The 144,179-nt window shown below is 45.7% G+C and overlaps 2 protein-coding genes across 11 annotated transcripts in view; one reads left to right on the top strand and one right to left on the bottom strand.

Annotated features, from left to right (window-relative positions):
- Positions 1 to 25,430: 25,430 nt before the first annotated feature.
- LOC143958227 (ras-like protein family member 12) lies at positions 25,431 to 127,056 on the top strand. Of its 7 annotated transcripts, none has more exons than XM_077467730.1 (7): positions 25,431 to 26,058; positions 42,630 to 42,773; positions 46,876 to 47,002; positions 60,435 to 60,491; positions 88,410 to 88,513; positions 107,557 to 107,747; positions 125,242 to 127,056. In XM_077467730.1, exons 3-7 carry the CDS (start codon positions 46,879 to 46,881, stop codon positions 125,627 to 125,629), a joined length of 864 nt encoding a protein of 287 aa, XP_077323856.1. In that variant the 5' UTR covers positions 25,431 to 26,058; positions 42,630 to 42,773; positions 46,876 to 46,878; the 3' UTR covers positions 125,630 to 127,056. The 7 variants fall into 7 exon arrangements, with proteins under 7 accessions (XP_077323856.1, XP_077323861.1, XP_077323862.1 ...); XM_077467732.1 differs by lacking the exon at positions 25,431 to 26,058 and adding an exon at positions 26,793 to 26,911; XM_077467734.1 differs by lacking the exon at positions 25,431 to 26,058 and adding an exon at positions 27,639 to 27,763.
- A 9,057-nt stretch (positions 127,057 to 136,113) lies between these two features.
- LOC143958226 (organic solute transporter subunit beta-like) overlaps positions 136,114 to 144,179 on the bottom strand; it is a 56,477-nt gene continuing 48,411 nt past the window's right edge. For all 4 annotated transcript variants that reach the window (XM_077467727.1, XM_077467728.1, XM_077467726.1 and 1 more), the window contains one exon: positions 136,114 to 136,930. In XM_077467727.1, the coding sequence (XP_077323853.1) occupies positions 136,714 to 136,930 (217 nt within the window). In that variant the 3' untranslated portion in view covers positions 136,114 to 136,713. The remainder of the gene's footprint in view (positions 136,931 to 144,179) is intronic.

The following is a 144,179-nucleotide window of genomic DNA, read 5'->3' as shown; positions in this document are numbered from 1 at the left end:
TGCCGAGAACGGCCGAAGGCGGCCGAGAACTACCGAGCGTCGCCGAGATACACAGGACATCTCGGCGGCGCCATTTTTAAAAATAAAAGCGAAAAATAAAACAGACAAAGCTGAAAAATTATTTTACGGTTAGCCAGTGTAGGTTCCTTCGGGTAGGGGAGATTTATTCCCAGGGTTTTTTCCCTGTTATCAGCCTTGCCGCTGTGTTTTGGATAAGTTGTAAGCGCGCAAGTTGATATTGGGGTAATCCTAAGTAAAGGGAATTTGCGTAATCAAGCCGTGAATTAATGACTGTTCCAACTACCACTGCTTTGTCCTTCTGTGGTATGAATGGAATTAGTCTACGTAGCAGGCGGAGCAGATGGTGAGAGCCACTGACTACTGCTCCTATTTAGACATCCATAGACATTTGCGAGTCAAAGATGACCCCGAGACTCTTTGCCTTGGTCTTTGGGATGACGGTCTGTCCAAAAATGGTGGGGGGTGTCCAGGGGATCTTGGTTCGGGACTTATGGTTTGCATGGAGGATGAGAAGCTCTGTTTTAGATTCGTTGAGTTTGAGGGAGTTAGTGGTCATCCAGTCTTCTATCAGAGCGAGGCAATTTTCTAATTGCTGATGATGGTCTTTTTGTTCAGTGATACGAAAGTACAGTTGCGTGTCGTCAGCGTACGAGTGGAAGCAGAGGTCCGAAGATCTGATGATATTGAGGAGTGGGCGGATGTATATGTTGAAGAGCACTGGCGACAAGGGTGATCCTTGGGGGACTCAGCAGGGGACTGCCTTGGTTTCAGAGGTGAATTCTCCTAGTTTCACTGTCCGTGACCGATTTCCTAGGAAGGATGCGAACCATTGAAGATCTGAGCCTGTGACTCCTGCTACTTCTGATGAGTAGAGTATTGTGGTCCACTGTATTAAATGCTGCACTGAGGTCCAACAGTACCAGGAGACATGATTCTCCGTCATCCGCTGCTTCGAGGGCGTCATCCCATATCTTGAGGAGTGCTGTTTTTGTACCATGGCCCGGGCGGAAGCCTGATTGCAGCAGATCTAGGAGCTTGGGTGTATCCAGGTGGTGTTGTATCTGCTTTCTCCATGATCTTGGAGATGGTGATGAGGCTTGTAATCGGCCTGCGATTGTTTGGCTCCTGAGGGTCGAGGTTAGGTTGCTTTAGCAGGGGTTTTATGATCCCTTGTTTGAGGGCGCCCGGAACGATCCCTTCTTTAAACGACTGATTTATGAGGTGGGTTATGGTGGGAGCCACGATGTCGGATCATTCTTTCAGGAGTTCTGTGGGGATGATGTCCATAGGTGATGTACTGTCACGAAGGTTTTTGACGATGTTTTTAGTGAGGTCAGTGGTAATTGGGGTCAGTGAAAACTTCGGCGGTTATGGGATGTTGGTGTAGATATCTTCTTTTTTCTTTTGTTGACTGTGGTTGGCTGTTTTTTTCTGATGAATTGTTTTCTTGATGGTTTCGATTTTGTTGATGAAAAAATCAGATAATTCATTGCAGAAATCTTGGGTTTCGTTTGCTGGGGGCTCTAAGCATACCGGGTTCATCGATTGAGCGACTATTTTAAAGAGTTCCCGAGGGTGGTTTAGGGCCGTTGAGATTGTCTTTGAGAAATGGTCCTTTTTAGCTTCAAAGATTGCTTTGCGATAATTCACCATGAGTCCTTTGTAGTTTGTGTGGTTTTCCTCTGTGGGATTTCTTCTCCATGTTCTTTCAGCTCTTCTACATTCTTGCTTTAGTAGAGAGAGGTGGTCATTAAACCATCCCGAGTTTTTTCTCCTGATGCGTGTCCTGTGGTTTGGAGCTACTGCGTCTGCTGATTGTAGTAGTACCTTGTTAAGGGTGCTGAGTATTTGCTCAGATGAGTGGCTTAAATCCAGTGTTGCTATTTTGTTGGATAAAATGGTTTTGAAGGTTTCGGAGTGTAGTTTTTTCTGCGATCTGGTCCAATGCGTTGTTGTTGCAGGTTTCCGTTTCTGGTGTACGGTATTGGAAGAGATTTTGAATATGATGGCGTGGTGGTCCGTCCATGGTAGTGTTATGTTGTTGAGTATATCAATGTCCATATTTTGTTTGAAGATGAGGTCCAGGGTGTGTCCTGACCCGTGTGTGGAAGTCTTTATCAGTTGCTGGAGACCCAGTTCTTCCAGTTGGTTGATGCAGGCGGTCGCGATGTGATCTTGCGAGTCGTTTGCCCAAAGGTTAAAATCCCCAAGTGCCAAGAAGTTCTTCGATTTCAGGGTGTGCATTGCAATGAGTTCTGTGAGGGGTGCAAGAAGATTAGTCTTTGGCCCAGGCAGTCTGTAGCATGTGAGTGGTGTCATGGGGTGTTGATTGAAGATGTAGCGTCAGTGTCTCCATAAAAGCCACTGGGTTCTGTATCATTGGTTTGGTGAGCGCCAAGTGTGATTTAAAGATCACTGCTAGGCCTCCTCCTTTTTTCCCTTTTCAATGCTCCGTTAGGATCCTATAGTTTTTGGCACCAATTCGGTGAGGATGGTGTTGCAGTCGGGAGTAAGCCAGCTTTCAGTTATGAAGAGGCAATTTATGTTGTTATCGATGATGTAGTCGTGTACTTCCAGTCTGTGTTTGACTGCCGACCTGGTGTTGATCAAGGTGCATGCTAATTGTTGTGGATGAGTAGCTGTCTTCCTGTGTTTGACGGTTGATTGTAGGCCGGTATTTAGTAGTCGTTCTTTTTGTAGGATTTTTTGTAAAGAGGGTGGCAATGTTGAGGTGGTATTCCTTAGTCTGTGGAGAGCTTCTGCTGAGTATTTGAAGTAGCACATGGCCCGCGGAGGGAAGTTGATGGTCCTGGGAGGACAAAAGCTGGTGATCCTGCTCTGGGATTTTATCCTGTTGTCATTCTAGTTATCAGACTTGCCGCCGTGTTAAGGCTATTTGTAAGCACGCAAGTTGATCTTTTGGGTTGCTTAAGCGGTCAGAGTATTTATATTGGGGTCATGAATTCCTGGCTGTTCCAGCTGCCTCTACTTGAAGCGAAGAACCAGAAGATTACTGCTGGTGAAGGCCGAATTGTTGAGCTAATGAAGGTGTAAAATAATTTAGGTGGCGGTGCTGGGGGGGGGGGGGGGTCCTGTGGACCCACCGCCCACCCGTTGATCCTGAGGAAGGTGAAAAAAACCCTAGCTGTGCCGGCCAATTGCACCAATAGGGGGAAAAAAATCCTTACTGACCCCCGAAGGCGGTCGGACCGCAAGACCCTGGATCAACCTGGGGGGGGGTCATGTGAGCTTACCTGAGGGTGGTGGTCCTGGCTTGCTGTGCGGTGGTCCTGTTGTGGTGGTCCTGTCTTGCTGTCTCCTGGTGTCTCTGCGTAGCGGTCTGATAGTGACAGGCAGCGGAGTACTGATTCGGGAAAAAGCCTACGGAGAGGAAGGAGGTGGGTAAGCTGGGAGGTGGGCTCACGCGGTGAGCTGGGCGGTGGGCTCAAGTGTGCTGGGGCTCAGCCACTGTCTTCCTTGTCTAGCAAGCTAGAACATTGGAGGCGACCAATGGGGGCTGTGGTTGATGCTCCTCCAGATGGCTAGTAGGCGGGGGACCAGGTCACCAAAAGAACCTGCTGAGGGTGGGTCAGGGGGTGGTGCCTCCAGGTCCTGGTGGAGCTGAGGCAGTGCCTGGAGGTGCTGGGTGTACCAAGATGGCTGCTGGGCTAGGCCAGAGCCTAGGCTCTAGCTCAGGCTGAGTGGACCAATATGGCCGCCGGGCTAGGTCGAAGCCCCGGGCTGTCCCAGACTCGGCCTCCCAGTCTTGATTCGGGGTCCTTGCGGATGAGGGGAGGAGTCAGGTCGGTGTGGATTGCAGGGCCTGCTGCAGTGAGTAGATTTGAGTGGAGGGGCCGGTGTGCGCAGGAATGGCCGGCAGAGGCACTAGGCTAGGCCGGAGCCACGGTGTTTCCTGCGGGCGTGTCCGGATCGGCTGCTATCGGGGGCCGGGGGGATCCCGTTCCTAGGCCCCCGTGCCCGGTGGGGGGGTCAGGCTGATAGCCGGTTCTTGCTGCTGGAGGTCCAGGGAAAGCTGAGGCTGGAGGGGCCGGAAATTGTGGACGGCTGGTGACAGAGCTTCTGACAGTGTGTCTGCTCTGTCTCACAGCACGTACTCTTGCCATATCAACCTAATGTTGATCACACATCTTATAATAATTATCGCCCCATCGCAGTACCGAATCGCAAAAAGTGCTCTTGTCAGGAGGGGGGTTAAATCTTCTGGGGCTGAAGTGGTTAAAGTAGCGCAGTGCCAGACACGCTAGCACTGGGATGGCTTTCTGATGCAGAGAGGCAACTCAGAGATCACTCCAGAAGAAATCACAATGGCCACTAAGTCTTTCCCAGCAGGTAAAACCCCAGGGCCGGATGGCCTGGTCATAGAGTATTATAGAACCCACACAGAACTAGTTGCCCCCAAACTAGCTCAGATGTTTCAAGCCTGTTTGCAACAGGGCTCCTTGCCGTCCTCTATGAGGGAAGCCCATGTCGTTCTCATTCCAAAGCCTAATAAAGACCCTAAGCTGTGTGCCTCCAACAGACCAATCACACTTCTCAATTGTGACCTAAAAATACTAACCAAGTTACTGGCCACTAGACTTAATAGAGTAATAAAATCCCTGATTGACTCTGATCAAACAGCCTTTATGCCCGGTAGGTCCACAGACATTAATATACGTAGACTATTTTCTAATATACATGCCCCCCATACTAACCAGGGCACTAGGACAATTGCCACCCTTGATATGGAAAAAGCATTTGACACAGTGGAGTGGGTATATCTGTGGGAGATGCTTAGAAGTATGGGTTTCCCACTGAAATGTATTGCTTGGATACGCACACTGTATGTCAGTCCCATGGCATGCATTAAACTGAATGGCTCCCTGTCTCCTCTGTACCCCCTGCAGAGGGGCACCAGACAGGGATGCCCTCTCACCCCGGCTCTGTTCGTCCTGGCCATGGAGCCTATTGCTGAGGCCCTCAGGAGCTCGGCTGAGGTTTGTGGTCTTACGGTGGGCTGGCTGGAGGAGATCTGCTGCTTTATTTGAATGACGCTGGTGACTCTCTGCGGGGCGCACTCGGTATCATGGATGCCTTTTCCTCCTTCACAGGGTTGAGAGTGAACTGGCACAAGTCTCAGCTGTTCCCAGTGGATGAGGGGGCCAGATCCTTCTCACCCTCCTCTCTCCCACTCCAGTGGGTTGATCAGTTTACCTATTTAGGTATTATCATCTCAAGAGAGAGTAGAGACTTTGTGCGGCTCAATCTTGACCCTGTCTTGGTAGCAATAAAACCAAACTGAAGGCATGGAGCAATCTTCCCCTTTTCCTCTTTGGGCACATCAATCTTTTCAAAATGAAAGTCCTCCCTAAATTTACGTAAATTTTTTCGGAACTCCCCACAATGGCTGACCAAAACTTTCTTTGATTCTCTTAAGCAACTCTTCCTCTCATTTATTTGGGGGCCTAAACTGCCTAGATTTAAATACACCACTTTGACCAGGCCTGTGGACAGTGGGGGCTTGGCTCTCCCTGATTGCCACAAGTATTTCTTGGCCACTCAGCTTGTGACCGCCCATTGGTGGTTGCAGCCAGACCTGACCAACTCTGCAGTGGTGCTGCAGGAGGCTATAGTGGGGTCTCTGGAGGCCTTGAAGGGGTTGCTATTCAGGGGGCCTAAAACGCCTCACCATCTCACCCCTTCTATGCGTACCACTATGCGTCCATGGAAGGTGGGTGAGGCGCTGAGGGCACCCCAGCCAAACTCCTGGTCTCCTCATACCCCCCTGTGGCTGAACCCTAACCTATCACAGTTCAATACCATCCCGGATCCACAGGCCTGGGCCTAATACAAAATACTGACCCTTGAGCATATTATCACCAACAGAGAGCTCACCCTCTTTCACGTTTTACGCACCGCATTTAATGTGCCTGCACGGGCCCATTTTAGGTATCTTCAAATCGCTCATGCACACAGGTGTCAGTTCTTAGGCCAACCAGTTGAATTGGCATACTCGGAGCTCGAATCCACCCTTCGGGTAAAGGACTTGGAGAAACCCACGCCTCAGCTCTACGGGTCCCTGCTTGTTGCTGCCGGCCCCCGAGTGGTCCTGCCTCCGCAGGAAATGGGTGGGGGACATACCGGAGCTGGACGAGGACGACTGGAGGGAGATTTGGGACTTTCCCTTCTCCCCTCTGGTCTCAGCTAGGGACAAACTGGTCCAATATAAAATTGTGCATAGAGCTCACTACATGTCTCACAGGCTGCACCAGATGTCGCTGACGCATTCTCCGGCGTGCTGGCGTTGCTCCTACCAACCGGGTGACCTTTTCCACATTTTTTGGGTTTGCCCAGCAATCGAACATTATTGGAAAGAAGTACTCCAGGTGATTGCTAAGGTCACGAAGACTCATGATCCTAAATATTGTCTGCTGGGGCTAGTAGAACAACTGTCACTGCTCAGAGCCAGGAACATATCCCTGCTATTGTACTATGCTCGTAAGGCCATTAGGATGAACTGGAAACAATCGTCTCCCCCCTCTGTCAGATTCTGGAAAAGTCTAGTGAATGCCAGTTTACCCCTGTATAAAGCCACCTACTCAGGCAGGGGTTGTCCACAAAAATTTTAAAAGGTATGGACCTGTTGGTTAGATGATAATGCCACGGCAACTGATGCAGTAACCAATTCCTAGATTAACAATACATCTCTAGTCTGTTAGTATATTGACCCAACTACTCTCATGTTGCATAATCCTGTTGGTACCAATTTGAGCACAGATTCTCCTGAACTGAACCTCTCCCCACATTGGGGTTATAGTATAAGTTAGTTTGTTTATGTTGTATGTTGTGCCCTGTTGCGGTATGTTGCCGCATCAGAAGAACTGCCCCTGCGTGGGCAAAGGTTTGGCCCCTGTGTGGGCTAATTTTGTATGCTAATAAAAAATGTAACCACTTAAGCCTGGTCCAGCTAAAGGACCAGGCTCCTTTTTGCGATTCGGCACTGCGTCGCTTTAACTGACAATTGCGCGGTCGTGCGACGTGGCTCCGAAACAAAATTGACGTCCTTTTTTCCCCACAAATAGAGATTCCTTTTGGTGGTATTTGATCACCCCTGCGGTTTTTATATACTGAGCTATAAACAAAAAAAGAGCAACAATTTTGAAAGAAAAAACGCATAATTTTTTACATTTTTCTATAATAAATATCCCCCCAAAATATATAAAAAACATTTATTTAGGCCGATATGTATTCTTCTACATATTTTTGGTAAAAAAAAAAAAAAAAAATCGCAATAAGCGTTTATTGATTGGTTTGCGCAAAAGTTATAGCGTCTACAAAATAGGGGATAGTTTTATGGCATTTTTATTAATAACTTTTTTTTTTACTAGTAATGGCAGCGATCAGCGAATTTTATTGTGACTGCGACATTATGGCGGACACATCGGACATTTTTTGACACATTTTTGGGACCATTGTCATTTATACAGCGATCAGTGATTCCTGTGTAAAGGACACTGGCATTGAAGGGGTTAACCAGTGGGTGGCAGTGTAGGGGTTAAGTGTTCCTAGGGGCGTGCTACTAACTGTGGGGGGGGCTGGGCTTTGTTTTAGGGAACACTGATCTCTGCTCCAATCACATGGAGCAGAGATCAGCGTCACTTGTTGCTAGGCAGAACGGGGAGATGCTGTTTACAACGGCATCTCCTCGGTCAGCTGCCCCGTGAGACGATCGCGGGTATGCCCGCAGGCGATCGAGTCCGCGGGACCTGCGACCGGACTCACGGGGGTCCCGATCGGCACGTGAGCGCGCCGCCGGCGGCAAGCTCGTGATGCCAGGGCGGCATTTAAAACTGAATGTACCGACGTGCATCGGCGTGCGCCGGTCGGGAAGTGGTTAAGCGGTTAATAAAAAAGATTTTGCAAAAAAAAAAAAATGTAGCGCAGTGCCATATTGTAAAAAAATCGTAAAAAATGGCCTGGTCAAGAGGGTGGGGGGAGTAAATCTTCCAGAGCTGAAGAGGGTAAAGTTGGCAGATCCATGTGGCTGTGAAGCCTCAGTAGCACAAAACAATGACACAAAGTACAGACCTGTTTTCAGCGTCTATATAAAGGCCCTTCGTAGGGAGCTGTAAACATTTTAAAGAGGAGACGTACTGTATATATATAATATAAACTGGTCATATAAGGGAAGTGTGGAGTGCCAGCCTCCCCCCATACAAATCTGGTGTCTGTCTCGGCCTGGTGAGGCTCCCAGAAGTGTCTAAACAAAATTACGAGCTGTAAAGTCCGGAGTGCCTAATGATCTGACAAGGCGCGAGCGCACGCCTATTCACATCATTGCGATTTCTGCAGCGGGAGACTTTTATAGGGATCTTTATGACCCGTCTCGGGGGAAAAATGTCGGGAGTCATTCATCATTCCATAAAACACACATATTTTACAAAGCTCTGTCTTGCATTCATATGGCTTTACACGTGCTGTCATTTAACCATCAGCCCTGGAAGGATTTACCCCCTTAACCACTTCAATACCGGGCACTTTCGCCCCCTTCCTTCCCAGCCCAATTTTCAGCTTTCATTGCTCTAGCGCTTTCAGTGACAATTGCGCGGTCATGCTACACTGTACCCAAATGAAATTTTTATCATTTTGTTCGCACATATAGAGCTTTATTTTGGCGCTATTTATTCACGACTCCGTTTTTTATTTTTTGCGATATAAGCGCAAAAAAGCGGAAATTTGGAAAAAAAACTATATTTTCTTTTTTCTATTTTAAAAGAAATCCAATAAAATCAAATTTTGTCATAAATTTAAGCCAAAATGTATTCTGCTACATGTTTTTGGTAAAAAAAATTCCGTTAAGTGTATAATAATTGGTTTGTGTGATCAGGGACATATGTACGCAAATGATCATGTACATATGTGTGCAGGTGATCACGTATATATGTGTGCAGATAATCATTGGGACATGTGATTTTAGTGGGACATATGTGGGGGACATGTTTTTATTATTTGGGGACATGTGTGTTATGGGGACATATGTGGGGACTGTGTTTACACTGTGTGGTGTGTTGTGTATTACACTAGACTGATGATCAGTGAGTAAAAAGCTGTAAAAAACAGCTCATACTCACTGATCATCAGCCGGCTGCAGCGATCTGCTCTCCTCTCCTCAGCGATGACTTCTGTGTGAGGAGAGGAGGAGCCGATTGCCTAGCAACCGGCTGTTTGTTTACATCACATGGTGGCCGTGATTGGACACGGCCGTCATGTGATCAGGAGGGCCAATCAGAGAGCCCTCCTACCGATCTGAGATGCGCCGTGTCCGGGTGACACGGGCGAATCGGGATCGCGCCGCTGCGCGGGCACGCGCGCGCGATCCCGCTCCTTCTGATGGACGTTCCTGAACGTCCTATCAGAAGTAGACGGCTCCCACCCAGCCGTATATGTGCATTGGCCGGGTGGGAAGTGGTTAATGACCAGGGGCAAAGGTTTGGCCCCTGTGTGGGCTAATTTTGTATGCTAATGAAAAATGTAACCACTTAAGCCTGGTCCAGCTAAAGGACCAGGCCCCTTTTTGCGATTCGGCACTGCGTCACTTTAACTGACAATTGCGCGGTCGTGCGACGCTGTACCCAAATAAAATTGACGTCCTTTTTCTCCCACAAATAGAGCTTGCTTTTGGTGGTATTTGATCACCTCTGCGTTTTTCATTTTTTGAACTATAAACAAAGAAAATACCGACAATTTTGGAAAAAAAAAAACAATATTTTTTTACTTTTTGCTATAATAAATAAAATAAATAAATGTCTTTATCAGTTTAGGCCAATATGTATTCTTCTACATATTTTTGGTAAAAAAAATACCAATAAGCATTTAATTGATTGGTTTGCGCAACAGTTATAGCGTCTACAAAATAGGGGATACGTTTATGCCATTTTTATTATAATTTTTTTTTTTTTATACTAGTAATGGCGGTGATCAGCGATTTTTAGCGGGACTGTGACATTGCGGCGGACAGATCGGACACGTTTGACGCTTTTTTGGAACCAGTGACATTATTATATAGCGATGACAGCTAAAAAGAGCCACTGGTTACTGTGTAAATGTTAGAAATGTGCGATTCGTTTCGTACGAAGCGGAAATTCTGACGAATTTCCAGAAATTTGTACATTCGTACGAATCCGAAATACGAATTTTTCTGCATACGAATTCCGTACGAAACACTAAATTTCATTTACGAATTTCGGATTCCAAATTCATAACGAAAATTCGCAATTAACGAAAAGTTAATGAACCTAAAAGTTCAAAACCCAGGAAGTCATCACAGCACAGGGATGGTGGGAACCCATCATAATGATAAATTCATCATAACGAACTTTCGTTATTTTAAAGAAAAGTTTACGAATCTAACGAAAATTCTAAATTCAAAACGTATTTCGTACGAATCCGAATTGAATTTCGTACACGAATTACGAAATAAGTTTTTTTTTTCGTACAGAATGAAACATAAAACATTTTTTTGACGGTGCCCATGCCTAGTCACTGGCAGGGAACGGGTTAACACGAGGGGACGATCAAGGGGTTAAATGTGTGTTCTCTAGAGAGGTGTTTCTAACTGTATGTATGGGGAGGGGACTGACTGAGAGTAGAGAGAGATTGCTGTTCCTGATCACTAGTAACAGAAGATCTCTCTCTACTTCCCTGACAGAACGGGGATGTGTGGCCTGCTGGCCACGCGCATCGGCTCCAGCGTCGCCCGCGTGCTACGTTTTTTTTTTTTTGCGCTATAAACAACAACAAAAAAAAAACCCGACAATTTTGAAAAAAAAAACACAATATTTTTTACTTTCTGCTATAATAAATATCCAAAAAAACAAGAACAAAAAAAACAACGAATTTCTTCATCAATTTAGGCCGATATGTATTCTTCTACATATGTTTGGTAAAAAAAAAAAAAAATCACAATAAGCGTATATTGATTGGTTTGCGCAAAAGTTATAGCGTCTTCAAAATAGGGTATAGATTTATGACATTTTTATTATTATTATTTTGTTTTATTAGTATTGGCAGCGATCTGTGATTTTTATTGGGACTGTGACATTGCGGCGGACAAATTGAACACTTTTTACACTTTTTGGGACCATTAACATTTATACAGCGATCAGAGCTAAAAATAGCCAATAAATACTGTACTAATATCATTGGCATAGAAGGTGTTAACACTAGGGGGCGATCAAGGGGTTAAATGTGTGTCCTAGGGAGTGATTCTAACTGTGGGTGGGGGGGGTGGGACTGCTTGGAGGAGGAGAGAGATCGCTATTCCTAATCAGTAGAAACAGCAGATCCCTCTCTACTTCCCTTACAGAACGGGGATCTGTCTGTTTACATTGACCGATCTCCGTTCTGTCTCAGGAACGCTCGCGGGTGCCCGGCAGACATCGAGGCCGCCGGGGCATGTGCATCAGCTCCTACGTCAAGCAGCGGGCGTGCGCCCCCTATACCCCTTAAAGCGCCCGTTGTACAGCCACAGCAATTTATGCAGGGGAGCCAACCCGTATTATGACAGTGGCAGGTCGGCATGTAGTTAAAGTCTATTAAATGTGTAAGTGATGAGCTTTATGTAAGTAATCATTGCAATATGTACTAAGGTCTATGCAAAGCCAAAACTTTCAGTATTAAACCCAAAAGCAAAAATTTTATATATTGCAGCCTACCAATCATTAGATGTGGTGCCTGCATTTGTTTTATTTTTAGCCTTTTCCCCATCTGCTTTCACCTGGTGATCTGGGCAACAACACACCTCCTGTATTAGTGAGACACAACTCTGGAGGAATGAGAACAGGGGGAACAGCAGGCAGAAGCATTGCCATTCTAGAGAGAGTGGAGTGTTAAATGTATTAACAGATTTAAATACACTAGCAAATTGAAGCCAAACTCCAGCACATATTTTATAATCAGTTACAGCAAATAGTTTTTTTTTTTTTACTTTTGGGATAAAGGTTTTACATGATTAAAGTGTAACTCCACTTTTGTTGAGAAAAAAAACATTCCCCTCGGTGTGATCTCTGTACATTGCAAGGATTATAACAACCTTGTTGCAGATTCCTACCTTTTGTTATTCTGAATAAATCCCTGTGTGTTTCTCTGTGCCTCTGGGCACAGTGGGTCTAATGGGAGTAGTTTCATAATTATCTGTCAGCTGTGCAGCTGCAGAGCACTAATGAGGAAATCCTGCATCCCTTTAGACGTGTTCCTATTGAAAGTATCTCTCATAAAATGATGTTTTTGTTGCAGGGGATGCCTAAAATCTGACTTGTATCATAGGCAGACTTCTGGGAAAATTGGTGAGCCAATCACACAAGCAGGAAATTATGTTTCTGGGGAGTGGTCAGCAGTGATGTAAGTTAAAATAAACAGAGTTACGTAACGCAGTTACTTTAGAGGGTAATGAGTAATCTAACTGATTACTCCTCCCCTCTTGGTAACGCCGTTCCCATTACTTGAGCGGCGTTACCGCAATTACGTCTACCGCCCGGGACCAGGTAGACGGGACTAGCGAGGGAAGTGAATGTCGCCGCCTCCATCGACGAGATTGACACCTCGTGAGCCCCGTCACCTGGTATGGATTTAAAGGGGTACCTCTAAGCTGAAAAAACATTGTGGGGGTCCCCCCAAAGTCCATACCAGACCCTTATCCGAGCACGCAGCCCGGCCGGTCAGGAAAGGGGGCGCGGATTTACGGCTACATCTCTTTGGTAAAAATAAACCAAATTAGTGCATATTATTTAGTCTATTTGAAAGTTATAGAGTCTACAAGCTGTGGTGCAAATCATTGAAAATTGATCTTGTGATAATGTGACTTTTACACAGGCTGGCCACAAACAGAGGCCCAACATGCAGGGAGTACCGTCAGGTGTTCTAGGAGCATAAATTACACCTCTAATTTCCTAACGACCTATTACATTTGTGAAGGCCCTGGAGCACCAGGACAGTAGAATTACCCACGAAATTACCCCATTTTGGAAAACAAACACCCCAAAGTATATTCTATGAAGCATTATGAGTCTTTTGAATAGTTAATTTTTTTACACAAGTCTTCAAAAAACGTGGAAAGAAAATACAAATCTTTTTTTTTTTTTACACAAAGTTGTCCATTTATAAGATATTTCTAACACATAGCATGTATATAGCAAAAATTACACCCCAAAATACATTCTGCTACTCCTCCTCAGTATTGCGATACCACATGTGTGAGACTTTTACACAGCCTGGCCATATACAGAGGTCCAACATGGAAGTGGTACCTTCAGGCGTTCTAGGAGCATAAATTACACATCTAATTTCGTTCCTACCTATCACACTTTTGAAGGCCCTGGAGCACCAGGACAATAGAATTACCCACAAAATGACCCCATTTTGGAAAGCAAACACCCCAATGTGTATTCTATGAGGCATGGGCTGCAAATAGGTACTCGGATACTCTGACGGGCAGGTGACAGGTACTCTGTTACTCCGACGGACTGGTGACAGGTACTCGGGTACTCCGACAGGCTGGTGACAGTTACTCGGGTACTCCGACGGGCTGGTGACAGGTACCCGGGTACTCCGACGGGCTGGTGACAGGTACTCGGGTACTCCGACAGGCTGGTGACAGTTACTCGGGTACTCCGACGGGCTGGTGACAGGTACTCGGGTACTCCGACGGGCTGGTGACAGGTACTCGGGTACTCCGACGGGCTGGTGACAGGTACTCGGGTACTCCGACAGGCTGGTGACAGGTACTCGGGTACTCCGACGGGCTGGTGACAGGTACTTGAGTACTCCGACGGGCTGGTGACAGGCATTCAGGTACTCAGATGAACTGTGACAGGTACTCGGGTACTCAGATGAACTGTGACAGGTACTCAGATGGGCTGTGACAGGTACTCAGGTACTCGGGTACTCAGATGGACTGTGACAGGTACTCAGGTACTCAGATGGGCTGTGACAGGTACTCGGGTACTCAGATGGGCTGACAGGTACTCAGGTACTCGGGTACTCAGATGGGCTGACAGGCACTCGGGTACTCAGATGGGCTGGGACAGGTACTCAGGTATTCAGATGGGCTGGGACAGGTACTTGGGTACTCAGATGGGCTGACAGATACTCAGGTACTCTGGGTACACAGATGGGCTGGGACAGGTACTCGGGCTCTCAGATGGGCTGGGACAGGTACTCGGGTACTCAGATGGGCTGGGACAGGTACTCAGGTACTCGGGTATTCAGATGGGCTGACAGATACTCAGGTACTCAGGTACTCAGATGGGCTGGGACAGGTACTCAGGTACTCGGGTACTCAGATGGGCTGGGACAGGTACTCAGGTACTCGGGTACTCAGATGGGCTGACAGATACTCAGGTACTCGGGTACACAGATGAGCTGGGACAGGTACTCGGGTACTCAGATGGGCTCGGACAGGTACTCGGGTACACAGATGGGCTGACAGATACTCAGGTACTCAGATGGGCTGGGACAGGTACTCAGGTACTTGGGTACTCAGATGGGCTGGGACAGGTACTCGGGTACTCAGATGGGCTGTGATGGGTGATGACAGGTACTTTGATGGGTGGTGACAGGTCATCTTTATTGGGGGGGTAATCAGTGTGTGTTGGTGTACAGTGAGCGGTAACGAGATGTTACCGCAATCTCCTCCTCACACAAGATCAGTGTGTGAGGAGGAGAACCCGGTAACATCTCGTTACCACGGCTTGTTTACATTCTGTGACCGGCTGTGATTGGACACAGCCGGTCACGTGGTAAAGAGACAATTTCATTGGCTCTTTACTGCGATTGGGGTTGGGCTGTGTCAGGGTGACAAGCCGCATCCCCGATCGGCGCTCTGAACGCGCCCTAGGCGCATGCACTAGCGCTGTAATGGCATAGTACATGTGACCGGCTGTGATTGGACGCGGCCAGTCACATGTTTCGGGGAGGGGGGTCAATGGGGAGGAAAATCCCACAGATCGGGGATGGGCTGTGTCCGAGGGACACAGCTCATCCACGATCGCAGCGCTGCGGGCCCCCGCAGGAACGAAGCAATACCGAGGCCATCATATGACGTCCACCCAGGATGGGAGATCCCATCTGTGGCCATCATTTAACTATGGCCCGGTATTGAAGTGGTTAAGGTGGTGCCGTGGCCTTTACTGTGACCTGGAAAAAGTGTGTGGGCCCCTCAGGCTCTATAGGGGAGGGATGGAGCCCGTCCTGGCTCCTGCAAAGGTTCAAGAAAGGGAAGGTAACCCCTGGAAATCTATGGCATCCTACTGTAATGAATGGAGTGGCAACCTCAGGCTGGACTCTGACCAGGCCACGCCCCCAACACGTTTCACTCCTCCCCTGGAGCTTAGTCATGGGGATAGGGAACTCATGAGTATGGGGAGTATTTAAGTATCATCGGTAGTCACCCGTTAGGTGCAAAAAGGTAGCAGGTGTGGGCAGGGCTCGAGTCCTGCGGGAACGCGTGAGAACGGCGTCCTGCACTTTTTTCACAGCAGGAACGCCATTCCATTTGAAGGACTAGAGCCGCCCGAGCCGAATGAGATGTATGCAGAGTAGTGCAGGAAGCGCCTGTCTGTAATAGGTTCTCTCTCTTGTCACGCAGCGTTGTTCTCTCCCCAACAGCACCTCCTCTCTTCTTGTCTATCCCCATTGGCATGTGACATCATCTGGGATAGACAAAAAGAGAGGAGGGGCCGCCAGGGAGCGAACAGCGCTGCATGACATGAGAGAAAACTTACTACAAACGCTTCCTGGGCTACTCTGCATACTGGCAAGTAAGATCCCCTGATGTGCCCTGTAATGTGCCCCCTGATGTGCCCCATGCCCTGATGTGCTATGTGCCCCGTGCCCTGATGTGCTATGTGCCCTGTTGTGCCCCATAATGTGCCCTGTTGTGCCCCATAATGTGCCCTTATGTGCCATAATGTGCCCCGATGTGCCATGTGCCCCATTCCCTGATGTGCCCTGTGCCCTGATGTGCCATGTGGCCTGATGTGCCCCATACCCTGAGGTGCCCCGTGCCCTGATGTGCCCCGTTGTTCTATTATTTTTTTTTTTTTGGTGGAGGAGGAGTGGATCTTGGGCAGGAGTTCCCACACTATTTTCCCCAGTGCTTGACCCCTGGGTGTGTGTAATTAATTGTGATTGGTGTTAGTATGGTGGAAAGGATCTAATAGTGCAATTTAGCCTAGAGTGCTCCCCTCTGTGCAATGTAGACTATTGTGAGCGCAAGAAAAATATATAAGCATTTATACTCCTACAGTATTTGGGCCAATAAGCAAAAAAACGAACACATTGTATTAAAACATATGCGATAAAAATAATAAATGTTTTTTGATTCATATTCATAGTTAGAACGATATTTGCAAAATAATGTTTTTTTTGTTATTGACTACAATTTCATGTAGAAAGAGAGGAGAAATGGATTCCCTAATAGTTCCAAAACACCCTCAATGTTGTGCAATAATAAATCATATATAGATGTTATACATAACGATGTGTTGAATATGTAAATATATGAGTATGGGGGTCACAACTATTTGTGCATAGATACAGGGCCTTGCAAAAGTATCCCCCCCCCCTTGGCATTTTTCGTGTTTTGTTGCCTCACAGCCTGGAATTAACATGGATTGTTTGAGGATTTGCATCATTTAAATTACAGAATATGCTCACAACTTTGAAGATTTTTTTTTATTGTAAAGCAAACAACAAATAGGACAAAATAACAGAAAAAGTCAATGTGCAGAACTATTCACTCCCTAAAGTCAATACTTTGTAGAGCCGCCTTTTGTGGCTATCAAAGTCCCAAGTCGCTTTGGATAAGTCTCTATGAGCTTGCCAAATCTTACCACTGGGATTTTTGCCCATTTCTGCTCCAGCTCCTTCAAGTTGGATGGTTTGCGCTTGGGAACAGCAATCTTTAAGTCTAACCACAGATTTTCTATTGGATTGAGGTCTGGGCTTTGACTAGGCCATTCCAACACATTTACATATTTCCCCTTAAACCACTCAAGTGTTGCTTCAGCACTGTGTTTGGGGTCATTGTCCTGCTGGAAGGTGAACCTCCGTCCTAGCCTCAAATCACACACAGAGTGCTACAGGTTTTGCTCAAGAATATCCCTGTATTTAGCACCATCCACCTTTCCCTTAACTCTGACCAGTTTCCCAGTCTCGACTGCTGAAAAACATCCCCACAGCACGATGTTGCCACCACCATGCTTCACAGTGGGGATGGTGTTCTTTGGGTGATGTGATGTGTTGGGTTTGCACCAGATATAGCATTTTCTTTGATGGCCAAAAAGTTGCATTTTAGTCTCATCAGACCAGAGCACCTTCCTCCATACATTTTGGGAGTTTCCCACATGGGTTTTCACAAACTCAAAATGTGCCATTTTGTTTTTTTGCTGAAAGTAATGTCTTTCTTCTGGCCACTCTGCCATAAAGCCCAACTCTATGGAGCGTACGGCTTATTGTCGTCCTATGTACAGATACTCCAGTCTCTGCTTTGGAACTCTGCAGCTCCTCCAGGGTTACCTTAGGTCTCTGTGCTCCTCTCTGATTAATGCCCTCCTTGCCCGGTCCGTGAATTTTGGTGTGCCGCTGTCTCTTGGCAGGTTTGCTGTTGTGCCATGTTCTTTCCATTTAGTTATGATAGATTTGATGGTGCTCCTAGGGATCATCAACGATTTTCATATTTTTTTATAACCTAATCCTGGCATGTACTTCTCAACAACATTGTCCCTTACTTGTTTGGAGAGTTCCTTGGTCTTCATGGCAGTGTTTGGTTATTGGTGCCTCTTGCTTAGGTGTTGCAGCCTCTGGGGCCTTTCAAAAAGGTGTGTATACAGGTGAAACTCTAAAAATTTGAATATCGTGCAAAAGTTCATTTATTTCACTAATGCAAATTAAAAGGTGAAACTAATATATGAGATAGACTCATTACATGCAAAGCAAGATAGTTCAAGCCGTGATTTTTCATAATTGTGATGATTATGGCTTACAGCTCATGGAAACTAGGGTTGCCACCTTTTCTTCATGTCAAACCCGAACACTTTAGTGGCGCACAGCAATTGTTTTTTTATAGTATAAACTATACATATATTTTGCAATTAAATAACATTTCTAATCTAAATGAAGTTAATCACTAGAGTTCCCCTTTACATCAGAGGCCACAGAGTTCCCTTTACATCTGAACTCACAGAGTTCCCTTTACATCTGAACTCGCAGAGTTCCCTTTCCCTGTAAGGGGGGACTCTGCAGACTCTGACATAAAGGATCCTCAGGGAACCCTGAGTTAAGGGGGAACAATGAGAACTCTGATGTACGGAGAGAGGACTCTGATCTAAGGGGGAACACTGAGAACTCTGATGTACGGAGAGGACTCTGATCTAAGGGGGAACACTGAGAACTCTGATGTACGGAGAGGACTCTGATCTAAGGGGGAACACTGAGAACTCTGATGTACGGAGAGGACTCTGATCTAAGGGGGGACACTGAGAACTCTGATGTACAGAGAGGACTCTTATGTAAGAGGGAACACTGTGGCCTCTGGTGTAAAGGGGAACTCTGATGTAAGGGGTGCTCCGAGAACCCTGATTTACCTTAGTGTACTCACTCAGATGCAGGAGAGAGAAGGGGGGAGACTTCAGTCACAGGCTGAGATGGATGGTGAGCTCACTCACCCCTTGGCAGTCAGGACCTCTCATCCAGATATATCTTAGGCTGCTGGACTTCAATTTTCCGGCCCCCATTTTCCTTTTCTGAAGCACAGCGCCTGGCATTGGAGTGTGGGCAGACAAAGAGAGGAAGAGGCGCAGATCAAGCCCTCTCTCCTCTCTCGTCTGTGTGGGGGAGGGGTAATTGTTAATACTGGCTTTGGCCAGTGTGAAAGAGAGTGTAACAGACACTCTTGGCTTACACAACTGCAGCCGGCAACCCTGCTGGAAAGCCATAGTCTGGTCTGAATAATGTGTGGTCTGAAACCCGAACGCATGATTCCAAACCCGAACTGTCCGGGTGAATCCCGGACAGGTGGCAACCTTAATGGAAACCCCAAATCCGCAATCTCAAAAAATTAGAATATTGTGAAAAGGTGAGATATTCTAGGCTCAAAGTGTCCCACTCTAATCAGCTAATTAAGCCATAACACCTGCAATGGGTTTCTGAGTCTTTAAATGGTCTCTCAGTCTGGTTTGGTAGGAATCACAATCATGGAAAATACTGCTGACCTGACAGTTGTGCAGAAAACCATCATTGACACCCTCCATAAGGAGGGAAAGCCTTAAAAGGTAATTGCAAAAGAAGTTGAATGTTCCCAAAGTGCTGTATCAAAGCACATTAATAGAAAGTTATGTGGAAGGGAAAAGTGTGGAAGAAAAAGGTGCACAAGCAGCAGGGATGACACACAGACGGATCCTGGACATGGGCTTTAAATGTCGTATTCCTCGTGTCAAGCCACTCCTGAACAACAAACCACGTCAGAAGCGTCTTACCTGGGCTAAAATAAAACAGACCTGGGAAAATGGGGGCAGACAAGGCAATTGGGACTTTGTGTGAAATAAGTCAATAAGGCAGAATGAGTCATTAAATGTACACAACAAATATTTATTGATACCCCATGAGAGCATATAATGATACAAACATTAAATCAATAAGTATGGTGCAGAGTAGACAAAACATGATAATTATATCACATTATGGTAAAATAGTAGTATATTAGTGTCAGGTCACCTTGAGGCCAGGTGACAGATGCACACCGTAGGGATTAGGAGTGCACCGCAAGTTTGTGGACCCTACGGCTGACTGTTGCTGACAGAGGTCAAGGTGATAGGAAGGCAGGGCCGCCAGAACACCAAGATGGATCCCACCGGGGTTAGAGCGTAAGATTCCCTGGGGCGCAGAGTCTAAGAGCCAGCAGGTGTTCACCAGAGCCTCGAGTGGTGAGGATGGACTTGGCTGCAACTGGCTCCAGGTCGCGACCCCCAGTGTCCCCCAGCTCGCACCCACAGTAGGCAACAGGAGGATAGGGATCGTGAGGGACAAAGCCAAGGTCGGGGCCACAAGCAGACAGGAATAGTCGGGGACATGCCAAAAGGTCAGGATCACAGGCAAACAGGGATGGTCAAGGACACGCCAAAGTCGGTAACGGAATAACAGCAGAGCACACGGCAGGTAACAGGAAGCTAACACACAAAGGTTGATCATCAGGGTTGGCCTGCAGTGCACAGGTTAATATAGAGCTCTCTGATAGGAACTAGGGTGGAGCCATGCCAGAGGATGGATAATAAAAGCAGTCAGGTTAGGGTCAGCTGGTCTCTAGAAATGAACACATGGAGACAGGTAAGCAGACAAACTCTATTGCATAACCATGACAATTAGACACTGTAACACATGATAAATGATAGTAGCATTACACCCAACATGTATATACACAGTCAAAATTGTATTAAAATAGAATGGATGACTCAGACATTGAGATCGCATGATTGGTACCTGATTGCTCTGACATGACATCAAATATATATAAATGCTTGACGCGTTTTGTGGAAGTTTGTTCACTCATCAGGAGCAGCTAACTGGGAATCCCTATAATATAATATAAATTGGTAATTAATGATATTTAATTACAACAGGAAGAGAGGGAACTCTTACCTATGGGTATATAGTATAATAGTAGTAAGGCATATGTAGTAATGTTCATAATGGTAGGCGGTACCAGGGGATGAGTAAAGCACCCTCCTGGGAGCTGAGGAGGTTATCAAGCGGCAGCAAGGCAGGGCAAACCAGGGATCACGTGTGAAGATATACAACAAAAGAGTCCCCCTTCCAACACTGTAGTGTAGAATATGAACCCAAAGGGTAGCTGTAATATATAATATTGTATAATAGTGAGCAAAATGGGTATTATACTAAGAAACCACAAGATGGAAGATAAAGTGTGGGGAAGTAATGAAGGAACAAATGAAAAGGCATATAAAGGCCGCGTACACACGGGCGGATTGTCTGCCCAACTTAGTCCGCTGAACCGTGTTTCAGTGGACAATCCGCTCGTGTGTGGGCTTCAGCGGACTTTTTCAGCGGACAGTCTGACGGACTTAGTCTTTCGGAATTTCCGTAATTTTGTCCGTCCAAACTTGGTTTTGTCCGTCCAAACTTGGTTTCAGCGGACAGTCCGCTCGTGTGTAGGCAAGTTGGACGGACTAAGTATGGCGCATGCTCAGAAAGGATTTACACGGCCGAAGGTTGCATTGCAGTGTATTGGACGTCGTTTTTCTAGTCCCGTCGTACGTGCTGTACACGTCATCGCGCAAGCTTTCAGCGGACTGTCTGTTCATCGTGTGTGGTCAAGTCCGTTCATTCAAAAGTTGAACGGATTGTCTGTCGGATTGTCTGACGAACTTAGTTGGGCAGACAATCCGCCCGTGTGTACGCGGCCAAAGAGCACCCAAGTGTGTGCGAGATGCAGTAATGCAAGAAAAATATAAAATTTAGACAAAGGACAACCCACCAAGAACACCAATTACCAGGAATAAACAACAGGGAATTACAGTGGGACAAAAAAGTATGAGAGGCCTGTTTGCTGCAGAGAGCAAATTTTGCATTTCATTTGGAAACCAAGGACCCAGATTATGGAGGAGGAATGGAGAGGCGCACACTGTAAGATGCTGGAAGTCCAGTGTGAGGTTTCCACAGTCTGTGTAGATTTGGGGAGCCGTGTCATCTGCTAGTATTGGTCCACTGTGTTCATTAAGTCCAGGGTCAACGCAGACGTCTACCAGGTGATTTTGGAGCACTTCATGCTTCCTTCCACAGATGAGCTCTATGGGGATGCTGACTTCATTTTCCAGCAGGACTTGGCACCTGCCCACACTGCCAAAAGCACCAAAACCTGGTTCAATGACCGTGGGATTACTGTGCTTGATTGGCCAGCAAACTCACCTGACCTGAACCCCCATAGAGAATCTGTGGGGCATTGCCAGGAGAAAGATGAGAGACATGAGACCGAACAATGCGGAAGAGCTGAAGGCCGCTATTGAAGCATCTTGGTCTTCCGCGGGACTCACAATATTGTTCTATGTACAATCTATGTACAATCCTTGTTTTATTGATTGCATGTAATATTCTAATTTTCTGAGATTGTGGATTTGGGGTATTCATGAGCTGAAAGCCATAATCGTCACAATTATTACAAATCACGTCTTGAACTATCTTGCTTTGCATGTAATGAGTCTATATCATATATTATTTTCACCTTTTAAGTTGCATTAGTGAAATAAATTAACTTTTGCCCGATATTCTAATTTTTCGAGTTTCACCTGTATGTAATCACAGATCATGTGACACTTAAGCCCCATACACACTATCAGATTATCTGCTGAGTTTTTCCTTCAGATTTACCAAAACCATATAATATGAGGACAAATCTTAGGAGTTTCAATGTGTATGCAATCAGGCAGGCCCTTCTACTACATGGTTTTGGTAAATCTGAAGGAAAAACTCAGCAGATAATCTGATAGTGTGTATGGGGCTTTAGATTGCACACCGGTGGACATCATTTCACTAATTATGTGACTTCTGAAGGTAATTAGTTGCACCAGAGCTTTTTATGGGCTTCATAACAAAGGGGGTGAAATCATAAGCACATGCCAATTAAAACTATTTTTCAGAAATAAAAAAACGAACATGTATATATTTTTCTAATTTTACTTCACCAACTTAGACTATTGTGTTCTGATCCATCACATATAATTCAGATTAAAAAAAACATTGAACTAAAGACTATAATGTAACAAAAGCACTGTAGCTGAGGCAAGTCGGTATATCAATGTGTTAATAGTTCAGGCACTGTTAATGAGACACTCCTTCATAATAGTGGGTAATGTCCCACTCGTAGTTAAAGGGGTTGTAAAGGAATAAGGTTTATCTTAATGCAATCTATGCATTAAGATAAAAAACCTTCTGTGTACAGCAGCCTCCCTCAGCTCCCCTACTTACTGTGAGCCCCATCTCTTTTTAACGATGTCCACGATTTCCTTGGCCATCCGGGACTATTCTACTTCTTGAATTGCCATTGGCTCCAGCAGCTGTCAATAAAAGTTGGTTAGCTAATCAGGGTAAAGAGGGGGCGGGGCCGAACAGCAGCTGCGTGTCGGAATGGGCACACGGAGCTGCAGCTCGGCTCGGGTGCACCCGGAGTGAGTTGCGTGGCTATGGGGACCCTCGTCAGGAGGGATAGGCCAGGAGCAACAAAGAGGGACCCGAGAAGATGAGGATCGGGTCTGCTCTGTGCAAAACCAACTGCACAGAGGAGGTAAGTATAACATGTTTGTTATTTTTTAATTTTATTTTTTAACCACTTATAGACCGGACCATTTTGCTGGTCAAAGACCAGACCACTTTTTGCGAGTCGCTTTAACTGACAATTGCGCGGTCGTGCGACGTGGCTCCCAAACAAAATTGACGTCCTTTTTTTCCCACAAATAGAGATTTCTTTTGGTGGTATTTGATAACCCCTGCGGTTTTTATTTTTTGCGCTATAAACAAAAATAGAGCGACAATTTTGAAAAAAATCGCATTATTTTTTACTTTTTGTTATAATAAATATCCCCCAAAAATATATAAAAAAAACATTTTTTTCCCTCAGTTTAGGCCGATACGTATTCTTCTACATATTTTTGGTAAAAAAAATCGCAATAAGCGATTATTGATTGGTTTGCGCAAAAGTTATAGCGTTTACAAAATAGGGATAGTTTTATAGCATTTTTATTAATAGTTTTTTATAATTTTTTTTTTTACTAGTAATGGCGGCGATCAGCGATTTTTATTGTGACTGCGACATTGTGGGGGGACACATCGGACATTTTTTACACATTTTTGGGACCATTGTCATTTATACAGTAATCACTGCTATATAAATGCAGTGATTCCTGTGTAAATGACACTGGCAGTGAAAGGGTTAACCAGTGGGTGGCAGTGTAGGGGTTAAGTGTTCCTAGGGGTGTGTTACTAACTGTGGGGGGGGTTGGGCTTTCATTTAGTGAAAACTGATCTCTGCTCCAATCACATGGAGCAGAGATCAGCGTCACTAGTTGCTAGGCAGAATGGAGAAATGCTGTTTACACGGCATTTCCTCCATTCAGCCATCCCGTGAGACGATCGCGGGTATGCCCGCGGCGATCGAGTCCGCGAGACCCGCGACCGGACTCACGGGGGTCCCGACCGGCACGCGAGCCCGACGCCGGTGGCGCGCTCGCGATGGCAGGGCGGCATTGAAGATTGGACGTACCTGTACGTCAATATGCCTGCCCGTGCCATTCTGTACATTGTACATCGGCGTGCGCTGGTCAGGAACCGGTTAAACAAGACTTTACAATCACTTTAAGACCTCTAGGAATTCTTGTATCCATCCTAAAGATCCAAAAGACCTCCCTTTTGCAAAGAAGGGAGAAGCGGTCTCTGCACAACAGTTGACTTTTTTGATAATTTGGACTTTGAAGGTCTGTATATTTCGTTGATGAAATCGGTTGAAGTGTTTCGCTGTGTTCGTATTTTTGTTGGTTACGCTGTAATTCCAAGCATGCGTGGAACTTTGTGCGTCAGAATTGTGTACACACAATCCGAATTTAGAACAAACGGATTTTGTTGTTGAAAAATTTGAGATCCAGATCTCAAATTTTGTGTGTCGGAAATTCCGATGGAAAATGTCTGATGGAGCTTACACATGGTCGGAAATTTCCGACAAAAAGCTCCCATCGAACATTTTCCGGCGGAAAATCCGACCGTGTGTACACGGCATATTTGTGGGGGAAAAAAAAGACAAAAATGTTATTTGGGTACAGCGTCACATGACCGCGCCATTGTGAGTTAAAGTAACGCAGTGCCGTATTGGCAAAAATTGCCTGGTCATGAAGGAGGGGGTTTTATCTTACAGGGCTGAAGTGGTTAATATTATGTGCGGCCTTTTTTTAATGTCAAGGAGAAAGTTGACCATCACTGGTTTATACAGATCTTTGCACAGAGCTAAATAAAAGACAATCAAAGAATTTCAATCAAGAATTTGTTTGCAAAAGAGGGGCAGTATGTAAAAAGATTGCTGACAATGGAGTCTACTGGGCACATAAACTGGCACGTCAGTTGGGTGAATAGGCACCTGTTGAGTTTGGAATGTCTGACCACCATCTAAGGTCTGTGGGCTGCTGTAAAACAATGCATCTAGCATTAAATGAATCCCTGTTTGCTTATTTGAGAAAAAGCACTTTGAAGAGTGTAGTAGGCACAGCTTTGTAGCTCTGCAAATGATCTGTGTCACACAGACGATGATTTTCCTTCCCATACAAGAAATACTTCCCATACAAGGAGTTTGGCATGGGCCCAGCTCGTCCAGATCAGTAGAGCAAGCACTGCCCTCCTGCAAAGTGATGGGAAGGGAGACAGGCTAAAGGCATAGAGGGAAACTGGGCACACGGATATCTGTCTGGAAGCAAAGAAACAGAACTCACAGCACCTGGAACATAGAGAGTATAGGGCATAAAAACTAAAAAAAAAGCAAAAAAAAATGGAAAATAGCCACAAGTAGAACTGACAGCGGTGCCGTGTATCTGCACATTCCAGTAATCCGAGAGACCGCAGTGATGAAATGGGAGTTGGGAACATAACCTACTAAACACCTAGCAAAAAATCAGCTGAGAGGGGGTGCTCAGACGGGGAGGGGAGCGCCGTGTTTATTCCAGATGTTGGTGAAGCAGCTGGAGCTGAAGTTGAAGTAGCAGGAAGCAGAAGTAACTTAGTACAGAGAACAAAATTACTGAGGATTAAGAACAAGTCAATTTTCTGCATCCGGCCGGAGCTTTCTCCTCTGCCCCAGGGACCGGGAATCCAGCTCCTGACACAGAATGGGCTCCAGCAGCATCCTTCCTGATGGATTTTTAAGAATGTTCTTGTGTTTTGGAAGGACCTAGGAGCTGTATACAGAAAACCCTCTCTTCTAACTGATGCAAGGTGAGCTCATTCTTTTACCTTTATCACCTAAAGCAGCTATTCCTAACTAGTTTCCTCCAGAGGTTGCTAGAGGTTCCTTGAGCTGTGGCTGATTGACTGGGAGGTTAGTGTGATGGTACCTGCATAGTTGCACAGCTAGTAGCACCTAAAAAAAGCCAGTGGCATGGCACCAATGATCTTTATATCTCCATTACCATCCTTGCTGATGTAGTCTTAAGAATAGTCTTATGTCTTGGAAGGACCTAGGAGCTGTATCCAGAAGTTCCTCTCTTCTCACCGATGCAAGGGGAGCTCATTCGTTTTAACAATTAAAACCTAGAGCAGTCATTCTCAACTAAGGTTCCTCCAGCGGGTGCTAAGAGCTCATTGAGCTGTGGCTGATTGACCTCCTATTTGATGGTGCCTGCATAGTTCCATGGCTAATACCACTTGAAAAAGCTTCTGGCATGACACCAATAGTCTTTTTGGTTCCAGCAGTATCCTTCCTGATGTATTCCTAAGATTAATTGTATGTCTTGGAAGGACCTAGGAACTGTATGAAGAAGCTCCTCTCTTCTCACTGATGCAAGGTGAGCTTGTGCTTTTAACTATTACAACCTAGAGCAGTCATTCTCAACTAAGGCTCCTCCAGAGGGTGCTAGGAGTTCCTTGAGCTGGCATTGATTGATTTCTCATTTGATGGTGCCTGCATAGTTTTATGGCCAATGCCACTCGAAAAAGCCAGTGGCATGACACCAATGATCTTTTTTTAGCTCCAGCAACATCCTTGCTGATAGATTCTTAAGAAAGTTCTTGTGTTTTGGAAGGACCTAGGAGCTGTATGCAGAAAACCCTCTCTTCTAACTGATGCAAGGTGAGCTCATTCTTTTACCTTTATCACCTAAAGCAGCCATTCCTAACTAGTTTCCTCCAGAGGTTGCTAGAGGTTCCTTGAGCTGTGGCTGATTGACTGGGAGGTTAGTGTGATGGTACCTGCATAGTTGCACAGCTAGTAGCACCTAAAAAAGCCAGTGACATGGCACCAATGGTCTTTATATCTCCATTACCATCCTTGCTGATGTAGTCTTAAGAATAGTCTTATGTCTTGGAAGGACCTAGGAGCTGTATCCAGAAGTTCCTCTCTTCTCACCGATGCAAGGGGAGCTCATTCGTTTTAACAATTAAAACCTAGAGCAGTCATTCTCAACTAAGGTTCCTCCAGCGGGTGCTAAGAGCTCATTGAGCTGTGGCTGATTGACCTCCTATTTGATGGTGCCTGCATAGTTCCATGGCTAATACCACTTGAAAAAGCTTCTGGCATGACACCAATAGTCTTTTTGGTTCCAGCAGTATCCTTCCTGATGTATTCCTAAGATTAATTGTATGTCTTGGAAGGACCTAGGAACTGTATGAAGAAGCTCCTCTCTTCTCACTGATGCAAGGTGAGCTTGTGCTTTTAACTATTACAACCTAGAGCAGTCATTCTCAACTAAGGCTCCTCCAGAGGGTGCTAGGAGTTCCTTGAGCTGGCATTGATTGATTTCTCATTTGATGGTGCCTGCATAGTTTTATGGCCAATGCCACTCGAAAAAGCCAGTGGCATGACACCAATGATCTTTTTTTAGCTCCAGCAACATCCTTGCTGATAGATTCTTAAGAAAGTTCTTGTGTTTTGGAAGGACCTAGGAGCTGTATGCAGAAAACCCTCTATTCTAACTGATGCAAGGTGAGCTCATTCTTTTACCTTTATCACCTAAAGCAGCCATTCCTAACTAGTTTCCTCCAGAGGTTGCTAGAGGTTCCTTGAGCTGTGGCTGATTGACTGGGAGGTTAGTGTGATGGTACCTGCATAGTTGCACAGCTAGTAGCACCTAAAAAAGCCAGTGACATGGCACCAATGGTCTTTATATCTCCATTACCATCCTTGCTGATGTAGTCTTAAGAATAGTCTTATGTCTTGGAAGGACCTAGGAGCTGTATCCAGAAGTTCCTCTCTTCTCACCGATGCAAGGGGAGCTCATTCGTTTTAACAATTAAAACCTAGAGCAGTCATTCTCAACTAAGGTTCCTCCAGCGGGTGCTAAGAGCTCATTGAGCTGTGGCTGATTGACCTCCTATTTGATGGTGCCTGCATAGTTCCATGGCTAATACCACTTGAAAAAGCTTCTGGCATGACACCAATAGTCTTTTTGGTTCCAGCAGTATCCTTCCTTATGTATTCCTCAGATTAATTGTATGTCTTGGAAGGACCTAGGAACTGTATGAAGAAGCTCCTCTTTTCTCACTGATGCAAGGTGAGCTTATGCTTTTAACTATTACAACCTAGAGCAGTCATTCTCAACTAAGGCTCCTCCAGAGGGTGCTAGGAGTTCCTTGAGCTGGCATTGATTGATCTCTCATTTGATGGTGCCTGCATAGTTTTATGGCCAATGCCCCTCGAAAAAGCCAGTGGCATGACACCAATGATCTTTTTTTTAGCTCCAGCAACATCCTTGCTGATGGATTCTTAAGAAAGTTCTTGTGTTTTGGAAGGACCCAGGAGCTATGTCCAGAAATGCCTTTCTTCTCCCTGATGCAAGGTGAGCTCATTATTTTAACCATTACCACATAGAGCAGTATTTCTTAACCAGGGTTCTATGGTATGCCAGGGTTCATCCAGAGATTGCTAGCGGTTCCTTGAGTTGCAGTTGATTGACCAGGTCAGTGTGATGGTACCTGCATAGTTCCACAGCCAATGGCACTTGAAAAAGTCAGTGGCAAGACACCAGTGATCTTTTTAGCTCCAGCAGCATCCTTCCTGATGTATTCCTAAGAATATTCTTATGTCTTGGAAGGACCTAGGAGCTGTATCCAGAAACTCCTGTGGAACTCTGCAGCTCCTCCAGGGTTACCTTAGGTCTCTGTGCTGCCTCTCTGATTAATGCCCTCCTTGCCCGGTCCGTGAGTTTTGGTGTGCGGCCGTCTCTTGGCAGGTTTGCTGTTGTGCCATGTTCTTTCCATTTGGTTATGATAGATTTGATGGTGCTCCTAGGGATCATCAAAGATTTGGATATTTAACTGCCCTAGCGTCGGTTTTTGTCCGTCGCACTAGCATACACACAAGCAGATTTCTCCATAGGATCTGGGTCTGGCGGAGTTCCGGCGAAAAAATTTGAAACATGTTCTATTTCTAAAGTCCATCAGATTTTTGGACAGCAAAGGTCCGATGAAGCCCACACACGATCGAATTGTCCGACGGATTCGGTTCGTCGGACCTTTGCTGTCGAAAAGTCCGGTCGTGTGTACGTGGCATTATTGTCACCTGATCTGTAGTAAAACTAATAGATACTCTAAATCCCTTAATGCAATATTGTCTCTGCTATACATTAAATACTGCATCCAAAGCAAAAAAATAATAAAAAAAATATGATAATATACACACCCTGAAGAGTAAAACTACATCATTTCATTAGCTATATATAGCAAGTTACAAAATAGATCTAAAATCCCCTAATCCCTCACAAAATAAAACAAGGGAAGTTGCAAAGATAATAAATGACTCCCACGTGTTTTAGATCCTCCCCCAAAAAACATTTAAACCAGACCATCCATATAATCCATCCTATCCACAATGGAGATGGAGATATGCATTCAGTGAATTCCTCCCTCCCTTTGATAAAGAGCACTTCCAGAGTAGCGTTTTGCCAGTGGTATCGCAGCGCTGCCCCATTGATTTCAATGGGGAGGAGCATTGGAGGAGCGGGCTTTCACACTGGAGCGGTGCGCTGACAGGACACTAAAAAAAGTCCTGCTAGCAGCATCTTTTGGAGCGGAGGAGCTCCTGGCCATTGAAATAAATGGGGCAGCGCGGCTATACCGCCAGGATAGCGCTGCTGCAGCAGCGCTTTGCGGTGGATTTAACCCTTTCCCGGGCGCTGGCGGGGGGTAAAAATGCCCGCTAGCGGCTGAATAGCGCTGCAAATTTGCCATTAAAGAGCGCTAAAAATAGAGGTGCTTTACTGCTGACACACCCACCGCCCCAGTGTGAAAAGGGCCTTACTGTTAAATATTGAAAGCGCTAATGACTTTTAATCCACTTTTCATATATTAAGGTGTAAAAGTGTTAAAATAAAATTGGGTGTACCAAAAAACTTGGTGGGAGGGTCAGTGGGCCGATTCGGTGGGACAACCAGTGGGCGGGCCCTGGAGAATGTTGGGGGTCGGGCCCCGGGGGGCCCAGGCCTAAAGCTGTGTAAGGGGCCCTAAAATTTCTGATGGCTGCCCTGACTCCTGCTGGAAGACAAACCCCCACCCCAGTCTCCAGTCTTTTACAGACTCTAACAGGTTTCTTCTAAGATTGCCTTGTATTTGGCTCCATCCATCTTCCCATCAACTCTGAAATTCTTCCCTGTCCCTACAGAAGAAAAGCATCCCATAACATGATGCTGCCACCACCATGTTTCACAGTGGGGATGGTGTGTTCAGGGTTATGTGCAGTGTTCATTTTCCACCACACATAGCGTTTTGATTTCAAGCCAAAAAGTTACATTTTGGTCTCATCTGACCAGAGCACCTTCTTCTACATGTTTGCTGTGTCCCCCCACATGGCTTCTCACAAACTACAAACAGGACTTCTTATGACTTTCTTTCAACAATGTCTTTCTTCTTGTCACTCTTCCATAAAGGGCAGATTTGTGGAGAGCACTAATAGTTGTCCTGTGGACAGATTCTCCCACCTGAGCTGTGGATCTCTGCAGCTCCTCCAGAGTTACCATGGGCCTCTTGGCTGCTTCTCTGATGAATGCTCTCCTTGCCCGGCCGGTCAGTTTAGGTGGACGGCCATGTCTTGGTAGGTTTGCAGTTGTGCCATACTCTTTCCATTTTCCGATGATGGATTGAACAGAGCTCTGTGAGATGTTCAAAGCTTGGGAATTTTTTTTATAACCTAACCCTGCTTTATACTTCTCCACAACTTTATCCCTGACCTGTCTGGTGTGTTCCTTGGCCTTCATGATGCTGTTTGTTCACTAAGGTTCTCTAACAAACCTTTGGCGGCTTCACTGAACAGCTGTATTTATACTGAGCTTAAATTACACACAGGTGGACTCTATTTACTAATTAGGTGACTTCTGATGGCAATTGGTTCCACTAGATTTTAGTTAGGGGTACTGCATTGGATGAGCCTTAAACCCACCCTGGTACCAGCATTGTTGTGGATATCTGTGAGAGTCGATCGATCGCTGAGGATCCAGCGTTTATCCATACAAAGGCCAGATTTGACCTGTAGGGGGTCTTTTTATGAGGTGAGAGGCTGGGGCAAATGAGTGGCGCACATCGGATGGTGAAATCAATTGGATGAAGTGGAATCCCTTTCGGTTACTTTGCACATGCCCTTTTTTTCCTTATGAACTGTCACTTGGAGATTTTTTGTACTGGACTTTATCATTACACGAGTGTCACCTTTGGAGCTTTATATGCACTGTATTCTTTCACTTTGAAAGTTATTATTGCAATGGGACTATATACATTGTTGCGCATGTTGAAGATTTTTTGCACTTTATTATTCATTATTTCGTTTTAGCGCGGCCACGGAAGTTCTATATCTATAGTTTGTATATTGCACGTATATATTCATTGTTTATACCTTGATCGTTTATATTTTATTCAGTTGAGTTAGCGCCACAAACTTCCTTTTTTTATCTGTCATTTGTGTGAGAACACCTTTCATGTTGGCAGCTACTCATTTATATTTTCGGGTGTAGTGTAGGTTTGCACATTAGTTACCCCCTTTTTCATACGTCTATATATACACAATTCTGCTCTCCTCGGGTAGGGGCCCCACCGCTTCTGCTGTGCTTAGTCACAGCAGAAGCTGATCACTGGGTGTCGGCCAATGGATGTCCGCCAGCAGATCGGCGAGGAGACTGACTGGACGGAGCTCTGCATATGTGAACAAGGCAGAGCTCTGTCCTGTTCGCGGGGATGTGCTGGAAAGCAAAACACATCCCTTAGTGAAAGCACCTCAAGCAGTACACACATAAACACTGGCTAGGCACACAGTCAGCGCTTTGATCACGCTAGATGTGTAACCCCTTCCCAGCCAGTGTCATTAGCACAGTGATAGTGCATATTTTTAGCACTGATCACTGTATTGGTGTCACTGGTCTCCAAAAAGTGTCAGTTAGCGTCTGACTGTCGGACGCTAACTGACACTTTTTGGAGACCAGTGACCATAATACAGTGATCAGTGCTAAAAATATATAAGTCGCTGATTGATGCTATTACTAGTAAAAAAAAAAATACAAATACCCCATAAGCCCCGTACACACGAGCGGACTTTTCAACATCCAAAGTCTGACGGAATGATTCCGGCAGACTATTCGATCGTGTGTGGGCTGCAACGGACTTTTGATTCGCAAAAGTCTGACAGACTTTAGAATTGGAACATGCTTCAAATTTTTCCGCAAGAACTCTGCCGGACCCAGTTCCTACCAAGAAATTCGCTCGTGTGTATGCTATTCCGACGGACTAAAACCGACACGAGGGCAGCTATTGGCTACTGGCTATGAACTTCCTTATTCGAGTCGAGTCGTACGTCATCACGTTCGAATCCATCGGAGTTTGGTGTGATTGTGTGTGGCCAAGTTCGCTCATTCGGAAAGTCCGTCAGAACTCTGCCGGAACTCCGTCAGAACTCCTTCGAAAGTCTGTCAGACATAAGTCTGGTCGTGTGTACGCGGCAATAGTTTTTCAACACTATGGATGAGTTCTACAAAGAGCTATGAAGTTCATTGTGTCAATAAACGACCTGGAGAATGGGGTAAACAGTTCAATCTCTGTATTTGCGGACGATACTAAGCTACGCAGGGCAATAACTTCTCCGCAGGATGTGGAAACCTTGCAAAAAGATCTGAACAAATGAATGGGGGGAGGGGCAACTACATGGCAAATGAGGTTCAATGTAGAAAAATGTCAAATAATGCATTTGGGTGGCAAAAATCTGAATGCAATCTATACACTGGGGGGAGAACCTCTGGGGGAATCTAGGATGGAAAAGGACCTGGGGGTCCTAGTAGATGATGGGCTCAGCAATGGCATGCAATGGCAAGCTGCTGGTAACAAAGCAAACAGAATATTGGCATTAAAAATGGGATCAACTCCAGAGATAAAACGATAATTCTCCCGCTCTACAAGACTCTGGTCCGGCCGCACCTGGAGTATACTGTCCAGTTCTGGGCACCAGTCCTCAGGTAGGATGTACTGGAAATGGAGCGACTACAAAGAAGGGCAACAAAGCTAATAAAGGATCTGGAGGATATTAGTTATGAGGAAAGGTTGTGAGCACTGAACTTATTCTCTCTGGAGAAGAGACGCTTGAGAGGGGATATGATATCAATATACAAATACCGTACTGATGACCCCACAATAGGGAGAAAACTTTTTCGCGGAAGGGAGTTTAACAAGACACGTGGCCACTCATTAAAATTAGAAGAAAAGAGGTTTAACCTTAAACTACGTCGAGGGTTCTTTACTGTAAGAGCGGCAAGGATGTGGAATTCCCTTCCACAGGCGGTGGTCTCAGCGAGGAGCATCGATAGTTTCAAAAAACTATAAGATAAGCACCTGAATGACCACAACATACCAACACAGCATGTAACTATGTCATTTACAGAGAAGATTTCCTTTTCTAGATCCGAAAATTTAAGATGGCAATAAAAGTATTCATCAGTCATTTATCTTATTCTAACTGTTGGTGGATTATTTGGAGAACGTGACCTCTGTGTTTAGTGGAAATGCTGACGACATACGTCTTGCTTGTTTTGTACAATCGTACCCCCTGTGTGTGTATAAAGCTGTTTCAAGTGTGATAGAGAATTTGTGTACATTTCTGAGACTTATCCACTTTCCCGTTTTTTTTTTCGGTTCAGATTTATTCTAAACTATGTCCCAGTGCTTGGCAGAAAATTACCGAGAATTGTTGGCAGAGTCTCTTCTGCATTCAAAATCATAATCAGTTAGACTAAGACCCGTGTCTGTGAATGATGAGTGATGTGCACGGTGTCTTTTTTCAGCCATCCAATTCTTACTTCGCCTATAAACTGCACATTTTTACTTTATGCGTAAATCGTTTTAAATGTTCTCTTGGACCACATGCTGTTTTAACATCTCTACTAGTGATGGTCCAAACTTCCGACGGGACGTTTCGTGAACGCGGACCGCGAACGAGGCCGGCCGTTCGGGAAACCAAACGTTCGCCGCGGGCCCCATTGACTTCAATGGGAGGCGAACTTCGCAAACCTTTAGGTCAAATTTGCAGCCACAAGATAATTATTAGCTGGGCAAACATAGTCCCACCACCTGGCCAATGACATAACACATGTATGAGGTGAATTTGGGATCGACAACTACAAGCATTCTTTTTTTATATGGGAAATTGTTCTGACAATTCAGGACTGTGGAGCGCATGAAGGCAATGGAGGAGAGGGAAGGTCAGGGACCAGGGTAGGCAAAGAAGAGGGTGCAGGAGATGATCACCAGCAGCGTCACATACAGCAATGACACCTGCACCGTGATAGAGTCATCTGACAACAGCACCGTGATAGAGAGCACTGACAGCAGCACCGTGACATACAGCGCTGACAGCAGCACCGTGATAGAGTCATCTGACAGCAGCACCGTGATAGAGAGCACTGACATCAGCAGCGTGACATACAGCAATTACACCTGCACCGTGATAGAGTCATCTGACAACAGCACCGTGATAGAGGGCACTGACATCAGCAGCGTGACATAAAGCATTAACACCAGCACCGTGACATACAGCATTGACAGCAACACCGTGATAGAGAGTACTGACATCAGAAGCGTGACATTAAGCACTGACATCAGCACCGTGATATACAGCACTGACAGCAGCACCGTGATAGAGGGCACTGACATCAGAAGCGTGACATACAGCACTGACATCAGCACCGTGATATACAGCACTGACAGCAGCACCGTGATAGAGGGCACTGACATCAGAAGCGTGACATACAGCACTGACATCAGCACCGTGATATACAGCACTGACAGCAGCACCGTGATAGAGGGCACTGACATCAGAAGCGTGACATACAGCACTGACATCAGCACCGTGATATACAGCACTGACAGCAGCACCGTGATAGAGAGTACTGACATCAGAAGCATGACATTAAGCACTGACATCAGCACCGTGATATACAGCACTGACAGCAGCCCCGTGACATTAAGCACTCACACCAGCACCGTGATATACAGCACTGACAGCAGCACCGTAAGCAGCCCCAGGAGGAAGTCAGCACAGCACAGGGATGGTGTGATCCCCTCATAATAAGAACCCCCAGGAGGAAGTCAGCACAGCACAGGGATGGTGTGATCCCCTCATAATAAGCAGGCCCAGGAGAAACTCAGCACAGCACAGGGATGGTGTGATCCCCTCATAATAAGAACCCCCAGGAGGAAGTCAGCACAGCACAGGGATGGTGTGATCCCCTCATAATAAGCAGGCCCAGGAGAAACTCAGCACCACACAGGGATGGTGTGATCCCCTCATGATAAGAACCCCCAGGAGGAAGTCAGCACAGCACAGGGATGGTGTGATCCCCTCATAATAAGAACCCCCAGGAGGAAGTCAGCACAGCACAGGGATATCATAAGCAGCCCCAGTAGAAATATGACACCGCTCAACCTCTTCAAAGAGGAGGGTAGGGGCATATAGTACGGTGTGCTTTTTTGGGACAAGGAAGTGAGCCAAATGAAGAAAGAAGGTAGTGCACCTCAACCCTATGTATTGTGGACCGAAAACAGTCCTTATAGAATAGTATACTGTACCTTACTCAACCCTATGTACTGTAGCACCCTAGACCAAGTTACCAGTCCTTATAAGAACTTTTGTGGACCAAGCAGGTTGTGTGTTAGTGAATAGCGGACTGTACTTCAGTCCCTATACCAATGAAGGACTGCTGCAGTATAGGGCAGCAGTCAGCAGTGGTGCACCTCAACCCGATGTATTGTGGACCGATAACAGTCCTTATAGAATAGCAGACTGTACCTCACTCAACCCTATGTACTGTAGCACCATAGACCAAGTTACCAGTCCTTATAAGAACTTTTGTGGACCAAGCAGGTTGTGTGTTAGTGAATAGCAGACTGTACTTCAGTCCCTATACCAATGAAGGACTGCTGCAGTATAGGGCAGCGGTCAGCAGTGGTGCACCTCAACCCTATGTATTGTGGACCGATAGCGGTCCTTACAGAACAGCAGACTGTACCTCACTCAACCCTATGTACTGTAGCACCCTACACAGACCAAGTTACCAGTCCTGATAAAGAGCTTTGTGGAACAAGTGAGTTGTGAATGATTAGCAGACTGCAGCTGAAGGGCAGCAGTCAAGTATAATATTCTTTCTATATTTGGAAGAAAGAATATTATACGTGTACAAGCCTATTACCATACCACTGATACCAGTCCTTTGTGGAACTAATAGTAACAGCAACTCTTTAAACTGACCCTCACTGCCTGACACACTGCTTCCTTCCTGTCCCTATACAAAGTGGCAAAAAAGAGGAGACTGGAACGATTAGTGGTTACTGGAACAGCTCTTTTGTGGACCTGATAGTAACAGCTAATGATGATGATGATGATGATGATGACGACGACTAAACTGACTCTCCCTGTAGCACACACCGTCCTGTCCCTTTCTCTAAACTGACAAAAGACACTCAGGCTGCTGCAACAATCAGTAGCACAGCAAACCTATATACACCTAACACCTATACCAGTCCTGAAAAGAACTTTTGTGTACCAAATAGCTAGCGATTTGGGTCACTGTAATCTCTCCCTGCTCCACACAGCAACCTCTCCCTATAGTGACAGAAGAAAGAATGTAAAATGGCCACCGGATCGGGTGTATTTATAGGTTAGGGGGAATGTCCAAGTGTCCATGTGCTGTCATGTCTCAATTGGCTGTCCTGTACCCCATGATGGATGTGTCATCATAGGTCAAAGTTCTTTTACACATTAAACACGTAAGTCCGCCGGGGCGAACGACGGCAATAGGCGAGCGAACGAGCGGACCGCGAACGGGTGAAATTCGCCGCGAAACAACCGCTGGGCGAACCGTTCGGCCATCACTAATCTCTACCCCTCCAATTTGACAACAATTTACACCATTAGCAATGTTTATTGAAGACCTTAACCACTTCAATACCGGGGCACTTTCACCCACTTCCTGCCCAGGCCAATTTTCAGCTTTCAGTGCTGACACACTTCAAATGACAATTGCGCCATCATGCAACACTGTACACAAATTACATTTTTATCATTTTGTTAACACAAATAGAGATTTATTTTGGTGGTATTTAATCAACACTGGGGGTTTTTTTTTTTGCTAAACAAATAAAAAAAGACCGAACATTTTGAAAAAAAAAAAAAAAAAAAAGAAATGTTTTTTTCTTTGTTTCTGTTATAAAATTTGTAAATAAGTTTTCCCCTTCACTGACGGGTACTGATAAATGAGAAACTAAAATGCATCTCTGATAGGCGGCACTGATAAACAGCACTGAGGGGTGGCACTGATGGGCACTTATAGGTGATAGGCAGCACTGATGGACACTTATAGACAGCACTGATGGGCACTGATAAACAGCACTGAGGGGTGGCACTGATGGGCACTTATAGGTGATAGGCAGCACTGATGGACACTTATAGACAGCACTGATGGGCACTGATGGACAGCACTGATGGGCACTGATAGGTGGCACTGATAGTACAGCACTGATGGGCACTGATGGACATTAATAGGCAGCACTGATGGGCAGCACTGATGGGCACTGATAAGTGGCACTGATAGGCAGCACTGATAGGTGGCACTGATGGGCACTGATAGACAGCACTGAGGGGTGGCACTGATGGGCACTTATAGGTGATAGGCAGCACTGATAGACACTTATAGACAGCACTGATGGGCACTGATAAACAGCACTGAGGGGTGGCACTGATGGGCACTTATAGGTGATAGGCAGCACTGATGGACACTTACAGACAGCACTGATGGGCACTGATAGACAGCACTGATGGGCACTGATAGGTGGCACTGATAGTACAGCACTGATGGGCACTGATGGACATTAATAGGCGGCACTGATGGGCAGCACTGATGGGCACTGATAAGTGGCACTGATAGGCAGCACTGATAGGTGGCACTGATGGGCACTGAAAGGCGGAACCGATGGGCATGAAAATGCAGCTCTGATAGGCGGCACTGATGGGCACTGAAAAGTGGTAATAATGGGCATTGATGGGTGGCACTGATGGGCACTAATGGGCATTGATAGATGGCACTGTTAGGCAGCACTGATGAGGAGGATCTGTCAGGCATTACTGATCGGCATCCCTGGTGGGCACTGATTGTATCCCTGGTGGGCACTGATTGGCATGCCAGGTGGGCATTTGTGGGCATTCTTGATAGGTCTGCACTGATAATTAATGCACTGATTATCGGCTCAGACCCCCCTCCCCCCTTGTCAGGAGAGCCACTTATTGGCTCTCCTCTACTCACGCCTTGTCAGCGTGAATAGAGGAAAAGCTGATAACCAGCACTTCCTGGTTACATTGTGATCAGCTGTAATTGGTCACAGCTGATTACATGGTAAAGAGATTATATCATAGCCTGACGTCTAACCGGCATTACTAGTAAAAAAATAAATAATAAAAATTCTATGAATCTATCCCCTATTTTGTAGACGCTATAACTTTTGCGCACACCAATCGATCTGCGCTTATTGTGATTTTTTTTTATTTTTTTACCAACAATATGTAGAAGAATACACATTGCCCTAAACGGGTGAAGAGATTTTTTTGTTTGTTTTTTGTTTTTTTATATTTATTATAGCAAAAAGTAAAAAAATATTTTTTTTTTCCAATAATCGCTGATCGCCGCCGTTACTAGTAAAGAAAAAAAAATGCTATAAATCTATCCCCTATTTTGTAGATGCTATAACAATTGCATTGGTTTAATCAATATACACTTTTTTTTTTTTACCAAAAATATGTAGAAGAATGCATATTGGCCTAAACTGATGAAGACATTTTTATTTTTTAATTTCTTTTGGGGATATTTATAATAGCAAAAAGCAAAAAATATATATTTTTTTTTTTCAAAATTGGCGGTCTTTTTTGTTTTGTTTTTTGTTTATAGTGCAAAAAATAAAAACGGTCATAACCTGACGTAGGCTCTTTACCGAGATCGGAGATGGAGTGTGTCAGAGAGACACACCACACTACCGATCGCCGCGCTGTGCGCCCTTGGGGGTTGTGCGCAAGCGACTTATCCTGCTGGATGTCATATGACGCCCAGTCAGGATAATGAAACCACCACCTGGCCGCCATTAGGCTGGGTGGGATAGCTTGAACCCAATTGGGGTAGGCAGGATTTGGTTATCAAGATTCTATCAACATCTATTAATCCCTTCCTTATGTTGCAAACGGTTCTTACTATATGTGTTAATCTTACCACTACCTCCAATCTTTTACAGTCATAATTTATGCTACCGAATATTTGTAACGATGCACATTATAAACAAATAAAAATGTATTGTTTAACCGCTTGCTGACCAGCCGGCGTCATTATACTGCGGCAGGTTGGCTCTCCTTGGCGAATCATCATAGGGGTACATCAGCCGCTTTAAGAGCGCTCGGGAAAGCGCACACGCCCGCGGCGAGACGCTGAAGCGGATGTGCGTGGCCAGCGGCCGAAATGTCCCTCGGCCATCCGCGATCACTCCACAGAGAGACAGAACGGGGATCTGTGTATATAAACAGACAGATCCCCATTCTGACAGGGGAGTAGAGAGAGATCTGCTGTTCTTAGTGATCAGGAACAGCGATCTCTCTCCTCCTCCAGTCAGTCCCCCCCACAGTTCGAAATACCTCCCTAGGGAGCACTTAACCCCTTGATCGCCCCCTAGTGTTAACCTCTTCCCTGCCAGTGTCATTTATACAGTAATCAGTGGCTATTTTTAGCTCTGATTACTGAATAAATGTCACTGGTCCCAAAACAGTGTCAAAAGTGTCCGATCTGTTCTCCACAATGTCGCAGTCCCGATAAAAATTGACGATTGCCGCCATTACTAGTAAAACAAATAATAATAAAAATTCCATAAATCCATCCCCTATTTTATAGACGCTATAACTTTTGCGCAAACAAATCAATATACGCTTATTGTGTTTTGTTTTTTTACCAAAAATATGTAGAAGAATGCACATTGGCCTAAACTGATGAAGACTTTTTTTTGTTTGTTTTATATTTATTATAGCAAAAAGTAAAAAATATTGTTTTTTTTTTTCAAAAAACGCTGATCGCTGCCATTACTAGTTAAAAAAAAATAATAATAAAATTGCCATAAATCTATCACCTATTTTGTAGACGCTATAACTTTTGCGCAAACAAATCAATATACGCTTATTGTGATTCTTTTTTTTTTTTTTTTTACCAAAAATATGTAGAAGAATGCATATTGGCCTAAACTGGTGAAGAAATTAAATTTTTTTTATTTTTTGGGGGGATATTTATAACAACAAAAAGTAAAAAATATATATTTTATTTTTTTTCAAAATTGGTGGCCTTTTTATGTTTCTAGTGCAAAAAATAAAAACCACAGAGGTGATCAAATACCACCAAAAAGAAAGCTCTATTTATGGAGGGAAAAAAGGACATAAATTTTGTTTGGGTACAATGTCGCACGACAGCACAATTGTCAGTTAAAGCGATACAGTGCCGAATTGCCAAAAATGGCCCGGTCATTAAGGGGGCAAATCCTTCCAGTGCTTAAGTGGTTGAAAAAAAAAAATAAGACATTTTAAAACAATATTAGTTTTACTCACATATTCATAGCTAAAATACAACTTATGCTGTGCACACAAGACCGGACTTTTCAATGGACTTGGTCCGGCGGACTGGAATCCGTCGCACAATTCGATCGTGCGTGGGCTCCAGCGGACTTTTTCTTCCCAAAAGTCTGGCGGACCTAGAAATAAAACTTGCTTCAAATCTTTCCTGACGGACTCGAGTCCGGTCGAAAAATCCGGTCCGTGTGCTAGTCCGATGGACTAAAACCGACGCTACGGCAGCTATTGGCTACTGGCTATGAACTTTCTTATTCTACATCATCACGTTTCGAATCCATCTGACTTTTGGAGTGATCGTGTGTGGCCAAGTCCGTTTGTTTGAAAGTCCGGCGGACCTCAGCTGCAAAGTCTTTCAGATTGTCCTCCGGGCCGAGTCCGGCGAAAAGTCTGGTTGTGTGTACGCGGCTTTAAAAGTGCTCCAATATATCAAGCAACCTCCCTAGTTAATGGAATCCCATAATCAGTAGTTAATATGATGCCAATAAAATTTGAGTCTTCATGGCCTCCATTAGAAGCACTCCTGTTGAGACTGTGATTGGGATTCACAAAATTCCTCTACATGTTTTGTGAGTAACCTGCTTCCTGAAAAAAGGTAGAACGATAACTGGGAGCATGACTAAAATCCCATAAACTAGTGAAAAGTCATCCACATTGGCCTTCTACTTGGGGGGGCGAGCGCAGAGACACATGAAGGAAAGAGAATGACTGCTGGTCAACCACAGCACCGCCCCTCCTTTCAGCTCTTCCAAACGGCAAACTCTTTGCATTCATTGAGAAAATGCAAAGCAATCTCTGAACGTTGCCCATGCGCAGCAGCCAACCCCCTGTATTCACAATGCAGCAGGGCAGCTACTCGGCACTAGGGTGACCACGTGTCCCGGATTGCCCGGGACAGTCCCAAATTTTGAAGGTTTGTCTCGTGTACCTTCATTCCAGGACAATACAGTGCCCCGTAATGAAAGCCAGGCCAATCTGATGCCCCCAAAAAAGCCCGCCACACAGGCCCGGACTGGGACAAAAAATAGGCCCGGGCATTTTAGACTGAGCAGCCAACCTTTCCAGGGACGGGGGGGGAGGGGGGGGTTCTCTGGGACTACATTTCCCATGATGCCCCTCTAGTTTCTTCTGATTGGCCAATGGGGAGGGAAAACGACCATACAGGAATGCCTTTTCTTCCCCTGCTGCCGACGTGAGAAGGGGAGGGGGAGCATGGGGGGAATAATGACAGCAGCCTGCAGCTCTCCCCACCACGCAGACACCCATGGCTGGAGGAGGAGAGCGGAACTGTCAGCACGGCGCTGAGGCTGAGCTGTGTGTGAGAAAGACACACAGCTCAGCCCATGCAGCCGCCAGTTCCGCATGACACAGGCACGGCCGCATGGTGGTAGGCGAGTGGCGGCCGTGGCCTGTGTTACCCATGATCAGGCCGCGGCCGCCACTTAACTCCCGCTGTGCGGCCTGATCATCAACAGGCCACGGACGGCCCCGGCCCACCGGGCAAATGCCCGGTCTGCCCTATGGCCAGTCCGGGCCTGCCGCCACATGACCGCTTTACTCACTGACAGTACTTGTCCTGGCCGGGAATGTCTGGAAGAGCACAACCCCCGCCCCTCTGCTTGTGATTGGAGAAATTATAAATCCCGCCTCTTGTGTCTAATCACTGTGCTGTGATTTGTTACAGCACAAGCTGATTTTCTGGAAGTAATCCCTGAATGGAAGTTTGGAAATGTGGTCATCCTACTCGGCACGGACACAGAAGCTGGTGAAGATCACTGGAGTAGCGGTGTCTATGAAATGATTTCCACGTTCTAGCGGGGTCCCACAGGTATGGTATATGCATAGTTTGGGCCAAGCTAGAACAATGTAACTACTGTATGTGATAATATCTATACCTGGAATTCTTTTTTGATGACTTTCAGACAGTGGCAGCTCAACCCTTTATAGAGCCCTACACAGAATCTGTTTGGCGCCCTAACCCTACTTTGTTTAACTTGTGACTTCCCTACACTGTATATATGTCTCATAAACTCTACATTTACAAGGCATTGAAAGTTAAACTGAGCTCTGACTCATACTGCCCTGTTATGTTCTCCATGCTCAGCCGGCACCACAATGTGTTAGGCCCATGTCGCACTAGTGATCCAAACAACTTGGCAGTAACAGAAGACAGAACATTCATCTGCTTCCGGCCAGGAGGAATCTTGCTGCTGGCAAGTTGCCACCAGTGACGGGATTGGTAGCGTGAGCGGACTTTTAGATACCACCTTTACATAGCTCCCAACTGTCCCTGATTTTGAGGGACTTTCCCGGATTTGGAGCAATGTCCCTCTGTCCCTCATTCCTCCTCATTTGTCCCTCATTTTGGTCTGATCTATATAGATGTATATAAAATGCACTTTTTATCTTTCAAAAAATGTTTTCCCAGCGCTAAACCTTTCATCTAATTTCTAAATTGCTGCATTTGTAAATTCCAGAAGCAAGTATAAAGAGCGTCACGGAGCTGCAGCCGCAGGCTGTCAGCGCAGGACGGCATGACAGATGCTTTGGATGCACTGTCGCCGTTTTTAGGAAATAGGGTCCTGCTGCTTTAAGAGTGCGGTGGGCGGGGCGGTGGGTGGAGCCAAAAGTTAGGAATCTCGAGGCAGAGAGGAAGAGAGGGTCAGTGTAGAGCGGAGGAGGAAGCGATTCCCACCCACCCTCCCTTTTTTTGTGACGGGTTTTGGGCAAAGGTTGGTTTTGGATTGGCAGTGTCCTGGGGGGTAGTTGAGAAGGTTAAGTGGTACAGGTGGAGAATAGGTGGTACCCATCCATGGTGATGGGGGTGGTTGGATTGGTACTTCACGGTTACATGGGGTTAATAGAAGAGTAAAAACGGGTAGGTCACTGCATTGGTTGGGATAGCCTCCGAGACAGGGGATTCCGTCTGGAGGTCAAGAGGTTAAAAGGTAATGTGCAGTGACCAGTAGGGTCGATTATATGCTATGACCCAGGATACAGTTTACTGGAATGTTTACAAGTTATGGTTATTTATTGAAAGTTATATTTGTTATTTATATATATATTTCTATTTTGGTTAAATAAATCAAGGCCTGTTGGCCCTTTACTCCAAACTCAGTCTGGTCTGATTAATGGGGGAGTTGGGTTTGGAGAGTTGGGACATATGGAGACGGTTAAATCATGATGCAGAAGTAGGTCAGACAATACAGAGGTCAAGGAATAGTAGTGGTAAAAAAAGCACTTGTGGGTTTAACCAATGTTGTTTTTTTGTGCAATTCTCCTTTAAGAGGGATTGGTGAGGGGTGTGTCCTATGCCTGCATGCTTTTGCCGATAGGTGTCCCTCATTCCCATCTCAAAAAGTTGGGAGGTATGCCTTTAGCTTAGAAAACATCTATTTCAGGGCACTGGCATGAGCATTCTTCAGGACCAATATCCTGGGTTATATGGTGAACAGGTACGGCTGTTTGCTCCCCTGTGAAAGGAAACATTGTAAGGTGGCTGGGTGTCCAGTTAGAAACCCAGGCACCAGTGGCAGCCTGTAATACAGGGCGCAGGTGCGCCGCCCCCCCATCCAATCCATGTGCTCGGCCTCTAATCTACATGCAGGGTACTGGAGGCATGGATTTTAATGGGGTTTAATGAGGCTCTAATTGGCTTCAACAAATGGTGGGCTCAGGGCGCAGAGAACTGCGCCCTCAGCCCACCCACTTGTCTGACAATAGCAAATTAATGTGAATAAATTACCCCAGTGCTGAGTAGTTAGTGACTGTGTGTAGCTTTTAGCTCTGGAAGGAGTACAGGTTACCACCAGTATAGAGATCTTGTGGGACATTCCTTTCTGTACAATCCAGGCAGAAGGTTGGAGAGTCCTCAAGTTGCTAAGTTCTACAGTTTATCGGGGTATCCCATACTCCCTCTCCCTATCCAAGTTCCAATTGTTCCCATTAAAAAAACAAAAAAGAAAACCCCTAAACTGTTCTTTGGAACCAGTGGAAAGGTGCAGAAAATGCTATGTGCCAGGCTGCGTGTGCTGTGAGGGGGGAATAGGACTAAATTTACTAGCGGCTCTTAAGTGGGTGCATTCCTGCAGCAATATGAAATGGGTATCTGCCAAGCTGAAGTATTTTTTCTCATTTTCCTTCACCTTCTGTGATTGTGCTCTCCCAGTATGGGGATCATGTCTGCTCCCCCCCTCCCCGGCGTGGGGACCATGTCTCTTGTACTCTCCCCAGTATGGGGATCATGTCTACTGTATTCCTTGTAGTATGGGGATCACGCCTCATGTGATTGTACTCTCCCCAGTATGGGAGTCATGTCTTATGTACTTCCCCAAGAATGGGGATCATGTCTTGTGTACTCCCCCCAGTATTGGGATTGCGTCTCAGGTAATCCTCCTAGTATGGGGATCACGTCTCATGTGATTGTACTCCTCAGTATGAGGATCATTTCTCGTGGTCTCTCGGATACCATCAAGGATAAGATAGCAGCCCGAGATATACCCACTGAGCTGGAAAAGTTGATCACATTTGCCATCCTCATTGACTCCAGACTTAGAGAAAGACTCCCATATGGGAATTATGTCTTGTGTACTTCCCCCAGTATGGGGATCATGTGTTGTGTACTCCCCCCCCCCCCCAGTATGGGGATCATGTCTTGTGTACTCCCCCCCCCCCCCAGTATGGGGATCATGTCTTGTGTACCCCCCCCCCCCAGTATGGGGATCATGTCTTGTGTACTTCCCCCCAGTATGGGGATCATGTCTCGTGTACTCCCCCCAGTATGGGGATCATGTCTTGTGTACTTCCCCCCAGTATGGGGATCATGTCTCCTGTATTCCTCCTAGTATGGGGATCACATCTCATGTGATTGTACTCCCCAGTATGGGGATCATGTCTCGTGTACTTCCCCCAGTATGGGGATCATGTCTTGTGTACTCCCCCCGGCATGGGGATTATATATTGTGTACTTCCCCCAGTATGGGGATCATATCTTGTTTAGTCCCCCCAGTATGGGGATTATGTCTTGTATACTTCCCCCAGTATGGGGATCATGTTTTGTGTACTTCCCCCAGTATGGGGATCATGTCTTGTTTACCCCCCCAGTATGGGATCATGTCTTGTGTACTTCCCCCAGTATGGGGATCATGTCTTGTGTCCTCCCCCTCCCCAGTATGGGAATTATGTCTTGTGTACTCCCCCCAGTATGGGAATTATGTCTTGTGTACTCCTCCCAGTATGGGGATCATGTCTTGTGTACTCCCCCCCCCCCCCAGTATGGGGATCATGTCTTGTGTACTCCCTCCCCCCCCCCCAGTATGGGGATTATGTCTTGTGTACTCCCCCCCCCCCCCCCAGTAAGGGAATTATGCCTTGTGTACTCCCCCCAGTATGGGGATAATGTCTTGTGTACTCCCCCCGGTATGGGGATCATGTCTTGTGTACTCCCCCCCCCCCCCGTATGGGGATTATGTCTTGTGTACTCCCCCCAGTAAGGGAATTATGCCTTGTGTACTCCCCCCAGTATGGGGATCATGTCTTGCGTACTCCCCCCAGTATGGGGATCATGTCTTGTGTACTCCCCCCAGTATGGGGATCATGTCTTGTGTACTTCCCCTCCAGTATGGGGATCATGTCTTGTGTACTCCCCCCAGTATGGGGATCATGTCTTGTGTACTTCCCCTCCAGTAAGGGGATCATGTCTCCTGTATACCTCCAATCATGGAGAGCATGTCTCATGTGATTGTATCATGCCTCATGTACTCCCTGTCTACTGATTGCTGTTGTATTTATATTATCATATGAGAGTACCATACGTTCCCTGCATCCTCCTAGGAAGTCTCAGAGGTGCCTGTTATACTCATTATATAACACTGAATGTTTTTTCTGTTGCTGCTTTACTTACCTAACCCAGATTTCTTCTATGACAATAGATAATGTCTATGATGTTTGGGAAACCCAGAGCTCTGCATGCGTCCCACTTCTCCTCTTCAAATGAACGCAGTCCACACGCAGAATGCAACCTGGTGCTGCTGGGATGTCGAGGAGCCGGGAAGTCAGGTGAGATAAATATCACTGTGAGAGCTCCCATATCTACTATGTTTGAGTATATATATATATATATATATATATGCACACACACAGATTAGCCATAACATCATGACCTTTGGCAGATAAAGTGAATAACATTGATTATCTTGTTACAATGGCACCTGAAAGTTGGTAGGATATATTAGGTAGCAAGTGAACATGTTGTCTTAAAGTTAATGTGTTGAAACCAGAAAAAAGGGCAAGCATAAGGATTTGAGCAACTCTGCCAAGGGTTAAATTGTAACAGCTAGACAACTGGGTCAGACCAACTCCAAAACTGCAGGTCTTGTGGAATGCAGTGGTCAGAACTGACCAAAAGTGGTCCAAGGAAGCAAAATCGGTGATTGGTCATGGGTGGCCAAATCTCATTGATGGAGATGGGGAGGGAAGGCTGACCTGTGCAGTCCCATCCAATAAAGAGCCACTGGAGCTCAAATTTCTCAAAAATGTGCTGGTTCTAATAGAAAGGTGTCAGAACACACAGAAAATTGCAGGTTGTTGTGTATGGGGCTGCGTATCCGCAGACTGGTCAGGGGGCCCATGCTGACCCGAGTCCACAGCCAAAAGTGCCTATCATGGGCACATGAGCATCAGAACTGGACCACAGGGCAATGGAAGAAGGTGGCCTAGTAAAGAAGGGTTTGAGGAACACAACAAGTTTGAGGTGTCAACTTGACCTCCAAATTCTCCATATCTCAATCCAATCCAGCATCTGTGGGATATGCAGGAAAAACGAGCCCAATCCAGGGAGGCCTCACCTCACCATTTACAGGACTTAAAGGTTCTGCTACTGATGACTTGGTGTCAGATACCACAGCAAACCTTCAGAGGGCTAGTGGACTCCATGGCTTGGTGGGTTGTGGTGGGTGGTCATAATTTTATGGTTGATATATACAGTATATTTTTTTTGGAGATTCTTTCTGTTGATTTCAAGTCCAGGTTTGATAGAGTGGATAGAGTAATGCTGACCATACAGTATACAATTTGAGTGTACAATCTCCTTTAGATCTACCAATAGCTATGTAGTATAAGGGCCTGTCTGATTGATACTACCGCTTTCTGACCGCAATACATATATACAGTTGTGCTCATAAGTTTTCATACCCTGGCAGAATTTATGATTTCTTGGCCATTTTTCAGAGAATATGAATGAGAACACAAAAACTTTTCTTTCACTCATGGTTAGTGTTTGGCTGAAGCCATTTATTATCAATCAACTGTGTTTACTCTTTTTAAATCATAATCACAACAGAAAATACCCAAATGACCCTGATCAAAAGTCTACATACCCCAGTTCTTAATACCGTGTATTGCCCCCTTTAGTTCCTGTAAATTCTTGTGCAATTCATGCAAGACAGCCTGTTTGAGATCTCCCCAGAGTGGCTCATTGATATTGAGGTCAGGAGATGGAGATGGCCACTCCAGAACCTTCATTTTTTTCTGCTGTAGCCAATGACAGGTGGACTTGGCCTTGTGTTTTGGATCATTGCCATGTTAGAATGTCCAAGTACGTCCCATGTGCAGATTTCTTGCTGAGGAATGCAAATGTTCCTCCAGTATTTTTTGATAACATACTGCATTCATCTTGCCATCAATTTTGACCAAATTTCCTGTGCCTTTGTGACTCATGCATCCCCAAAACATCAGCGATCCACCTCCGTGTTTCACAGTAGGAATGATGTAGCTTTCATCATAGGCCTTGTCGACTCCTCTGCAAATCTAGTGTTTATGGTTGTGGTCAAAAAGCTCAATTTTGGTCTCATCACTCCAAATAACTTTGTGCCAGAAGGTTTGAGGCTTGTCTCTGTGCTGTTTGGTGTATTGGACAGCTGTAGGACCCGTCGGAGTCTTGGCTGCCTGGACTTCCTCCTTATTTGGTTCAACCAGTTTGGCAGACAACAGGGCCATCATTTCCAACATCTCCTTCTGCATCTTAAGCAATTTCCCTAATTCAGACTCACACTTTGGCAGATGTTGAATAGGTAAGGACCAGGACATTTGATCAGCGTACACCGTCAGGACACTGGGTTCCCAAGGGGCCTGTAGAACATCAGATTGTTGTCCCTTGGTTCTTGTTGTGATGTTGGACTGGATTCTCTTTTGTTTCTTCTCCTTTTCCATTTCCATCTTGGCTGCTTCATTAGTCTCTTCAATGAGCACCTCATCTGGAATGGATCGTCAAAGTACTGCCTTAACTGGAACTTGGCATAGTCGCTCCTCAGTCCTATAGCCACGGACCTCAGAAATTTCTTCTGGATCAGTTCAGCCCCAAAGTGTTCATCTGAGTCTTCCCCTTCTGAGGCAGACAACAAGTGGTCTTTCAATTCGATGGCTCTGAATAAGAAGTTCTGAGGAGTCTCCTGACTGCTCTGTGCCATATGTATCAATTGATGATATAGTTCAGCAGCATCTTCCTCTTTATAGTAGCTCTTTATTATCCTCCTGAGCTGTACTATAGTCAGTCCATTTTTCATTTCTAGCATGCCTCTGATACTTAGGCCTGGACTAATGGTGGTGACTACAGAATCTACAATTTGAGATTCAAGATATCCTTTTCAGAGTCCCAGGTCAATCTGATGCAGGAGGTTTTTGTAGGACAACTTTCCCTTCTGTTCCTTCTATCCTATCTGACCTTCGATCTTGAAATCTTTCCGAAACGTCACCTCTGGCCATGAGTGCATTTCTGTATTACTGAAACAGGTCTCTGTGTTATATGACCATATCTTGGGCCCTTGCATATGACACTTAGCTCTTTAATGTGTTCTGCAATCATGCTGGAGGTTTCCTGGAACCTCTCCTGTATATCATTGTACTGCTGTTTCAGGTCAGCCAGTTGTTGTTCTGACTGTGAACCTCTCTTGTGAGCTCTCAATGTTTCAACAACGGCCCTCTTCTTCTTGTTAAGGGGCCCTCTGCCATTTTCCCTCGGTGTTGACTGAAAACTGACTTCTTGCCATGTTGGCTCCATCTGTTTTGAGCTGGGACAGCTTTCACCTGGTCTCGCAGGGTGTGTCAGATAAAGTTTCGTTTTGTCAGATAGTTTCACCCTGGTGCCTTGGAAGTTTTCAGGAACTTCCTTTCTCCATTCTAATAGTGCATATGTGTGAGAGGTCCCATAATCTGGCCTGACAGCAATCACCCGGGCCTTCCTATCTGGGGACAATGCCTTCACAACTTCTTTGACCCTTTCTTCCTCCCAGTCTTCCCCTGGGAGTTCAATTGCCATGCTTGCTTCTGAGTGAGCGCCTTCTGCCTCGCACCACCAGACCACAGTGAGGGGATCCATACTGGTGCCAAGAGGGTGGGTTTAAATGCAGAGTAACAGAATCCCGGATGAGCCCCCACATGTAGCACTTACCCCAAAAGGAGCTGCTGGTAATTGATTGGGCCTGTACTCTGCTTTTCCACCTCCAATAATTTGGCTCAACCCACTTGACACAGCTGTGTAACAGTGTTGGTGCGAAGCTTAATAACTAGAAACAATCCCACAATAACAATATGCATATAATATACCTTTGTCATTACCTGGGCATCCATTGCTCCACCTGTTAGGAGAATGAACAAGCCTCACACCAATTGTAACTTAACAAGAGTGCAAGTTTACTGAAATTGGTTTAAACAGTGGTTACAATAACTATATTAACACACAACTTAACACAATAATGCAATGAATAATTGTGTATTGTTAGCACTACAAAGATTCCTTAAATGACCTCTGCATGCGCGGCTCCAAGTGGGACTAGTGCTCAGGGTGATAAAGCCTTGACCCTGGTCACCTTCCCACTCCCAGTACGGCCTTACTAGACACACTATGCAAGGTAATTAAGCACAACACAGTATAATTGCTCAAGAGCTCTCCCGGAGGCATAATGCAGTCCTTTGCATGTGACTGTGACACCAAGTCCTCAGTGAAGATATAGTCTCTGGTCTTCTTTCTTCTGCTAGCTATTATACTGCAGTGATTGTAATCCAAAGGTTTGATAGGTAATAAAGTGACCTACAGTGAATGATGACAGCAATTCCAGTTATGGAACTAACGTATAACTGTCTCCAGTGAAAGCACACTCAGGCCGTCAGTCAGTACCTAGTGGAGTATAATCTTTGAGGCCTGGTTGGATTCAGTCCACTTAAATAAGACCCTTGCTGTGGGACTGCAGGTCTCAGCAACACTGCACTGTTAGTCTAAGGCCGCGTACACACGCGGGGACTGTTCGCTCAACTTTGTCCGTCAAACAGTTTCGGCAAACAGTCCGCTCAAAATTAGCATGGACGGACATGGCCACACACGACGAACGAACAGTTTGCTGAAACCGTGCGCGATGACGTGAACGGCACGTACGACGGGACGAAAAATACGACGTCCTATACACTGCATTATAACTTTCGGCGTGTAAATCCTTTCTGAGCATGCGCGGAACTTAGTTTGACGAACAAGCCTACACACGGGCGGACTGTTCGCTCAAACAAGGTTTCAGCGGACAGTTTTACGGAATTTCCGAAAAACCTTGTTCGTCAAACTGTCCGCTGAAACTGTCCGCTGAAAGCCCACACACGAGCGGACTGTCCGCCCAAACACTGTTCAGCGGACAAAGTTGGGCGAACAGTCCCCGCGTGTGTACGCGGCCTTTGTGTGTGAAGTGTTGTATATAACTTCTGGGCAGCAGCCCTCTCACCACACCAGGCCTGGATAACTGGATGCTTCCGCTGTGGTGGTCTCAGTCCTGCTGCCAGTCAGCTCCATCATGCTGCACCGCTCTGCAAAATGACCGTGACCCTCGTTTGGCTCCGACAGGCGTTCTGGATCCTCTGGTCAGACCACACCGCTGCTCCATCACACTGTGGTAAGACACTCTCAGTGGCTACTGTTCCGCTTCGCACGATGCAGGCCGCGGCTCTTCCGGACTCACTCCCACAGATCCCTGTTGGCAAGCCACGTGTCCCAGCAAGAAGAGACAGAATATGGCCACGCCGGGCCTTTTTTACCTATGCAGTTCAGCCAAATACCAATCTATTAACATGGTCCTATTAATAGCATTACATGGCAAAAACTCCAGCAATACACTGCATTCGTTATTTCGGATAATTCGTAACTTCGGATAAATTCGTATTCGTAATCGTTACGTTCACTAGCAGACAAATTTGAAAGGAAATTCCAATACCTATAATTTAATAGTTACGTTATTATTAGTTAGTTATTTCAGATTTTCTTATTTTGGGGTTTTTGGATTTTACGGATTGTCGTTCTTTTGAATTTTCGGATCTTCATTCTTATTTTCGGATTCTGGAATTCACGATTTTCCACATTTTCAAATTTTCGAATTTTCTCATTTTTAATTTCTGAATTTTCGGAAATTAGAATATTGGGAGTAGGACTCCCGGCCAATCCGGGCCCTCTGGGCCCACTTTCTGTTTAGGAGGAGAAGCAAAGGCCTCCGGCTTATCCCTCAGCAAGCTGGGGCGAGGAGCAGCATCCCCGCCATCTGTCTAATCGCCACTATCTGTCTTCCACGCGGGGGGGGGGGGGGCACTGATCGCTGCTGTCCATCTCCTGCATGCGTGGGGGGCAGGTTTATTTGGCGCCCCCCAAATATCGAGCAGCAGCCGCCACTGTCTTGTACTCTTTCTTGTGTTCCAATCAGTGACATCAGAATAACAAAAGGTAGGAATCTGAAACAAAGTTTGCTAAAATCCGTGCTCAACAAAAGTGGAGTTGCTCTTTAACGTTTTGACCTCTGGAAGATTTACCCCCCCTTCATGACCAGGACATTTTTGTGCGATACGGCACTGCGTTACTTTAACTGACAATTGCGCGGTCATGCAACTCTGTACCCAAATAAAATTTATGTTCTATCTTTCCCACAAATAGAGATTTCTTTTGGTGGTATTTGATCACCTTCGTGTTTTTTTTTTTTACATTTTTTGCACTATAAACAAAAAAAGACCGACAATTTTGAAAAAAACAAAACAATACTTTTTACTTTCTGCTATAAAATAAATCCAATAAAAGAATGTAAAAAAACATAATTTCTTCTTCAATTTAGGTTAATATGTATTCTGTTACATATTTTTGGTAAAAAAAATGCCAATAAGTGCATATTGATTGGATTGGCCAAAATCTTTGTCCATGACTGTATGAAGGAATTAGACTTTTTTTTTTTGGATTTTTTTTTTATTGGATATGTTTTATACCACAAAGTAAAATATATATATATATATTTTTTTTTTAATACAGACAATTTAAAAAAATATATATTTTTTTACTTTTTACTTTATGGTATAAAACATATCCAAAAAAATAATAATTTTGCCAGATAATGCACCACTCCCCCCCCCCCCCCCCCCCCACAGAAAATTGTTGCAATGACAAATGATTAGGCATTCTCGTATTTATTTCTTTTGTTTGTATCGGTATGACACATAAATGTGGAGAAACAAAAAGCAGAAATCTGACACATTCCACGCAAAACTCCAAAGAAAGGACTCAACAAAACTGTTGGCACCAAAATTATAAGAAATAATTACATTCCAAATTTGTGATGCTCCTGTAATTTGTAAATAAACTCACCGGTATCAATTAACAGGTGCTGACAATTTAGAAATCAATTTACACCGGCAGCCAGTGAAAATGGTGAAAAATGTACTCAACCTTTCAGTTGTGTGTCTCTGTGTGCCACACGGAGCATGGAGAAGAGAAAGAGCAGCAAAGAATAATCTGAGGATTTGAGAACAAAAATTATGGAAAAGCATGGACAATCTCAAGGTTGCAGGTCCATCTCCAGAGATCTTCATGTTCCTGTGTCCTCTGTGCACAACATCGTCAAGAGGTTTACAGCCCGTGGCACTGTAGCTACATGGTTACATGGTTAGTAAGGTTGAATAAAGACACAAGTCCATCCAGTTCAACCTGAATGAGTGTCTACAATTGTCCCTATCCCTGTATATTGCACACTCACATCAGTCCCTACCCTTAAGGAGCCCACAATCCAACGTCCCCATTCATATACTAGGGCCAATTTTGGACAGAAGCCAATTAATCTACCTGCATGTCTTTGGGGTTTGCCGCCCGAACCACTACACCACTGTGCCGCCCGCCATGATGTAGTGCCCTCCTAGGTAGACATGTGCAATTTGTTTTGTTCCGAATTCGTTTAACGGAAACCCATTTAATACATTTTTCTGAATATTTGGAAATTCAAATATTCGGAAATTCAGAAATTCGAAATGTGAAAATCTGGAAATGCGGAAATTCAGAAATTCCAGAATCCAAAAATAAGAATGAAGATCCGAAAATTCAAAAGAACGGAAATCCGAAAATTCGAAAACCCAAAAATATGAAAATCTGAAATAACTAACTAATAATAACTTAACTATTACTAAACAATTAAATTATAGGCATTGGAATTTCCTTTAAAATTTGGCTGTTAGTGAACGTAACAATATGAATTTATCCGAAGTTATAAATTATATGAAATAACGAATGCCGGATCTAAATGAATGGAGCGTAACAAATTACTTTTTATTATTATTCTTTTTTATTATTAATTTGTTCCGTTCCTCCTCCTGCCCAGACCAATTTTCAGCTTTCAGCGCTGTCACACTTAGAATGACAATTGCGCAGTCATACAACACTGTACTCAAATTAAATTTTTATAATTTAATTTAATATAATTTTTTTAACACAAATGGAGCTTTCTTTTGGTGGTATTTAATCACCACTTGGGTTTTTATTTTTTGCTAAACAAGCAAACAAAAAAACAGAAATTAAAAAAAAAAAAAAAACATGTTTCATAGTTTGTTATAAAATTTTGCAAACGGATAATTTTTCTCCTTCATTGATATTCGTTGATGAGGCTGCACTGATAGGCACAGATAAGGCAACACTGATGGGCCCTGATGGGTGGCACTGATGAGTAGCACTGATGGGCACTGGTAGGTGGCACTGATGGGCACTGGTAGGTGGTATTGATAGGCAACACTGGTGATGAGGCACTGATTGGTGACATTTATAGGTGGCACTGTGGGCACTGATAGGTGACACTGTGGGCACAGATAGGTGAGACCGTGAGCACTGATAGGTGGAACTGTGGGCACTGCAGTGTAGGCGGCGCTGGTGGGCACTGGTAGGCAGCACAGTTGTGCACTAGTAGGTGGCATAGGTGGGCACAGAAGCCTCTGCCAAGGCTCTCCACGATCGGGACTGATGTTCCTCTCAGCTTTTTTTTCCCAGATTACCGACTCTACAGGGGGCGTGCAGGTGGCTTGAGCACAGGAGGGCATCTATGGACACCCTCCCGGCAAAGTAGGTTTGCGCTGTAGCCGTGCATCGGCTATAGCGCGGACAGGAAGAGGTTAGATGCGGCATTTGTTATTTTGGATAATTCGTAACTTCAGATAAATTCGTATTCGTTACGTTCACTAACAGCAAAATTCGAAAGGAAATTCCAATACCTATCATTTAATAGTTAGTTATTACCCTGTTTCCCCTAAAATAAGACCTAGCGTGATTGTCGGTGTTGGCTGCAATATAAGCCCTACCACCCAAATAAGCCCTACCCTGAAAAGAAGACCTACAAGGACTTTAACTAGGGCTTATTTGGGGGGTAGGGCTTTTATTGCAGCTATCACCGACAATCACACTAGGTCTTATTTTAGGGGAAACAGGGTATTTTGAATTGTTTCTTATTTTCGAATTTCTGAATTTTTGAATCTTCGAATATTCGAATTTTCGAAATTCTAAATTCTGAATTTTCAAATTTTAGAATTTACGAATTTTCAGGTTTAGGAAAAAAACAAAAAAATGAACAAGCGATCCTATTGAACGCCTTGGAGGAGGAGTGAGGAGCCGCATGGCGGAAGCCGCCGTGATGCAGAGAGGACACAGGAGCCATTGCCTGCCACTCATAGGAGCCCTCAACCCACCGCCCATAGTAGCCCGCAACCTGCTGCCCTTAGAAGCCCGCACCCCGGCCAAAGGAGCCCGCCCGCCTGCAACCTACTGATAACCAACTGGGGGGTTGATGTTTGCCCCTCCCAAAAAATAACGCCAGCCGCCACTGTTAGGAACACAGCCCTCAATCTCCATCTCTGCAGCCTCAGTTACACAGAATGAATGGACAGGAATAGCTCTATACAGAGCTTCCCCTCCATTCACATACTGAAGCATAGTAAACAGTTACACAGGAGATAGTCTCTGTGATGTTGACCAAGGCGAAGGCAGAGATCATCTGGACTAGAATGCTTAAAGCGGGAGTCCACCGGGACTCTGCATTTTTTTTTTTTTTTTAAAAGCCAGCAGCTACAAATACTGCAGCTGCTGACTTTTAAAATAGTGACACTTACCTGTCCAGCGCGCCCGTGATGTCGGCACCCGAAGCCGATCGCTAGGTTATCTGTCGGGTCCTGCCGCCGCCATCTTGGGTATGGGAATCAGGAAATTGAGCCTTTCGGCTTCATTTCCCGGTTCCCTACTGCGCATGCGCGAATCGCGCTGCGCAATAAGGACGCTCCCCGCTGCCTCTGGGAGCTGTGTGTTTCCCAGCAGGCAGCGGGGCACTTGCGGGAAGGGGCGGGCACTTGCAGAAAGGGGCGTAAGTTACGCCCCTTTCCGCAGAGAGCTATCCCGGAAGTGGGTGCAGTTACCTGGATTATCCAGGTAACTGCACCCCCCTCCCCCCTGAAAGGTGCTTATTGTGGCACCGGAGGGGGGGAGGGTTCCGATGAGCGGAAGGTCCACTTTAAGGTGGACCTCCGCTTTAAGTAGGCAGGACTGACGAGCAGGATATCAACAGGTGAGCCACTGTGGAGAGGTAGGAGCTGGCAATTAGCCAACAGCTGAGTGGCCAGTTCAGAGGAAGGAAGGGCTGAGCCCATCCCTGACAGAATATAATGCACACGTGGGCCCTGAACAGGGCAGGGGGCCCGGTGGAGTGGACCTGTATGTAGGAGGAGCCAGCCTTAGACATTCTGTCACTTATAGAGGTGAGGGCTAGGGTGGATTGAAAAAGGCCTTTTAGGTAAGGCTGCAGATCCCTGTGTGAAGCTGCTTTCCTGGAGGGTTCCCAGGAGAGAGGTACCCAGCTAAAAGGTGTCTACAGAGAACACAGTCCTGTGAGTACAGATGGGTAGAGGAGAAACTGTAGGGAGATGGCTGTGAGGTGCTACACATGTTTTCACTTGGGACTACTGCGGACCGTCCACTACATGTGACTGTGTAATGTCAAGTGACCCCAGAATGTATGTCCTTTGTGACTGTCTTGTCTTGCCATTCCCTGAACAACTCCAGTAAAGTGCAGTGAAGCTAACTATCATGTGGACAATCCTTCTTTGAGATCTAAAGGTCTATGGCAGGGAATGTCGTGATGGGGCCTATGATGATGAGGAGCAGGGCACAAGATGGTGGAGGGGTCGGCTTTGGCAGGTGGGATTGTGTTCTAGCAGGCCTGGAGTGACTTGTGCTTGGCGCCAGAGGCGTAACGAGAACCTTCAGAGCCCCTGTGCAAGAAACCATGAAGGGCCCCCCTGGCCCCCAACCTGGGCCTTTCTCACTGATCCCGGGGGGCCCTTTACTCCCATTGTGGGACCCTTTATTACAGTCCCACAGCAGGTCACCTTCCTGCCATCTTGGGGTCCTTCCACAGTGGTGGAATGCCAGAGACCAGTCGCAAGTGCGACCTTTTGCGCCCCTGGTAGTTCCACCACTGGTGTCAGTCGTTTTTTATTATTGTTTTTTTACCATTTTATTTTATTGTATTTTTTTTTTTGTACAATTTTATTTTTGTTTATTTTTTACATATATTTTTAGGACCCCTGATGGGGAGCTTTGGTGAAATATCATGGGTCTAAACAGTACCGATCAATGACTCTAATCACTAAGACAACGAAGGGGCCGGTAAAATCTGCCTTTAAATCAGCCGACGGGAGGAGGAAACCCAGCAGCACTGGGGGGGCCCAGGGATGCACACAGGGGCCCGGGGGAGCAGGCAGGGGCGGGTGGCAATTTCCCCCTAGGCTGCCCTAACAATATACGCATAATGGCCGGCAGCCGCCGCTCACGATTTTTTTTTTCTGGAGGAAGTCGGATCAGGGCAGGGGCTGCAAGCTGAGACAGAGGGAGGGGCGCAGAAGCTCAAGCGGCACTCACTTATGTAGTGGAGGCCGCTCTGTTCCCGCACCTCCCGTCGGTCGCGCTCACACTAATCCACGGACAGTGGAGTGAGAGCCAACCTGACCTGTCAGTTCGTGTGTGAGATTTCCCCTCTCCCTCTCCTCCAAACACTGCAGCATGTGTGAGCTCCGCTCATACAGTCAGGCCACCCACTCTGTTCCCTCCCCTGCTTCCTCATTGGTAGAGGGAGGGAGCCCATCAGCCAAGCCTCCAGCAGCTGCAAAGCATCGTGGGACATGTAGTCCCTATTGCCAACAGCCCAATAGCAATTCCTGGGCACAAAAAATTCTCCAGCTTTGCCCACTGGAGGAGGATGAACGAGAGGCTGTGGGGGAGCAGACTGTCACTCCATGAGGCTGAGCCTGAGGACAGAGCAGAGATAATGTAAGTTTTTTGGTGAATGTGTTTTTTTTTTTAATTAAAAAAGAAAGGTCTTACACTTTGAAGTTTTCTCACTTCTTTCCCATTGTTTCAAGCTGGGAGCTGATATTATTAACCCCTTCATGCTTGAACCTTTTTTTGACAATTGTTTACAAGCAACAAATCAGTATTTTTGTTAGACAATTACTTAGAACCCCTAAACATTATATATATATATATATATTTTAGCAGAGAACCCTAGAGAATAAAATGGCAATTGTTGCAATATTTTATGTCACACTGTATTTTCAAATACAGTTTTTTTGGAAGAAATACACTTTCATTAATTTACCACTTCAATACCAGGCATTTTCACCCCCTTCCTGCTCAGGTCAATTTTCATTGTGCGGTCATGCAACGTTGTACTCAAATTAATTTTTTCACACACATAGAGCTTTCTTTTGGTGGTATTTGATCACCTCTGCAGTTTTTATTATTTGTGCTTTAAACAAAAAAAGAGCAACAACTTTGAAAAAAACACAATATTTTTTACTTTTTGCTATAATAAATATGCCAATTTAATAAAAAAAAAAGTTTCCTCAGTTTAGGCCGATATGTATTTTTCTACATATTTTTGGTAAAAAAAATTGCAATAAGCGATAAGCGTACATTGATTGGTTTGCACAAAAGTTATAGCGTCTACAAAATAGGTTATTGATTTATGGCATTTTTATTATTTTTTTCTTTTTACTAGTAATGCTGCAATTTTTATTGTGACTGTGACATTATGGTGGACAGTTCGGACTCTTTTGACACTATTTTTGGACCAGTGACAATTATACAGCGATCAGTGCTATAAAAACGCACTGATTACTGTATAAATGTCACTGGCTGGGAAGGGGTTAACACTAGGGGGCTATCAAAGGGTTCAATGTGTTACCTAGGGAGTCATTCTAACTGTGGGGGAGATGGGACTGACTAGGGAGGAGATCGATCCTATATACTAGGAACACATGATCTGTCTCCTCTTTGTCCTATGATAAACAGCACACTGGTGACATCTATCATAGAACCTGGTCCAGGAGGCAGGATTTCGTATGACAGCAGCCACACCGGGTCAACGGTAGATCTCCGCTCTGTGTAATCCAGCGTCTCTCTCTCTCTCTAATCCCCATGCACTGAACAGACTGTATTGATGGGCTATGGTGAGGCTGCATTGATGGGCACTGACAAGGCTGAGCTGATGGGCACTAGTGAGGCTGTATTGATGGGCACTGATGAGGCGGCATTGATAGACACTAGTGAGGCTGCATCGATGGGCATTGGTGATGGTGAGCTGATTCGTGGTTTAATGGGCCACTTGACTAGACTTGCCCCTCAGGCCTAAGGCTGCCAGCCCTCCCCTGGGAGCAGGACAGGGATAGGGTGGAGGCAGAAGCAGCATGTAGAGCAACCAATGCCTTCAATTTCCTTCCTCCGCTGAATGCCTGCAGGAGGGAGGGAAGGTGAAGCGGGCATTCAGCGGCTACATGGGGGAATCGGTTCCTCTACATGCTGCTGCCCTCCTATCCAGTTGTACAGGGGGCTGCACGGGTCCTCTGGAGCATGGACCTGGGTCACAATTGCAACCCCTGTGACCCCTGTACATACACCCCTGCTTGGTGCCAAAATTGGCCAACCATGAAGCCCCTCTTGTAGTGGGTTGGGGGAACCTGGCTGGCCAGAGTTCCTGTGTGTAATAGAATCCTGTGAACATTAAAATATTGACCTGATATTGGGATATTGAGTATCCTGATAATCTATAACATTATTGTCAGTTATGATTAGTAAAATATCGCCAATAACATAACCAACATTATGTCTTTCCTCTCTTTCCAGCACTCACGGTGAAGTTCCTGACCAGACGGTTCATTAGTGAATACGACCCTTATCTTGGTGAGTATTCTTTAACAAATTCTACCTGGGGGACTTGTTCGGGGTCCAAACCCCCACCAGTGAGAACTTGAGCTGCTATTCACCAGTGATTCATCCAATGCCATAAACGAGACCCTATCTCTGTAGGTCTGATATTCAACCAAATTCAAGCGTATCTAAACCCCCCCCCCCCCCCCCCCAAAAAAACTGCAATATATAGAAACGTATTAATCCTTAGATGTGGTGGCTGCATTCATTTTCTTTTTTGTTTTGTTTTTTTTCCTTTATTCTCAACTGGTGATCCGGCCATTAACACACTTCCTGTCTAAAGCCTGGGACTAGACATGTGCACTGCCAAAAAATTTGTTTTCGTTTTCACTTCATTCGTTTTTTTTTGTTTTTCGGGTCATTTGTTATGATCGCAATTTGTAAATTTGAAAAATTGGTAAATTCGAAAATAAGAAAGAAAATCCGAAAATTCGAAAGAATGACTAACTAACTAACTCACTAATAACTAACTAACTAACTAACTAACTAATAATAACTAACTATTAAATTATAGGTATTGGAATTTCCTTTCAAATTTGGCTGTTAGTGAACGTAACGAATACAAATTTATCTGAAATTACGAATTATCCAAAATAATGAATGCCGCATCTAAACAAATGGAACGGAATGAAGTAATAATAAAAAGTTTTTATTTTTATTATTGTTATTTATTATTAATTCGTTACGTTCCTTTCGTTTAGATGCGGCATTCATTATTTCGGATAATTCGTAACGTCGGATAAATTCGTATTCTTTACGTTCACTAACAGCCAAATTTGAAAGGAAATTCCAATACCTAGAATTTTATTATTATTTAGTTATTAATTTGTTCCGTTCCTTTCGTTTAGATGCGGCATTCATTATTTCGGATAATTCGTAACGTCGGATAAATTCGTATTCGTTACGTTCACTAACAGCCAAATTTGAAAGGAAATTCCAATACCTAGAATTTTATTATTATTTAGTTATTATTCACAGAGCCGGTGAGCGGCTCCTACAGGGATCATGAGACTCACCGCTGCAGGACTAATCTCCTTCCTGCTGACACGGTTTTACCTCAATGTGACTGTTTTATTATTTGTATTATAAAGTCTGCTCTGTTTGCACTCAGAAGGCGCCTTTGTTTTTTCTTACATGTATGCTTCTGCTTCCCACAAGAGGAGCTGTAGACTGTCCGTTCCTCTTGCTGAATTTAATGTCCTCTCACCCAGTTCATATACTTTTGTCCCTGAACCCCATGCCCATAACTGTTCACACAAACTATGGTTTCTGGCATTATTGACTACAGTATGCGCCATTACCGACCAACACATGACGATGTACATTGGCACAATGGCACGGCTGGGCTAATGGGCATACAGGTACGTTCCCCTTTAAATCGCGGCATTGTGGGCCACGTGTGTGCCCGCCGCGTACTCCTTGCCCGCGGGTCCCGCAGACTCGATGTCCGCCGGGGGCCCGCGATCGTGTCACAGAGAGCGGCAGAATGGGGAGATGCCTATGTAAACAAGACATTTCCCCATTCTGCCTAGCAACCTGACAGAGATCACTGCTCTCTTTCATCGGAAGCAGTGATCGCTGTTACGTGTTGAGTTGAAGCCCATCCCCCCCACAGTTAGAATCACTCCCTAGGACACACTTAACCCCTTCATCGTCTTCTAGCATTTAACCCCTTCCCTACCGGTGTTATTTACACAGTAATCAGTGCATTTTTATAGCACTGATCGCTGTATAAATGACAATGGTCCCAAAATAGTGTCAAAAGTGTCCGATGCGTCCGCTATAATGTCGCAGACATGACAAAAAAATAATAATAATAATAAAAATGACACAAATCTATCCTCTATTTTGTAGACGCTATAACTTTTGCACAAACCAATCAATATACGCTTATTGCGTTTTTTATCAAAAATATGTAGAAGAATACATATCAGCCTAAACTGAGAAAGAAATGTATTTTTTTATATTTTTTAGGGGATATTTATTATAGCAAAAAGTTAAAAATATTGTTTTTTTTTTTTCAAAATTGTCCATTTTTTTTTGTTGATAGCGCAGAAAATAAATAAAAAATAACCGCAGAGGTGATCAAATACCACAAAAAGAAAACTCTATTTGTGAGGAAAAAAGGACGTCAATTTTGTTTGGGTGCAACGTCGCACGACCGCGCAATTGTCAGTTAAAGCGCCGCAGTGCCGAACCGCAAAAAGTTCTCTGGTCAGGAAGGGGGTAAAATATTCCGGGGGCTGAAGCGGGTAAAAGAAGTTGCAACTTGGCCAAATCACCAGGTAAAAATAAAATACAAAAGAAGACGAAGGTCCCTTTAACAATGGTGCGTATTCCATTCCGGTCTGGGGGATCTGTGAGCTGACTCCCTGCTGATTGGGTGGATGACACATCCGTGTCCTCTCAGTCTCTGCAGACACGGACACGGACAGGCCCCGCTCTGCTGTATGGGCAGCTGGGTGTAAACGGACTCCGCTGTACATACCGTATACACCCGGCTACCTCTGATCCGCTCCATCTAAACGGAAGAGGATGGAGTCCTCTCCCATTTGTTTTTAACAGGCCTGATCAGACCCGGAGGTAAGCGGGTGTAAACAGACACAAGTCCATTTAGACACATGCACTTTTTCATTTTTATTTTTTTGGGGTCATTCATTATGATCGCAATTCTTAAATTCGAATATTTGAAAATTTGAAAATCTGGAAATAAGTTCCCTACTTACTTCCCAGCTCAGTAGATTGCTTTAAGAAAGGCCTGGGTTATTTCCTAAATGTACATAATATAACTGGGTACTGACATTTAGGCTGCATTCACACCTGAGTGTAGCGTTTTCAAGCGTTTTTTGCGGCGTTTTTTACCACGAATTTGTGCAGGGCAAAAGGTCACCAATGTTAAAAGAAGAAAAACGCCCAAATCAGCCCGATTCGCACGACAAAAAAGGGTCCGGAACTTGTTTGAGCTTCAAGAGGAAGTAAACCCTGATGGGTTTACTTCCTCTTTTTTTCCCTGCAAAGGTAAAGCATAATGGACTACTATACATCGCATAGTAGCTCATTATGTGTCACTTACCTGACACAGGAGCCAGCGAAGTCGCCGCTGTCCCCTGTAGTCCGCCGCATCCATGTTGCTGGTGGCGTCTCGCAGCTCCGACGAATCACAGCGGCGCAGCCGCGATGACGTCACTCCCGCGCATGCGCACGGGAGTCGCGCCTCGCAGCTCCGCCGCTGCCATACGGCGAAGCCGCGATGACGTCACTCCCGCGCATGCGCACGGGAGTCGACAAATTAGGCAAATCCATTCTTGGATTTGCCGCATTTAGTGCGCCTGCGCGCCGCTGTCTACGGCGCATGCGCCGTAGACAGCGGTGCCCATTTTCGGGCAAATATCTCCTAAACCATATAGGTTTAGGAGATATTGCTTGGACCTACAGGTAAGCCTTAATCTAGGCTTACCTATAGGTCCAAGTTGTTTGGAAGGGTTTACTTCCTCTTTCAGGCGTAGGGCTTCAGGCGACTTGGAGTGGAGATGTGAACCATCTCCATTGAGAATAATGGATTTTTTCCCCTCCAGCGTTTTGTATCTTCAGGCGTCAAGCTACAAAATGCTCAGGTGTGAATGGGGTCTTATAGGTAAAGTTGATCCGGGGGAAATCCAATTGCCTCTCGGGGGATCAGGGAGGAATTTTTTCCCCTGCTTTAGCAAATTGGATCATGCTCTGCTGGGGTTTTTTGCCTTCCTCTGGATCAACTGTGGGTATAGAATTGGGTATATGGGATTGTATGATATACTGTATATATATTTATTTTTTGTGTTTGAACTGGATGGACTTGTGTCTTTTTTCAACCTGACTAACTATGTAACTAATAAATTTGGCTGTTAGTGAAAACAAAAAATACAAATTTATCCAAAGTTACGAATTATCCGAAATAACAAAACAAATGCAACGGAACAAATTAACAATAAATAATAATAAAACGTTTTTATTATTATTATTGTTATTTATTATTATTAATTCATTACGTTCCATTTGTTTAGATGCAGCATTCGTTATTTCGGATAATTCGTAACTTTGAATAAATTCGTATTCGATGTGTTTCCTAACAGCCAAATTTGAAAGGAAATTCCAATACCTATAATTTAATTGTTAGCAATAGTTAAGTTATTATTATTAATTTAGTTATTATTCCAGATTTTCTAATTTACGAATATTCTGAAAAATTTGTTAAACAGCTTTTCTTTAATTCGGATATTTCCGAATTAATGAATTTGTCGAAATTCGTAAAAAAAAAAACGAATTTGGAACGAAACGAATTGCACATGTCTAGTTTAGTTTAAACCCGCCTGTCTATAGGAATGAATGGACCTTCCGATCAGGCCTGTCCTGAACAGGCGGACTCGATTGGAACAGCCATGTGAAAGGGACCTTCCAAGGAAAATGAATGCAGACACACCAGGGCATTTTTAAATCGCGAGCAGAATCGCAGCAAATCTGTCCATGATTTAAAAAGCCAAGGGGGTGAATGCAGTCTTAGGGTGACTACACTCAATCACTGCATTGTATCTAAGGGAGGGAACTGTCTAACTAGGACAGAGCTTAAAAAAAAACGATCTCCTCTTCTTCTCCATAACAAAAGGGGAGGTGTTCTGTAGTCCGCAGAGGTAGCTAGGAAGAATGTCACTGATTAGAGTGCAACACAAGTAGAGAGTACAAGACAGTGGTGCCCAATATTGGGGGGGGGGGGGTATGGATGGATGGTGGCGGTCAGAGCCCCCCTCCCTCCCCCCCGTGGGTGACGGGCGGCGGTGATCAGTGGCCTTACCTTAGGAGGCCGATGCTGCTCCTCACTCCAGCTCGCCAAGGGAAGAGCCGGGGCTGTTACTTCTCCTCCCAGCGAAACAGGAAGTGGGTCCTGAGGTCAGATTGGCCTAAGACTCCCTGGCCAATCGGGTCCCAGGACCCACTTCCTGATTGGCCGGGAGGAGAAGAAGAAAGACACAGCGAATAATAATTAGCAGACATGTGCACTGCCAAAATATTTGTTTGTTTTAGTTTCATTAGTTTTTTGTTTTGTTTTTTCGTTTTTCAGGTCATTTGTTATGATCGCAATTTATAAATTCAAAAATTCGTAATTTCTTAAATTAGAAAATATGAAAATAAGAAAGTAAATCCGAAAATTCAAAAGAACGAAAATCAGAAAATTCTAAAGAATAACTAACTAATGAATTAATAATAAAACGTTTTTATTTTTATTATTACTATTGTAATTCATTATTATTAATGCATTACGTTCCATTTGTTTAGATGCCGCATTCGTTATTTCGGATAATTCGTAACTTCGAATACATTTTTATTCATTACCTTCACTAACAGCCAAATTTGAAAGGAAATTCCAATACCTATAATTTAATAGTTAGTAAGACCCCTTTCACACCAGGGCGTTTTGCAGGCGCCATAGCGTTAAAAAAAGCGCCTGCAATCCGCCCTAAAGAAGCTGCACCATTGTCTGTAGTGTTAAAGCCCCGAGGGCTTTCACACTACAGCGGTGCGCTGGCAGGACGTCAGGGAAAAGTCCTGCCAGCATCTTCTTTGGAGCGGTGAAGGAGCGGTGTGTTTACCGCTCCTCCACCGCTGCTCCCCATTGAAATCAATGGGGCAGCGCTGTAATACAGCCGGCAAAACGCCACCATTGTGGGCAGTTTTAACCCTTTCTCGGCCACTAGCGGGGGGTAAAAGCGCCCCACTAGCGGCCGAAATGCGCCGCAAATCCAGCGGTAAAACGCCGCTAAAAATAGCGGCGTTTTACCGCCCACGCTATGGGCGGTGTGGTGTGAAAGGGGTCTAATAGTTAAGCTATTATTAGTTAGTTATTATTTCAGATTTTAGAATTTTTGGGTTTTCGAATTTTCGAATTTACGAATATTCAGAAAAATTTGATAAACGGGTTTTCGTTAAATTCGGATATTTCCGGATGAATGAATTTTTCTAAATTCATTAAAAAATTTATTCGAAACGAAACGAATTGCACATGTCTAGTTTAAACCCGCCCGTCTATAGGAATGAATGGACCTTCCGATCAGGTCCGCCCCCCGATTGGAACGGCCATGTGAAAGGGACCTTCCAAGGAAAATGAATTCAGACACCACATCTGAGGCTCGGTAAGCTGCAATAGATTACATTTTCATTTTTCGGTTTAATACTACTTAAATTGGTGCCAGTCCTCCTGCGGTCAGGCCATACACCCAATGTACTGTGTTTTCAAAGAACAATAACAAAATTATTACTTTTTTTTCAGTTGTTGCAGCCAAAATTCATTTCTGGTTTCATTTCGCAGAAATAAAGTTTTTAGAGGGGTTACATAAAACTATTTTATTGTATTTGGCATTCTAGAGTAAAAAAAATAAAAAATGAGCTTTTATGATTTAGACAGGAAGCTCTAATATTCTGTTTTAGAGTTACAGAATTACGTAATAGTTCTGATATATGCTGTTTGTAGCTACCAATCACCTTCCAACTGCCATTTTTGCAGTGCGAGTTGTGAAAATGAAAGAAGGATTCTCATTGGTGGCTTTGGGCAGAATTACATTTTCTTTTTGCACACTATTAATATTATTATTAATATTAATATACAGGATGTATATAGCGCCAAACAGTTTGCGCAGCGCTTTACAACAAAGGGGCAGACAGTACACTTACAATACAAATCAATACAGAAGGATCAGAAGGCCCTGCTCGTTAGAGCTTACAATCTAGAAGAACTGTGCAGTAATTGCTAGACTGCTCCCCAACCCTTAGCATGCACCAGATTGTATGTAAGATTTGTATCTGCCTGTGTGTGGTCAGCTAGCTGGATTGGAGTGGAGTCTCCATCTAGTGGTGGCCGAAGGTAGTGCAGGCTGTGAATCACAGCCAGTCTTGCGGAGTATAAGTTCCCCCTTATTCCCTTATATACCCCCAGTCACGGAACTACGTCTCGGTTAGCTAGTCGCCATGGGCGTGTGTAATCGTGACAGATTACAGATTGGGTTTAGTAACAAGCAGGATAGGAATTGATGTAAATACATAGTTCATTTACTTTATTGTATCTACAACAAATTCAGTGTATTTATCAAAAATTCTGCGAACTATATACATTCATTCTGTGTGAATGCCAGCAAAACTGAATGTTACTGGGCTATTTTGCCACAGTACCCCCAGCTCACTGAGGTGCCCAACAACCCCCCCCCCCCCACAGTATCTCCCAGCTCACTGCAGTGCCCAACAACCCCCCACAGTACCCCCCCCCCCCCCCCCCCCCCCACCACAGTGTCGTGTAGCAGATCAATTGTTCTTATTAAATTTATAAAGCTAGGGGTAGCTAGGCAACTGGAATTTTCCAAAGTAGATCAGCGGTGCCAGCTACAGTATTTCTCCTATGACCATTTTATCTCATTGCAGTGCCAACAACCCCCACAGTGTCTACCAGCCGATTATAGTTCCCAACAACCCCCCACAGTATCTCCCAGCCCATTATAGTGCCAACAACCCCCCACAGTATTTCCCAACTCATAATAGTGCCAACAACCCCCCACTGTATTTCCCAGCTCATTGCAGTGCCAACAACCCCCCACAGTATCTCCCAGCCCATTGCAGTGCCCAACAAACCCCCACAGTATCTCCCAGCCCATTGCAGTGCCCAACAACCCCCCACAGTATCTCCCAGCCCATTATAGTGCCAACAACCCCCCACAGTATTTCCCAGCTCATTATAGTGCCAACAACCCCCCACTGTATTTCCCAGCTCATTGCAGTGCCAACAACCCCCCACAGTATCTCCCAGCCCATTATAGTTCCCAACAACCCCCCACAGTATCTCACAGCCCATTATAGTGCCAACAACCCCCCACAGTATTTCCCAGCTCATTGCAGTGCCAACAACCCCCCACAGTATCTCCCAGCCCATTGCAGTGCCCAACAACCCCCCACAGTATCTCCCAGCCCATTATAGTGCCCAACAACCCCCCACAGTATCTCCCAGCCCATTATAGTGCCAAACAACCCCCCACAGTATCTCCCAGCCCATTATAGTGCCCAACAACCCCCACAGTATCTCCCAGCCCATTATAGTGCCCAACAACCCCCCACAGTATCTCCCAGCCCATTATAGTGCCCAACAACCCCCCACAGTATCTCCCAGCCCGTTATAGTGCCAACAACCCCCCACAGTATCTCCCAGCCCATTATAGTGCCCAACAACCCCCCACAGTATCTCCCAGCCCATTATAGTGCCCAACAACCCCCCACAGTATCTCCCAGCCCATTATAGTGCCAAACAACCCCCCACAGTATCTCCCAGCCCATTATACTGCCAAACAACCCCCCACAGTATCTCCCAGCCCATTATAGTGCCCAACAACCCCCCACAGTATCTCCCAGCCCATTATAGTGCCCAACAACCCCCACAGTATCTCCCAGCCCATTATAGTGCCCAACAACCCCCCACAGTATCTCCCAGCCCATTATAGTGCCCAACAATCCCCCACAGTATCTCCCAGCCTGTTATAGTGCCCAACAACCCCCCACAGTATCTCCCAGCCCGTTATAGTGCCCAACAACCTGCCACAGTATCTCCCAGACCATTATAGTGCCAACAACCCCCCACAGTATCTCCCAGCCCATTATAGTGCCCAACAATCCCCCACAGTATCTCCCAGCCCATTATAGTGCCCAACAACCCCCACAGTATCTCCAAGCCCATTATAGTGCCCAACAACCCCCCACAGTATCTCCCAGCCCATTGTAGTGCCCAACAACCCCCCACAGTATCTCCCAGCCCATTATAGTGCCCAACAACCCCCACAGTATCTCCCAGCCCATTATAGTGCCCAACAACCCCCCACAGTATCTCCCAGCCCATTATAGTGCCCAACAACCCCCCACAGTATCTCCCAGCCCATTATAGTGCCCAACAACCCCCCACAGTATTTCCCAGCCCATTATAGTGCCCAACAACCCCCACAGTATCTCCCAGCCCATTATAGTGCCCAACAACCCCCCACAGTATCTCCCCCGCACCACAATGTCATGTAGCAGATCAGTTGTTCTTACTCAATTTTTAAAGCCAGGGCCAGCTAGGCAACTAATATTTTCAGAAATAGATCAGCGGTGGCACCCACCATAGTTCTCCTGGAACCATTTTATTTTATTATGTCCCAAAACTTCCAGCAACTTTGAATTTTTAAAGTGCAGCTAAACTGTATCTGAGCAGTAAAACGCTATTTCACTCATGTTTGAGGTTCAAAGCAAACTTAAATTTATTGCGAAATCGCTCTTAAAAAATACGCCGTGGTCATCTTGAGTAAGGGCAGATGATTCATGTAGCTGTTACTTCCTGGAATCTGTCTGCACTTAACTCAGGCATGCAGGAAGGAGGGTGCGCTTAGCTGAGAAAGCCCCGCCTCCCATGAGGATTCCTGGGATGTGTAAGTAAATATAATCGACCTTCCTATCTATTTACTAATGTTAGCAGCATGAGGATTAAAGAGAGTCCATGTTGATTGAGAGAGTTTAGTTCCTCTTTAATCTGCATCATTATCCCGAAGAATTCCATTCTCCCGTATTCCGGGTTGTCTCCTCCGCAACTTGGGGGCCGTTTAAAATGTAAGTTGGAAAATGTGTTCTATTTGGAAGGAAAGCCGCGCGGGAGATATGATTGGAGTGTCTGTGGACACGAGGAGTTCTCTGGACTCCGTCTAATGGGAATAATTGTCTTCATTAAGGTGACAAGACGCAGGACTCGGCCGGGAATGGCGGCTGATTAATGGCGGAGATTAAAGAGATATGAATCTTTTTCTGATACTTACTAAAAGCTTCAAGTGCCCAGACAGGCCGGGAGGAGAATGTTTTCTCTCCGAGTCGCTTCAAACACTTCTCCGAGGAAATAGAATTCATTTTTGTCAGAGCGCTAGAATTCCGTCCAACATTCATCTTCAGCCAAATGGATTAACCCTTTCCCGGGACTCCCAGATGTCTTCTGATTGGGGGGATCCGTGTGTGTGGGAGCGGAAATTCCCCACATTATTATATACCGGGGGCTGAAATCTTCTCAGTATGAGGGACACATTGTATATTATACAAATATTCCCAAGCCAAAAAATAAATAAAAATCCTTTTACATCAGAAGCTCCCCCATCACATCAGAGTCCCCCCCCCCTTCACATCAGAGCTGCCCCACACCTCAGTGTCCCCCTTTCAAATCAGAACCCCCTTCACATCAGAGTCCCCCCTTTTTCACATCAGAGTCCCCCCCCTTCTTCACATCAGCGCCCCCCTCCCCCTTCTTCACATCAGAGCCCCCCTTCACATCAGAGTCCCCCCTTCACATCAGAGTCCCCCTCTTCACACCAGAGTCCCCCCTTCACATCAGAGTCCCCCTTTCACATCAGATCTCTCTTTAAAATCACATCCTCCCTTCACATCAGAGCCCCCTCTTCACATCAGACTCCCCCTTTCACATCAGATCTCCCTTTAAAATCAGATCCCACCTATATATTACAGTCCCCTCTGTCACATTAGAAGCACCCCCATCCCATCAGAGCACCCCCTCCCCATTCCATCAGAGTCCCCCTTTCTAATCAGAAGCCCCTCTTTTCACATCAGAAGCAAGCTATCACTTCAGAACCCTCCACCACATCTGAGCCAATATTGACATCAGAATCCCCCCTTCACATCACAGCCCCCCCCCCCCCCCTTCACATCAGAGTCCCCCTTTCACATCAGATCTCCCTTTAAAATCAGATCCCACATATATAGTAGAGTCCCCTCTGTCACATTAGAAGCACCCCATCGCATCAGAGCACCCCCCTTCACATCTGAGTCCCCCCTTCACATCAGAGCCCCCCCTTCACATCAGAGCCCCCCTTCACATCAGAGTCCCCCTCTTCACACCAGAGTCCCCCCTTCACATCAGAGTCCCCCTTTCACATCAGATCTCTCTTTAAAATCACATCCTCCCTTCACATCAGAGCCCCCTCTTCACATCAGACTCCCCCTTTCACATCAGATCTCCCTTTAAAATCAGATCCCACCTATATATTACAGTCCCCTCTGTCACATTAGAAGCACCCCCATCACATCAGAGCACCCCCTCCCCATTCCATCAGAGTCCCCCTTTCTAATCAGAAGCTCCTCTTTTCACATCAGAAGCCCCCTATCACTTCAGAACCCTCCACCACATCAGAGCCCATATTCACATCAGACTCACTCTTTCGCATTAGAAGCCCCCCCCCCCCACATCACATCAGAGTTGCTGTGGGCTGAGTAAAATCTTGTGCCCGGCCAGATGATACATAGTTACATAGTCAGTCAGGTTGAAAAAAAGTCCATCTAGTTCAACCAAAAAAAAAAGAAAATACAATCCCATATACACAATCCTTCACCCACAGTTGATCCAGAGGAAGGAGAAAAACCCCAGCAAAGTATGATCAGGGGATCGGGGGATCAGGAAGGAATAATAATAAATAATAAATTCCATCCTGATCCCCCGAGAGGCAATCAGATTTTCCCTGGATCATCTTTACCTATAAATGTCAATCCCAGTTATATTATGTACATTTAGGAAAGTATGCAGACCTTTTTTAAAGCAATCTACTGAGCTGGTAAGAACCAACCTCTGGAGGGAGTCCGTTCCACATTTCCACAGCTCTTACTGTAAAGAAACCTTTCTGTTTTGGGAGAATAAGTCTCTTTACATAGTGAACCCTTGTCCTCTGTGATGACCTTAAAGTGAATGACTCAACAAATACGTCACTATATGGACCCCTTATGTATTTGTACATGGTGATCATATCCCCCCTTAATCTCCTTTTCTCGAGAGATGGGACACTCAGGCCGTAGTTTGGAGACCCCTAGTAAAAATCGATTATGTGACTATATATTCACTCAGATTTTAACAGCTTTTTTGCACACATTAATGAATCTCTGTACACTTTTTTCCCAATCACATCTTCTAAACGTCTCTTGTGATGCTTCAAGTCTCTGGAACTCCCATCCACATGCCACAGTAGATATTTCTGAAGCCAGAAATGGGTCTATTTATACAACATTTGTTGCACGAATTTTGGAAGCCTTCGTGCATGTTGAACCAAATGCCCTGTATTTTTTCTAAGAGAATAATGCCTGTGTTGCTATCGCCACCTAGTGAGTAAAATGCAGTACTGTTTTCTCATTGAGAAATTTCAATGAACTCAACTGCCTTTTGGCCACTAGATGGAGCCGACAATACAAGCATTAAACTCTTAGAAAAAGTTTTACAGTACAAAGCACTTAGACCTCTGGTGCCCAACATATGTCCCTTTGACACTTTTTCTGCTGGCCCTGCAAACGCTAATCTGTGTTTTCCTATCGCCCTGTTATAGCTGTGATTTCTAGGAGTCTCGTGCAATATGTCTCCAGTCTGTGACTGTGACCTGAAGCATGTCCCCAGTCTCCAACAAACAGCCCCTATAGTGCATTCACATTCTCTTACATTCTCCTGCAGCAAGATGGCAGTCTTTGATCATCACTTGTATCATGTCTGCAGTCTCTGACCATCTCTTGTATCATGTCTGCAGTCTCTGACCATCTCTTGTATCATGTCTGCAGTCTCTGACCATCTCTTGTATCATGTCTGCAGTCTCTGACCATCTCTTGTACCATTTCTGCAGTCTCTGACTATCTCTTGTATCATGTCTGCAGTCTCTGACCATCTCTTGTACCATTTCTGCAGTCTCTGACCATCTCTTGTACCATTTCTGCAGTCTCTGACCATCTCTTGTATCATGTCTGCAGTCTCTGACCATCTCTTGTACCATGTCTGCAGTCTCTGATCATCACTTGTATCATGTCTGCAGTCTCTGACCATCTCTTGTACCGTATCTGCAGTCTTTGATGATCTCTTGTATTATGCCCATAGTCTTTGACTATACCCTGTTGCGTGTTCACTGTATCTGACACTGAATATTAGCTGAATTCTATGTGCGTCCCTTTGGTGAGATAAAGGGCTGCACTGGAGGCCCCCATATCAAGAAAGTTGACCACCACTAACTTAAACAAACAAACACATATGGGGAGAACATGGAAAGCCTATGCAGACAGTGTTCCTGATGGTAACTGAACACAGAAGCCAATCAGCCACATTAGCTCAAGTTGGAGCACATCAGTGCTTTTCCTGTTGTTGGCAAAGAAAAGAACCCAAAGTGGCAAATGAAGATTGAAGCTGAGGGATCATATGAGCGATTCCACAAGCTGCTTTATTTATGTACTTCTGCAGCCTGCTGAAGGCTGGAGATGCCACTGAAGGCTGGAGATGCCACTGAAGGCTGGAGACACCACTGAAGGCTGGAGACACCACTGAAGGTTGGAGATACCACACCACTGAAGTCTGGAGACACCACTGAAGGTTGGAGATACCACACCACTGAAGGCTGGAGACACCACTGAAGGCTGGAGACACCACTGAAGGTTGGAGATACCACACCACTGAAGGCTAGAGACACCACTGAAGGTTGGAGATACCACACCACTGAAGGCTGGAGACACCACTGAAGGCCGGAGACTCCACTGAAGTTAGGAGACACTGCTAAAGGCTGGGGACACCACTGAATGCTGGAGACACCACTGAAGGCTGGAGACACCACTGAAGGCTGGAGACACCACTGAAGGCTGGAGACACCACTGAAGGCTGGAGACTCCACTGAAGGCTGGGGACACCACTGAAGGCTGGGGACACCACTGAAGGCTGGAGATACCACTGAAGGCTGGAGACACCACTGAAGATTGGAGATACCACACCACTGAAGGCTGGAAACACCACTGAAGGCTGGAGACACCACTGAAGGTTGGAGATACCACACCACTGAAGGCTGGAGACACCACTAAAGGCTGGAGACACCACTGAAGGCTGGAGACACCACTGAAGGCTGGAGACACCACTGAAGGCTGGAGACTCCACTGAAGTTAGGAGACACTGCTGAAGGCTGGAGATACCACATCACTGAAGGCTGGGGACACCACCAAAGGCTGGAGACTCCACTGAAGGCTGGAGACTCCACTGAAGTTAGGAGACACTGCTGAAGGTTGGGGACACCACTGAAGGTTGGAGACACGACTGAAGGTTGGAGACACGACTGAAGGCTGGAGACACGACTGAAGGCTGGAGACACGACTGAAGGCTGGAGACTCCACTGAAGGCTGGATGGAGACACCACTGAAAGCTGGAGACACCACTGAAGGTTGGAGATACCACACCACTGAAGGCTGGAGACATCACTGAAGGTTGGAGATACCACACCACTGAAGGCTATAGACACCACTGAAGGTTGGAGATACCACACCACTGAAGTCTGGAGACACCACTGAAGGTTGGAGATACCACACCACTGAAGTCTGGAGACACCACTGAAGGTTGGAGATACCACACCACTGAAGTCTGGAGACACCACTGAAGGTTGGAGATACCACACCACTGAAGTCTGGAGACACCACTGAAGGTTGGAGATACCACACCACTGAAGGCTGGAGGCACCACTGAAGGCTGGAGACACCACTGAAGGCTGGAGACACCACTGAAGGCTGGAGACACCACTGAAGGCTGGAGACACCACTGAAGGCTGGAGACACCACTGAAGGCTGGAGACACCGCTGAAGGCTGGAGACTCCGCTGAAGGCTGGAGACCCTGCTGAAGGCTGGAGACTCCGCTGAAGGCTGGAGACTCCGCTGAAGTTAGGAGACACTGCTGAAGGCTGGAGATACCACACCACTGAAGGTTGGAGATACCACACCACTGAAGGCTAGAGACACCACTGAAGGTTGGAGATACCACACCACTGAAGGCTGGGGACACCACTGAAGGCTGGAGACACTGCTGAAGGCTGGGGACACCACTGAAGGCTGGGGACACCACTGAAGGCTGGGGACACCACTGAAGGCTGGAGACACCACTGAAGGCTGGAGACACCACTGAAGGCTGGAGACACCACTGAAGGCTGGAGACACCACTGAAGGCTGGAGACACCACTGAAGGCTGGAGACTCCACTGAAGGCTGGAGACACTGCTGAAGGCTGGGGACACCACTGAAGGTTGGAGACACGACTGAAGGCTGGAGACTCCACTGAAGGCTGGATGGAGACACCACTGAAGGCTGGAGACACCACTGAAGGCTGGAGACACCACTGAAGGCTGGAGACACCACTGAAGTTTGGAGACACCACTGAAGTTTGGAGACACCACTGAAGTTTGGAGACACCACTGAAGTTTGGAGACACTGCTGAAGGCTGGGGACACCACTGAAGGTTGGAGACACCACTGAAGGCTGGAGACACCACTGAAGGCTGGAGACACCACTGAAGTTTGGAGACACCACTGAAGTTTGGAGACACCACTGAAGTTTGGAGACACCACTGAAGTTTGGAGACACTGCTGAAGGCTGGGGACACCACTGAAGGTTGGAGACACCACTGAAGGCTGGAGACACCACTGAAGTTTGGAGACACTGCTGAAGGCTGGAGACACCACTTGGTGCAGAGCAGGGCAGGCCCAAGACATTGTGCTGCCTGGGCCCAAGAATGAAATGCTGCCACCCCCCAAAAAAAATCATGCCCACCAAAAGGCCCCCACATTCATTATTTTATATCATGATAACTAAAATTAAATTTATCAGAAAAATCTGATTAAAAATGCCATAAATCTATTCCCTATTTTGTATAACTTTTATGCAAACCAATCAGTATACGCTTATTACGATTTTTTTTTTTATATAACTAAAAATATGTAGCAGAATACATATAGGTCTAAACTGATGAAGACATTTTTTCATAGCCAATATCTATAGGAGGGGTTTCCACCACCCCTGCTAAGTTTCATTTTATACAGTGTGTCTTATTTTCAGTCTGATGTGTATTATAAGTGAAGTTGCATATCAGAGACCGGTATTGTGGTAATATTGAAGCCTATTGAGATTTCCATACATTAGAGGATTCCACCATTATTGTTATGTTATTGATCAGCAAGTTAGCGCTGCACTTTTTTTTTTGTGGTTTGGGAACACATAACAGTGCTTAGAAGCAAGTCTTTTACTGACACTTTTTTTTATTTGACCTCCAGTCGTTTTTTTGTAAATAGTAGTGTGGTGATTACCTATTATACTAAAGATTGGCATGTGGAATTATTAAATATCAACAGATTTTAGTTGTGCTCCACTAGGCAGGCCCCCCATAAACAATGTACCCGGCTGCTGAGTTCATCGTACCATCCCTGCACTCAATGCACTGCAGCACTGACAGGCAGCAATGTTTGGCACTGACAGGCGGCACTGATTTACACTAGTAGAGAGCACTGACTGGCACTGATGGGCCCTGATTGGCACTGATAGGTGGCACTGATTGGCAGCATTGACACTGATAGGCTGCACTGATTGGCACTAATAGCCAGCACTGATCGGCAGCACTGATTGGCACTGATAGGCAGCAATGTTTGGCAGCATTTAGTGGCACTGATTGGCAGTACTGATGGGCACTAATTGGCAGCACTGATGGGCACTGTTAGGCAGCACTGATGGTCAGTGTTGATGGGTGGCGATAGATGGCACTCATGGGCATTGATAGGCGGCACTGATAGGTGGCACTCATTGGCACTCATTGGTGGCACTGATGAAACACTGTTTGGCACTGATAGGTGGCATTGGTTGGCATTGATATTAGGCGGCGCTGATTGGCACTGATTGGTACTGGCAGGTGGCACTGATTGGCACGAATTGGCACTGGCAGGTGGCACTGATTGTCATTGACAGGTGGCACTGATTGGCACTGACAGAGGAGAGGAAGTTTCACACTGAGCCGATATTGACGCTTATTTGAAACTGTCCGTGACACTGTCATGTAATGTAACTGAATGGAGAGAGAGAGACCAGCTGTCAAAATTCAGTGGTGATGCCGGGGATGGGCGGGACCCACCAGCTATCAAACACCAGCCAATCATTGGGCTGCTTAAGAAAGGGGGTGGGCCACATATACGTATTGGCCCGCCCAAGCTCCATCCCATTGGCTGGTGTTTGATAGTTGCTGGGTCTCGCCCACCCCCGACATCAACGCTGAATTTTGACAGCTGGTCTCTCTCTGCATTCAGTTATATTACATGACAGAATCACACACTTAGCGGATCTATCAAGCATCAATATCGGCTCAGACCGTGTGATACTGTCTCTCAGGCAGCGCAGACTGCACACTCATTGGATGCAGCCTTTCACAGCAGTGACAGTCCCACGGGCAGATCTCGGGAGGCAGCCGACACAGGTGACTGCACGGGTACAACTTGTCACTGCCACACCTCTTAAAATGCCATCTGGAACAATGGGACCCAGTGGCCAGCCCTGGTGCAGAGGACACCACTTGCTCCACAATAGGGCATGTTTCTTGAATTCTGTAATACATGCATATGAGTTAGGGCAAATAGGCTTAGGTGAGCTGATGAAAGGTTCTAAACCACAGGTGGCAAAAACAAGGCCCGTGGGCCGAGTCTGGCCCACCAGGCCTTGTCATGTAGCCCACGAAAGTGGCCGCCAGCCGCCACCTCCTGTTCTGTACTGTAAAGTCCAAGGGAGGACTTTAACTTTTTCTAGAATTGGGCTTTAATAACTTAAGTTTTCCAATAAAGGGTTTTTGCATTGATCAATGACTAACGCAGTACAATAGTCTATTACAGCTAAAATGTAGATATTAGAGCAGTTCAATTTGTCAGGTGTCTTTTTTTTTGGGGGGGGGGGGGGGGGGCGTTCAAGTACATTGGTACAAAAAATCTCCCACAGGAGAGCCCACCAGGAATTGTTACCAATGGCCTCTTGACAATGTGCAGGCAGCAGAGCCATTATAACTGTCATGATTAGAAAAATGTTGGTGTTGGCATCTTTGCTTTTGATGACCCCCTGGTCCTCAGTAGGGTTGAAAAGTTGGGGTGGTCCTCAGTAGGCCAGAAAAGTTGGGGTGGTCCTCAGTAGGCTAGAGAAGTTGGGGTGGTCCTCAGTAGGCTAGAGAAGTTGGGGTGGTCCTCAGTAGGCCAGAAAAGTTGGGGTGGTCCTCAGTAGGCCAGAGAAGTTGGGGTGGTCCTCAGTAGGCCAGAAAAGTTGGGGTGGTCCTCAGTAGGCCAGAAAAGTTGGGGTGGTACTCAGTAGGCCAGAGAAGTTGGGGTGGTCCTCAGTAGGCCAGAAAAGTTGGGGTGATCCTCAGTAGGCCAGAAAAGTTGGGGTGGTCCTCAGTAGGCAAGAGAAGTTGGGGTGGTCCTCAGTAGGCCGCCAGAAAAGTTGAGGCGGTCCTCAGTAGGCCAGAAAAGTTGGGGCGGTCCTCAGTAGGCCAGAAAAATTGGGGTGGTCCTCAGTAGGCCAGAAAAGCTGGGGTGGTCCTCAGTAGGCCAGAAAAGCTGGGGTGGTCCTCAGTAGGCCAGAAAAGCTGGGGTGGTCCTCAGTAGGCCAGAAAAGTTGGGGTGATCCTCAGTAGGCCAGAAACGTTGAGGTGAGCAGAAGGTTGCACACGTATATATCACTATGAGTTCGCACCAAGCCCCCTGTGTCTAGGGCTCTCTATAGTTCCACTATGGATGCTAAGGCATTTTTTCTTTAGCAATTTTGTCTGGATGGGCAACGTAAGCAGTTGGTGAGTTTCAGTTACGGGCTCTTGCTGCAAATCTCTTTATACTAATACAAGCTTTCCAATCCCGGGGGCCCTAGCAGGTATCTGTAGACTTCGTAGCTCAGTGTTGTTTTCAATCTTTAGAACTGACTTTGTGATAAACCCTTTTCCAGATATAACACCTAATTAGCCAGATCTGTCCATCACCCCTGTACAAATATTTCTTCATTCCACAATAGTTACTCATTTTTGTTCTGGCTCTACGAAAAGAGGTAATTACCAAGAAATCATTGGCAGGACACAGTGGGTGCACTTTGCAAGTGCAGTTGCTCCAGAGCTTAGTAAATGAAGTGAAGGTTCACTTTGCACAGACTACCCAATCACATGCAAGAATTAAAAAAAAAAAAACAAGCATTTTTGCTTGCACATGATTGGATGATGGAAGTTAGCAGAGTTTTTACCCTTGTATACTAAGCTCTGGAGCAACAGCATTTGCAAAGTGCACAGTCTATTTGCCTTTTAGTAAATCAACCCCACTGTTACCATCATACGTTGAGATGGCAATCTGCTCTTATATTTCAGAACTGTCATGTATACACTTAAAGCGGAGCTTTTTTTGTGTTTAAAGTCAGCAGCTACAAAAACTGTAGCTGCTGACCGGGGCCAATCCTAGCGTCATAGAAGTCTGGGTGCAGAAATATTTCTGGTGCCCCCCACATGGGCGTGGTCATCTTACTAACTCCTCCCCTTTACAAATGTTTTTTATGGCAACGAGTCGATGGCACAACACCTGAGGATAATGCTCAACAGCTTATCGCCGGTAATTCTAAACTTTTGAGTTTACAGTTGTTTCAGTAAGTCTAAACTAAGCATGCCAACCACAGCCTGAATTTTACCGGCATTAACTAATCACAGCTCTACTACTTAGCAATGTAGGGGTTTGGAAACAAGAAATAAAGAACTTGAATGCAGTAAAAGTCTGCAGCTCATGTTGGCTCCTTCACCATTTCTAACATTGGTCAAGGAAAATGAAATAATCCTTCCAAAGGACGTGTTAGCACTTAAATCATCCCGACACCATGTTTTATATGGCATCAGGATGATTGAATCACATTATTTCTATTACATTACATTGTAATATGAAATGAAATAGTTCAACTCACCATAATGCAGAATTTGTGGGAACCCTGAGCTTGTCACTTGCCACCAGATGCACCATACCCCCGTCACCTGCCACCAGGTGCATCGGTGTCACTTGGCACCGTCGCTTGCCACCAGATGCAGCGTGTCACTTGGCACCGTCGCTTGCCACCAGATGCATCGTGTCACTTGCCAATGTCACCTGCCACCAGATGCAGCTTATCACTTGCTAGATGCAGCGTGTCACTTGCCTCAATCGCCTGCCACCAGATGCAACATGTTACTTGCCAGATGCAGCATGTCACTTGCCACTGTCCTCTGCCATCAGATGCAGCGTGTCACTTTCCACCATCCCCTGCCACCATATGCAGCTTGTCACTTGCCACTGTCACCTGCCTTCAGATGCAGCGTGTCACTTGCAACCGTTGCCTGCCACCAGATGCAGCGCGTCACTTGGCACCGTTGCCTGCATTCAGATGCAGCGTGTCACTTGGCACCGTCACCTGCCACCAGATGCATCGTGTCACTTGCCACCATCCCCTGCCACCATATGCAGCTTGTCACTTGCCACTGTCACCTGCCTTCAGATGCAGCGTGTCACTTGCAACCGTTGCCTGCCACCAGATGCAGCTTGTCAAATGCAACCGTCGCCTGCCACCAGATGCAGCGTGTCACTTGGCACTGTCGCTTGCCACCAGATGCATCGTGTCACTTGCCAATGTCACCTGCCACCAGATGCAGCTTGTTACTTGCTAGATGCAGCGTGTCACTTGCCACAATTGCCTGCCACCAGATGCAGCATGTTACTTGCCAGATGTAGCATTTCACTTGCCACTGTCGTCTGCCATCAGATGCAGTGTGTCACTTGCCACCGTCCACCGGCCACCAGATGCAGCTTGTCACTGTCACCTGCCTTCAGATGCAGCATGTCACTTGCAACCGTCGCCTGCCACCAGATGCAGCGCGTCACTTGGCACCGTTGCCTGCGTTCAGATGCAGCGTGTCACTTGGCACTGTCGCCTGCCACCAGATGCAGCGTGTCACTTGGCACCGTCGCTTGCCACCAGATGCAGCGTGTCACTTGGCACCGTCACCTGCCACCAGATGCAGCGTGTCACTTGGCACCGTCGCCTGCCACCAGATGCAGCTTGTCACTTTCTAGATGCAGCGTGTCACTTGCCACAATCGCCTGCCACCAGATGCAGCATGTTACTTGCCAGATGTAGCATGTCACTTGCCACTGTCCTCTGCCATCAGATGCAGCGTGTCACTTGCCACCGTCCACCAGATGCAGCTTGTCACTTGCCACCGTCACCTGCCTTCAGATGCAGCATGTCACTTGGCACCGTCGCCTGCCACCAGATGCAGCTTGTCAATTGCAACTGTCACCTGCCACCAGATGCAGCGTGTCACTTGGCACTGTCGCTTGCCACCAGATGCATCGTGTCACTTGCCAATGTCACCTGCCACCAGATGCAGCTTGTCACTTGCTAGATGCAGCGTGTCACTTGCCACAATCGCCTGCCACCAGATGCAGCATGTTACTTGCCAGATGTAGCATGTCACTGTCATCTGCCATCAGATGCAGTGTGTCACTTGCCACCATCCACTGGCCACCAGATGCAGCTTGTCACTTGCCACCGTCACCTGCCTTCAGATGCAGCGTGTCACTTGCAACCGTCGCCTGCCACCAGATGCGGCGTGTCACTTGCAACCGTCGCCTGCCACCAGATGCAGTTTGTCACTTGCCACTGTCTCCAGCCACGAGATGCAGCGTGTCACTTGGCACTGTTGCCTGCGTTCAGATGCAGCGTGTCACTTGGCACAGTCGCCTGCCACCAGATGCAGCGTGTTACTTGGCACCGTCGCTTGCCACCAGATGCAGCGTGTCACTTGGCACCGTCACCTGCCACCAGATGCAGCGTGTCACTTGGCACCGTCGCCTGCCACCAGATGCAGCTTGTCACTTTCTAGATGCAGCGTGTCACTTGCCACAATCGCCTGCCACCAGATGCAGCATGTTACTTGCCAGATGCAGCATGTCACTTGCCACTGTCCTCTGCCATCAGATGCAGCGTGTCACTTGCCACCGTCCACCAGATGCAGCTTGTCACTTGCCACCGTCACCTGCCTTCAGATGCAGCGTGTCACTTGGCACCGTCGCCTGCCACCAGATGCAGCTTGTCAATTGCAACCGTCACCTGCCACCAGATGCAGCGTGTCACTTGGCACTGTTGCTTGCCACCAGATGCATCGTGTCACTTGCCAATGTCACCTGCCACCAGATGCAGCTTGTCACTTGCTCGATGCAGCGTATCACTTGCCACAATCGCCTGCCACCAGATGCAGCATGTTACTTGCCAGATGTAGCATGTCACTGTCATCTGCCATCAGATGCAGTGTGTCACTTGCCACCGTCCACTGGCCACCAGATGCAGCTTGTCACTTGCCACCGTCACCTGCCTTCAGATGCAGCGTGTCACTTGCAACCGTCGCCTGCCACCAGATGCGGCGCGTCACTTGCAACCGTCGCCTGCAACCAGATGCAGTTTGTCACTTGCCACTGTCTCCAGCCACGAGATGCAGCGTGTCACTTGCCACTGTCGCCAGCCACAAGATGCAGTGTGTCACTTGCCACTGTCCCATGCCACCAGATGCAGCTTGTCACTTGGCACCGTCGCCTGTCACCAACTGCAGTGTGTCACTTGCCATCATCGCCTGCTGCTAGATGTAGTGTGTAACTTGCCACGCATAGCCTGGCCCCATTGTTGGTGTCAGTGGGAGGAATAGTGCCCCAAGGCCCGATAAAGGCAAAAAAAGTCACATCTGGCCCCCAGGTCACAGGATGGAGACCACTGCCCTACACATAGATGCCATGGTTTCCATACACTGTCATACACTTTTCACACAATGATGACGGTTCAAATGTCTGAAACTTGCATGCAGTTGGAAATAAACAGCTCTATAATGCTATAAGATTTGTACTATACACCAGCAGCTCTAGATTGGCCATTGGGGCAAGAATGATTTGCATGCTACTGCCCACTATCTAATCCTGGAATCACAAAACGTCTTATTTTTGGGGACGTGATATAACGAGACATGAATACTTTCTGTTATAAGAAGGTTGTACTGTGCTATGCACTGGTGTGGTGTAGCGCTTGGTGGTTCCTTTCATCCCTTCTGACATAACCTTCTACTATTAGGGCTTGTTCACACCAGGTGCGGTGTAGGAATATATAAAAATTCTACTTTAACGCCACAGATCTTGTGAGTAAATAAACAAAAAAAAAGTATTGTGCCCCATACACACGGTCGGACATTTCGACCACAAAATCCGTTGGATTTTTTTCCAACAGATTCGGTCCGAAATTTATCTTGTATACACGCGGTCGCGCAAAGTTGTCGGAATATTCGATCGAGGTGACGTTATACACGTACGACGGGACTACGTAGAGGCCAGTAGCCAATAGCTTTTGTCTCCAAATTTTTTTCTGAGCATGCGTGGCACTTTGTGGGTCAGAATTCACTACACAATATTGGAAAAAGTCCGATCGGATTTTGTTGTCAGAAAATGTTAGATCCAGCTCTCAAACTTTTTCTGTCGGAATTTCCGACGGAAAAAGTCCGATTAGAGCCCACACGCGTTCGGATTTTCCGACAACATAATCCGATCTGACTTTTTCCGTCAGCATTTCCGACCGTGTGTACAGGGCATAAGAGTTTAGTAATGCCAGCTCAAATGCCACAGGGTTGATCATCCTCTTAATTTTAAAGGGCCCAATGAACCTTGGCCCGAGTTTCCGTGAGGGCAGAGGTAATTTAAGGTTTGCAGTTGACAACCAGACCTCCTCGCCAACCTTGAAGATTGGGTTCTCCTTCCTCCCTCGTCATACTGTCTCTTATAACTGTCCTGAGCTTTCTGCAAAGTATCCCGAATCTTTTGAACGTTAGACTATATGGAAGCTATCCGGTCTTGAGTGGCAGGAACAGACATTTCAGGGATGATGTTAGGGAGGAAGGGAGGATGGAACCCAAAGTTTGCCCAGAAGGCTGTTTGATTAGTGGTGGATTGGATGGAGTTATTGTATGCCAACTCAAATGCCACAGGGTTGATCATCCTCTTAATTTTAAAGGGCCCAATGAACCTTGGCCCAAGTTTCCATGAGGGCAGAGATAATTTAAGGTTTGCAGTTGACAACTAGACCTCCTCTCCAACCTTGAAGATTGGGTTCTTCTTCCTGTGTACTTCACACCAGCTGCGATGCTATACGTTACATGCAAAACTCAATAATAACAATAATCATACATTGCGCTAGAAATGCATCAAAAATAAAATAAAGCCACACAAATAGCTATACAAGTCCCATATAGTGATAAAAGTGCTGTGTGTAAAATCTTCAGAATGAAACCGGGGCTCCACTAGTGTTCCATTCAAGTGCCCCACATGGATATACACTCACCCCGGATGTGGACCAACTATTTCTAGTATGGTCACTTGACTGGGCCGTCACTGGTCCAAGGTCTGATCATGCATTTCTTCCTATAACATAACGCAGTGCAGTGTAGTTTGTAGTTTGGTAATCGTTAAAATCAGCCAACAAGTTGCAAACTCCAGATGTGATAATCAGCAATTCCAGGTGTTAGTTCTCTCCCCAAGGAATACAACGTTGGGTTGTCCAAACTACACCGTTCACATATTGAAAAATTTAGAAATATTTGTAACATTATTAGCAAGAGGTTTGCAAAGACTTCCCTGTATTTAAAAAAATCATCCTATTGGATACTACCCATTTAGATCCACACACTATTGGACAAATGGGTGTATGGGGAGAATTGCGGGGAAGGAACAATGAGTAGGAGGGTATAAATATGAGAACACTTTTGGCAGCCATGTTTTGACACATTTTACGATGGTCTTCACTCTACATCTATATTTTGATTAACTACACTTTCCCTCTTAGCCCTTGTACACAGGGTCGGACATTCCGACGGACCGCGTTGTCGGATAATCCGACCGTGTGTGGGCTCCATCGGACTGTTTCCATCGGAATATCCGACGGACCAAGTTTTCCAGCTTGGCTATAAAACTTTCCAACAACATGATCCGATCGGACCTTGTCCGATCGGAATACTCTACACATGATCGGACAAGGTCCGATCGGATCATGTTGTTGGAAAGTTTTATAGCCAAGCTGGAAAACTTGGTCCGTCGGATATTCCGACGGAAACAGTCCGATGGAGCCCACACACGGTCGGATTATCCGACAACGCGGTCCGTCGGAATGTCCGACCCTGTGTACAAGGGCTAAGAGGGAAAGTGTAGTTAATCAAAATATAGATGTAGAGTGAAGACCATCGTAACATGTGTCAAAACATGGCTGCCAAAAGTTCCTACACCAAAGCTATTGACTACTAGCCTGAACGTAGTCCCATCATAACAAAATAACGTCATCACGTTCTGAACGATCGGATTTTCCAACAACTTTGTCCGACCGTGTGTATGCAACAGTTTCGGACAAAATCCGTTGGACAAAATCCGTCGGACAATGGCATGTGTTGAAACAAGGAAAAATGAGATGAGACATCCATTTCTCCCCCTCCCCTCTAACTAGGTTGGGAATAAAACGCTACAGGTCCAGCCTGGAGTATCCGAGTTTCTTAAAATGGACCTACACCTCCCCCAGAGCACTGATAGCTCCCTGTACAAATTCTACACTTTTTGGCTGGCCTCGTCCCCTAACAGCCGCCATACTTGCCTATGCAAGAATGATTTGTCTCTGCTCTCTCAGCCTCCCGGGATCAGGGCCGGTGCTACCACTAGGCAAACAAGGCAGGTGCCTAGGGTGCACTGCTGCCTAGGGAACCCAGGCACTGGTGTTCCTACTCTTTTCTCTCTGCAGCAAGCAACTAAATATCAGCATCAGCAGGCACATAGTGTCAGGGCGGACTGTGTTTGTGTCCCGATTCCCGAATGAATGGAAGCAAGCAAACATTCATTGATGGGGACTGGTAGGCTGCACTTGATGGGTGCTGGTGAGGCTGCATTTTATGGGCGCTGGTGAGGCTACATTTGATGGGTGCTGGTAAGACTGCATTTGATGGGCGCTGGTGAGACTGCATTTGATGGGCGCGATGGTGAGGCTGCATTTGATGGGGGCTGATGAGGCTGAATTTGGTGGATCGCTGGTGAGGCTGCATTTGATGGGCGCTGGTGAGGCTGTTATTGATGGGCTCTATGGTGAAGCTGCATTTGATGGGGGCTAGTGAGGGTGAATTTGATAGTTGCTGGTGAGGCTGCATTTGATGGGCGCTATGGTGAGGCTGCATTTGATGGGGGCTGGTGAGACTGCATTTGATGAGTGCTGGTGAGGCTGCATTTGATGAGTGCTGGTGAGGCTGCATTTGATGGGTGCTGGTGAGGCTGCATTTGATGGGCGCTGGTGAGGCTGCATTTGATGAGTGCTGGTGAGGCTGCTTTTGATGGGGGCTGGTGGACTTCATTTGATGGGGTCGCTGGTGAGGCTGCATTTGATGGGGGCGCTGGTGAGGCTGCATTTGATGGGGGCTGGTGAGGCTACATTTGATGGGTGCTGGTAAGACTGCATTTGATGGGCGCTGGTGAGACTGCATTTGATGGGCGCGATGGTGAGGCTGCATTTGATGGGGGCTGATGAGGCTGAATTTGATGGGCGCGGGTGAGGCTGCATTTGATGGGCGCTGGTGAGGCTGTTATTGATGGGCTCTATGGTGAAGCTGCATTTGATGGGGGCTAGTGAGGCTGAATTTGATAGTTGCTGGTGAGGCTGCATTTGATGGGCGCTATGGTGAGGCTGCATTTGATGGGGGCTGGTGAGGCTGCATTTGATGAGTGCTGGTGAGGCTGCATTTGATGAGTGCTGGTGAGGCTGCATTTGATGGGTGCTGGTGAGGCTGCATTTGATGGGCGCTGATGAGGCTGCATTTGATGAGTGCTAGTGAGGCTGCATTTGATGGGGGCTGGTGGACTTCATTTGATGGGGGCGCTGGTGAGGCTGCATTTGATGGGGGCGCTGGTGAGGCTGCATTTGATGGGGGCTGGTGAGGCTGAATTTGATGAGCACTGGTGAGGCTGCATTTGATGAGCGCTGGTGGGGCTGCATTTGATGGGCGCTGGTGAGGCTGCATTTGATGAGCACTGGTGAGGCTGAATTTGATGAGCGCTGGTGAGGCTGCATTTGATGGGCGCTGGTAAGGCTGCATTTGATGGGCGCTGGTGAGCTACATTTGATGGGGGCTGGTGGGCTACATTTGATGGGGGCTGGTGGGCTACATTTGATGGGGGCTAGTGAGGCTGCATTTGATAGGGGCTGGTGAGGCTGCATTTGATGAGCACTGGTGAGGCTGAATTTGATGAGCGCTGGTGGGGCTGCATTTGATGGGCGCTGGTGAGGCTGCATTTTATGGGGGCTGGTGAGGCTGCATTTCATGGGCACTGGTGAGGCTTCATTTGATGGGGGATGGTGAGGCTGCATTTGATGAGCACTGGTGAGGCTTCATTTGATGGGGGCTGGTGGGCTACATTTGATGGGGGCTAGTGAGGCTGCATTTGATGGGGACTAGTGAGGCTGCATTTGATGGGGGCTAGTGAGGCTGCATTTGATGGGGGCTGGTGAGGCTGCATTTGATGAGCACTGGTGAGGTTGCATTTGATGAGCACTGGTGAGGCTGCATTTGATAAGCGCTGGTGGGGCTGCATTTGATGGGCGCTGGTGAAGCTGCATTTGATGGGGGCTGGTGGGCTACATTTGATGGGCACTGGGGAGGCTGCTTTTGATGGGGGCTGGTGAGGCTGCATTTGATGAGCACTAGTGAGGTTGCATTTGATGAGTGCTGGTGGGGCTGCATTTGATGGGCGCTGGTGAGGCTGAATTTGATGGGGGATGGTGAGGCTGCATTTGATGAGCACTGGTGAGGCTTCATTTGATGGGGGCTAGTGAGGCTGCATTTGATGGGGGCTGGTGAGGCTGCATTTGATGAACCATAATACCCCTGAAAGTAGTAAGTAGTCATTCAACACATTGGACAGAAAAGTTCTTACATCACGTTCTATGTCATTCTTTATGTTACAGAGGACACCTACACCTCAGAAGAAGTGGTAGACCAGCAGCCGGTTCTTGTACGAATCATGGACACAGCCGATCCAGTGAATAAAAGAGCAGAGGGACTGATGCAGGTAAAAGATGCCCTCCCCATGTGCACTGACAAAAATGTTCATTTTTTCCGAATTTTTCCGAATTTCTAAATTGAAAATTTCCGAATTTCGAATTCCAAATTTTCAGATTTCCGAATTTTTTAATTTCTGAACTTCCAAATTTTTTTATTTCCGAATTTCAAATTTCCAAAATACAAATTTCCGGATTTTCAGAATTTGGAAATTCAAAAATTCGGAAATCTGAAAAAAAGAAAAAAATCTGTAAAATTTGAAATAATAACTAACTTTTAAATTACAGGTATTGGAATTTCCTTTCAAATTTGTCTGTTTGTGAATGTAACGAATATGAATTTATCTGAAGTTACGATTTATCCGAAATAGCAAATGCAGCATCTAAACAAAAGGAATGGAACAAATTAATAATAAATGATAATAATAAAAAGGTTTTATTATTATTATTATTATTATTATTGTTCTTTATTGTTATTAAATATTACGTTCCATTCGTTTAGATGCGGCATTCGTTATTTCAGATAATTCGTAACTTCGGATAAATTCGTACTCCTTATGTTCACAAACAGACAAATTTGAAAGGAAATTCCAATACCTATAATTTAATAGTTAGTTATTATTTCGAATTTTACTGATTTTCTTTCTTTTTTTTCAGATTTTTCAAATTTTCGGATTTTTGAATTTTTTATTTTCCGAATTTTCGATTTCCGAAAATCTGAAAATTCGGACATTTGGAAATTCGAAATTCAAAATCTGGAAATTTTGGAATTAACAAATTTGTCAAAATCCAGTTAAAAAACAAATTCCGAACGAAACTAATTGCACATATCTATATGTGACACTCCTTCAAAATTTGGGACCAAATGGGCATTCTGGATACACTTCCAATTGACCTCGGAATTCTCCCATCTAAACACTCTAACTACTTAAATACCCCACATTTATTATAACCTGAAATACACCCCCTTCATTATTTAAACTCTTGACCTGCAATCCCTGTCCCCTAAGGGCTGCCCTTCTCCACTATACATATAAGCTCCTGAAGGAGCTACACACAATTAGCCAACCACTGGGGAGGGAATTAAGAGACGGCCAACTACCCCACCCTACCCCCTTCCTCCCCCTCCCTCCCTTTTTTTCCATCTCTCTCTCTCTCCCCCCTCTTCTTATCCCTTACCCACTCTCTATCTCTCACTTTCACCAAGCTATCTCCGAAAAAAAATCACCTTGCATACACCATATATGATCCTCTCCCCGAGCCCCACATATATCCTAAGATATATGCTACAGAGCTAGCAAACACAACATAAATGAATATAATCAAAAAAAAAAAATAATAATAAAAAGTGAATGTTCATATAAAGTGACTGATGTGCTCCAATCTAAAAAAAAAAAGCGCAAAGTGCATATTTTTATTTATGTTGTATTTTATTTTTATTTTTTCGTTCACTTTAGTCGATTTAATATTTTTATGATTTATTATTAAAATGTAATTTTTAGAGATATTAATTTTATTGGAGGTATATGTTTCATGTTCTATTAAGAAAGAACCTGGATTGACCCGCAATCCCGCAGTTTTATAGTACCGTATTTATCGGCGTATAACACGCGCCGGCGTATAACACGCACCCCAAATTTAGGAGGGAATTTTAAAGAGAAAAACTTTTAGGAGGGAAGTTTAAGGAAAAAAATTTACATTTAAATGCCCATCAATGCAGCCTTATCAGTGTCATTTGCAGCCTTGCATTGCAGCCTTGTCAGTCATTTGCAGCCTTGCATGTCATTTTCAGCCTTCCATTACAGCCTCGTCAGTCATTTGCAGCCTTGACAGTTTCTTTTGCAGGCTTTCCATTTAAGAGATACAGAGCGGATTTCCTGTGTATCTCGGCGGCGCTCGTTAGCTCTCAGCCGTTCTCGACTATTTTCGGCTATTTTCGACCGCACTCGGCCGTTCGAGAACGGCTGAAAATAGCCCAAAGCCTCCAAGAACGGCCGAAAATAGCTGAAAGCTGCCGAAAGCTGCCGAGAACGTCAGAAAAGGCAGAGAAGCTGAGAATCGGCGGGGGGTCAGCGTATAACACGCACCCACGATTTTCCCCTGATTTTAAGGGGGAAAAGTGCGTGTTATACGCCGATAAATACGGTAATTATAGCAAATTTTATCTAACCAATAATATGGCGGTCAAGTCCCGTCTATGGCTATTGCTCTGAGCATAGAGACAACATTTTTGCCCTACCAACAAAATGGCAGCAATAGAAATTTGATTGGTGCATGCGGGAGGTGTCTCCCCCTCTGTATTTAAAGAAGGCTCAGTTAACTGGAAATTAGGTCCTTGATGACGCCCTGTGGGAGGGTGAAACGTGTTGACATAATTTCCAGTTCCTAGTTCTTCTGACATCAGGTTTCTGTTACATCAGAGGGGGGCGGGTCACCCACACGTCATTGGGGAAGCCAGGCCTCCCCACTTGCATCAGAGGGGGGCTGGGTCAGGTGACGGGTGGCCCCACCCTCCTCATATAAGAAATGTCAGGCTGCCGGGATCCCCGCAGTGTCTGCTCCGGTGGAGACAAAGGATGGATGGATTCGCTGCGCTGGAGTGAGAGATCACCTGTCGCCGGATCAGATCAGCCATCACTGGACCCCGGAGAGATGATCATCCATCGTTGGATAGCAAGAGTGGATTACCACCGCTGGAATCCTTTTTTAATTTTTTATATTTTTAATAAAGGAATTTTTCAACGGTGTGTGTGTCTTTTTTAACATTCTTTTACACTTTCTTTGTGAAATGGTAGGGGTACTTTTGTACCCCCTTACCATTTCAAACAGGGGGGGGCGGGATCTGGGGCACCCCTTATTAAAGGGGGCTTCCAGATTCTGATAAGCCCCCCGCCTGCAGACCCCCACAACCACTGGCCAGGGTTGTGGGGATGAGGCCCTTGTCCTCATCAACATGGGGACATGGTGCTTTGAGGGGTCACAGACCCCCAAAGCATCCTCCCAATGTTGAGGGCATGTGGCCTGGTACGGTTCAGGAGGGGGGGCGCTCTCTTGTCCCCCCCTCTATTCCTGCAGCCTGCCAGGTTGCGTGCTCGGATAAAGGGTCTGGTATGGAGTTTTAGGGGGAACTCCACGCAATTTTTTAAAAAAATTTGGTGTGGAGTTTCCCTTAAAATCCATACCAGACCTTAAGGGTGTTTTTTTTTTTTTTTATCAATGACTTTCAATGACTATTCTCTGTATTATGGGAGCCGACAATTCATTATAGCCGCGAGTGATTTTAAATGACTTTTTTTCCTTCAGAAATGACACTTTGTGCAGGGACAGTTCTAAGCACTAGAAAAATACGCCCCTTTACAGGCATACTAAAGACATCCCCCAGGTACGAAATTTAAAGGAATATTACACTTTTATTGTTTCACTTTAAGCATTATTAAAATCACTGCTCCTGAAAAAACTGCAGTTTTTAAAACTTTTTTTTGCATTGATCCATGTCCCCGGGGGCAGGACCCGGGTCCCCAAACACTTTTTAGGACAATAACTTGCATATTAGCCTTTCAAATTAGCACTTTAGATTTCTCCCATAGACTTGTACAGGGTGTTTTGCGGCTTTTCGAATTTGCCGCGAACACCCCAAATTGTTCACTGTTCGCCGAACTCGAAGCTCATCCCTACTCATTAGCACACACCATGCATCATCCACCCACCCACTCCCAGCTGCACGTTTTTTTTTTTTAACCACTTAAGGACCGCCTCACGCCGATATACGTCGGCAGAATGGCACGGCTCGGCACAATCATGTACCGGTACGTGATTCTTTAAGTGCCAGCCATGGGTCGAGAGCGCGTCGCCCCGGTCCTGTGCTCCGTGGCCGCGGGACCAGCGTACCCGATCGCTGCTGGTGTCCCGCGATCGGGTCACAGAGCTGAAGAACGAGGAGAGGTCTGTGTAAACAAACCTCTCCCCATGCTTCCCTGTGTGGCTGTCACCGATTGTCTCTTCCCTTTTATAGGGAAGGACAATCAGTGATGTCACAAGCCAGGCCACGCCCCCTACAATAAAAAAAAACATCACGTCATACATAACACCTACACTGCCCCATAGTGGTTAACTCCTTCACTGCAGTGTCATTTACACAGGAATCAGTGCATTTAAATAGCACTGATTGCTGTATAAATGACAATGGTCCCAAAAATGTGTCAAAAATGTCCGATGTGTCTGCCATAATGTCACAGTCACAATAAAAATCGCTGATCGCCGCCATTACTAGTAAAAAAATGATTAATAAAAATGCTATAAAACGATCCCCTATTTTGTAAACGCTATAACTTTTGTGCAAACCAATCAATAATCGCTAATTGCGATTTTTTTTTACCAAAAATATGTAGAAGAATACGTATCGGCCTAAACTGAGGAAAACATTTTTTTTCATATATTTTTGGGGGATATTTATTATAGCAAAAAGTAAAAAATATTGAATTTTTTTTTCAAAATTGTCGCTCTATTTTTGTTTATAGCGCAAAAAATAAAAACCGCAGAGGTGATCAAATACCACCAAAAGAAAGCTCTATTTGTGGGAAAAAAATGGCGCCAATTTTGTTTGGGAGCCACGTCGCACGACCGCGCAATTGTCAGTTAAAGCGAACGCAGTGCCGAATCACAAAAAGGGACCTGGTCCTTTGGCTGCAAATTGGTCCGGGGCTTAAGTGGTTAAATGAAATGCAATCAATCAGTGATCACCCTTCTCACTAAATACACAATATACAATCAGATTGCATAGCGTATGGCCACGTTTGTGCACCTAAAATTACTAGTAGCGCTTTCAGTGTCATTAATTGTTAACGGCACACCAAACACAGAAGCAAACACACATTTTGTCATGTGAAAAAAACGAGAGGCAAATGCTGCAAAGTACACGCACAGTAAAAAACACGCAACCCACAAAACGCCATAATGTCCCATTAACCACATGTAGTGCAGCCAATTAAAATCAACAGGCTGCCCTGTGCGCGTCACAGGAAAAAACGAGCCAGAAAACATTCGCTCCCCACTATGCTAGGTGTGAATGGGGCCTTGTGAAAGGGAAATTGGTGCGATAACACAAGAACAACGAGGCTTCATTCACATCTGTGCGTTTTTCTTGCATTTCAGAAATGCGCTGCACCGAAAATCGCAGTAAAAAATGCACAAAACACCACTGTAAAAAAAAAGTTATGAAGCTTCTTTGGGGAAATTTCTGTGTAGGGTAACCTATTCAGGTGGATGGGCTGTTCTATGTGTGATGAGTGAAAATGCTCCAAAAACGCCCCCCCCCCCAGACAAAAAAACGCCCCCCCCCCCCAGACAGTTGAGTGTTTCTGGCCACTCCCTCCTATGTACTTGCATAAAGGTGGCCATACACTGTGCAATCTGATTGTATATTTAGTGAGAAGGGCGATCACTGATTGATTGCATTTAATTAAAAAAAACATGCACCTGGGAATGGGAGGGTGGATGATGCAGGGTGTGTGCTAATGAGGTCAGCTGGTCAACTAAACTAAATGGCCCCCCTAGCAACATTAGATCCCAGCAAAAATATATCCCCCACCAGCAAAAAAAAAAAAAAACATCCCTGGTCACACCCCTCCAGCCTGTGTCTATTGTGTGTATGAGCTTAGAATAAGAGGGAGGTGAAGCCTCCATCAGTCTACATGTAATATCCAACCCCCCATTGTGTTTAGCTGGTTAGTGGGCATGGAGGAGGAGGGAGGTAGTGGTCTGTCAGTCACCACTGTGTATGCGCCCACATGTGTGACTCTATTGTCACATGGGCTGCTCAGATGTGATAGGGAGGAAATGCTCAGCATAGAAACTCACTAAAAACTGAGCATGGCCAGAGCTGCCAACGGCTGCTCTTCAGAATCCCCAACTGCATTGGAGACATGGACAGAAGGGGGTGATAGAGGACAGCAGGATCAACCAGGTTTTTTGCAGAATACAGAAAACGAATCTTGTAGTGACTGACTGAGCATGAACAGCATGTAATACACCATTTATTGATAGTTTTTAAAGAGGAAGTAAACCCTGATGAGTTTACTTCCTCTTTCATTCCCTGTAAAGGTAAAGTATAATGGACTACTATGCATCGCATAGTAGTCCATTATGTGTCACTTACCTGACACAGGAGCCAGCGAAGTCACCGCTGTCCCCTGTAGTTCCGAGCGTCCATCTTCTTGGTGGGTCTCGCTGCTCCGGCACTGTGATTCGCCGGAGCAGCGATGACGTCACTCCCGCGCATGCGCACGGTAGCCGAGACCCGCGGCATTGCTGTCATCGACGATGCCCCGCACAGTGCGCCTGCGCGCCGCTGTCTACGGCGCATGCGCCGTAGATAGCGGTGCCCGTCTTCAGGCAAATAAGGGTTTACAACCACTTTAATTATTTGGGCTTAATGATACTTTGTAATTTATATATATGGGTAGGTCTGCTGCAATAGAATTTGCACCATCAGATTATAAAAAAAATAAGGAAAGATAAAGTAAGAGAGGTGAAGTGATGGGGGTTGGCAGGATTGGGTGATAGGGGGAGTATGAACCACCCTACTGGGCCACATATGTAGACTCTGCCACAGGACAGCTGGGCTCTTTCCCGCCAAGTCCCTCTTGGCTCTCCAGTGAGTTTCTCCAGACCACACTTGATGCCTGGACTCAAGCTTGTGACTAGGTCCCCTAGCTAAGCCTATCTGGGATCACTGTGTCTTCTTAACGGATAAGGCAGGACTGATTGACACTGATAAGGACTGATGAGGCTGCACTGATAGGCTGCACTGATGGTCACTGATGAGGCTGTACCTATGGTCACTGATGAGGCAGCACTAATAGGCAGCACTGATAGACAGCACTGAAAGGCTGCACTGATGAGGCAACACTGATGAGGCACTGATGAGGCACTGATGAGGCTGCACTGATAAGCAGCACTGATGGGCACTGATAAGGCTGCACTGATAAGCAGCACTGATGGGCACTGATGAGGTTGCACTGATGGGCACTAATGAGGCTGCACTGATAGGCAGCACTGATGGGCATCACTGATGAGCACTGATGAGGCTGCACTGATGGGCACTGATGAGACTGCACTGATGGGCACTGATGAGGCTGCACTGATAAGCAGCACTGATGGGCACTGATGAGGCTGCACTGATAAGCAGCACTGATGGGCAATGCTGAGGCTGCACCGATGGGCACTGATGAGGCAGCACTGATGGGCACTTATGAGGCTGCACTGATGGGCATCACTGATGAGCACTGGTGAGGCTGCACTGATGGGCACTGATGAGGCTGCACTGATGGGCACTGATGAGGCTGCACTGATAAGCAGCACTGATGGGCACTGATGAGGCTGCACTGATAAGCAGCACTGATAGGCAGTGATGAGGCTGCACTGATGGGCACTGATAAGGATGCACTGATAAGCAGCACTGATGGGCACTGATGAGGCTGCACTGATAAGCAGCACTGATAGGCAGTGGTGAGGCTGCACTGATGGGCACTGATGAGGCTGCACTGATAGGCAGCGCTGATGAGGCTGCACTGATGGGCACTGATGAGGCTGCACTGATAGGCAGCACTGATGGGCACTAATGAGGATGCACTGATAAGCAGCACTGATGGGCACTGATGAGGCTGCACTGATAAGCAGCACTGATGAGGCTGCACTGATGGACACTGATGAGGCTGCACTGATAAGCAGCACTAATGGGCACTGATGAGGTTTCACTGATAAGCAGCACCGATGAGGCTGCATTGATGGGCACTGATGAGGCTGCACTGATAAGCAGCACTGATGGGCACTGATGAGGCTGCACTGATGGGCACTGATGAGGCTGCACTGATAAGCAGAACTGATGGGCAGTGATGAGGCTGCAGTGATGGGCACTGATGAGGCTGCACTGATAGGCAGCACTGATGGGCACTGATAGGCAGCACTGATGGGCACTGATGGGGCTGCACTGATAAGCAGCACTGATGAGGCTGTACTGATGAGGCTGCACTGGTGGGCACTGATGAGGCTGCAGTGATGGGCGCTGATGCGGCTGCACTGATGGGAACTGATATGCGGCACTGATGGGCACTTATAGGTAACACTGATGGGCACTTATATGGAGGCACTGATTGACACTGGTAGGTGGTACTGATGGGCACTGATAGGCAGCACTGATGGACACTGATTGGCACTGATTAGGCTGCATGGATAATCAGTGCCCTGATTATCAGTGTAAACAATGCACTGATAGGCTTGCCGATTAACGGCTCTTCTTTCTTCCCACAGACACAGCGTTGGAGGACTGCCAATAGCTGGCAAGTCTATTTACATGTGATCAGCTGTAAATGGACACAGCTGATCACATGGTAACAGGCCACTGTGATTGGTTCTTTACCATGATCTGTGATGCCATAGGAGGTGCACAGGGGGTGAGGTTCTGGAAGGACGTCTATGGACACCCTCCCAGAACTGGATAAGTGTCCCCAGAGAGTCTCATCCTTAAAATCAGGGTCCCCAGAGAGCCTCCCCCTTAAAATCAGGGTCCCCAGAGAGCCCCCCACTTACATCAGGTTCCCCAGAGAGCCTCCCCCTTAAAATCAGGGTCCCCAGAGAGCCCCCCACTTATTTCAGGGTTCCCAGAGAGCCCCCTTACATCAGGTTCCCCAGAGAGCCTCCCCCTTAAAATCAGGGTACCCAGAGAGCCTCCCCTTTGCATCAGAGTCCCCAGAGAACTTCCCCTCCCCTTGGGACCCCTGCAGAGACTCAGGGCTATGGGCCCCAGATTCAGGGCTATAGCCCCAAAAGCCACCCCCCTAGCGACGCCACTGCCAGGACATTTATAAAATGTACTTTGATTGACAAGAGGACAAAGGTGCAGCGTCTGTTTTAATTTAATGATTGTGATTACGAATCGCAGAGAGGTGGAACCTGTACAGACGGGTCCCATGGTACAAACATATCTCTACTGTAAGCATGGCTATTCCGCATAAATTGCACAAGTGGAGCTGCATCCAAATGAATAGGACGCCTCAGATATTTATCATTTTTATGGGGATGTCACAAGACATGGTTGCATCATCTAGAAACTCTGCAGTTTTTATGACCCCCTCGCTATCCTTTTCCCCATACCTCCCAACTTTTTGAGATGGGAATGAGGGATACCTATCAGCAAAAGCATGCAGGCATAGGACACACCCCTTGCCACGCCCCCTTAAAGGAGAATTATACAAAAAAAAAAACAAGACTGGTTGAACCCACAAGTGCTTTTTTTTACCACTAATATTCCTTTATATCGGGTTTTGGAATTTACAAATGCAGTAATTTAGAAATCAGATGAAAGGTTTAGTGCTGGGAAAACACTTTTTGATAGATTAAAAAAAAAGTACATTTTATATACATCTATATTAGGGCTGTTACTGATTAAAAATTTTGTGTCCGATTAATCGATTTTTTTTTTTTTAAATCGATGAATGGACTAATTTTGATAAATTATAACGCACATACAGATCCAACTACTTTTAGCTGATCTCCTTGCATTACAGCTCTGCATTAGTCAGTGGTAAATGTGGTTACACTGTATACAATCACCCGACACTAGTCAGTTTCCACAATCCATGACTCAACTTCACAGTTCACACAAATATGTTTTAAATTCAAACTGTAGCACTGACGTAAGTCATTTTTTTTTCTTCCCACAGTAGCGTGACAATCCCTCCACCTCGGGTCTAACTAATCGCTCTCACCTTATGGCACGGACCCCTGTGCAAACAGGTGGTCATGCAAGCGGGTATCAAAAGGGTTAACACGGACCATAAACATCTCTCACGTCTCCTTAGATCTCAGCAAAGACGCCGGGTCATGGGTAGAAAGAAAAGATCTAAGTGCTCACCGCTTAAGTATAAGATTTCATTTTTGTGTTCAAACACAAATTACTCACATAAAGATGATAAAAACACAGCATGTAAAGCCGACAATCGTGTTAGTTCCGTACGGCAGCCGAGGGTGGCGTCATGCGTAGCTCCTCCCCCGTACGCGTTACGTTCATTTAGAACTTCGACGTCACCAGACTCCTCCCCCCTTCCCTTCGTTAGCAGACGGAGGCACTTGGGGAAGGGGGGAGGAGTCCAGTGACATTGATGTCCGTGACGTCACCGGATCTCCGACGGAACTCCCTGAAGATCCGGAAGCCGGCGGAGAGGCGAGTACCAATCAAAAGAATTTTGATCGATCAAAAAAATTTATCGATTAATCGATGATTTAATCTTTAATTTCCACGGCCCTAATCTTTATGGATCAGACAAAAATGAGGGAGAAATGAGGAGAAATGAGGGACAGAGGGACATTGCTCCAAATCAGGGACAATCCCTCAAATTCAGGGACAGTTGTGAGTTATGTTTGCCATCTCCCGTCATATCACATGTTCTGTCATGACAAGTATCTGACTTCTATGGACAATGGGACGGGGATGGGGATGGGGACGGGGATGGGGACGGACGGGTCGCTGACTCTCACGGCACTCATCTCCGGACAAGGCGATTAATCGCGTGCTCTGCATTTTTGTAGACAGATGCTGCTTTGTGGGCACAAACAGCCTGGTATCTGGCACACTCTGCTCAGGTTGTAGGACAGAACGATCCCGGAACCAGACAATGAGTCCTTTGAGCTCAGTCTTCATCAGATTCAAAGGGGTCTTTGAAGTGAGTTAAAAACCATAAGGATCTCTCGGTATTAGCTGAAAAATGTAAGTCAATCAGAGCATGAGATGTGCAATTCCTATGCAAACCCCACTGACCTTGGCTGAGGATTCTGCGAGCAGAAACTTTTTTTTTTTTATAGTCTCACAGGATCGAAATCCGCTGTCTAGTCCGGGGACTGACCACCTCTGACCCCAAATGACCCAAATTATTCTGCACTTTAAAGCAGTAAAATAGATTTCAGTTGGCTGCTGTTCTGTTTCAACTGCTGCTTTAGGCAGTGAGATCCATAAACCCAGTGTCTGGGCAGTATGGTCACTTGCTGGCCTGGCACCATCAACAGGCAGCTTTACTCACAGCAGTTAAAGTGATTGTAAATGCTCGTTGTTTTTTTTTTTTTTTTGTTTGTTTTTTTTTTTATAATGAATATAGCAATCATGTTATATTTTGCACAGAGCAGCCTCAATCCTCCTCTGTTTAATGCCCCCATAGCAAGCCACTTGCTGTGGGGGCTCTCATCGAGCGAGCCCCCCTAGCCCTGCTATTTGTGTCCATTGACAGCACAGCCTGGCCCCTCCCACCATGTATAAATACATAAGGGGGGGATATGATCACCATGTATAAATACACAAGGGCATACCCCAAGGGGGGATATGATCACCATGTATAAATACACAAGGGCATACCTCCCAACATTTTGAGATGGGAATGAGGGACACCTACTGGCAAATGTATGTAGGCATAGGACACGCCCCCTGTCACACCCCCTTAAAGGAGAATTAACCAAAAAAAAGGTTAATTAAATCCACAAGGACTTTTTTTTACCACTACTATTCCTTTATATTGGCTTTTAAAATGTACAAATGCAGCAATTTAGAAATCAGATGAAAGGTTTAGCGCCGGGAAACACTTTTTGAAAGATAAAAAGTGCATTTTATATACCACTATATAGATCAGACCAAAATAAGGGACAAATGAGGAGGAAAGAGGAACAGAAGGACATTGCTCCAAATCAGGGACAGTCCCTCCAAATCCGGGACTGTTGGGAGCTATGCATAAGGGGGGATATGATCACCATGTATAAATACATAAGGGGGGGGGGGGGGTATGATCACCATGTATAAATACATAAGGGGGATATGATCACCATGTATAAATACATAAGGGGGGGTATGATCACCATGTATAAATACATAAGGGGGGGATATGATCTTCATGTATAAATACATAAGGGGGGATATGATCTCCATGTATAAATACATAAGGGGGGGGGGGGGTATGATCACCATGTATAAATACATAAGGGGGATATGATCACCATGTATAAATACATAAGGGGGGGTATGATCACCATGTATAAATACATAAGGGGGGGATATGATCTTCATGTATAAATACATAAGGGGGGATATGATCTCCATGTATAAATACATAAGGGGGGGTATGATCACCATGTATAAATACATAAGGGGGATATGATCACCATGTATAAATACATAAGGGGGGGGGTATGATCACCATGTATAAATACACAAGGGGGATATGATCACCATGTATAAATACATAAGGGGGGGTATGATCACCATGTATAAATACATAAGGAGGGATATGATCACCATGTATAAATACATAAGGGGGTGATATGATCTTCATGTATAAATACATAAGGGGGGATATGATCTCCATGTATAAATACATAAGGGGGGGGATATGATCGCCATGTATAAATACATAAGGGGGGGTATGATCACCATGTATAAATACATAAGGGGGGGATATGATCGCCATGTAGAAATACATAAGGGGGGGCATGATCTCTATATATAAATACATAAGGGGAGATATTCAGAAAAAAGTTGGAAAAAACAGAATTTTTTCCGGGGGGAAGTTAGGGACTTTTAGGAAGCCAAGGCCAGGTAAGGTCATGTATTTCCATCCCTAGGGACTTTAAATGATATCATGATTTGGTAGAGTCATGAATATCCATCCCATATACATTTGAGCGAAGAGGGTGTATTTAAAAAAGGGGGGAGGGTGGGACTTTATATGAAGCACCGGACAGCAAAAGGGTACTAGGATGAATATATGGAATTTTATTAGAAAGCTCAGTTAGAATTGTATAAATACATGGTATCATTAATGAGCAGTTACATACATATAATAATTGGGCCATTAGACACAATCCATATAAGTTGATGGTGATAACAATAATAAGCAGTAAAAATGATAACAATGCAGTTAATAGTAGTATTACATATGTATAAACACATTAAAATTCCTTAATTCATCTTAAGGGAATGGATAAAAATTGTATTCAAATGGTATTGCCTACGGGACCCATGGCCTCACTGGACCTGAGGGGATAAATGACATAATCATTTGAAAAACTTGATATAGTGGGTAAGTACACGGCAACCAGTAGCTCTACGCGTTTCGTGGCTTTCATGCCACTCGTCAGGAGCAAGAGAGTGTGGTATCTGTAAAAAATTAATGTAATGATAATAAAAAAGCTAACACAAGTGCAGAAGACAAGGTTGGGGGTAAAATATAGAACCCCAATAACCAAGGCTTACGTGCTGAGGTTGAATGTGTTGCTAATATGGTGGCAGGGCCCCACAGACAGTCCGATAATAGCTCCTACCGGGAGCTGTGGTGGAAACCCGGCAGGCTGGAAAAGGGGCAATACCCAGGGCAGGCACGGCAAGCGAGGGCACTCTATGAGGGGAAAACACAATGTGAGCAAAATGGGGGAAGGGGTAAAGAAAAGGGGGGTAGCAGGGGGGAAAAGAGGGGGGGGAGGGGGAAAGGAAAAGAGGGAAGGGAAGAAAAGAGGAAAAAAGGGAAAGAAGGAAGGGGGGGGGATGTGAGAGAATAGTGAGGGTGTGGGAAGGGTGATGTGGGGGAATAAGAAAAAGAGTAGGCAAGGTTGTGTATGGTGGGGATGGTGGGAGAGGGACAAAAGGTGAATGGTGAAATGGATGAGCCCAAAAATAGTAATAGTGCAGTGGGACTAATTTAACTTGTAAGGACGAGGAACCCCATAAGGGGGAGCCAAGGGGATCAGCAGTAGTCAAATTGTGTGCTGGTTTGTGTAGAGAAAGCCTCGCATGTCGGGACCACCTGGGGATCGCCCCTAAATAGACCAGGTGAGGGAAAGTCCACCAATGTCACGCCGTGCACCGGAGGGAGGAGCACCATATGGCGGATTGCCGGAACTCCGGCACCGACACACAGTCACCTCCCCATTGTACACGTGCATGGTAAACACAGCCTGCCCATAGCGGCGTCACAAAGACGCCACGCGTGCAGCGTTAAATACACCCTCTTCGCTCAAATAAGGGGAGATATGATCTCCATTTATAAATACATAAGGGGGGATATGATCTCCATATATAAATACATGAGGGGGGATATGATCTCCATGCATAAATACATAAGGGGGGATATGATCTTCATATATAAATACATTAGGGGAGATATGATCTCCATATATAAATACATAAGGGGGGATATGATCTCCATGTATAAATACATAAGGGGGGGATATGATCTCCATGTATAAATACTTAAGGGGGGATATGATCTCCATATATAAATACATAAGGGGGGATATGATCTCCATGTATAAACACATAAGGGGAGATATGATCTCCATATATAAATACATAAGGGGGAATATGATCTCCATGTATAAATACATAAGGGGGATATGATCTCCATATATAAATACATAAGGGGAGATATGATCTCCATGTATAAATACTTAAGGGGGATATGATCTCCATATATAAATACATAAGGGGGGATATGATCTCCATGTATAAATACATAAGGGGAGATATGATCTCCAGGTATAAATACATAAGGGGGGGAAATGATCTCCATGTATAAATACATAAGGGGAGGGGTATAATCACCATCAGGGCTGGCGCTGACGCTAGGCGAACTAGGCAACCGCCTAGAGCACATGGCTTCCTAGGGCACACCCCCATCCACTGATTTCCCTACTAGCCTGGCCGAGGAAACAAGGGGCTAAAGGCCGCCACCCTACACGGGGGCTGGGGCGCTGACTTATTTTCTGCTGGTCAACACAGAGAAAGTAGCAGCCGTGGAGGACATCCATCATGGGGGGCTGCAGAGGAGGTCAGCAGCAGCTCAGAGAGTGAGGGAAGGCGACACTGAGCTGGCTCCCGGGAGTCGGAGGACAGCTGGGGAGGCGGAGGAGGTGGACACCATGTTTCTCCTCAGGATGGAGGAGAAGGCCAGTACTGCACTGTAGACCAATTGGGGGAAATAATCACCATGTATAAATACATAAGGGGGAAATAATCACCATGTATAAATACATAAAGGGGAAATAATCACTATGTATAAATACATAAGGGGGAAATAATCACCATGTGTGAATATATAAGTTGTCCATTTAGTAAACCTGGTGTTGAGTTATTCACTTTCAGGTCATTACAGAGGACAAGGGGGCATTCTTTATGTCTGGAATAGGAGAAATGTAACCTCTACAAACAGAAAGGCTTCTTCACAGTAAGAGCTGTGAAATGTGGAATAGACTCTCTCAAGAACTTCTGTTGTTCTAGCCAGCTCAGTTCAATGTTTAAAAAAAAAAAAAAGGCCTGGATGTTTTTTTAATGCACAGTATATAACTGGCTATTAACATTTCTAGTTAATGCCCCCAGAGATTGTTGATCTAGGGAATATCCATTTGCCAGGCTTTGCATTAGCCAGGCTATGATAATACTTTCCCTGTGCCTTCCTCCAAGCTGTACAAATGGGGTCTATTACAGGACATTGCTGACCTTGTGTGCAGCTATGAAGGTCAATAAGCGCTTTACATTTTTTGCATTCCAGTCCAGAAGATCCGTCTCCTGGATTGTTTCTATTGCCCTGAAATCTCCAAACCCGCTGGTTAGGAGCTTTACACCTTGTCATAGAAGAGGTAGGGAATGGTATATGCTAAAGTGATTGTAAACATTCAATTTATTTGTTCTTTTAATTAACAAACCTGTTATACTTACCCGCTATGTGCAATGTTTTTGCACAGAGCAGCCCTGATCCTCCTCTTTTTGGATCCCCCGCTGTTGCTCCTGCCTCCTCCCCCCCCCCTGCCGAGTGCCCACCACAATAAGCTGCTTTCTCTGGGGCACTCCTGAACGCTCGCTCCCGAGCCGGCTCTGTGTGACCATAGACACACAGAGCACAGCTCAGCCCGGCTTGCTCCTTCCTCACTGGCTGTTATTTAACCACTTTAGCCCCGGAAGGATTTACTCCCTTCCTGACCACAGCACTTTTTGTGATTCGCCACTGCGTCACTTTAACTGACAATTGAGCATTCGTGCGACGTGACTCCCAAACAAAATTGACGTCCTTATTTTCCCACAAATAGAGCTTTCTTTTGGTGGTATTTGATCATCTCTGTGGTTTTTATTTTTTGCGCTATAAAGAAAAGAAGAGCGATAGTTTTGAAAATAAAAGCAGTATTTTTTACTTTTTGCTATAATAAATATCCACAAAAAATATATAAAATAAATATTTTTTTCTCAGTTTAGGCCGATACGTATTCTTCTACATATTTTTGGTATAAAAAAAAATCGCAATAAGCGTATATTGATTGGCTTGTGCAAAAGTTATAGCGTCTACAAAATAGGGGATAGATTTATAGCATTTTTATGATTTTTTTTTTTTTTTTTTTTATTAGTAATGGCGGCAATTTGCAATTTTTATCGTGACTGCGACATTATGGTGGACACATTGGACACTTTTGACACCATTTTGGGACCATTGTCATTTATACAGCGATCAGTGCTATAAAAATGCACCGATTACTGTATATATGACACTGGCAGGGAAGGGGTTAAACACTAGGGGGTGATCAAGGGGTTAAGTGTGTCCTAGGGAGGGGTTCTAACTGTGGGGGGGAGGGGATTCCACTGACATGACAGCGATCACTGCTCCCACTCACAGGGAGCAGTATATCCCTGTCATGTCAATAGGCAGAACGGGGAAATGCCTTGTTTACATAGGCATCTCCCTATTCTACCTCTCCACACTGCAATCGCAGGCCGCGGGTGAACATCAAGTTCCCGGGGCATGCTTCCACGGTGTGCGGTAGAGCGCCCGATAGGTGGCAAATTTAAAGGGACGTACAGGTACGTCCATTTGCCTGCCTGTGCCATTCTGCCGACGTACGTCTGTGTACGGGGTTCGGCAAGTGGTTAATAGCAGCGGAAGGTAATGGCTCCCCCTGCTGTCTCTGAGCCTATGAGGAGGGAGAGAGCTTCTGCTTTCACGCACATCGCTAGATCGGGATTGGGCTCAGGTAAGTATAAGGTGGGGGGGCTACATGCAGAAGGTTTTTTACCCTAATGCAGAGAATACATTAGGGTAAAAAAAACCTTCACGCTGGGTTCACACCTATTCAAATTGGATGTTGCTTTTACCACATCCAATTCACACAGCAGGAGAATATGATCGGCTCTCTATGGAGCTGCTTCACATATCTCCGGGAGGAGCTGCACAGAAACGCTGTGCGTCTGTGGCTCTGTTTCTGGGCCACATTCAGGCAAAGATTCTGCCCTGATTCGTCCTTGAAACAGAGAACAGGGGCGCTCCTGTGCGATCCGCAGTTGGTTCCAGTGTGACCCGAGCCTCAGCCTTTAGAACCACTTTAAGCCCTTGTACACACGGTCCGATCGGACTGTGTTGTCGGATAATCCGATAGTGTGTGGGCTCCATCCGACTGTTTCCATCGGAATATCCGATGGACCAAGTTTGAGAGCTTGGCTATAAAAATTTCCGACAACATGATCCGATCGGACCTTGTCCGATCATGTGTAGAGAATTCTGAACGGACAAAGTGCCACGCATGCTGAGATCAAATTCCTAGACCAAAGCTATTGGCTACTAGCCTGAACATAGTCCCGTTGTAACGAAATAACATCATCACGTTCTGAACGATCGGATTTTCCGACAACTTTGTCCGACCGTGTGTATGCAACACAAGTTTCGGACAAAATCCGTCAGACATAATCCGACGGATTTTGTTGTCGGAATGTCCAACCGTGTGTACAAGGGCTAAGACTTTCAGTCCATCTAGTTCAACCATAAAAAAATAAATACAAATAAAATAAACAATATACAATCCTATATACACAATCTTTCACCCACAGTTGATCCAGAGGAAGGCGAAACCCCCCCCCCCCAGCAAAGCAGGATCCAGTTGGCTCCAGCAGGGGAAAAAAATCCTTCCTGATCCCAGAGAGGCAATCGGATTTTCCCTGCATCAACTTTCCCTATAAATGTCAGTATCCAGTTATATTATGTACATTTAGGAAAGAATCCAGGCCTTTCTTAAAGCAATCCACTGAGCTGGCCAGAACCACGTCTAGAGGGAGTCTATTCCAATTTTTACAGCTCTTACCGTGAAGAAACCTTTCCGTATTTGGAGATGAAATCTCTTTTCCTCCAGACGGAAAGAGTGCCCCCTTGTCCTCTGTAATGACCTTAAAGTGAATAACTCAAGACCAAGTTCACTATATGGACCCCTTATATATTTGTACATGTTGATCATATCCCCCCTTAATCTCCTCTTATCAAGAGTGAATAAATTCAGTTCCTGTAATCTTTCCTCATAGCTGAGCTCCTCCATGTCTCTTATCAGTTTGTTTGCCCTTCTCTGCACTTTCTCCAGTTCCCTGATATCCTTTTTGAGAACCGCTGCTCAAAACTGAACTGCATATTCCAGATGAGGTCTTACTAATGATTTTTGCAGCAAGTTTAATTATAAAGGTCTTTTTTAAACTATTCCACTTTTTTTAAAACATCAAAAAAAAAAAAAAAGCTCCTTCAGTGTAAAACGGATGACACTAGTTCTGCCCAGCATGTTTCGTGTGGACTTCTTCATGTGCAGATCCAGCTTATGAATGTTAGAAAGGCAAAGCTCTAGTCTTCTCACAGACACTGTGCTCGGGGAACCCTCCAAATGTTTCCAGATCTTCAGAAATTGGAGCCTAGGTAGAACATCCACTGATGCAATGCAAGTGTCTCAACAACATATTGAGAATCACCCACAATGTATTCTGGGATACAACGGAGAGAGGTTCCAAAGCTCGAAAATTCTGAAAAGTCAAAATTTGCATCAAACTCTTTGGGGCTTTTGGTACATTCTGCAAAACCACAGGGGTGTTCCTATGCACAGCCTACATAAACATACATAGCACGTTTGTTCATTTTTATCAGGTGTACTTTAATCTATTCTTATTTACCATACTTTACTTCTTAAATGTATCCATTATTCCATGCTAAATACTATTTTCCATTTGCCTTAGGAGGGGCCAGTGAATCCTGAACGGTACTTAGCCTGGGCCAATGCCTTTCTAGTGGTGTACAGCATTGATAACAAGAAGAGCTTTGAGGGCTGTCTTCAATACTTGGAGGTCATCTCTCAGTATAACAAAGGAGTCGTACATGAGAGCCCAGTTCTGCTTATAGGAAACAAGCTTGACATGGAACGGTACAGGTATCAAACCCTATAACTGCATCTATCTAGTTTCTTTCTTTGGTTTTCCTGGTCACTTTTTTGAGTATGTCACAGCTGCTAATTAATCCAAGTAATATTCACCCTATTGCAGCCTTTCTCAACATTTTTAACAAGAAGGAACCTTTGAAAAAACTTTCAGTTCTCAAGGAACCCCTGATAAGAATTACTGTGTCTGCAACTTGCGCTACCTTGTCGCTATGGTCAATGGGAAGAATGCTCCTTACATTGGTGGCCAGTGGGAAGAATGTTCCTTACATTGGTGGTCAGTGGTAAAAATACCCCTTTACTTTGGTGGCCAGTGAGAAGAATGCCCCTTAAATTGGTGGTCAGTGGGAAGAATGTTCCTTACATTAGTGGTCAGTTAGGAAAAATGTCCTTACATTGGTGACCAGTGGGAAGAATGTTCCTTACATTAGTTTTCAGTGGGAACAATGTCCTTACATTGGTGGCCAGTGGGAAGAATGTTCCTTACATTGGTGGTCAGTGGTATAAATACCCCTTTATTTTGGTGGCCAGTGAGAAGAATGCCCCTTAAATTGGTGGTCAGTGGGAAGAATGTTCCTTACATTAGTGGTCAGTTAGGAAAAATGTCCTTACATTGGTGACCAGTGGGAAGAATGTTCCTTACATTAGTGGTCAGTGGGAAAAATGTCCTTACATCGGTGATCAGTGAGAAGAATGTTCCTTACATTAGTGATTAGTAGTAAAAATGCCCCTTACATTGGTGATCAGTGGGAAGAATGCTACTTAAATTAGTGGCCAGTGGCAAGAATGTCCCTTACATTGGTGGCCAGTTGGACAAATGTTGCTTACATTGATGGCCAGTGGGAAGAATGTTCCTTCATTGGTGGCCTGTGGGAAGAATGTTCCTTACATTGGTGGGGTGGTCTTTGGGAAGAATGATCCCCCTTACAGATAACTAAATAGATAATTGGTGTCGGTGGTTACTTATCTGAGAAGGATAAATAGCTCTCTGAACTTTAGGGTTTCCCAGAACCCAGGTTGGGAAAGGCTGCTCTACCGTACATCTTCTTGGTTTTCAATACATTTTCTTTAGCCTTCTAAGAGAAATGCTCTCTTTTTGCCATTCTTCTTTGAGTACACTGACTTTTTTTCTTCTTTTTCTCAGTTCACCGCACTTAATGATTATGATTATGATTTTGCTCAGGACAGGCAAAGAATATAAATAATCAAAGATATATTGATTGAGTCCCATTCCTTTTGAAACACCCCCCTGCATCCCAGGGCCAGATTAGGAGCATCATGGGCCTGGTGCTGAGGATTTTGGAGGGCCGTTTTTGTGGTTAATAAAAAAATTAAATGCAAACAACTTTTTATTATAACAAATTAAGTATTTTAAACAAACTGCTCATTCACACTGTATGTGCAACAGGAACCGTGTGAATGAGTCTAAATTTTATTTATACCTATTTAACATTTTTTTTTATTATTTGTTGCAATCTTTTATTCTTTACATTTTTATTTATTTATTTATTTTTTTTATTTTTTACAATTGAACTTTTTTTTTTTCCACAATGCTTTTGGGGCAGTGGAGGGCAGTGGATAGTTTCACTAGGGCAGTGGATGGAGTTAGTAGAGCAGTGGACAATGTCAGCAGTTTTTTTAAATATTTTTAGTAAATTTTTTATTATGTTTTAAAATTTCATTTTTATTTTTTTCAAAATGCATTTGGGGCTGGGTTTGGCAGTGGGCGGGATCAGTAGGGCAATGGCAGTGTCCAAATGGTTAGTCCAACCCTGCTGGGCCTATATTAAAGTAGGGGCCTGGAGCTGCAGCTCCAATAGCCCCTATGTTAATCTGGCTTCAGCCAAAACAACTAAGTGCATTTCTTTGAACCTACTTTAATACTTCAGGAGAAGTCACAGAGAGGATATAAACTCTATAATTGGTGGTCTTACACAAGCGTTCAGCATTTATGGATACATGTACTGTATACTAACTTATTACCACCATATTATAAAAGAACGCAAAAGAGTTCCATGGTCACTTTCATTTTATAACATTAACATTGTGATAGCAATAAAAACAATAGTTATATTTGGCAATCCAATATAAACTTACTTGTGGGTTCATCTCTTTCCATAACTTCCAGGATTGCCTGCATGCTTTGCAGCTTCCCTTCTGCTCATTCTATTGGTTTACTTTCTTTTATTATTATAAGGACTACATATCCAATGGTACCCAGTGGCGGTTGGTGCTCGATTTTTGGGAGGGCGGCAAACAAACCTCCTAGCCGCCTCCCCGATTGAATGATTGGTTGACCATCCCGGTTGCAGGCAGCTTCGGTGGCCCATCCAGGTTGCAGGCAGCTTCGGTGGCTTCCCCCCTGTTTTCTCCTTCTCAGCGGCTTCCTGGGCGGCTTCAGCTGCTTCCCAGCTGCTTCTCCTCCTCGGCAGCCTTGGTGGCTTCTCCACTGCTTCTCCAATCCGGTCGCTTCTCCTCCCAGCCAATCAGGTCTTAAGACCTGCTTCCTGATTGGCCGGGAGCAGAAGCAAGAAAACAATAGCGAATATTAATTTGCTATTGGCACACAAGTGGGTGGGCTCGGGGCGCAGTGCACCCCCGAGCCCACCCATTTTAAATCCAATTAGAGCCTCAGGCTCTAATCACGTACTTCTAAAAAAATAAAATAAAATAGAATAAAAAAACCCCCATAACAATCCAATGCGTCCCGCATCCTGCATGGAGATTAGGGGCCGGCACATGAATTAGGAGGGCGGCACCCCTGCGCCCCGCATAAGCGGCCACTACTGTTGGTATACCTCAAAGCATTGATTCCTTTACTGACTCTTTCACCCTGTACCTCTGCAGGTCAGAAGGAAGGCTCTGTGAAATGTGTGACACAGCAGTGCCTACCCACAGGGTATAATGACTACGTGTCACAGAATTTAGGGAAGTAAATATGTGGAGATCTTCACAAAACAAGTTTACAAACTTCAAGATAGTTCTGAATGATCGGAGTAGGCTGGAATTAATTGTGCAAACAAATGGCCGCTGCCCCCAACTATAACTGGTCTTTGCAGCAAGGAGCACATGGAAGGGCAACACATGCAAAACAAAAGCAGAAAAATTCCCAGCTCAACTTACCAACCAGCCTACACCCAACCAAATTATTCTGTCTACCAGTATGTGTTACAAACTGTGGTTTAGTCGGCACACATTTGCAAATACATGCGTAAGCTACAGAGCCCCGTCAAGGCACCCCAGTACTTTCTGTAGTCCTAACTCTAAATTCTGAGAGCCTCCATAATGGAAGCACATGCATTATAATTGATAGGTAGGGGGCAGGTGAGCCCTGAAGGGGCCCAGCCCTCCTTAAAGGCACAGGGGGCACACTGGACACCCAGCACATAGCACCATGGCAGCAAAGCTGTCCAGTGTGTCCCCCTCACCAGTGTTTTGGAAATAATTGCAATTCGATGTGGAAAACAAATATCTGATTTTACACTTTGACGAAAGATACACTTTAGAGAAAAACCCCTTGGGAAGCCCTTCTCAATAGCGTCTGATTTCAGATGAGAACGGAAATTAATTTTGTAGATGTTTTCTGCCATGAAGCTAACAATAGCTACAGCCTGGAAAACATCCACACTCTTTTTTTCCAAGAAGTCAAAAATAGTTTTTACAGAGCACTGGAGAGGCTGGTGGCCATTCTTTTACACAAACATTACAAAAATCTATTTTCTATGACAACGTTGGTTGGATTATCCTTGTCCCACTAATGGAACAAACTATTTATTTTTGCTTTAATTGAGTATGTGTTGCATGGGGAGGATGGCAGGGGAATCGGTTCCTTTTTCTCTCTCTTTTCTCTTTCCATCTACTCTCTTCCATCTGTCTTCTATTTCCCTTCTGTCCGCTCCCCTTTAATAATTCGGAACATGTTTTCCCTTGGGAGAATCTGCTAGAAAAGAGCAGCAACAGTGAATCTTGATCCAAAGGTTGGTTTCCCACCCTATGTTTCCATGACTGTTTTTGTAAGCCCTTTAAAGTTGGTATACAAACTGCCCTGTAGCTTGTTGCTCTTTATTATGTGTATCTTACCTCTTCCAACTTTGCCAACTCTTGAAATTCAATACATTTCTTGTGAAAGAAACCAGCTGTCATTGCCCAACTGGTTGGTATTAACATTAGAGGCTTTCCCGCATTTGTAGCCCAGAGCAAAGAAAATGGTACAGCTCAAGTGGCCCCCAAGTATCAGTCGGATCACCATGTAAATAGATTGGCGCAAAACAGACTGGGTGAGCTTGATAGGATCTAGTAGACTTCAACAAAATGGTGACCGTCTGCACACAGACACTAAATCCCTGTTGTGTGAATATGAATGAGATGGGTAAAAGATGGGCCTCAGCTCCTGTTCTCTACCAGTAGGGAACTCCCAAGATGCGTTTCGCCATTTTTGGGTCTTAATCGCTTGTTGAAGCTTTACCATATTTTTGCAGGCATCCCCCTCTAACTATGGTCATATCATCTAGCACTGATCCTTCAATGACACATAGTTACATAGTTACATAGTATACAAACAAACCCAAGGATAAACCGAGGAAAAAACCAAGCTTTACTTAACACCAGCCCACAGACAACCAATTAACCTGTCTAACAGTATGCGTTAAAAACAGGGGTTTAGTCTGCACACATTTGCAAATGCATGCGTAAGCCACAGAGCCCCGCCAAGGCACCCCAATATCTGTGGTACCTAACACTAACTTATAAGTGTCCCCACAGTGGAGGCACATGCATTCTGATGGATAGGTGAAAGCAGGTGGACTGAAGGGGAGCCACCCCTTCTTAAAGGTACAGGAGCACACTGAACACCCAGCACAATGGCAACACAGGTGTCAGTGAGATGCATGACCAAAAAACACAACTTGTGACACACTTATAGCTGGCTATCGCAGTAAGAAGCTTGGAAGGCTAACAACAGATACAAACAAACCCAAGGATAAACCGAGTTACATAGTAGGTGAGGTCGAAAAAAGACACAAGTTTATCAAGTCCAACCTATGTGTGTGATTATATGTCAGTATTACATTGTATATCCCTGTATGTTGCGGTCGTTCAGGTGCTTATCTAATAGTTTCTTGAAACTATCGATGCTCCCTGCTGAGACCACCGCCTGTGGAAGGGAATTCCACATCCTTGCCGCTCTTACAGTAAATAACCCTCTAAGTAGTTTAAGGATAAATCCTCTTTTCTTCTCATTTTAATGAGTGGTCACATGTCTTGTTAAACTCCCTTCTGTTTAACAGTTTTCTCCCTATTGTGGGGTCACCAGTACGGTATTTTTATATTGAAATCATATCCCCTCTCTTAAGCATCTCTTCTCCAGAGAGAATAAGTTCAGTGCTCACAACCTTTCCTCATAACTAATATCCTCCAGACCCTTTATTAGCTTTGTTGCCCTTCTTTGTACTCGCTCCATTTCCAGTACATTCTTCCTGAGGACTGGTGCCCAGAACTGGACAACATATTCCAGGTGCGGATGGACCAGAGTCTTGTAGAGCGGGAGAATTATCGTTTTATCTCTGGAGTTGATCCCCTTTTTAATGCATGCCAAAATTGTTTGCTTTGTTAGCAGCAGCTTGGTATTGCATGCCATTGCTGAGCCTATCATCTACTAGGACCCCCAGGTCCTTTTCCATCCTAGATTCCCCCAGAGGTTCTCCCCCCAGTGTATAGATTGCATTCATATTTTTGCCACCCAAATGCATTATTTTACATTTTTCTACATTGAACCTCATTTGCTATGTAGTTGCCCACCCCATTAATGTGTTCACACAAGGTTTCCACATCCTGCAGAGAAGTTATTGCCCTGCTTAGCTTAGTATCATCTGCAAATACAGAGATTGAACTGTTTACCCCATCCTCCAGGTCGTTTATGAACATATTAAACATGATCAATAGAAGATAGCTGTTATAATACCACATAGTAAGAAACATCCAGTTACTGCTTAAAAAGAGCATTAAGTTGACCTTTCTGAACATGTTACATGTTACACCCATCTGCCTGCTCTTCCCCTGATCAACCCCTCCCCTCCCTCCCTGTGACAGGGGGCCAGGGATCTTCTCCCCACACCCGCTGTCACAATTCCAAAAGAGCACAGTTCTTTTTGAAGGAGGGGGGGGGGGCAAGTGACTACTGAGTAGGGGGGGTTACCCCTAAGTCCGGTCCACAGAATGGGTACTGGCAATAATAAAGGAAGTTTTAAATTGGTCAGAGCTCCTGTAGGTGATCCGGATAATCCAAGTGGAGATATATTGTTTACATTTATTATAACAAAGCTGTTAATTACGCCATGTGTTGCAGAAGAGCGGAGATCTATTCTTTAGATGAGGGATGAATCTAGGTATACATGATCTAGGTTTGCTTCTGGGGACCCACTCGGGGCTCCATCCCCCCTCAGCCCCCCCTCCCGATGCCACTGCAGGCAACTGATATCCTCCTTATCAACTGATGATGTCAGTGGTCGTTAGTGGTTGGCAGTGGTTGGCAGCTAGAAGGTTGTAATGGTATACAATGACCTTTGGCTTTGTGTAACTAAAAGGCAGGTTTCATCCACCCATCCATACAATTCTGGGGACATTTTTAGGCCTTTTGCCAAGGCACCGCTGAAGAAACCTCAAGGTACACCAGGATGCCTGGGTACCCTGGTTGAAAAAGGCTGCTCTAAACCATATTGGCCGAAGAGAAACTGCACCCTCCGCTCTCCCAACCCTTCAGTCATTTCTAGAATACATTTCTGTTATTATTGTGCATATTACTATTATATAGCTGCTGGAATAAAACATTTTTGAAATGCGATGTAAGTCCTGTGCAGTCAACAGTAAATGGTTTCAAACATGCTTGGAATAAACATAAAGTTAGTTCCATTTATATTTGGACACAGGCACAATTTAGTTTTTTCAGGTATTTACAAACATATTCAAGCTATAGTTCTATAATGGACTGAAAGTGCACACTTTCAGGTTTAATTTGAGGGTATGTACATCCAAATCGGAGGAAGGGTTTAGGAATTACAGCTCTTAAGAATAGCCACCCCCCTTTTTCAAGGGACCAACATGAAATGGAGAATTGAATCAAAAGCTGTTTCATGGTCAGGTGTGGGCTACTCCTCCATTATTTCTTCATCAGTTAAGCAGGTAAAAGGTCTGGAGTTGATTCTAAGGCCGGGTACACACGGGCGTATTGTCTGCCCAACTAAGTTCGTCAGACAATCCGACAGACAGTCCATTCAACTTTTGAATGAACGGACTTGACCACACACGATGAACAGACAGTCCGCTGAAAGCGTGCACGATGACGTGTACAGCACGTACGACGGGACTAGAAAAACGACGTCCAATACACTGCAATGCAACCTTCGGCCGTGTAAATCCTTTCTGAGCATGCGCCATACTTAGTCCGTCCAACTTGCCTACACACGAGCGGACTGTCCGCTGAAACCAAGTTTGGACGGACAAAACCAAGTTTGGACGGACAAAATTACGGAAATTCCGTAAGACTTTGTTCGTCAGACTGTCCGCTGAAAAAGTCCGCTGAAGCCCACACACGAGCGGATTGTCCGCTGAAACACGGTTCAGCGGACTAAGTTGGGCAGACAATCCGCCCGTGTGTACGCGGCCTAAGTGTGGTATTGGGATTTGGAATCTATTGCTGTGAACCTACATCATGCGTTCAAAGGAGCTGTCCATGCAAGTGAAACAGGCCATTGTAAGGCTTCAAAAACTAAACAAATCCAGAGAGATAGCAGCAACATTAGGCGTGGCCAAATCAACAGTTTGGTACATTCTGAGGAAAGAAGAATGCACTGGTGAGCTCAGCAACATAAAAAAGCCTGGACGTCCATGAAAGACAACAGTAGTGGATGATCGTAGGATTCTCTCTATGGTAAAGAAAAACCCATTCACAACATCCAGACAAGTGAAGGACACTCCCCAGGAGGTGGAGACAAGTGAAGGACACCCTCCAGGAGGTGGGCGTATCATTGTCAAAGTCTACAATCAAAAGAGGACTTCACGAGCGCAAATACAGAGGGTTCACCACAAGGTGCAAACCATTCATAGGCCTGAAGAATAGAAAAACCAGATTAGACTTTGCCAAAAAACATTAAAAAAAAGCCAGACCAGTTCTGAAAAAGCATTCTTTGGACAGATGAAACTAATGCCGTATACACATGACTGGACTTTTTGACGGACTTGGTCCGGCGGACAATCCGGCGGACTTTGCAGCTGAGGTCCCCCGGACTTTCCAACGAACGGTCTTGGCGACACACGATCACTCCAAAAGTCTGACGGATTTGAACGTGATGACGTAGAATAAGGAAGTTCATAGCCAGTAGCCAATAGCTGCCCTAGCGTTGGTGTTAGTCCGTTGGACTAGCACACAGATGAACAGATTTGTCTGCTTGTCGGCAGACAAATTTGAAGCCAGTCTTATTTCTAGGTCCGACGGACTTTAGGTAAGAAAAAATCCCACTGGAGCCCACACACGATCGAATTGTTTGACGGACTCTGGTCCGCCGGAAAGTCTGATAGTGTGTATGTGGCATTAGGTTAATCTGTACCAGAATGATGGGAAGAAAAAAGTGTGGAGAAGGCTTGGAACAACTCATGATCCAAAGCACACAACATCATCTGTGGTTACATGCTGGAGCTTGCAGTGTGATGGCATGGGCATGCATGGCTTCCAGTGGCACTGGGTCATTGGTGTTTATTGATGATGTGACAGAACACAGAGCCAGCCGGATGAATTCTGCAGTGTTTAGAGATATACTGTCAACCCAGATTCAGCCAAATGCAACAAAGTTGATTGGACGGCGCTTCACAGTAGAGATGGATAATGATCCAAAACACATTGCAAAAGCAACCCAGGAGCTTTTGAAGGAAAAGAAGTGGAATATTCTGCAATGGCTGAGTCACCTGATCAAACCCAATCGGCAAAGCTAAAGGCAGAAAGACCCACAAAGAACTGAAGACAGCTGCAGTTAGAGCCTGGCAAAGCATCAGAAAGGAGGAAACCCAGTCTTTGGTAATGCCCATGGGTTCCAGACTTCAGGCAGTCATTGCCAGTAAAGGATTCTCAACAAAATATAAAAAAAAAAATAACATTTTATTTATGATTATATTCATTTGTCCAATTACATTTGAGCCCCTGAAAATGGGGGGGGACTGTGTATAAAAATGGTTGCAGTTCCTAAAATTTGTACTTGATATTTATGTTCAACCCCTTGAATTAAACCTGAAAGCCTGCACTTCAAATTCATTGGAATTGTTTTGTTTTAAACTTTATTCTGGAGTCATACAGAGCCAAAAGTATGAAAATTGTGCCTGTGTCCAAATATATATGGACCTAACTGTAGATCTATAGTCAACAAAGACATCAAAGTTAACAAAAAAAAAACAATAAAAAAATTTAAAAAATAAAATAAACAAAGACCAAAAAAAAAGGTTCTCGCCTAGCATCTCTCAGTTTTGGAATTTATACCTCCTCTTTTTATTCCTGCAATTTATGTTCATTACATTAACATACAATGCTCTCCTTTTTTTACCTATCCTGCTTCTCTTTTTCCTGTCTATAGCTTCCACCTTTCACCTGCTCTTCTATATGGGTAACAGAGTGCGCTGCCTCTTTCACAATTCCTCCTCTGCCCCGAGGTGACAGTTCTATGCAGCAGGTATCATGATACGTTTTTAACTATTTTAAAAAGCAGAGCTTCAAGCAAACAGTGAAATATTCATTTGAAATACTTACATGTCTACTGTCCTACCTGACAAAGATTTTGTAATTTATGTACAGCCAGTTATGTGATTCGCACACTCTTGCCAGTAAGAATGGGCTTCAGGCCAAATCCAGAAAGAAGCTGTCAGTACTGGCCCAATCAACTCCGGCCAGGACCCCCCCACACACAGTTGCAAGCACACAAAGGGTCAGGAATGCTAGTGGCATAATTGACCTGTTATGGTGCCATGGTGGTATTAGGCCAATGTCATTGACCTAATATGGCCATATTAAAGTGTTGCTAAACCCACAACAGTAAAATCAGTCTGTATATGCAGTAAAGCACGCTTGTTATACTCACTGTGGAACCTAAGGGGTCAATCCTCCGCATTGTTTAAAAAGGCAGTTTTCCCTGATCCTCCCCTTCTTCCATCTTCCCCAATGTATCAGCTGATCGGACAGAGTCTTGGGGGCAAGCTGCACATGCTCAGTTTGGTGTGTATTGCTAGAGAGGTTTTGTTTATTTTTCTTGGAAGAGTGCATGTGATCAGCACAGGGCCAATCAGCACTGTCCAGACAGAGGGTCAGGAGTCCTGCAGCCTCATAGGACACTCAGGTAGGGTTGCCACCTGTTCGGGATTCACCCGGACAGTTCGGGTTTTGAATCATGTGTTCGGGTTTCAGGTGGACTGATAATATAAAAATATTCAGACAGGAATGTGGTTTAGAACAGGGCCTAATAGGAGGGTGAGGAGGGCACTATGCATGCCACATTACTATTCTCTTTGGAGTGCCTAAAGGTGTCCCAGGCCTGTTACAATCCTATAGATCAGGGGTCTCCAAACATTCTAAAGAAAGGGCCAGTTTACTGTTCTTCAGACTTTAGGGTGGCCAGACTGTGCCCAGTGGGAGAAAACAATGCCTGATCTTTGGTATTAGGGGGAGAAATTGTTGGCGTCCATGGGAGGAAATGTGCCCAATTTTTGTTGTCGTTAGAAGAAATGATGCCCAATCGTTGGTGTCAATGGTAATAATAATGACTCAAGGGCCCAATAAAGGCAAGCAAAGGTCCGCAGTTTGGAGACCACTGTTATAGTGTATAAAATATACAGTATATTTTTGCTAAAGTGTTCGAGTTTGGCTTGAAGAAGAAGTGGCAACCCTACACTCAGGGGAGAATGAAAACTTCTCATACAAGCTTTAACCAGCCACTGCTAGAAGTCACAAGACTGCTATATACTGCTGATGAGAAAAGGTATTTAGCAGTTTATATTTACTAAAATAATTGCATTTCCATGTTCTGTGTACTGTGGGAGACCAGATCTAGTAAATGCAGGCTCCTGGGTTTAGTAACACTTTAAGTCAATGGCACTGAGGAAATATATGGCCAGTGGTGTGATAGGCATCGTGATTGAAGTTTTGGATCTACATCAGGGGACACTTTTTAAAAATTTGTTAGAAAGGAATTGTCAAAAACCGGCTAATGTCATTATTATTTTTTTTACACTTTTTTGGTGAATGAGTAGGGGTACAATGTAGCCCATACTCATTCACATAGGGGTGCTGGTATCTGGGGGCCCTCTTGGGGGGGGACTCTACATCATTTTTTTTAAATGTTGCAGTTTCTTTCTTTTTTTTTTTTTTCATATTGCCAGCATATTGCCAGCCAGCAATTGCATGCGTGAGTCAATTTAAATGGGTATTGACTATTTCTTTTTATTTTATTTTTAGCAAAGTCCCGAGCCTCTTTTGGCCTAATATTTACCCCCAGAGTTAAGGAGAGCTGACAGCCTTCAGTATAGAGTGGGTTACAAGGCATGGTGGGTGAAATGCAAGATGAACAGGTGGGCGCCAGACACTTTTTGAATGCAAAGAGATGTATTGTCTCTGAAACAGAACTGTGGGAAAGAGGGCTAGGGTCAGGACACCCTTAGGTAGATGCAAAGATAATTAGCAGACTCTGAGACTTCTATAGCTAGACAGCTATACAGGTGAAGGCCTCTAGCTGGACACCACTTCTGTATAGGTAGGACTGCTGTCTCCTATGACAACAATCTTGTAGCTGTTACTAATGTTAAAGATATTCAACTATCTGCAACACGAACAGTTCTCTTTACCCCACACTCCCTCACTGTGGGTCTGCAGACAATGAGCTCCCAGTCTCTCTCACTAGACTTCAGATCCACTAGCCACTGGATCCCCTGAGCTCTTTCACTGTAGCTCTCAGTATCTTCCTCAAGTGTCAGTCTCTACTGGGTCCCTGGCTTGGCACTCACAGATACTCTATAAGCTTCACCCCTGCTGACATGTTAGGTCCCTGGTATGGCACTCCACAAGCGTCACCTCTGCTGTCCCGCTAGGTCCCTGGCTTGGCGCTCACTGATGCTCCAACTCTGCTGTCCCGCTGGGTCCCTGACTTGGCACTTGCTGAAGTTTTCCCACTTCTTCACCATCCCCGGCTGGCGAAAAGTCTGCTCTGGTACTGGCCTCAGCTTACTCACAGTGGTCTCCGGGTAACAAGCTGGATGGTCCCTTAGGGGTGACAGCTTTCCCCTCTACCTCCAATCACGACTGGTTCCCCCAGCCAGTGGAACCGTTACTTCTGGTTGGATTACAAGCCCGCAGTCCCAACCCTACCCTGCTTTCCTGCTTCTGGAATAGGCCCTCAGACAGCCTAGCAGCCAGATGTCCCAGGGATAGGCCTTAGGTTTCTGGCCAAGCAGCCTGGGGCAATACGACACACGTTCACCCAGACAGCCGTCCAGGTGGCACAGAACCCCCGATCACCTGACTCCACCCAAATAAACAGGCTCTCCCAGCAGTGAAAAGGAACCAAGAAAATCCCTGCCCATTTGCTCAGACACCCCATTCATTTCTAATATGTCCTTACAATGCCCTTGTCTTTATCCAATTTTTCCCCTGTTCAGGAGTTCTTCTGCAAACCAAATAGGGGGGTGTCCGGCTCATCTCTAATCAGGAATATGAAACATTGGGGTAACAAACACTTTAAGTCAATGATGTAATACGCACTCCTGCCCGTTTGTTTATGTGCAACTGTGGGAAGGGAGAGGGGATGGTCCAGCCACAGTTAATTGGGCCATCACTGACAGTTTCCTTCCAGATTTGACCAATCATGAGAGCTAACTGAACCCAAGCTCATCCCTCATTATCTTTCTATTTACTTCCTAGTCAGCTTTCACTCTCTTCCCTGCCCCTTACCATGTTCCATGGCTAGTTGATACTTCTCTCTTCCTTCCACGCTCTGCCATGTTCAGCTTTAGCTTTGCCTCCTCTATGCCCCCCCCTCCCCCCAATCCAGAACCAATGCAAAATTGGCCACCCCTATAATCCCCCACACCCATAAAATCCATGTTCAGTTGTTGTTCTGGTGCGTCTTCCCCTATGGTCCATGATCAGCACCCACTTTGCCTGTTCTCTCTCTGTCAACTCCCTGCTCAGTTTTCACTCTCTTCTCTGACTCCCCAAATGTTCCATGGCCTATTGGCACTCCTCACTCCCCCCTGCCCATTGCCATGTTTAGCTTTAGCTTTCATTTTTCTGTATGCTCCTTCCCCAGTCCAGAACCAGTGGCAAATCAGCCTCCTCTATGCTCCCCTAAATCTATAAAACCCATGTTTAGTTGTTGTTCTAGTGTCTCTTCCTCTGCAGTCCATGATCTGCTCCTACACTCTTTCTATTTACTAGATGGTCAGCTCTCACTCTCTCTTCCCTGCCTCTCCCAATGTTCCACGGTCAGTTGGCACTCCTCTCTACCCTCCACCATTTGCCATTTTCAGATTTAACTTTGTCTTCTCTGTTTACCCCCTCCTCATTCCAGAACCAGTGGCAAACTGGCTTCCTCTATGCCCCCCCACAGCCATAAAACCCATGTTCAGTTCCTGTTTTGGTGTCAGAAACCATGAAATCAGGCCGAGACAGAATTACATTTAAATCACACTTGTTTAATAAATAAAAGTAAACAGAACAAATATAGTCAAAACATAGTCAAAGTTCAGTAACCGGAATGGATAGTCAGCCAAGCCAGAAGTCAGGGATTCATGTAGTGGGACAGCAAGCAGGATCTGGAGCCAGAAGGGATGTCAGCAAAGCAAGTCTTTAACAGGATCACAGAAGATAGTTTCTGTGATGTTGACCAAGGCGAAGGCAGAGAACCTCTGGACTGGACGGCTTAAGTTGACAGGACTGACGATCAGGATCATCAACAGGTGAATCACGGTGGAGAGATAGGAGCTGGCAATTAGCTGAGCGTTCAGCTCATAGAAGGAAGGGCTGAGCCCAGCCCTGACATCTGGTGCCTTTTTTCTTCTGGTTCATGATGAGCTCCAACTCTGCCTGTCCTTTCTATCAACTCCATGGTCAGCTCTTACTCCCTTTTCAGACTCTCCCAATGTTCCATAGTCAGTTGACACTCCTCTCTCTCTCCTTTTCCACCCTCTGCCATGTCCAACCTAACCTTTGCTGCTCTATGTACCCACCCCCCAGACCAGAACCAGTGGCAAATCAGCCTCCTCTATGCTCCCCCAAAGCCATAAAACCCATGTTTAGTTGTTGTTCTGGGGTCTCTTCCTCTATAGTCAATGATTAGCCCTTCCTTCTCTGAGCTAAACGCTCAGCTCTCACTCTCTTTCCCACCTCTCCCAACTTTCACCGGTTATTCGGCACTCTTCTCTGATCTCCACCTTCTCCCATGTTCAGATTTAACCTTTGCCTGCTCTATGTAACCCCCACTTCAGAACCACCACCAATAAAATCCATGTTTAGCTGCTGTTCTGGTGCCTTTTCCCCCTATGGTCCGTGATCGGCTCCCACTCTGCCTCTTCTCCTTATGGTCCATCTCCTGTGGTCCTTCCTATACCGTCCAGCTCCATTATCAGCTAATACTCTCCCACCATGATCAGTGATATGGCCAACTTTACCAGATAGCATATGTTCAGCTAACATATAGTCTGATTGGCCAGTAACACGTAGACATGTGCAGAACAAAACAATTTGTTTAATTTCAGATCGATTCATTAAAGCGGAGTTCCCCCCCCCCCAGCAAAAAACAAAACAAAAACAGTAGCTATACATACTGTAGCTGCTGACACTTACTATTAGGACACTTACCTATCCTGGAATCCAGTGATTTCAGCACCGCAGCCGATGTCTCTCGGGTGCTGCCATTCTCTGTAAGGCCCCTTTCACACTGGGGCGGGAGGTGCATTGGTGGTAAAGCGCCGCTACTCGGCCGGTAGCGGGGTGGTTTTACCCGAGAAAGAGTTAAAGACCACCGCAAAGCGCCTCTGCAGAGGCGATTTGCCGGCGGTATAGCCGCACTGCCGTATTGATTTCAATACACCGCACCTTCACTGCTCCAAAGATGCTGCTAGCAGGACTTTTTTTACCGTCCTGCTAGTGCACTGCTCCAGTGTGAGAGCCCTCGGGCCTCGAAAAAGGTGCCAAACGTGGCACCGGAGGGGGGGGGGAGGAGGAGGTAGATAAGTGGAGCTTCCACTCCTATAGGGTAATAGTTTCCTTTTAGTTTAATCATTTTCAATCGGATTTACATTTTTGCAATCGATTGCAATTTTGAACTTTGTTTTAGGACGAAACGTCTACACATAACTGAGATGGTTTAATATTATCCCGTTCATGAATAGGCACACATACTGTATTCTATTCTATTCTTTTCTATTCTATTCCAGTCTATTCTGGTTTATTCTAGTATATTCTTTTTGAAATTCAAATTTTGGAAAAAGGCTATATTCTAACATACAACGCCTTTAAAGGAAATTAGCAATAGTCAGTAATAAATTTACAGTAAATTTCGAATTAGTTTTTAAATTTGATTTGAAGTTGGAAAATGTGTTATCTCGCATGAAATTTCTTTTTGTTATTTCAGATTTTGGGAAGAAGCCTATATTCTTTCTATTCTATTCTTTTATTTGCTACTCTAATTATTTTATTTTCTATTCTATTCTGTTTTATTCTATTCTTTTATTTTCTATTTTAATTATTTTATTTCCTATTCTATTCTCTTTTATTCTATTCTATTGTTTTATTTTCTATTCTATTCTCTTTATTATTATATTCTTTTCGAAATACGAATTAATACACACAGTCTTTAAATGGAATTAGCAATGGTCAGTAATAAATTTACAGTAAATTTCTAATTTGTTTTTAAATTTGATTTGAAGCTGGAGAATGTGGTATTTTGCACAAAATTTAGTTTTTTGTTATTTCAGATCTGTTTAAATTTGTTACTATTGTAATTCAGAGATTTGGATACATCCGAATCTGCACATGTCTACTCAGATGTAAGGATGAGCCGAACACACCCCCCTGTTCGGTTCGCACCAGAACCTGCGAACAGACCTAAACTTCGTGTAAACTTTAGAACCCTATTAAAGTCTATGGGACTCGAACGTTCAAAATCGAAAGTGCTAATTTTAAAGGCTAATATGCAAGTTACTGTCCTAAAAAGTGTTTGGGGACCCGGGTCCTGCCCCAGGGGACATGGACCAATGAAAAAAAAGTTTTAAAAACGGCAGTTTTTTCAGCAGCAGTGATTTTAATAATGATTAAAGTGAAACAATAAAAGTGTAATATTCATTTAAATTTCGTACCTGGGGGATGTCTATAGTATGCCTGTGAAGGGGCGCATGTTTCCCATGCTTAGAACTGTCCCTGCACAAAGTGTCATTTCACAAGGAAAAAAAGTCTTTTAAAATCACTTTCAATTGTCGGCTCCCGTAATACAGAGAACACTCAATGACTGTTCTCTGTATTACGGAGCCAACAATTCATTGATTGATTAAAAAAAAAAAAAAAAAAAAGCGTGGGGGTTCCCCTAAATTCAATTACCAGGCCCTTCAGGTCTGGTATGGATATTAAGGGGAACTCATTGAGTGTTCTCTGTATTACGGGGAGCCGACAATTGAAAGTGATTTTAAAAGACTTTTTTTCCTTGCGAAATGACACTTTGTGCAGGGACAGTTCTAAGCACGGGAAACATGCGCCCCTTCACAGGCATACTATAGACACCCCCCAGGTACGAAATTTAAAGGAATATTTCACTTTTATTGTTTCACTTTAATCATTATTAGAATCACTGCTCCTGAAAAAACGGCCGTTTTTAAAACTTTTTTTTGCATTGATCCATGTCCCCTGGGGCAGAACCCGGGTCCCCAAACACTTTTTAGGACAGTAACTTGCATATTAGCCTTTAAAATTAGCACTTTAGATTTCTCCCATAGACTTGTATAGGGTGTTCCGGCTTTTCGAATTTTCCGCGAACAGCCCAAATTGTTCACTGTTCGCTGAACAGGCGAACAGGCAATGTTCGAGTCGAACATGAGTTCGACTCGAACTTGAAGCTCATCCCTACTCAGATGGTTTAAATGACCCCGTTCTTGAATAGGCACACATATGCTATTGTAAATAAAATTAATAATAAATCTCTGAAATAATCACCAGGCTAGCTTTATGGCAAGAATAGGAAGATAGGATTATACTAGAACTCTCTTTGATTAATGTAACATGCAAAACCTTGACAAGTTTTTATCCAGCTTTGCAGAAAATATGTTTAGAATGCAGAAGATGAAAGAATGACGAATGAAGTGTGGCTTATGCTTATTAACAGATAGGAAAAGGCAGGTTTTCTTCGGTTGCATGCTTTAGTTAATGCACACACTGTAACTTAGTTGTATTAATGATTCTTTGTCCATTTGTCAGACAGGTCAGCAAGGCAGATGGTTCGGCTCTTGCCTCCCGTCATGGCTGCCTTTTTCGGGAGGTCTCCGCTTGCCTGGATTTCCGATTGGTGCAGCAGGTGTTTCACGACGCAATACACGAAGTGAGGAGGGATGCCGAGAGGTCCAATCATATTAGACCGCCATTGTACATCAGCGAGGAGAGGGCACTGCTCGGCCTGCCCCCCTTGTCCTCCTCTGCAACGTCCAGCCGTCATGGCATGCCTACCCTCAGCACCCTGTCTCCTCTGAGTTACAAAGAGATCCCTTCTGTGGCTCAAGCCAAAGTTGTTACGGTGAAGTCATCTAGAGCCCAGAGCAAACGTAAGGCGCCGACGCTGACCCTTCTTAAGGGGTTTAAGATTTTTTAAGGGATGAAAAAGGCCAAAGTCCTTATCGGCATGGGACACCAAATCCCGAGTCACTATTTATGAACTGGATCACAGAATAAGGAAGGATGGCCAAGGTCTGAAGCTAATGTATCTGGACTGTTATTTTTAAATCTTGAGGTTGACAATGCAGTGAACAAGGGCTGGCTGATGGAGGTAGTCAAAAAATCAGCCACCTTGGGAGCTTCAGCAAGCGAGGGGGAGGGGGGGGGTGCTAAAAGGGCCTACAACCTATATTACAGAAGTAGTGGGCAAAGGGGGCTCACTTTGGTCATTTTGCCTTGGTGCTAAAGGATCTCGTCCCAGCACTGGTGATAAAGAACAGCACAGCAAGTTGAGGAATGTTGCATGACCAAGGCCAGGCTGAGGGGTAGTCAAAAAGTTGGCCACCTTGGGAACTTCAGCGAGGGAGGGGGGGGTGCCAAAAGGGCTTACAACCTATATTACAGAAGTAGTGGGCAAAGGGGGCTCACTTTGGTCATTTTGCCTTGGTGCTAAAGGATCTTGTCCCAGCACTGGTGATAAAGAACAGCACAGCAAGTTGAGGAACGTTGCATGACCAAGGCCAGGCCGAGGGGTAGTCAAAAAGTTGGCCACCTTGGGATCTTCAACGAGGGAGGGGGGGGGGGGCAAAAGGGCCTACAACCTATATTACAGAAGTAGTGGGCAAATGGGGCTCACTGTGGTCGTTTTTCCTTGGTGCTAAAGAATCTTGTCCCAGCACTGGTGGTGAAGAACAGCACAACAAGTTGAGGGACGTTGCAACCGCTCTATACAGTCCACCCCATGATGTCCATTCTACCCAGCGGATATTATGTCTATTTATAAGCTACAAGCGACATCTTCTATTTGGAAGACAGTGGAAATAAAAGCGATTTTCTGGTCCATGAGACTTTAAATGTTGCATTTCTTTGGAGGTCATATTTAGTACAGGTTGCTGTTGTGCTTCTTACTGGATTTGGGAAGAACAGGGTCAGCTTATCATCAAAGAACAATTTTACGTTATATGGCGGTACTGAACGCCAAAGACCTGATGATGTGCTATCCAGATGTTTAGACTACTCCTGCTGCCAACCTCACATCCCACACTTGTTATCAAAGAGCCGGACTTCTGATCAGTGTGTGGAATGCGCCTGTTGGCTCTCGCCGAACCTCTGACAACCAGAACTTCCTCTGACAACCAGAACTTGCTCGTCCGCCAGCTTCTATTATACACAGCAGCAGCCAGGAGTGAAGATGCATCATACACAGAGATCTCAACTTTATAAGATCCATTTCTTTGTTTTTTGTTTCAGCTATATTTAATATATTTCAATGCTCAGAGATCACGAAAATGGCAGATTCAAATTTTGGCTATATGAAATAATGGGAGCTTATTTTATGTTGGAAATAAAAACGGTTTTATCACATGGTGTTTCTGATGGTGGAAATGATGCCCGTGCTGATATCAGGTCCATAGGTGATGTTGGCTCCAACACCTTCCTTGGTGTACTAACACTGGCACTCTTTGTAGGTGGGTTGCAACGGCAATAGCACACACAATGAAAGAACTTGTATTGAAATAATCCAACGACAGTTCACAATAAACCCAATGAAAGGCATCCTAATGCCGCGTACACACAACCGGACTTTCCGGCAGACTAGGTCCGAACGCGTGTGGGCTAATCCGATCGTTTTTCGTTTAAAAAATCTGGTGGACCTAGAAATAGAACATGTTTTAAATCTGTGCAACGGACTCAATTCTTATCGGGAAAACCGGTAGTCTGTATGCTGGTCCAACGGACCAAATACGACGCAAGGGAAGCTATTGGCTACTGGCTATTGAACTTCCTTTTTTAGACCCCTTTCACACTGGGGTGTTTTTCAGGCGTTTTTCAGGTGCTTTAGCATTAAAAAAGTGCCTGTAAAGCGCTTGAAAGAAGCCTCATCTGCAATCCCAATGTGAAAGCCCAAGTGCTTTAAGAGCCCTTTCACAATGTCAGCGCCCGAAAAACACTCGTAAAGCACCGCCTAAACTAGCAGCGCTTTACCAGCGTTTTTTGAGCGTTATTGCGGTGCTTTTAACCCCTGCTAGTGGTCAAATAAAGGGTTAAAAGCACCCACAAAACGCTGCTGCCAATATCGCTTTTCAGGCGCTTTTCAGGCATTTTACAGGCGCTTCCCATTGATTTCAATGGGAAGGGGCGCTTTAGGAGCATTGTATTCACCGCTCCAAAAGCGCTGCAAAGAAGCTGCTTGCAGGACTTTTTTTGACGCCCTGCCAGCGCAGCGCCTCGGTGTGAAAGCACTCGGGCTTTTACATTGGGATTGCAGTTGCAGCTTCTTTCATGCGCTTTTTATAACGCTAAAGCGCCTGAAAAACGCCCCAGTGTGAAAGGGATCTCGGTGTGAAAGCACTCGGGCTTTTACATTGGGATTGCAGTTGCGGCTTCTTTCAGGCGCTTTTTTTAACGCTAAAGCGCATGAAAAACGCCTGAAAAATGGCCCAGTGTGAAAGGGGTCTTAACCCCTGCTAGTGGCCAAATAAAGGGTTAAAAGCGCCCACAAAACGCTGCTGCCAATAGCGCTTTTCAGGCGTTTTACAGGCGCTACCCATTGATTCAATGGGAAGGGGCGCTTTAGGAGCATTGTATTCACCGCTCCAAAAGCGCTGCAAAGAAGCTGCTTGCAGGACTTTTTTTGATGCCCTGCCAGCGCAGCGCCTCAGTGTGAAAGCACTCGGGCTTTTACATTGGAATTGCAGTTGCGGCTTCTTTCAGGCACTTTACAGGTGCTTTTTTTTAAAGCTAAAGCACCTGAGAAACGCTCCAGTGTGAAAGGGATCTCAGTGTGAAGGCACTCAGGCTTTTATATTGGGATTGCAGTTGCAGCTTCTTTCAAGCGCTTTACAGGCGCTTTTTTTAACGCTAAAGTGCCTGAAAAACACCCGAAAAACGCCCCAGTGTGAAAGGGGTCTTAGTCCCGTCTTCCGTCATCAAGTTCAAAACGAACGGACTTTAGTCTAATCATGTGCTTCAAAAAGTACCACCCCCATCACAGGAATCCATTAATCCGGCATCCTGAAAGGGGCCGGGCGCAAGGATGGGCGGTGGCGCCCGTGTGCCCACATTGCACAAGCCTCCACTGCTAACTGGAAACAGGTAAAACAAAAACAGAGAAATTCCTTGTTCAACTTACCGACCAGGCTGCAAACAACCACATTTTCCTGTCTAATGGTACGCATTAAAAACAGGTGTTTAGTCTGCCCACATTTGCAAATGGATGCATAAGCTACAGAGCTCCGTCAAGGCACCCCGATATTTTCTGTAGTCCTAAACTTACATACAAACAGATCCCCGTTCTGACAGGGGAGTTAGAGAGAGATCTGCTGTTCTTAGTGATCAGGAACAGCGATCTCTCTGTACTCCCAGTCAGTCCCCTTCCCCCACAGTTAGAAACACCTCCCAGGGAACACTTAACCCCTTGATTGCTCCCCAGTGTTAACCCCTTCTCTGCCAGTGACATTCGGACAGTAATCAGTGCGTTTTTATAGCTGATAGCTGTTAACAAAATTATAATAAAGTAATATGAACAAACATAAGCTTAAAGCGGGAGTCCGCCGTTTTTTTTTTTTTTAAAGCCAGCAGCTACAAATACTGCAGCTGCTGACTTTTAAAATAAGGACACTTACCCGCCCAGCGCGCCCGCGATGTCGGCACCCGAAGCCGATCTCTCGACCGTCTCTCGGGTGCTGCCGTCGCCATCTTGGGTATGGGAATCAGGAAGTGGAGCCTTGCAGCTTCATTTCTCAGTTCCCTACTGCAAATGCGCGAGTCGCGCTGCGCAATAAGGATGGTCCCCGCTGTCTCTGGGATTCGTGTGTTTCCCAGCAGGCAGCGGGGGACCTTCGGAAAGGGGCGTAGATTCTGCGGAAAGGGGCGTAGTTTCTGCAGAATCTACGCCAGAAGTGGGTGCAGATACCTGTACTGTACAGGTACCTGCACCCCCCTCCCCCCTGAAAGGTGCCAATTGTGGCGCCGGAGGGGGGGGAGGGTTCCAATGAGCGGAAGCTCCACTTTAGGGTGGACCTCCACTTTAAACCCCTAAATGTGGTCTGAACTTTTTTAATCTGCATGGAGTTGAATCCCGACATGTTTCGCAATATGTATTGGGCTTCTTCAGGGGATGCTATCCGCTTGGGTTCTTAGCCTTCTAATAAACAAACTTATACAAATAGGATATCATAATTATTACATAAAAAAAACAAATTTTTTATATATATTTTCTCATGTATAATTACACAAAGCATTTATATTTCATTGAACTTTATGCAAGTGTATGCACATGTTATCTATCCGATATGCTTACCCTGTATTCTGGAAATAACACAAATTGTGACAATAGTCACAATTTTTATTCAAATAGAATATGAAGTGCTAATTCCACTGCAAAACCTGCAGGTGAGCACAGGAGGCAGACATGGACTGGTCCTTGTCTGCCTCCTGTGGCCATCTGCAGGTTTTGCAGTGGAATTAGCACTTTGTCTTCTATTGCATAAAGTTCAATAAAATGTAAATGCTTTGTGTAATTATACATGAGAGAATATATATATATATAAAAAATTGCTTTTTATGTAATAATTATGATATCCTATTTGTATATTTTTGTTTATTAGAAGGCTAAGAACCCAAGCGGATAGCATACCCTGAAGAAGCCCAATACATAGGGCGAAACATGTCGGGATTCAACTTCACGCCACTTTAAAAAGTTCACAGACCACATTTATGGGTTTAGGCTTATGTTTTTTCACATTACTTTTTAAGATAATTTTGTTAATAAAGTTTGAAGATTTTATCATAATACTATTTCTTGGTTTGATTTTTGCACCGTTATAATCCCTTCATTTTTGCTCTACCTGTCTCCACAACTATTTCTAGTTAAGAGCAACTAAAGGTAGGACTCTGCAACAAAATTTGTTAAAATCCTTGCAATGTTCAATAAAAAGATTTAAAAAAAATAAAAATAAAATCCTTGCAATGTACATTGATCACCCAGAGGGGATTGCTTTTTGTCAACAAAAGGGGACTTACTCTTTAAGTATCTAATTTCCAGACATACATTGAGAGCCCATTCACATTACCGTGTTACAGCTATACGTGCTACGTGTGTTGGTGTAATGTGGTGTCATCCATTCTGAATCGCATCACAATGCACCTTGCCAATGGATGCAGCACAACACAATGTGGGGCAATGCAATGTCCAGCTTTGCATTGCACTGCCAGAAATGGCATGTGCACCATTTTTGGTATGTTAGGAAGCACGTAAATATACGGGCTTTCCCATTGCAACACATGCTAACATGCATGATAGCTCGGTTTATGCAGTCTTCCTGCCTACCACTTCCAGTATGCACAATTAATGCCATCAATAGCCCATCTACAATCCACATTCAAGAGTGTTGGCTGCTGAGGGAGCCATGAATAAGGTACATATACTTCTCTATTATATCCCCCTAGACCAGTGGTCTCCAAACTGCAACCCTTTGCTTGCTTTTATCCGGCCCTTGGGGCGCTATTCCTTGCAACAACATAGAACACTGGTCTACCAACTAACATCGACAATGGGGCACCATTTCTCTCACTGAGACCAACAATGGGGCCCTATTCCTCCCAATGATACCAACGATGGGGCCCTATTCCTCCCAATGATATCAAAGATGAGGCACTATTCTTAGAAATGATGGGGTACTATTCCTCCCAATGATACCAAAGATGAGGCACTATTCTTCCCAATGATACCAATGATGGGGCACTATTCTTTGCAATGATGGGGCACTATTCCTCCCAATGATACCAAAGATGGGGCACTATTCTTCCCAATGATACCAATGATGGGGCACTATTCTTCAAAATGATGGGGCACTATTCCTCCCAATGATACCAAAGATGAGGCACTATTCTTCCCAATGATACCAATGATGGGGCACTATTCTTCGCAATGATGGGGCACTATTCTTCCCACTGATACCAAAGATGGGGCACTATTCCTCCCACTGATACCAAAGATGGGGCACTATTCTTCCCAATGATACCAACGATGGGGCTCTATTCTTCCCAATAATACCAATGATGAGGCACTATTCTTCCCAATGATACCAATGATGGGGCACTATTCTTCGAAATGATGGGGCACTATTCCTCCCAATGATACCAAAGATGAGGCACTATTCTTCCCAATGATACCAATGATTGGGCACTATTCTTCGAAATGATGGGGCACTATTCCTCCCAATGATACCAAAGATGAGGCACTATTCTTCCCAATGATGCCAATGATGGGGCACTATTCTTCGAAATGATGGGGCACTATTCCTCCCAATGATACCAATGATGAGGCACTATTCTTCCCAATGATACCAATGATGGGGCACTATTCTTCGAAATGATGGGGCACTATTCCTCCCAATGATACCAAAGATGAGGCACTATTCTTCCCAATGATACCAATGATTGGGCACTATTCTTCGAAATGATGGAGCACTATTCTTCCCAATGATACCAACAATGGGGCACTACTCCTACCAATGATACCAATGATGGGGCACTATTGCCCCCAACAATACCAACATAAGGGGGCACTATTCCTCCCACTGATACCAATGATGGGGTGCTATTTCTCCCAATGATACCAATGTAGGGACACTATTCCTACTACTGATACAAATGATAGGGCACTATTCCTCCCACTGATATTAATGATGAGGAACTATGTCCAAAGTGCAACTTCTGCAAGTACAATTAATGCAAATGGTGACTGATGCAAAATAAATGGTGAACATAATAATGGCACGAATAAAGTTCTAGGTGATAGTGCTGGGGGGTGGGTGGCATGATATAATCCCTCTTTCGCTCTGTGCAGATAAATAATATAGATGGGTATCTTTTTCTTCCTATATAGTGACACCTAAGTGCGGGGTGGCCTCTCACCTTACTGCTGTAAGGTAACAGCATATGGGGGTAATTATTGGAGATCCTAGATGATGTGATCAGTCTCGCTGTGGGCTCCAGTAGATGAATAAAACGATTTCCTCTGGGGGGGGGGGGGGATTTCTTCTCCTGGTTGATGATTCCCACCCAGATGAGTGTAATAAATATACTTCTTCAGGACAAATAGATGTTCTGGGGGTCCCTCCCGGGCTTACCCATCAGGTATATAGAAAGAAAGAAGGGGTCCCAGATAGTGTAGTATGTAAAAGCAATGATATAATGATATTTATTCAAAGACAACAGCTGATATACTCATACTTGAAATAAAAACATGTAATCCACGAGCAGCGAGCTCGCATTCCGACGTCACTTCCGGTGTGCCTGTCTGTCCCAACGCGTAGCGTCACGCCCACGTGACTTCATCATCTAGGACAGTGATGGCGAACCTTGGCACCCCAGATGTTTTAGAACTAAATTTCCCATGATGCTCATGCACTCTGCAGTGTAGCTGAGCATCATGGGAAATGTAGTTCCAAAACATCTGGGGTGCCAAGGTTCACCATCACTGATCTAGGATCTCCAATATTATCCACATATGTTCTTACATAGTTACATAGTAGGTGAGGTTGAAATAAGACACAAGTCCATCAAGTCCAACCTATGTGTGTGATTATATGTCAGTATTACATTGTATATCCCTGTATGTTGTGGTCGTTCAGGTGCTTAGCTAATAATTTCTTGAAACTATCGATGTTCCCCGCTGATACCACCACCTGTGGAAGGGAATTCCACATCCTTGCCGCTCTTACAGTAAAGAACCCTCTACATAGTTTAAGGTTAAACCTCTTTTCTTCTCATTTTAATGAGTGGCCACGAGTCTTATTAAACTCCCTTCCACGGAAAAGTTTTCTCCCTATTATGGGGTCACCAGTACGGTATTTATAAATTGAAATCATATCCCCTCTCAAGCGTCTCTTCTCCAGAGAGAATAAGTTCAGAGCTCACAACCTTTCCTCATAACTAATATTCTCCAGACCCTTTATTAGCTTTGTTGCCCTTCTTTGTAGTCGCTCCATTTCCAGTACAACCTTCCTGAGGACTGGTGCCCAGAACTGGACAGCATACTCCAGGTGCGGCCGGACCAGAGTCTTGTAGAGCGGGAGAATTATAGTTTTATCTCTGGAGTTGATCCCTTTTTAATGCCAATATTCTGTTTGCTTTGTTAGCAGCAGCTTGGCACTGCTTGGCATTGCTGAGCCTATCATCTACTAGGACCCTCAGGTCCTTTTCCATCCTAGATCCCCCCCAGAGGTTCTCCCCTCAGTGTATAGATTGCATTCATATTTTTGCTACCCAAATGCATTATTTTACATTTTTCTACATTGAACCTCATTTGCCATGTAGTTTCCCCTCCCCCCATTCATTTGTTCAGATCTTCTTTCCACATCAGCAGTGAGGTGAGAGGCCACCCTGCACTTGGGTGTCACTATATAGGAAGAAAACGAAAGAGCACCCCCCACCCCCCAGCACTGTCGCCTAGGACTTTATTGGTGTCACGTTGTTATGTTTATCATTTATTGTGAATGAGTCACTATTTGCATGAATTGTACTTGCAGAAGTTGCACTTTTGGACATGTTTCTACTTTATAGCTGATTCTTGGTTTGCTGCTCAGTCAGATGATGTCATGTTTTATGTTTGTTTGGCAGTTTATTGTCTTAACACTTTGCACAGTGTTCTGTCTATCTGATTAGTTATATTATATGTTTCAAGTTTATTCCACTTACCTGTAACAGTGCAGCACCGCACACTTATTATTTATATTTACTTTGGGCCACGGATTGACCATATCGGTGATTGCAGCAGTTAGTCTTTTCTGATTATTGATAGTTGCGGGATTATAACTTTATTTGTAATGATCAGGAACTATTCCTCCCACTGATACCAATGATGGGGCACTATTCCTCCCACTGATACCAATGATGGGGCACTATTCCTCCCACTGATACCAATGATGGGGCACTATTCCTCCCACTGATACCAATGATGGGGCACTATTCCTCCCACTGATACCAATGATGGGGCACTATTCCTCCCACTGATACCAGTGATGGGGCACTATTCCTCCCACTGATACCAATGATGGGGCACTATTCCTCCCACTGATACCAATGATGGGGCACTATTCCTCCCACTGATACCAATGATGGGGCACTATTCCTCCCACTGACACCAATGATGGGGCACTATTCCTCCCACTGACACCAATGATGGGGCACTATTCCTCCCACTGATACCAATGATGGGGCACTATTCCTCCCACTGACACCAATGATGGGGCGCTATTCCTCCCACTAATACCAATTATGGGGCACTATTCCTCCCACTGATACCAATGATGGGGCACTATTCCTCCCACTAATACCAATTATGGGGCACTATTACTCCCACTAATACCAATTATGGGGCACTATTCCTCCCACTGATACCAATGATGGGGCACTATTCCTCCCACTAATACCAATGATGGGGCACTCTTCCTCCCACTAATACCAATTATGGGGCACTATTCCTCCCACTGATACCAATGATGGGACACTATTCCTCCCACTGACACCAATGATGGGGCATGATTCCTCCCATTAATACCAATGATGGGGCACTATTCCTCCCACTGATACCAATGTAGGGACACTAATCCTCCCGCTGATACCAATGATGGGGCATGATTCCTCCCACTAATACCAATGATGGGGCACTATTCCTCCCTCTGACACCAATGATGGGGCACGATTCCTCCCACTGATACCAATGATGGGACACTATTCATCCCACTAATACCAATGATGGGGCACTATTCCTCCCTCTGACACCAATGATGGGGCACGATTCTTCCCACTGATACCAATGATGGGACACTATTCATCCCACTAATACCAATGATGGGGCACTATTCCTCCCTCTGACACCAATGATGGGGCACTATCCTTCCCACTGATAACAATGATGGGGCACTATTCCTGCCACTAATACCAATGATGGGACAATATTCTTCCCACTGATACCAATGATGGGGCACTATTCCTCCCACTGATAATGATCATGGGGCACTATTCCTCCCACTGATAATGATGGGGCACTATTCCTCCCACTGATACCAATGATGGGGCACTATTCCTCCCACTGATACCAATGATGGGGCACTATTCCTCCCACTGATACCAATGATGGGGCACTATTCCTCCCCAATACCAAATGCGGCGATGTTTACTCCCACTTATGATAGGAAGATTCCCACTCTCACTGGCCATGGTCCGACCCCTCTAAAGAGTGAAGGACAATAAATTGTCCCTTTATTTAGAAAGTTTGGGGACCCCCCGCCCTCTAATATATGGGGCAAAGGTGAACACCCACATGTCATTTTCTAAACTTTTCTGAGTTTAGCATTAAATGCCAACAGGGTCGCAAAGGATTAAAGAAGAACTTCAGCGTGAGTCCATACGTTCCAATACAAATTCCTCTTTATTCATTTTTAATTCTAAACTTCCAGATCCTTGTAATATAGGTGGAGCCCATGTCTGTAACAGTCGTTCTTCTTTTGAACATGATTTAAAGTTTTCCTGCAGTTACTCCAACCACTCAGAGAAACAGTTCTAAGGCATGAAGTCAACTACAGGGGGTGCCGGGGAGCCGCATTACGGACATCATTGGACATTAGCAGGAGCAGGGATTCGGGAATGTCATCTAATATATTCCTCTGTTGCTGATTAACTAAGCATTGAATTATCCGCGCTGAGATGTGTGTTACTGTATAATTATTGTCAAGGTTGTCAAAAGTCATGGATCACAATCTCAGCAACAACGGTAAAAAGTTTCAGCACGCTCCGCTGTTGTTGTGTATTTTCTAACATGGAAATGTCCTTTGAAATGGACTTATTTTGGTGTTCTGGTATGGAATACTTATGAGCAGGATAGGCAAAACCTGTAATAAAATAACGCTGTTTTACGACACTGTTCTCAACCCTAACTCTGCAAATCAAAACTACCAGCCTAGTGAACTTCAGTGCCCTGTAGATAAATACGTCCAGGTTTTTTTTTTTTTTTTACACATCCTCCTCGGGCATGTGTCTGAAGAGCGACGTGATCTGCCCGTCCTTCCACTGGACTTCGATGTCGCCCGGCTGAGGTTCCTTCTTTAGAGCCGTGTGCTCGTCTGGTAAGTCGTCTTTCTCCAAAGTCACCACAGCCTGCTTTTCAGAGGTCTCTTCCGGCTGCTTGTCAGACATCTTCGCCTGGTACAAGGCGATCATCTTCCTCTTTCTAAAGCAGGAGAATAAGTACATGTCAAAAGAAGGGGAAAAAAAAAGAACTTTTCATAAAGTATGATGAACATCGCTTGTATAAGCCCTTGTACACACGGTCGGAGAATCCGTCGGAATGTGTCCTATCGGACCGTGTCGTCGGATAATCCGACTGTGTGTGGTATGCATCGGACTGATTCCGTCTGAATATCCGTTGGACCCAATTTTCCAACTTGTTGGAAATATTTTCCGACCAACTGGTTAGATCGGACATACTCCGATCATGTGTAGAGAATTTTGATCGGACCAAGTGCCACGCATGCTCAGATCAAATTCCTACATAAAAGCTATTGGCTACTAGCCTGAATGTAGTCCCATCGTAACGAAATTACGTCATCACGTTCTGAATGATCAGATTTTTCGACAACTTAGTCCGACCGTGTGTATGCAACAGTTTCGGACAAGATCCGACGGACAAAATCTGACTGAGAAAATCCGACGGATTTGGTTGGCAGAATGTCCGACCATGTGTACAGGGGCTTAGGCCGCGTACACACGCGCGGACTGTTTGCCCAACCTTGTTCGTCAAACAGTTTCGGCAAACAGTCCGCTCAAAATTTGCATGAGCGGACTTGCCCACACACGAGCGGACTGTTTCAGCAAACTGTTTGCCAAACAGTTCGCTCAACTTTTGAAATGAACGGACTCGCCCACGTAAGGAGGAGGCAAATCCGCCCATTTCGAGCGCGTGTACAGGTAGGCGGGGCCCGCGAAGGAGACGTCGCGGGCTCCGCCGCCTGGAATGGGCTTAAAGGGGAACCCCAACGCCGAAAAAAATCGGCTTGGGGGTTCCACCAAAGTCCACACCAGACCCTTGTCCGAGCACGCTACCCGGCCGGCCAGGAAAGGGGGGCGAGCGAGCGCGCCCCCCCTCCTGAGCCGTACCAGGCCGCGTGCCCTCAACATGGGGGGTGCCTTGGGGAAGGGGGGGCCGCGCGGCCCCCCCACCCCAAAGCACCTTGTCCCCATGTTGATGAGGACAAGGGCCTCTTCCCGACAACCCTGGCCGTTGGTTGTCGGGGTCTGCGGGCGGGGGGCTTATCGGAATCCGGGAGCCCCCTTTAAGAAGGGGGCCCCCGGATACCGGCCCCCCACCCTATGTGAATGAGTATGGGGTACAATGTACCCCTACCCATTCACCTGTGAAATAAAGTACAAAAAAAAACACAACACAGGGAAAAAATATTTTATTGCACAGCTCCGGGGGGTCTTCCGTCTTCGGGGGTCTTCTCGCCGGACTCCTCCGCTATCTGTGTGTAGCTCTTTTACTAGCGGAGGAGTCCGGCTTTCTTCCTCCCCGCCGCCGGCCTCTTCTCCCGACTTCGGGGGTCTTGTCCCCCTCTTCGGTTCTTCTGCCGGGCCACCGCGCCTTCTTATAGCTCTTTTGCAGGCGGTGGCCCGGTCTTCTGTCGCCGCCGCCGCCGCCTTCCGTTCTTGTTCTTCTTCTTGTTCTTCTTCTTCTTCTCCTGGAGATGTTGACTCGACGAGCTCTCCGGCCGGAATGCCAGGGACACGCTCCGCTGCCACTTATATAGTGACAATGGGGCGGTGTCACATGGTATATGTCACATGGGTTGGTCACATGGTGACCCCGCCCCCTTACGATGTCATAGTCCCCATGTGACATCAACCCATGTGACCAACCCATGTGACATATACCATGTGACACCGCCCCATTGTCACTATATAAGTGACCGCACAGCGTGGCTCTGGCATTCCGGCCGGAGAGCTCGTCGAGTCAACATCTCCAGGAGAAGAAGAAGAAGAACAAGAAGAAGAACAAGAACGGAAGGCGGCGGCGGCGGCGACGACAGCGGCGACAGAAGACCGGGCCACCGCCTGTAAAAGAGCTACAAGAAGGCGCGGTGGCCCGGCAGAAGAACCGAAGAGGGGGACAAGACCCCCGAAGTCGGGAGAAGAGGCCGGCGGCGGGGAGGAAGAAAGCCGGACTCCTCCGCTAGTAAAAGAGCTACACACAGATAGCGGAGGAGTCCGGCGAGAAGACCCCCGAAGACGGAAGACCCCTCGGAGCTGTGCAATAAAATATTTTTTCCCTGTGTTGTGTTTTTTTGTTGTACTTTATTTCACAGGTGAATGGGTAGGGGTACATTGTACCCCATACTCATTCACATAGGGTGGGGGGCCGGTATCTGGGGGCCCCCTTCTTAAAGGGGGCTCCCGGATTCCGATAAGCCCCCCGCCCGCAGACCCCGACAACCAACGGCCAGGGTTGTCGGGAAGAGGCCCTTGTCCTCATCAACATGGGGACAAGGTGCTTTGGGGTGGGGGGGCCGCGCGGCCCCCCCTTCCCCAAGGCACCCCCCCATGTTGAGGGCACGCGGTCTGGTACGGCTCAGGAGGGGGGGCGCGCTCGCTCGCCCCCCTTTCCTGGCCGGCCGGGTAGCGTGCTCGGACAAGGGTCTTGTGTGGACTTTGGGGGAACCCCCACGCCGATTTTTTTCGGCGTTGGGGTTCCCCTTTAAGCCCATTCCAGGCGGCGGAGCCCGCGAAGTCTCCTTCGCGGGCCCGACCTACCTGTACACGCGCTCGAAATGGGCGGACTTTCCGAGCGGGAACAGTCCGCTCATTTCGAAAGTACAGCGGACAGGCCCACACACGGGCGGACTGTTCGCTCAAACACAGTTTCAGCGGACAGTTTTTCGGAATTTCCGAAAGACTTTGTCCGTCCAACTGTCCGCTGAAACTGTCCGCTGAAAGCCCACACACGAGCGGACTGTCCGCCCAAACACTGTTCAGCGGACAAGGTTGGGCGAACAGTCCGCCCGTGTGTACGCGGCCTTAGAGGCATCCATCAACCTAGGGTTCCTCTAGAGCAGTGGTCTCCAAACTTTGGCCCAGGGCCCTTAAAAATGGGATTTTTATATACAGCTTACCTGTAAAATCCTTTTCTTGAGAGTACATCACGGGACACAGGAGCTTCATTACATAGTGGGTTATATAGGCACCTCTGGTGATTGGACACTGGTTGACCCTAATTAAGGAGAATTCCTCCCCTATATAACCCCTCCCATCCGGGAGGCACCTCAGTTTTGTAGCAAAGCAATAAGAACCACGTAAAACCCAAGAGGGGCGGGAGCCCTGTGTCCCGTGATGTACTCTCAAGAAAAGGATTTTACAGGTAAGCTGTATATAAAAATCCCATTTTCTTGATCATACATCACGGGACACAGGAGCTTCATTACATAGTGGGATGTCCCAAAGCAATGCTCAGGTTGAGGGGAGGGAGACACAGATCATAAGCATAGACCGCCAGGGACCTGAGGACCTAAACTGCAGCCTGCAGTACACTGCGCCCGAAGGCGATATCCTCTTGCCCTCTGACATCCACCTGATAGAATCTGGTGAATGTGTGGATTGATGACCAAGTCGCAGCCTTACAGATCTGAGCCAGGGAGGCCTGGTGATGCACTGCCCAAGAAGCACTGACAGCCCTAGTAGAGTGCGCTTTCACCTGAAAAGGAGGAATCTTCCCCTTTAAGCTATAGGCCTGAGAAATAACCTGTCTGATCCATCTCGAGAGAGTGGACTTTGACGCTGCCTGACCCCTTCTAGGGCCTTCTGGCAGAATAAATAAGCAGTCAGTTTTTCTTATCTGAGCAGTTGCTTGAAGATAAAGACTGATTGCTCTAACCACATCTAAAGTGTGTAAGGATTCTTCCTCTATGGACTGAGGATTTGGAAAAAAGGATGGTAGGATTATATCTTGATTCAGATGAAAACCTGAAACCACCTTAGGTAGAAAGGACCTGTTGGGACGCATAACCACCCGGTCCTTATGGATAATTAGATAGGGCTCTTTACAAGAAAGAGCTGCCAATTCTGATACCCTTCTAGCCGTGGATATGGCTACTAGGGAGACTAGCTTCTTTGTCAAGAGGACTAACGAAGCAAGATGCAAAGGTTCAAATGGTTGGGCTACTAAGGCCGAGAGAACCAAATTCAGATCCCATGGGCATACCGGAGGTCTGACTGGCGGTCTCATCCGCATAGCCCCCTGGATAAAGGCCCGTATCAGGGAATGTGATGCAAGCGGTCTTTGAAAAAAAGACCGACAGGGCCGAAATCTGCACCTTGATGGTGCTTATGGCCAAATTCAATTCAAGGCCTGATTGGAGAAAGGCCAAGATTCTGCTAATGACATACCTTCTGGGATGCCATCTCCTGGGTTCACACCAGGAAACATATGCCCTCCAGATCTTGTAATAGATACGCCTGGAGGCCGGCTTTCTGGCATTGACCAGAGTGGAAAGGACTGGCCCCGAAAGACCACGGTCTTTTAAAATGTGGGTCTCAGCAGCCAGACCGTCAAATTCAGACTGCGTAAAGCAGGATGGTAAATTGGGCCCTGCGAGAGCAGATCTGGCCGGAGGGGGAGGGTCCATGGCCTGCCCACTGCTAGCTTCATGATTTCTGCGAACCATGGTCGCCTGGGCCAAGCCGGGGCCACTAGAAGGACCGACTTCGCCTCCCTCTTGACCCTTCCCAGGAACCGTGACAGTAGCGGGTTCGGGGGGAAGGCATAGATCAGATTGTACTGATTCCAGGGAACCGTCAGAGCATCTGACCCCTGAGCAAGTGCATCTCTTGTCCTTGACACAAAGTTGTCCAGTTTCCTGTTGAATCTGGACGCAAAAAGATCCACATCTGGAGTGCCCCATTTGTAACATATGTCTCGAAACACATCGGGGTGCAGAGCCCATTCTCCTGGGCACAACTGCTGGCGGCTGAGATAATCCGCCTGCCAATTCTCCACTCCTGGGATGAAGACTGCAGAGAGGCACGGAACATGCTCTTCTGCCCAGACAAGTATGCGATTCACCTCGTTTTGGGCCACCAGACTTCTGGTACCGCCCTGGTGATTGATATAAGCCACCGCGGTGGCATTGTCGGACTGAATCTGAACCGGGAAGCCTCGCAGTCTGTGAGACCACTCTCTGAGTGCCATGTAAACTGCCCGAATCTCTAGGATATTTATGGGCAACAGACTTTCGGTCGCAGACCATTTTCCCTGCGAGCATGTTCCCTCTAATACGGCTCCCCAGCCTGTCAGGCTGGCATCCGTTGTGACAATCTTCCATGAGAGGGGAAGAAATGTTTTGCCTTTTAGCAAATTTCTGGTTTGTAACCACCAAACCAGACTCTTGCGTGCCCGGGGGGATAAACGCATAGGAAGATCCAGGGATTGGGGCTTCCTGTTCCAAATCGCAAGGATGCATCTTTGCAGGGGCCTTGAGTGGAACTGGGCAAATGGGACGGCCTCGAATGAGGCGACCATCTTTCCCAATAGTCTCATACATAGACGAATAGAGGGAGATCTTCTGCCCAGAACTAGGCGCACCAGATCTCCAATGGCCAAGGCCTTTGGCCCTGGAAGGAACACCCTGCCCTGAGCGGTGTCGATAATGAGACCCAGGTAATCCAACCTGGTGGTCGGTTGCAGAGACGACTTTTCTAGGTTTATAATCCAACCTAGGCGGCCCAGATGTTCTAGCGTACTGGTGACGCTGCGACTTAGGCTCGTTATAGTTCTCTCTACGAGAAGCAAGTCGTCTAGGTAAGCCATGACGGCTATGCCCTGAACTCTTAAAGTTGCTAAGAGAGGGTCTAGAATCTTCGTGAAGACTCGGGGGGCCGTGGCTAGGCCGAATGGCAGGGCCACAAATTGAAAGTGGCGTTGCTCTACCGCGAACCTTAGGAACTTCTGGTGCGCGGGAAATATTGGCACGTGGAGATATGCATCTCTGATATCTATTGATGCCATGAATTCTCCTCCCTGCAGGGAGGAAACCACAGTGCGTATAGACTGCATCCGGAAGGTCTGGATGTGTAGAAACCGGTTCAAGTCTCTCAGATCCAAGATAGGTCTGACACTTCCGTTTGGTTTTGGGACGGTGAAGAGATTCGAATAAAAACCTGAACCCTGATCTTTCGGGCTCACCTCTACTATCACACCTTGGGATAGTAACTGATCTAAGGCCAGGAGTAGCGATTTCCGCTCTATTGGATCCTTGGGGATCCTTGACCTTAGAAAACGAAAGGGTGGAATCTTCTGAAATTCTAGCCTGTAGCCCAGAGATACCGAAGAGATCACCCATTTGTCCTGAATCTCCTCCCGCCAGGCGCCTGCAAACTGCAGGAGCCTTCCCCCCACTCGGCCGAGCGGGGGCGCCCCTTCACAAGGAGGTCTTGGAGGTTTGCTTGGCAGGCTTCCGCCCCCAAGTCTTTTTCTGTCCCTGGGCTCGGCCCTGAGGCTTTCTAGCAGCGGAGGGCTGGGAAGGCCGTCGCCACTGTTTAGAGCTTGACGCTTCGGGAGAAAGAGTACGCCTGAATGAGGGACGCTTACTCTTCTTGACTGGAAGGAGTGTAGATTTACCTCCTGAGATATTTTGGATGAATTTATCTAGTTCCTCTCCAAACAAACGTTCCCCTTTAAATGGGAACCCAGCCAAATGCTTTTTGCATGACATCTCAGCGGCCCAATTTTTTAGCCATAGAGCCCTACGCATGTGTACCAACATAAGGGACAAACGGGATGCTTGTTGGACAGAATCCAAAATCGCATCAATTATGAAACATAAGATGTGAGGCATCTCTGCATATTTCACTACTTCCTCGCTGGGGAGGAGTTCAAACATTTGTTTGACCTGTTCCTTAAGAAACTGACACAATCCTACGGCTGCGACTGTAGGTTGCACCACAGCGCCGGCCATGGAAAAGGAGGCTTTTAACAAGGTTTCCAGCCTTTTGTCAGCTGGATCCTTAAATACCTGCGCATTATCCAAAGGACAAGTTAGGTTTTTATTCACACAAGAGATAGCCGCATCAACAGATGGGGCCCCCCATTTCTTGGTGAAACTTTCCTCCACGGGATAATTCATAGAAAACCTCTTGGGAGGAGTAAACAGTTTATCGGGATGTCCCCAGTCCTCATACATCAAGTCAGCCATTAAAGGATGAATTGGGAAGGAACAGGCAGTCTGTGGGGCTTTCCTGACTCCCAGGGAAGAGACAGAGGATGTAGCGACTTCAGCAGGCGGCATTCTGAACGTGGTACGCACCAATTCAGTGTAATACTGCACCTGCTTTCTGAGTGCCTGGGAGGAGGGGACTAGCTCCTCATCCTCTGACTGATCCGACTGCTCATGATCCCTTTCTAAAGATAGGGATCTCTCCTCATTTTCAGAGCA

The sequence above is a fragment of the Lithobates pipiens genome, unplaced genomic scaffold (genome assembly GCF_037356315.1).
Source record: "Lithobates pipiens isolate NorthernLeopardFrog02 unplaced genomic scaffold, aLitPip1_a1.2 Scaffold_6, whole genome shotgun sequence".
NCBI classification, from domain to species: Eukaryota; Metazoa; Chordata; class Amphibia; order Anura; family Ranidae; genus Lithobates; species Lithobates pipiens.
This window is presented reverse-complemented; position numbering and strand designations above follow the sequence as displayed.

What these genes read in the sequence shown, in the direction of transcription:
- LOC143958227 (XM_077467735.1), top strand. Translation starts at nt 46,879, where the DNA reads ATGTCTATGATGTTTGGGAAACCCAGAGCTCTGCATGCGTCCCACTTC. An exon ending in TCGAGGAGCCGGGAAGTCAG is followed by an intron (nt 47,003 to 60,434) that starts GTGAGATAAATA and finishes CTCTCTTTCCAG; the next exon opens with CACTCACGGTGAAGTTCCTG. An exon ending in GAGCAGAGGGACTGATGCAG is followed by an intron (nt 88,514 to 107,556) that starts GTAAAAGATGCC and finishes CATTTGCCTTAG; the next exon opens with GAGGGGCCAGTGAATCCTGA.